Raw genomic sequence first — 144,179 nt, forward strand, 5'->3', positions numbered from 1 at the left:
TATAAACAAGTAGGTATATTAAAAGGAAACTGGAATGGCTATTGCCACAAGACAAGAAACTAAAGACTCTTGAACTTGGACTAGAAGCAAGAAAGGAGTTGACAAGAGTGAAGAAGCCTTCACTCTTGTCTCTATATATACTATCTAACTAGGGGCTACGTGGCGACGTTCTATAGGACCTCCAATATGTGTTGACTTTGTAGGACACATGCCTTGACTTATAAGGCAAGTTTTTCTACGTGTGGGCCACATAATTAGCTTGATCTTGAAGCTAACAACATGTGTGGCACATAGCCAACTTGTTGACCACGTTTCTAATCCAAAAAGCCAATTAAAGACACCTATGAAGTCAAAGCAGCGTCTAGGAAGTTTCTAGGAAGCTTCTATATTAAATATTATAGAATTAACTTACTTTTATCTACTTTTACTTACTTCTACCTATTTCTATATGTAATTATTAACTTACACGATTATGGCCGTGACATTACCCCCCCTTCTAGAGACGAGTTCCACGAGGAGCGGTCATCATATGTTGAGGAAATCTATGATGCGACGAATTATATTCGCCACATACTCTGATCTCTGTTCTCTTCGAAGATGATTGATAGGGCCTCTCAACCATCGGTAGTGTCCCATACCAGGGCGGGAAGACCACCCAGTTATTTGATCATTGTTGAGGCCTTTGTAACTTCCTTCGAATAGAATATTCGGAACACCATCAGGAGTTGTTCCTACCTCTAGCAAAATCACCAAACATCGAGAGTCCCTTCCCAAATCGTGATACCAAACGCGTTGTATCTCACCATCTATTCGAGGAAGAACATGACGTTCTTGAAGATGTTCATCTCGATTGCGTCGTCTTGAAGGTTGTGACAATCGTAATGTTTCGTCCGGCAGGTCAGCAAACGAAGGTTCTTGAGTTGAATCCGCTGGTTGTTAGCTCTCCATCTAATTAGCGTCACAAATGTAAAGAAGTTACAAACAAGGATAGGAAATTGAATGTTATCTTGCCTCAATCTTGTCTCTTTTATAAGAGAGATTTTCATCTTGGTTTTGATGGATGTCGTTGATGAAAAACTTTGACTTTAGCTGATGCATTTGCTAGATTCCTAGATGGCTCCCATGTGCGTTCACTAATATCATATCCGCGCCAATGAACAAGATATTCCAGCTTATTTCGGCGCCGCCTTGAGTCTAATATCTCTTCCACCTCAAATTCTTCATTATTATCTACTTCTATAGGAGGCGGTGGCATTTGTCTTCTTCCTTGTATATCCACTGTCTTATATGGTTCAAGAAGAGACACATGGAATACATGATGGATCTTCATTGACTCCGGTAGATGTAACCGATATGCAACTGGGTTGATCTGTTCAGAAACAGAAAAGGGGCCAAGCCTACGATAGTCCAACTTGTCACAAGGTCGAGTAGTCTTGATATTGCGATGAAGTAGCCATACCTTATCACCCACGTTGATTTGTGGTTGCTCCTTACGATATAGATCTGCGTTTATCTTTTGTCGTTCTTGAGCTTCCTTCAATTGCGTCTTCATTATTGCATGTAACTCTGACAACCGATTTGCCATATCTTCTGCTGCAGGATTATCAACTTTTGAAAAATCAAAAGTATCAAGTCGTGGATGATAGCCATAATTGGCAAAGAAAGGTGTTTGTTGCGTGGAAGAATGTACCGTATTATTATAAGCAAACTCTGCCAATGGCAGAAGGGTTGTCCAATCATCTTGTTGGTAGTTGATAGTACACCTTAAATATTGCTCCAAGACTTGGTTTATGCGCTCTGTTTGTCCATCAGTTTGAGGATGGAAAGCCGAAGATAGCTTTATGTCCACTTTTAAAATCTTGAAAAGGGTCCTCCAAAATCTTGACACAAATTGAGTTCCCCTATCTGATATGATATCTTTAGGTAATCCATGATAGCGATAGATATTATCAATGAAAAGCTTATCTGTTTCTTCACCTGTGATAGATTTTGTACATGGCACAAAATGTGCCATCTTGGTGAAACGATCTACTATCACAAATATAGAATCATAAGATCTTGAGCTTGGAAGATCTGTGATGAAATCCATAGAAACAGAAGACCATGGTTGTTCTGGTATAGGTAATGGCTGAAGAAGTCCGTAAGGTCAATGACGAGGAATTTTTGATCTTGAACAAATATCACATGATTGTACAAAGTCTTTGACTGACTTTCACATTTGTAGCCACCAAAAATCTCTTGATATGAGTTCCAAAGTCTTATTAAATCTAAAGTGCCCTGCTGTTGGAAAGTCATGACGTGCTTGAAGAACATGTAAACGTGCTTCTCCTTCTGGAACATATAGGCGTCCTTCAAAATATAATAGATTATTCTTGAACTCGAACTTAGAAGGATCATGAGACTTGGAAGAATTATTCTCGATATCATAAACAAGAGGGTCTGAGGACATACTGGACTGGATTTGCTTGAGAAAAGTTGAATCAACAGTCAATGTTGATTTCATTGCTCGGAGATGAAATTGCTCCGGTTTCAAGAGGACCGTTCTTTGTTGCTCAAAAGCTGTATCTCCTTCTTTTGGTGCAAAATAAGAACGTCTAGATAGGGCATCGGATAAACCTTGTTGTTTTCCTAGCCGATAAGTGATAATGAACTCGAATCTTGACAAAGACATACTCCAACGAGCTTGACGACGATTCAACACGCATGCTGACATGAAATACTCGAGGTTCTTGTGATCTGTATATACAGTGACTGGACTATAAGCGCCTTTTAGATAATGATGCCATTCTTGATAGGAATCCATGATCGTAAGAAGTTCTTTATCGTGGATCTCATAATTGATCTCGGCTGCTGAGAATTTTCTTGAATGAAAAGCTATCGGATGAAGTTTGTCATCTGTTCCCATTTGTGATAAAACTGCACCCAAGGCAAAATCTGATGCATCTGTTTCCATAAAAAATGCCTTGGAAAAATCAACACGATATAAGACTGGTGCAGAGACAAACGATGTCTTCAAGGCTTCAAATACTGCTTCCGCTTCTTAATTCCATTGGAATTTATCTTTACTAGTCAAGCGTGTAAGTGGAGCTGCAACTCGTGAGAAATCTTTGATGAAGATTCGATAGTAATTGACAAATCCCAAGAAACATTGGACATCTCTTACTGTCCTTGGAATCTTCCAATCCATGATTGTTTGGACTTTCTTAGAATCCATCATGAGACCATCATTTGAAATGATGTATCCTAAAAAGTCAACTTGAGTAGTGTGAAATACACACTTTTCCATCTTGGCGTACAATCCTGCATCTTTAAGTTTTTGTAATACTTGACAAACATGTATTTCATGTTCTTCGACGTTCTTAGAATAGATCAGGATATCGTCTAGATAGCAGACGATAAAATTGTCTAAGAATTCACGAAATACATCATTCATGAGATGTTGAAAAGCAGCTGGTGCATTCGTGAGTCCAAAGGGCATGACATTATATTCGAAATGTCCATACCTGGTTCGAAACACAGTCTTCCATTCATCTCCTTCTTTGATCCGTACTAGATTATATGCTCCTCTTAGATCTATTTTTGTATAGATCTTAGCTTGATTCAACTGGTCAAGGAGTCTTGATATCAAAGGTAATGGATACCTGTTCTTGATTGTGATCTTGTTGAGTCCTCGATAATCAACACACATTCGTAAAGATCCATCTTTTTTCTTTACGAATAGAATTGGAGCTCCTGCTGGAGATTTTGAATGGTGTATGAAATTCTTCGCTAAATTCTCGTCAATATATGTCTTGAGTTCAGCCATCTCATCTTGCGATAAACTGTAAATTGGTCCAAATGGTGGCTGAGTTCCTTCCTTGAGGTCGATTGAACAATCATATGGACGATGCTCAGGAAGAATATCTGCATTCTTTTTCTCAAAAACGTCTTGATACTCCTGATATTGACTTGGAATGCCAATTGAAGTCTTTACGTTTTCAGAAATAGGTGCAGCATAAATAGCAAAAGTTGATCCTTCTTTTGCTGCGTGTATAAATGCTTTTGCACCTATCAGTACGGGTCTTACTATACTAGACTTATAATTTTTTACTTGGTTGGTAGAACTATTAATAACGCTTTGGGAAAAGTCAAGTTTACACGAATTCCAATCTATTCGAGGGTTATATTTTTCTAGCCAGGATAAACCTAAAATAACTGGATTAGACGGGGATTTAATTATGTTAAAAGCTATGTAGCTATCATGACCGTCTATTGTTACTTTTATAGGATGAGTTTCATGAGTGACATCTCCAGAAGACAAGGGACGACCATCTATGACTTCTACATGTACTGGTTTAGGTTTCTGTACAAAGGGTATTTTACGACTTTTAACAAATTGTTCATCTAAAAAACATGCTGAGGCTCCCGAATCTAATAAAGCAAAGGCTTTGTAATTCTTAGGTCCTAAATATAAGTCTATTATAAAACAAGGAGATGGTTCTGAGGAGAGGATAGGACCTTCATTAGGAATTGTACAAGGTTCCAGCTGCACGGTCCCTATTGTAGCTGGACGAATCCGTTTTCCGACATGTTGTCTTCTTTGACCGTCGTACCCCTCATTTTATAGTTGCGTCGTTTCCTTGGACAATATTGAGCAGTGTGCTTAGGTTCTCCGTAATATAAACATAATCCTTCTTGACGACGACGAATCTTTTCTTGCTCAGTTAGGGGTTTAAAACGTACCGCGTCAATTTGCATGTCTTCTACTTCTGAATGTACGTTTGGCAAAGATGTTGATGTTGCCATTGAGTAATAACGTTGAGGTTCCCATGAATGATTCTCGGATCGAAATTCGAAAAGTCGATTATCACATTTTACCGCAAAATCGATTGCTTGACTCAAAGTTTGAGGATCAGGTAAGTTGAGCATCAATTTCTTTACTTCATATTGCAATCTATAAAGAAATTGACTGATGAGTGCAGCATCATCCCACTTGATGTCAATTGCAAGTTGTCGAAATTGTGAAGCATATACTGTTATTGAGCGATTTTCTTGTCGCAGAATTCGGATCTTATTTGTTGCAACACGAGTTGCATCGTGTTCACCATACATAGATCGAAACTCCGCCAAAAAAGCTTCCAAATTGTCCAATATTGGATTTCGTTGTTCAAGAAAAGACGAAAACCACGATAATGCAGAACCAAAAAGTAGAGTGCCAATAAACCTGACTTGTGATCCTGGAGTTGGATAGCTTTGCGGTTGAAGTTCAATTGCCAATTGTACTTGATTGATGAACCCTCAAAACTTTGATCTCGTACCATCAAATTTCTCAGGTAAGGCAATTCTTGGTTCTTTAGTGCTTATAGGGTGTTGTACAATTGGAGAAAGAACGTGATTTGTTGTAGATGTTGAAGCAGCTCCGATCATCTCTATATCTCCACTTTCTGCTATTCTTGTTCTTTCCTGTGTTGGTGAATTGAGTTGATGCATCGCAAGCATTAACTCCCTCATTTGCTCTTGCATTTGTGCCATTGCACTCTTCATTTCAACAAGCTCTGCCATAATGACACTAAGAAGAAAAATTTGTTTGATATTGCTCAAGACAAAAGAAAAGAAAGACTTGATAACAGAGAAGATACTAAGAACAATATCAGTTTAGAAGTGGATAATCCGCAAACTTCTAATACGCTTATGCCTTGTCAAGAGAAAGGGGTAATCCACTCTTACTCAAGAAAAACAAAGCTCTGATATTGTAAGTGTACTCTTGTCAATCTGTCAAGGACAAAGACTCGATGAGAGAAAATATACACCAAAAGGCTATCTCGATATAATAAGTCAAAATATAAACAAGTAGGTATATTAAAAGGAAACTGGAATGGCTATTGCCACAAGACAAGAAACTAAAGACTCTTGAACCTGGACTAGAAGCAAGAAAGGAGTTGACAAGAGTGAAGAAGCCTTCACTCTTGTCTCTATATATACTATCTAACTAGGGGCTACGTGGCGACGTTCTATAGGACCTCCAATATGTGTTGACTTTGTAGGACACATGCCTTGACTTACAAGGCAAGTTTTTCTACGTGTGGGCCACATAGTTAGCTTGATCTTCAAGCTAACAACATGTGTGGCACATGGCCAACTTGTTGACCACGTTTCTAATCCAAAAAGTCAATTAAAGACACCTATGAAGTCAAAGCAGCGTCTAGGAAGTTTCTAGGAAGCTTCTATATTAAATATTATAGAATTAATTTACTTTTATCTACTTTTACTTACTTCTACCTATTTCTATATGTAATTATTAGCTTACATGATTATGGCCGTGACAACTAAACTTCACTAAATCTTTTAAAGAATTATAATTCTAACTCCTTCTAAATCATGTGAAATGATTATAGATGCATTCATAGGCTTTTGGTCAATCTTCATAGTAATGACTAACAACCTCTAAATTATTAAAATTAATTAAGTTGGTATTCTAGTTCTCTAATTCTTATCATTTTATTCTTAATTAACCTAATTCAAGAAATTAAACTATAATTTATACCATCAAAGGTTTTAATCCTAAAAATTCTATAAAACTAAATTCTATTTATATAAATCATAATCTAATATATTCAATTATCATAAAATAAGATAATAACAAAAAATTAAATTTTAAAGCATAATTGAGAGCTCACAGTTGACAAGTTCATGAAGATTTCTAATAGTTGTAAATCTATTCTTACTCCTACCAAGTGTATCATCTATTAATTTTATTTTTACTTTAAATAACTTAAAAAATTTGCAAGTAAAATCAGCGGAGGATAATTTACAATCTTTAATATCAAATGAAAATTACTACAAAAAAGAATAATCCACTCTCTTTAAGGAATAAAATTAATAATATAAAACTCAATAGTTTATTTAAAGGTAAGTAATTTACAACCTTCAAAATACAACAACAAAAGTAGAGTAATTCACTCACTACTAAAATAAGAAAAAAACAATATGTTAACACTTTTGTCAAACTGTCAAAGATATGAATTTCAAAGAAAGAAATTTTTAATATATTTTTAAGTCACTAACCAAAAAATTATTGAAGATCTTAAAAATACTCACTAATCCTAAAATTCTAATTTTTAAGACCTTAATCTACAAGAACCTTCGCACACTTCAATCTAATCATTTGATTAATTTCAAAATTTGCATACACATTCAAAACTAGCACACCAATACATTTCCCAAAATTCACCTATACATACACTACAATACTTAAGAAACCCTCAAATTTGTAAACATAATTTTATTTCTTAAAATCTAAACCAACTGAGAATATTATTAAGTTTGAAAATCCCTCAAAAACTTAATATTGACTCAAGTAACATAAAACTAATACCCAAAAATATTTATTTAAGTTTGCTCTTAAAATCCTATTTTTTAATCTCTCAAAGAATTCCACAATCAGTAGAGGTTTGTAGTTTTGTATTTTGCAGTCTAATTTCAATCTAGATTGACAATTGATCCTCTCTAGATATCAATTATTAGCTTCTTGATGTAAGTTTTAATAAAATCTATTCTTAACTCCCTTCTATACATGTATATATCATTTTTTATTTTATTTACTTTGATTTGGCTTATTTATGCTTCTACAAAGTAAATAGAAGTCACTTCTACAAAAAGATATTATTAAGACTAAATAAAACAAGACCAATCTATCTTAAGAATCTAAAACTCTTTTAATCCATAGTAATATAAAACTTCATCACAAAGTAGGATAAAATGGCCTAAAATAAAACTAAACAAAATTAAATGAAATATGATACAAAAGACAAAGTAAGCAAATAGAAATAGAACAAAATAAAACCAAAAAAGAAGATGTAAAATCAAATTTTATTATGAGAGAAGGTCTAAAACCATATTTGACTAGCTTCCAAAAGACCTCGGTCAATCCTATTTATATCTTATTCTATCATCTTGTACTTTCTAAAATATTCTTAGATAATGGATCGTACTTAAATAACTATGTAAGTCCTTTTTAGAAGGTTCCATAGTAGACCCTATTTAGATAACTATCCTAAGTTCTTTCTAGAATGTTCTATGATAGATCTTATATAGTCTACTAACCTAGCCATAATTCTAGAAACTTCCATAACTTTTCAAATATGGTTTCAACTATCTATCCTTATGTGTCAACAATACAAATATCTTATTTATACCTTGTTACAATTAATCCTCCTCCACTAATGCAAAAATTCTTTATTTTTCTCTAGATGGTATCTCCAAATTATCTCTTGGGAATGAGTGAAGTTCTATGCAAGTTCCCATGTTGTATCATAGATGGAATAACTTTTTTAAAGAACTTTGTATTGAAGTTGTAAACATCTATTGCCACAGCAAAGATAGCAATGCTTCAAAATGCTGTCCACTTCGTACTCTTGTTGGTCATCAACTACAAATGGTGGTGGTAGTGGTTAGTATTAATCAGAAAGTGCTTTAGCTCGATATAAAATTCTTTGAGTTTCAAAACATAAAAGACTAGATGGACTCAAATATGTGGCGAAAGCTCAAGGTGGTATAAAACATAAGAAATCATTGTAAAAATGCAAAAAGATCCAAGCCACTAAGGTACCATTTTTCGAATTTGAGTTGATGTAGTAAGTGACAAATTGGAATTGGAGAGTAATACTTAATCATCCTTGAAGAATGTCTTGTATTACTAGTGCTTATCCATGTATTACTTTTATCAATTTTGAGCAGTAAGGAGGTGGTGTCATACTTCTTGTAAGGCCATTGTATAAATTCCTTTGTTATTAGGTTGTTAGTATTAATGTGATGATAGAAAATTACCGATGTAATCGTATGTTGATTAATATTAAAAAAAAATGGTGAATGACCAATACTTACTTGAATACTATCATTGTAAGTAAACTCTAAAGACATCAAATATTGATCTCAGTTATTATGATGAACTAACATAAATATCCATAGCATATCTTCTAAGATCTGATTTACACACTCTATTTGTCCATCTGTTTAGAGATAGAAGGCTGTAGACATAGCAAGTCATGTGCCTAATTGCTTTATTATGTTGATATGACTTACAAGAGCACAAAAAAGCTCAAACATCATAATCCAAACCTATCCAAAATCATGTCTTTGAGATCTATTTTAGGATCTTTTCTTGTACTAGATGTCTAGATATTAGGATGTTATATTTTTCTAAAAATATATACATCTAGAATATAGCATTGTCAAGTATATAAATCCACTTCTTGAAATAGAATAAGCCATCATTAAAACTATAATCTTAATATTGTATATCACCCACTTTCAGTCGATTGCTAACCATCTTGAAAAAAATATCATAATATGTAGTTTTTTTTTTATTTTACCTCTTTAATTAGGTTTGAAATGATACTATTAATGGTAGGAGTTTCTACCTTGTTTCTTGATTCGGCCTTCAAATCTAGTCTTTACAATAAGTTGTCTAGCATAGTATATTATTATCCTTGCTTGTACTCAAGCTAGATATCAAAAAGATGCAACTCTTCTTCCCAAGAATAATCTTGTGCTTTCATATTTTTCAGATACAAATCATGTAGCAAGGACCAATGGTTAATTTTGAACAACCATTAGCTTATCCAGCAGATAGTATCATCACACTTTTGTGGCATGTACAATTACCAATTGCTCTCAATCACATGCAAAGTAATTGTGTTTTGTCCTTCTAAGCCTGCATGATTTATATGCCCCAACTTGAAAGCTTCTACCAAAGTCTTGTTGAAGGACCATTCTAATAGCAAAGTTGGAAGCATCAATATCAAGTGTACAAAGAAGTTTGAGATCATACAGTTGCAATATAAGAGTAGTAAAGAGTACATCCTTCAACATATCAAAAGTACTTTGCTGCTCCAATTTCCATTCAAATGGGGCACCCTTCTCTAATAGGTTTGTCAATGAAGCAGTAATATGTATAAATTATCAAAAAAAACAATAATAATATCTAATAAGACCTAAAAAAGAATGAACTTCACAAGCATCCTTGGATGTTGGACAATCTTCTATTGCTTTTATCTTATCCTACTCCATGTGCATGCCTTTAGAAGATACCACATGATTCCAAAAAGTGACTTTTGACTTCTAAAGTTCATATTTTGATTGTTTACAATAGAAGTGATTATCTTGCAAATGACACAACACTTTTTGTAGATGTTGCTCATACTCCTCATAGGTATTACTATATACAAAGATATCATCAATGAAGAAGAGTACATACTTATCTAAAAGGTCCTGAAATAATCTGTTCATATGACCTATAAAAGAGGCTGGAGTATTGATAAGGCTAAAAGATAAAACAAGCCATTCAAAATATCTATAGCGCATATGAAATGGAGTTGTTTTTATATCCTCTATTACAATAGGTATTTTCCAATAGTTACTTCAAATATCTAATTTGTTAAAGATAGTCATACCTCAAAGTTAATAAAAAAGATCATCCATACAAAAAAGCAAATATATATTCTTAATAGTCTGCTTATTGAGGCCTCGATAGTCAATGCAAAGCCAAAGTCCACCATCCTTCTTTGGTGCAAAGAATAGACATGCTCCCTATAGTCATGTGCTTTCTCAAATGAGGCATTTTTCTAAGAATTTATCTAATGTCTTCTATAGCTCTTCAAGTTCATTTGATACTAGGCAATAAATTGGTCAACTTGCCAATTTGGTTGTAAGCAGTAGTTCTATTTGAAAAGACGTACTTCAATCATGAGGCATGCTATTAAGTAGGTCGGTTGGAAAGACATCTCGATATTTTCATATGAATTACTCTATCCATTCTATTCTTTCAGCTGTCTTTTCTACTATTGATGCAAGATTTGAAACTACTATATATACCAATTGCTTGTATTGTATTTCTACTTCATAAAAGTCATCCCTATAAATAAATCTTTAATTATAATTTTTTTTTCTTCACTTAATACAAAGGTATAAAGAATTATCTTGCATCCACCATTTTTGAAAGAAATTGTCTTTGCTATCTAATCAACTTTCTTATTTTTTTATTTCTAGCCATGGCATACCAAAGATAATATCATATTTTAGCTTTGTTACCTTGAACTTTTTTCTTAAGACATAGGTATAAAATAACCTAAAGGTTTGTTCTTCACATGTCTCACTCAATATGTTCTCTCAGTTATTTGTAAGGAATATATTCTCTCCTTGAATTACGTTAATTTTAATTCCAAGTCAATAGGTAATTTTAATTGAAATATAATTTTTTGTAGAGCCACAATCTACAAGCACTCGACATAGATGTCTTCTTGATAATCGTGTTAAATGCTCTAGTCAATTTTTTTTTATAGTAGTGTAAGGCCATACCATTTTTCTCCGAAAGATAATAGCTATTCTCAATATTGGCCCTCGATACCTTTATTGAGAAGCTTCGTTTCTGTCACCGCCATAATCATGTAAGTTAATAATTACATATAGAAATAGGTAGAAGTAAGTAAAAGTAGATAAAAGTAAATTAATTCTATAATATTTAATATAGAAGCTTCCTAGAAACTTCCTAGATGTTGCTTTGACTTCATAAGTGTCTTTAATTGACTTTTTGGATTAGAAACGTGGTCAACAAGTTGGCCATGTGCCACACATGTTGTTAGCTTCAAGATCAAGCTAATTATGTGGCCCACACGTAGAAAAACTTGCCTTGTAAGTCAAGGCATGTGTCCTACAAAGTCAACACATATTGGAGGTCCTATAGAACGTCGCCACGTAGCCCCTAGTTAGATAGTATATATAGAGACAAGAGTGAAGGCTTCTTCACTCTTGTCAACTCCTTTCTTGCTTCTAGTCCAGGTTCAAGAGTCTTTAGTTTCTTGTCTTGTGGCAATAGCCATTCCAGTTTCCTTTTAATATACCTACTTGTTTATATTTTGACTTATTATATCGAGATAGCCTTTTGGTGTATATTTTCTCTCATCGAGTCTTTGTCCTTGACAGATTGACAAGAGTACACTTACAATATCAGAGCTTTGTTTTTCTTGAGTAAGAGTGGATTACCCCTTTCTCTTGACAAGGCATAAGCGTATTAGAAGTTTGCGGATTATCCACTTCTAAACTGATATTGTTCTTAGTATCTTCTCTGTTATCAAGTCTTTCTTTTCTTTTGTCTTGAGCAATATCAAACAAATTTTTCTTCTTAGTGTCATTATAGCAGAGCTTGTTGAAATGAAGAGTGCAATGGCACAAATGCAAGAGCAAATGAGGGAGTTAATGCTTGCGATGCATCAACTCAATTCACCAACACAGGAAAGAACAAGAATAGCAGAAAGTGGAGATATAGAGATGATCGGAGCTGCTTCAACATCTACAACAAATCACGTTCTTTCTCCAATTGTACAACACCCTATAAGCACTAAAGAACCAAGAATTGCCTTACCTGAGAAATTTGATGGTACGAGATCAAAGTTTTGAGGGTTCATCAATCAAGTACAATTGGCAATTGAACTTCAACCGCAAAGCTATCCAACTCCAGGATCACAAGTCAGGTTTATTGGCACTCTACTTTTTGGTTCTGCATTATCGTGGTTTTCGTCTTTTCTTGAACAACGAAATCCAATATTGGACAATTTGGAAGCTTTTTTGGCGGAGTTTCGATCTATGTATGGTGAACACGATGCAACTCGTGTTGCAACAAATAAGATCCGAATTCTGCGACAAGAAAATCGCTCAATAACAGTATATGCTTCACAATTTCGACAACTTGCAATTGACATCAAGTGGGATGATGCTGCACTCATCAGTCAATTTCTTTATAGATTGCAATATGAAGTAAAGAAATTGATGCTCAACTTACCTGATCCTCAAACTTTGAGTCAAGCAATCGATTTTGCGGTAAAATGTGATAATCGACTTTTCGAATTTCGATCTGAGAATCATTCATGGGAACCTCAACGTTATTACTCAATGGCAACATCAACATCTTTGCCAAACGTACATTCAGAAGTAGAAGACATGCAAATTGACGCGGTACGTTTTAAACCCCTAACTGAGCAAGAAAAGATTCGTCGTCGTCAAGAAGGATTATGTTTATATTACGGAGAACCTAAGCACACTGCTCAATATTGTCCAAGGAAACGACGCAACTATAAAATGAGGGGTACGACGGTCAAAGAAGACAACATGTCGGAAAACGGATTCGTCCAGCTACAATAGGGACCGTGCAGCTGGAACCTTGTACAATTCCTAATGAAGGTCCTATCCTCTCCTCAGAACCATCTCCTTGTTTTATAATAGACTTATATTTAGGACCTAAGAATTACAAAGCCTTTGCTTTATTAGATTCGGGAGCCTCAGCATGTTTTTTAGATGAACAATTTGTTAAAAGTCGTAAAATACCCTTTGTACAGAAACCTAAACCAGTACATGTAGAAGTCATAGATGGTCGTCCCTTGTCTTCTGGAGATGTCACTCATGAAACTCATCCTATAAAAGTAACAATAGACGGTCATGATAGCTACATAGCTTTTAACATAATTAAATCCCCGTCTAATCCAGTTATTTTAGGTTTATCCTGGCTAGAAAAATATAACCCTCGAATAGATTGGAATTCGTGTAAACTTGACTTTTCCCAAAGCGTTATTAATAGTTCTACCAACCAAGTAAAAAATTATAAGTCTAGTATAGTAAGACCCGTACTGATAGGTGCAAAAGCATTTATACACGCAGCAAAAGAAGGATCAACTTTTGCTATTTATGCTGCACCTATTTCTGAAAACGTAAAGACTTCAATTGGCATTCCAAGTCAATATCAGGAGTATCAAGACGTTTTTGAGAAAAAGAATGCAGATATTCTTCCTGAGCATCGTCCATATGATTGTTCAATCGACCTCAAGGAAGGAACTCAGCCACCATTTGGACCAATTTACAGTTTATCGCAAGATGAGATGGCTGAACTCAAGACATATATTGACGAGAATTTAGCGAAGAATTTCATACACCATTCAAAATCTCCAGCAGGAGCTCCAATTCTATTCGTAAAGAAAAAAGATGGATCTTTACGAATGTGTGTTGATTATCGAGGACTCAACAAGATCACAATCAAGAACAGGTATCCATTACCTTTGATATCAAGACTCCTTGACCAGTTGAATCAAGCTAAGATCTATACAAAAATAGATCTAAGAGGAGCATATAATCTAGTACGGATCAAAGAAGGAGATGAATGGAAGACTGCGTTTCGAACCAGGTATGGACATTTCGAATATAATGTCATGCCCTTTGGACTCACGAATGCACCAGCTGCTTTTCAACATCTCATGAATGATGTATTTCGTGAATTCTTAGACAATTTTATCGTCTGCTATCTAGACGATATCCTGATCTATTCTAAGAACGTCGAAGAACATGAAATACATGTTTGTCAAGTATTACAAAAACTTAAAGATGCAGGATTGTACGCCAAGATGGAAAAGTGTGTATTTCACACTACTCAAGTTGACTTTTTAGGATACATCATTTCAAATGATGGTCTCATGATGGATTCTAAGAAAGTCCAAACAATCATGGATTGGAAGATTCCAAGGACAGTAAGAGATGTCCAATGTTTCTTGGGATTTGTCAATTACTATCGAATCTTCATCAAAGATTTCTCACGAGTTGCAGCTCCACTTACACGCTTGACTAGTAAAGATAAATTCCAATGGAATTAAGAAGCGGAAGCAGTATTTGAAGCCTTGAAGACATCGTTTGTCTCTGCACCAGTCTTATATCGTGTTGATTTTTCCAAGGCATTTTTTATGGAAACAGATGCATCAGATTTTGCCTTGGGTGCAGTTTTATCACAAATGGGAACAGATGACAAACTTCATCCGATAGCTTTTCATTCAAGAAAATTCTCAGCAGCCGAGATCAATTATGAGATCCACGATAAAGAACTTCTTACGATCATGGATTCCTATCAAGAATGGCATCATTATCTAGAAGGCGCTTATAGTCCAGTCACTGTATATACAGATCACAAGAACCTCGAGTATTTCATGTCAGCATGCGTGTTGAATCGTCGTCAAGCTCGTTGGAGTATGTCTTTGTCAAGATTCGAGTTCATTATCACTTATCGGCTAGGAAAACAACAAGGTTTATCCGATGCCCTATCTAGACGTTCTTATTTTGCACCAAAAGAAGGAGATACAGCTTTTGAGCAACAAAGAACGGTCCTCTTGAAACCGGAGCAATTTCATCTCCGAGCAATGAAATCAACATTGACTGTTGATTCAACTTTTCTCAAGCAAATCCAGTCCAGTATGTCCTCAGACCCTCTTGTTTATGATATCGAGAATAATTCTTCCAAGTCTCATGATCCTTCTAAGTTCGAGTTCAAGAATAATCTATTATATTTTGAAGGACGCCTATATGTTCCAGAAGGAGAAGCACGTTTACGTGTTCTTCAAGCACGTCATGACTTTCCAACAGCAGGGCACTTTAGATTTAATAAGACTTTGGAACTCATATCAAGAGATTTTTGGTGGCTACAAATGTGAAAGTCAGTCAAAGACTTTGTACAATCATGTGATATTTGTTCAAGATCAAAAATTCCTCGTCATTGACCTTACGGACTTCTTCAGCCATTACCTATACCAGAACAACCATGGTCTTCTGTTTCTATGGATTTCATCACAGATCTTCCAAGCTCAAGATCTTATGATTCTATATTTGTGATAGTAGATCGTTTCACCAAGATGGCACATTTTGTGCCATGTACAAAATCTATCACAGGTGAAGAAACAGATAAGCTTTTCATTGATAATATCTATCGCTATCATGGATTACCTAAAGATATCATATCAGATAGGGGAACTCAATTTGTGTCAAGATTTTGGAGGACCCTTTTCAAGATTTTAAAAGTGGACATAAAGCTATCTTCGGCTTTCCATCCTCAAACTGATGGACAAACAGAGCGCATAAACCAAGTCTTGGAGCAATATTTAAGGTGTACTATCAACTACCAACAAGATGATTGGACAACCCTTCTGCCATTGGCAGAGTTTGCTTATAATAATACGGTACATTCTTCCACGCAACAAACACCTTTCTTTGCCAATTATGGCTATCATCCACGACTTGATACTTTTGATTTTTCAAAAGTTGATAATCCTGCAGCAGAAGATATGGCAAATCGGTTGTCAGAGTTACATGCAATAATGAAGACGCAATTGAAGGAAGCTCAAGAACGACAAAAGATAAACGCAGATCTATATCGTAAGGAGCAACCACAAATCAACGTGGGTGATAAGGTATGGCTACTTCATCGCAATATCAAGACTACTCGACCTTGTGACAAGTTGGACTATCGTAGGCTTGGCCCCTTTTCTGTTTCTGAACAGATCAACCCAGTTGCATATCGGTTACATCTACCGGAGTCAATGAAGATCCATCATGTATTCCATGTGTCTCTTCTTGAACCATATAAGACAGTGGATATACAAGGAAGAAGACAAATGCCACCGCCTCCTATAGAAGTAGATAATAATGAAGAATTTGAGGTGGAAGAGATATTAGACTCAAGGCGGCGCCGAAATAAGCTGGAATATCTTGTTCATTGGCGCGGATATGATATTAGTGAACGCACATGGGAGCCATCTAGGAATCTAGCAAATGCATCAGCTAAAGTCAAAGTTTTTCATCAACGACATCCATCAAAACCAAGATGAAAATCTCTCTTATAAAAGAGACAAGATTGAGGCAAGATAACATTCAATTTCCTATCCTTGTTTGTAACTTCTTTACATTTGTGACGCTAATTAGATGGAGAGCTAACAACCAGCGGATTCAACTCAAGAACCTTCGTTTGCTGACCTGCCGGATGAAACATTACGATTGTCACAACCTTCAAGACGACGCAATCGAGATGAACATCTTCAAGAACGTCATGTTCTTCCTCGAATAGATGGTGAGATACAACGCGTTTGGTATCACGATTTGGGAAGGGACTCTCGATGTTTGGTGATTTTGCTAGAGGTAGGAACAACTCCTGATGGTGTTCCGAATATTCTATTCGAAGGAAGTTACAAAGGCCTCAACAATGATCAAATAACTGGGTGGTCTTCCCGCCCTGGTATGGGACACTACCGATGGTTGAGAGGCCCTATCAATCATCTTCGAAGAGAACAGAGATCAGAGTATGTGGCGAATATAATTCGTCGCATCATAGATTTCCTCAACATATGATGACCGCTCCTCGTGGAACTCGTCTCTAGAAGGGGGGGTAATGTCACGGCCATAATCGTGTAAGTTAATAATTACATATAGAAATAGGTAGAAGTAAGTAAAAGTAGATAAAAGTAAGTTAATTCTATAATATTTAATATAGAAGCTTCCTAGAAACTTCCTAGACGCTGCTTTGACTTCATAGGTGTCTTTAATTGGCTTTTTGGATTAGAAACGTGGTCAACAAGTTGGCCATGTGCCACACATGTTGTTAGCTTCAAGATCAAGCTAATTATGTGGCCCACACGTAGAAAAACTTGCCTTGTAAGTCAAGGCATGTGTCCTACAAAGTCAACACATATTGGAGGTCCTATAGAACGTCGCCACGTAGCCCCTAGTTAGATAGTATATATAGAGACAAGAGTGAAGGCTTCTTCACTCTTGTCAACTCCTTTCTTGCTTCTAGTCTAAGTTCAAGAGTCTTTAGTTTCTTGTCTTGTGGCAATAGCCATTCCAGTTTCCTTTTAATATACCTACTTATTTATATTTTGACTTATTATATCGAGATAGCCTTTTGGTGTATATTTTCCCTCATCGAGTCTTTGTCCTTGACATTAATAATGATAGTTTTGAGCTTTCTTCCAAATTCGACAAATTTAAGTGGCATGGTAGTTTTTCTAATTAATGGAAGTCTTTTAATGCAATGGTGGCATCGGATTTACCCCATGGAGTGAAGAAAACAAGATCAGCACCTTCTCCTTTAAAATACAAGTGAAGAAATGAAATTCTCATTTTGAAGAATTTTACAAAAAAATTGCTAAGATCCTTGTAAGTAAAAACTTCTATGAAAATTATAATTGAGCATGGATTGAAGCATGTGAGTAGTTGACCCTAGCTTATAAAGGTGATTTGAAGACAATAGTAAAGTTAGATCTATCAAATAATGCTTTTTTGACCACTTACAAGAGTCATCAGCCTTGGTAACGAGATTGGCTCTTGGATGAATGAAGATTGTAGATCTAGATTAGGGATCTTAGAAATCAAGGGTGGAGATGCAGCCACCCTTCTATGAGCCTCCACTCAATTGTATAAGAGAGGGCAAAGCCATGCTGAAGTTTGGCCTTAAATCCTTACCTTAAATTTTATTTTTGATTTTATTATAAACTTGTGGTTGTGTATGCATGGATTTGGAGTAGTAAATAATAGTCATTGGAGTTTTAAGTCATAGATCATTGTCGTAGATAGTTTCTTTGGCCTTCCAAATATCCTAAGGATTCAAGAGCCTTAGATTTCCCTCAATCAATCATTCATTTTTTTTATTTTGATGTGAATTCTTTTTGTGGTTGTATCTTTTGTTGTTAGCTTTTTAACAAGATAAGGATCGCTTAATTTGGAGTAAGGGCGGAATTTTGGTAGAATTTAGGATTTGCAGGGGTCAGCTACCTTGGCAGTTTAGATCAACCACCTTTGAAAAATAATTTCTTAGTGGCTTCTAATTAAATTATTGTGAAATTTTGGAATTAAAAGCACCTTCAAGTTGAGATTCTAATGGCATAGATTTCACTAAATTTTAATTTATATATCTATCTATCTTAATTAATTATATTTTTATAATTATATAAAAAATTAGTAATTATGGATTATATAAATAAAATTGAAGAGTCTATTGAGATTTAAGTAGAGATCATATAAATAGCCTTGAAGATCATAGTATTTTCATTAAATCTTTTTGTTTTATTTTGGTAACCACTACTTGGAAGGCTTAAAATTAATTAAATTTTTAATTATAAAGATTTAAACCAATTTAAGAATTACACAATTAGAAGCTCTTATATTCCACCTTTTGAACTTCTTGTGTGACATTTGTTTCATTGAGTGGTGAAATTTAGGCTCATATCAATACTCTTAGAGTAAAAATTTCATGCATCACTAGTGCCAACCATAGAAATATTAATCCTACACTCATAGAAGAAGTTCAAAATCTATGTCAAGAAGTTGTGCAGTTCAAAGAAGCAAGTAGATTAATTCTAATAACAAATTCAGGAAGTATTGCTTCTACAAGTATGACAGGGATATGGATTAATATGCTTGATAAGTTTGATGGAATAAAATCAAAATTTCAAGGATTTCTACAACAAATAAAGCTTTAACTAAAGTTGCATCCCTTCTAATATCTTGATAGATTTACTCAAGTTGGATTCATATGCGTACTTTTATTTTCAAAAGTGCTCTTTGTTGGTTTGCATCATTAATGAAAAGAGATTCACAAATCTTGTATGATTTGAATTCATTCCTAGAATTTTTTATGGCTACATTCAAAGCTAGTGATTAAAAAAGAGTAGCAAAGATCAAACTCTTATTTTTATGACAAGGCTAACAATCAACTATTATATATGTTGTTAAATTCCAAAATCTTACTTGCAATGTGGATTAGAATGACAAAGTTTTCATCAATAAATTTTGATATGTGTTGAAGGATAATATCAAAGAGTTATTATTGACAATGCCAAAAGCAGAATCTTTGAAACAATTTATTATTCAAGTTATTACATGCAATGATTGATTATTTGAAAGATATTAAAAACAAATATTTGGCTAGAGAAGAACAAGCCAAGTAATGACGGCACCTTTCAAGTTTTTTAAAAAATTATATATCAAGACTAGAACTAATGTAAATTGATATGATATATTTTAAATCCATCATTAAATAAGAAAAGACTCAATGTTATTAAGAGGATTTGTGCTTATATTGTGGAAAAGCTAAGCACATTATTCAACATTGTCCAAAGAAGCAATGCAATTATACAATAAGGAGTACAATTGCCAAAGAAGGCAATATTTCAAAAATAAGTTTTTTTAGCTACAATAGGGACCCTGCAGCTAGAATTATATGCAATACCGAATAAAGGTTCTATTCTCTCCTCAGATTTTTCATCTTGTTTTATAATAGATGTGTATTTAGGACCTAAAAATTACAAATTCTTTACATTATTAATTTAAAGAGCCTCACCCTGTTCATAGACAAAGACTTTGTCAAAAAACAAGAAATATCTTTAATCAAGAAACCTTAATTTGTATGTGTAGAAGTCATAGATGGTCGTTTATTGTCTTCTAGAGATGTTATTCATGAGACTATTTTTTAGATATAAAATTAAAGATTATAATAGTATAGTAATATTTAATAAAATAAGATCTCTCTCTAATCCAATTACTTTAGGATTATTGTGATTACACAAATATAATTCTTGGATAGCTTAAATTTCTTGTAATTTTAAATTTTCTTCTAATTTAATCTAAAATTTTAATTATGGACTAAAAATAGATAAGCCTAATACATCCAAATCCTTACTAATAAGTACAAAAGCTTTCATTTATGTGGCAAAAGAAGGATCATCTTTTGTTCTATATGCCTTACTTGTTTTTTATGGTGAAAAGATATCAATTAATATTTTTAGCTAATATTAAGATTTTTGAGTTGTTTTTGAAAAAAAAATACAGATATTCTTTCAAAACATTGATCCTATGATTGTTGAATTAATCTGTAAGAAAGAGCTCAACTACCATTGAGGTCAATCTACAACTTATCACAAAATGAATTGGCTACATTAAATGAATACATTGACAAGAATTTGGCTAAGAATTTCATATACTATTCAAAATCTCTAACATGAGCTCTTATCTTATTTGTAAAGGAAAAAGATGACTCTGTGTAGATATGCATAGACTATTAAGGACTTAACAAGATCACCATCAAGAATAAGTATTTCTTACTTTTGGTTTTAGAACTTCTTGACCAACTCAATTGAACAAAGATCTATATAAAAATAGATCTATAAAGAGCATATAGTCTCATCCATATCAAAGAAAGAGATGAATAGAAGACTATTTTTTTAATTAGGTTTTAAAATTTTGAATATAATGTCATGCCTTTTAGACTCACAAATATATAAGATAATTTTTAATATCTAATGAATGATGTCTTTTGTGAGTTTTTTGATGATTTTATTGTGTATTATTTAGATGACATTCTAATCTATTCTAAAAATATAAAAAACATATACTTCATGTTTGTTGTATATTACAAAAACTTAGAGATGCATGATCATATACAAAGCTAGAAAAGAATGTATTCCATAGTACTAAAGTTGATGTTTTAGGATACATTATTTTCAATGAAGGATTGATGATAGATTATAAGAAGGTTTAGAATATCATGAATTAGAAGGTCTCAAAAATAGTCAAAGATATACAATTTTTTTGAGATTTATCAATTATTATTGAATTTTCATTAAAAAAAATTTTCAAGTTGTAGTTTCTTTTACATGCTTGATATATAAAGACAAACTTGAATAAAGCAAAGAAGCTAAAAGATGTTTTAAAGCCTTGAAGATATTATTTATTTTAGCACCAATTTTATATTGCTTTGATTTTTCTAAGGTATTTTTTATGAAAATAGATGCATCAAACTTTGTTATAGGTGGTATCTTATTATAAATGGGAGAAAATAATAAGCTCCATTTGATAACTTTTATTTCAAGAAATTTTACGTAATTAAGATCAACTATATAATCCACAACAAAGAGCTTTTTACAATTGTAGATTCATTTCAAGAATGGTGTCATTATTTAAAAGGTATTTCTAATCCAATTATTATATATATAATATATAATAACCTCAAGTACTTCATATTAATATATGTTTTGAATCATCACCAAGCCTATTAGAATATGTCTTTATCAAGATTTATTTTGAAGATTACTTAAAGATCTGGAAAACAACAAGGTTTATCATATGCCCTTTCAACAAAGTCAAAAGCATCAATGTTAAGTGTAAAAAGATAGATGGATTCATATGGTTGCAATATTGGAATAATAATTAGTACCTCCTTTAACTTATCAAAGGTACTTTGTTGTTTTAGTTTCTATTCAAATAAGACACCCTTTTTCCAATAAGCTTGTCAATGAAGCAGCAATGTAAATTAACCATCAAACAAAATAGTGATAATATCTAGTATGGCCTAAAAATGAACAACTTTAGAAACATTGTTGGAGATTGGCCAATCTTCTACCGCTTTCATCTTATCATGTTCTATACACATTCTTTTGAATGACACTATATACTCCAAAAAAGTGACCTCTAACTTTCAAAGTTCATACTTTCATTACTTGCAATATAAGTGACTATCATATAATTGGCACAGCACTTCCCATAGGTATTGTTCATGCTCCTTAAAGATTTTACTATAGATTAGGATATTATCAAAGAAATAAATTACATACTTATCTAAAAGGTCTCAAAAGAATTTGCTCATGTCATCTATGAAGGAGGTTGGAGCATTAGTGAGGCCAAAAGGCAAAAGAAGCCATTCAAAATGTCCATAGCACATACAAAATGTTATCTTTTATATTTTCTTTTACAATAGATATCTATTAATAGCCACTCCAAAGGTCTAATTTACTAAAGATGATTGAACTTCAAATTTCATCAGAAAGATCATCCACACATAGAAGTAGATATGCATTCTTGATAGTTTATTTATTAAGGCCTTGATAGTCGATGTAAAGTTGAGGTCTATCATCATTTTTCAATGCAAAGAATATAGGTGCTTTCTATGGCAATGTATTTTTTTTAAATGAAGCCCTTCTCAAAAAATTCATCTAATATCTTGTCTTTTATAATCCTTTAAGTTTATTTGATGTTAGGTAATAAATTAGCCGACTTGCCAATTTGGCTCCAAGTAATAATTCTATTTGAAATGAGGCACCTTAATCAAGTGACACACTACTAAATAAGTTGGTTGAAAAAACATCCCAATATTTACATATGAGTTGCTCTATTCATTTTGCTCCTTTGGTTGTCTTTTCCATGATTTAGAGAAGATTTGGAACTACTATATTCATTAATTGCTTATACTATATTTGCTTCTTCATAAAGATTATTCCTACAAATAAGCCTTTAGTGGCAAATCATTTTGCTACCTCACTTAATGTAGAGGCACAAAGAGTCACCTTGCATTCATTGTCTTTGAAGAAGATTGTCTTTGCTAATCAATCAATTTGCTTAATTTTTATCTCTAGCCATGGCATACCAAAGATAACATCATATCTAAACTTTGTGGTTTTGAACTTCTTCCTTATGGCATAGTGTTATTCAATATCAAGATTTCTTTTTCACGTGTTTTACTCAATACGTTCTCTCGGTCATCTGTTAGGTATATACTCTCTTCTTTGATCACCTTGGTTTTAATCCCAAATCAGTCAACAATCCCAATCAAGATGTAATTTATTTTAGAGCCGCAATTCATAAGTACTTAATATAGTTGTGATTTTAGTCGACCTGTTAGATACACTAATTGATCTTTTTGATAGTTGTGTAAGGTCATGCCATTTATTCTTAAGAAACACCAATTATTTCTATTATTGGCCCTTAATATCTTTATTAAAGAGCCTCATTTCCATACTCTACTTCTTTATTGATTTAATATGCCTTGAGATTATGAACTTGTCTTGATTTATTGGTGCCTAAATTTTGACATTTTGGATAATCTCCGATTTCATGGCTTAGCTTTTAAAAATAAAAATACAATCCCTTTTGCACCACTATTTGTCATCTTTGTGGTGTTAATAGTCCTTGCAGGGCATCAATGTTCATTGGCATTGCTTCTTATATCATAGTACTAGATAGCAATATAGAACTCCATACTATAGATTATGCTCTATACTTTTTAAAATCTATAGCATCGATCCTCTCTACAATCTTCATTGCTTCTTCAAATATTTATGGATCTCTTAATTCCACCTCTTGTTGGATTATAAGTTTCAAGAAATATTGTATCTAAGCCTTCATTTGGAATTGCTCCCATATATCTCCCATACTACAATTTCTTTGCTAGATTTTGTTATTGTAATGCCTTCTCTCATTTTAGCTCACTTATTTAAAAATAACTCATGGTAGCCTCAAAACAATATTGGATGTGACTACAACAACTGATCTCCAAGTAGATGGTGGCTATCAACATACTACCAAAGAACAAATTAATAATTGCTCTGATACCAATGAAATGGGACTAGACTCTCTCTAAGATCTTAAACCTTTCTAATCTATAGCAACATAAATTCTTTCATAATATAGGACAAAGCATACTAGAATAAAATTAAACAAAAATAAATAAAATGATACATAAAAGATAAAACAGAACAAAATAGAATAGAATAAAATAGAATAGAAAAATATAAATCAAACTTTATTAAGAGAAAGGAACCAAAGCTACATTTCATTGAATATCTAAATGGCCTTAGCCAATTCTATTTATACTTTGTCCAACTATTTTGGAACTTTCTAAAATGTTTATAATAATAGACTTCAATAAGATAGTCTTTCTAGAATGTTCTATTGTGGGTCTCAAATAGACCACCAATCTAGCCCCAATTCTAGAAACTATACAAAAACGACTCCAACTACCTATCTCTATATGTCAACAATATAAATATCTTTTCCATACCCTATTACATCAAGTCAACTTTTATTACAATCCCAATCTTAATATATTTAGATTAAAAATATATATATAAGAAAAGTGATGCCTTGAATTTTCTACTATAAGATGTACTATTATAAAAACATAAAGACAAGAAATTTTATCTAGTTATCTTTTATTTTAAAAGATTTTTAGCTACCAAGATTAATTATGAAACTTATAATAAATAATTTTTTGCTATTGTAGATTCCTTCAAAGAATGGTGCTATTTGCTTGAAGGTGCTTTACATTCAATGACTATATATACAAAGCATAAGAATCTTAAGTATTTTATATTAGCTCATGTTTGAAAATTTTGCTAAACTTAGTGGAATATGTTTATCTCTTGTTTTGACTTCAATATTACATATTGATCCAAAAAACAACAAAGGTTGGCAAATGCTTTATCTAAGCAATCATACTTTGGCCAAAAGAAGGAGTTACATCATATGACTAATAATGGATAACATTCTTAAAACCAACTATAAAATTATAAATATTATTATATTTATAGTAAAAAAAAATCTTAGTTTTATCTTCTTTCTCTATTGAAATTACATATATATATATATATATATATATATATACACTTACTATTAATTGAAAAAAAATAAGTCTCACTATCCTTACAAAATAATTTTAAAAATTGTCAATCTTTTTGGTTTTTTGATATACAATTTCAAGTGAATCAAAACAGAAACACTGCAATTACCTATTGCTTAAACATAAATAAATAAATTGTGGATGTAGAATTAATTTTGATAACATATATCATCTATGGTTTGAAACCTACACATTAATCACATTTTTCAGATTCAAAGGATTTATTACAAAGAAATCTATTTCCTTGTGAACAGCTTTTGGAGCAGCTTTTGTAATTTGTAATGTTGAGTTTCAAAGGTAATCATTATGCAATGATTGCAATAGTTAAGCTAAAAAACTTGTGAGATTAAGATTGCGTTTCATGCTTTCATCCATAAATAGGATCAGATCTTTGAGAATGATGAAACACAAGTAAATTGTGATTTCCAATACAAAATTAATTAGAGTATTTGTTTTCATTTTATTTTTGTAGATGGAGTAATGTCAATAAAAGACAAAAGAGAAAAGGAAAGAGACTGAAGATGCAGTATTGCAGATTTCATGCATGAGTTTATAAAAATACTTAAAGTAAAAGTTATCACAAATGCTGATGTAATAACTATTTATGGATGAAAGGGTGACGTGATCTTTATTCCGCTTGTTTTGTAGCTTAAGCAGTGCGATCCTTTTACATCAATTACCTTTAAAATCCACGATTCAAAATTACCAAAGTTGCTACTTTTCAAAAACCACATGCTCTTGCTTACAAAAATAGGCAAAAAAAAAGGAAGACCAACTCTATATCTCGTCTCTTATATTTGTTCACAACCCAGCACAATCCATTGCATGACCAGCTTCATTGACGGAATGTTGGGAACCAACCTAAATGAAGGATCCAAGCATATGTAGAATGCAATGACCAATGAAACTGCCATGGTGGCTTGAATTTAGACCTACGGGATTAGATAACTATGTTTGAGACATCTGAAGGTTTGATTCTGCATAGGACGATTTATATACTTTCTCGTTCGACGTGAGGAAGATCCAACAGACGATTCGTTTGCTATTACGACGAACGTTCAACCACAGTCCAGTCTCGTCCTTCATGCTCCCCGTAGCACGGATGAATGAGAAAACTTAACGCAAAGTAATATTCGTTCGTTCAAAATGTAGCTAAATACGAATCTTCACAGAACAGCAAATGGCATTTAAAGACGGTTCTTCATCCATCCCGACAGGCACCTCATGCCGAGGATTGCAACGGCATTCTCGGCCATTGACCCCCGATCGACGGCGCGTGTCGCGCGACGCATCGTATCCGTGAGATCGAAGCCGTTGGAATATTCCTCTATTTGAAAAATTCAAAATGGGGAAGAAAAGCGATAGGAGGTGGCAATCCTTGCTTCCCCTCCGAAACCTTCGGCTAACTAACAAACCCGCTCCGGATAGCCTCCGCGTCGCCCTCGTTCTTGTTCTTGATATCTGTTCCGTCGATGCTCAAATTTAGCCCTGGAGCCACTGCAGTTCTGCCCTGGGATTCTTCCAAGTTCGTTTCCGGCGTGTTTGGTTTAGAGATGCTTCACTAGTGTGGTGAGCTTGGAGCTGGACTGGACGTGTCACGAGAATTTTTCATCTTCTTTGGACGGGAATTTGTTCCGAATTAGAGGCTTCTGGTTGTGGATTTCTTCAGGTTGGGGTGGGATTTGGGAGCGGTCGAGGTGTATGATGTGGTCGAGTTTAGTTCTTGCGAATTTAGGAATGGGAGTAGATGAGGAGAGGTGGCAGAGGCCGTCGTTGGAAGTGGAGTGCTTGGGTGTGCCAGAAGAATAGTTTGCAGTTGCGCGCGGGGATTTTTTTTTCTGCCGTGTTTGTTTCTATGTCCGCCATTGGTTCCCCCTTCAATTAACGCTGAGGGGAGAAAGTGAAGCGGCAAATCTTTCTTGATACTCAGTAGTTTGGAGTAGCAGAATGATTTTGAAGTGAGATTTTGTACGCACGCTTTTCCCCACTCGACATTCGCCTGCACAGCTACTGGTAATATTCTTTAAGAGGAAGGAACTCTGCAATGACTGTCTCCTTGACGATATTGTAGTGGCTTCTGTTCGTGTCCGAGCGAGTGAAGTTCACTGTAGATTTTGATGTGGTGATATTACGTAGTCAGTCGAGGTCTTTCATGTCTTGGCTATCTCGTCGCTACCCGAACTGGCTGATGCTACGATGATCAAGTGCTGTAAACAGTGTGAGAGTGTGGTTGAAAAAACTCTCCTAATTGTATTCATCTTGTGACCTGATTGTTCATTCCTTCTACCAGAGCTGCTCACTCTTTTAGAGTGTTTCTGTCTGTAGTATTAAGTTTCAGTGCATTCATCCGTAGCGTGGTTGAGATCCTCGTTGTTTCATGCTCAGTCTGTAATGTCCAAGAAACTAGATATCCTTTAGATTGTGGTAGAATTCACTACAAGAAAATCATGGAGTAGGTTCTGGGGCTAACACCTCCCAGAATGTATCTGAAGTACGTTGAACCTAGTTAAAGTAGTCCTACTCATTGGTATCTGAAGATTTACCCTCGAACCACGGCTTGAGAATTCTATCACTGCAAACGTGTGGGGCAAGGAGTAGGTCAGAGTATTCTTGCCCTTCGTATGCCGGTTAAGCTTGGAAAATCAAAGAATCTTAGATGGTCCTGTAAGTTTGTTTTTCTCACATTGTGTACTGAAGAAGGAGAGGAAGAAGAAGATTGAGCTAGTTCTCGGTGGAGCGATAGTTTTTCAAGAAACACATTTCTTCCACCTTACACAGAAGACGGGACTGCAGGTATTTGGGTACACAAAGTCTCCAGTGAACTCAAAGGTCCGCACTAATGAAAAAAATTGCGTGCAACAGGGCTCCTGCCAGGTTATGCCATCGATGAACTCCCTTACACCTTAAGGTTTGATTAACATCGCCTCCAACATGATTAACTGTATGGTTAGTCGTCGCCTATGTCAAAGTCGCAAGCCACAAGGGCCGCGCCTTGTCGTCCCAGAAACACCAGCTTCTACTGTACCTGAATTTCAGAAATATCACCCTGAAGAAAATGTACTATCGAATCGGAGGTTTTCAGTGGCACCTGAAGGATTCGGAGGAGGCCCGTTTTCCCAGCAACCTGGGATGTTTTCCCTACAAGGAATTACTGTTGATGGACGGCCTACCATGCTCGAAGATGGGGATGACAAAGGAAAAATTACACAGCCAAATCCAAGGCCGAACCGAAGCAATAAAATGTTGAGCAAGCATTTTGTTGCTCCAAGGGCGAGGCTTAATAGGCGGGCTTCGCTTCACGGATGCGATTTCCGCACCACTCAAGGAATCTCTGTCATGGAGTCAGGTTATGTTCTATGTCGATCTGGTCGAGTTTATACTGGAGGATCACAACCTTCTCTGAATTTCGTAGCATCATGTGTGTGTTTCAGAAGCGTTTTTATTCGATTAAGTATAGAAAGTCGTAGCTGCTGTTAAATTGAAATCCCAATCCCCCCCCCCCTATCCCGATGATAATCTTCTTGTTCGTGGAGACTTTTGAAGTTATCTAAAACCACGAGAGCTGACTCTTCAATTTTGGTTGCAGATGCAGTGTTGCATCCGAAAGAAGTCATGTACCTTCAGAAAATCGCATTAGCTAGCAATGAGGAAGCTCGGAGAAGTCACCTCACCAGCGGGATGGCACACATTTCTCTCGATGGGCGTATTATCAACGCTGTCTCTGCAACCTCGTCGAGAAGGATTGGAGGAGATTTAGGTGAAGAAGAGGCTCAAGCGTGGGATTGTTTTGCTCCATTGCAAAGGGTGTTGATTGTAGCAGTAGCTGCTGCAGCAGCAGCATCAAGTAAACACGTAAACCGCAAGGAAATTGATCGTCTGCAAAAAGCTGTCAATGCACAGGTGCGCTAGACCATCATTATGATTTGATATTTCATGTATAAGTGTATCTTGTCATGCTCTACATTCGTAAAAATATCTCTCACATCGTTGTTGCTTTGTGCTTCACATCTCAAACTGATAGTATTCCTCTGCGCAGGAGGATGCTCTCTCACTCATGAGACGAGAGCTCAGCAATCTGTGGGGCCAAGTTGCCACTGAGGATAGCCCTCTTTCCTTTTTGACTCCTAAACAAGTTGGTGTTGATCAAAGACCAAGGAGTGTAAGTCCAATGACCCCTTTGTGCGGGAGTGACGGACTACATCCCGACACTCCAATGATGGAGACACCAATAATCTCCAAGAGACAATGGCAGTGTGACTTGCCTGATGGCTCTGTCGGAAGCGGCCTATTTAGAGATAATTCCATCAATAAAAGCGTTTTACTTGTTGAAAAGTCCCAAGATCAGTTGCAGACAGTTCAATCAGGAGATGCTAAATGGTACAGCAATCCACTGATAGAGCACAGTGGACGGAGTGACGACAGCCTCCATAGTGAGCACTACTTTGAAGATTGTACGCCTGACAAGCGACGACGAATATTTTCAAGATTTTCCGCTGATGCGACCGAGCCTATTGAGTGGATGTCTGTGAAGTCCTCCTTTACGGCTATTAGTGCTGATACTGTTACTCCAACGACAATTAGAAAGAGATTTTCTTACGAGGTATTTTATTAAATCTTATGTTCTACATACTGTGTTCATTGAGTATTGGTGTAATCCTATGTGAGTTTAATCAGGGGGTTCTTAGTACGTCGTCTCATTTCATGGATATGTTTCACTTTTACCATGCGCCTGATACTGTAGTCATGTTGATCTGATTTGAAAGAATTGAAGTTGTGCGCAATTACTGAAGTGAGTTTTTTTCTGGTTGCCTCCCATCACAGGATTCGTTTACTACTCTTCCGAAAGAGAAATCTCTAGTTCTGGGAGAGATGGCTGCCATGCGGGGTTGCTGTTCTGCTCTACTCGTTGAAGTAAAGGTAACCTGTCCTGCTTTTGCCTGGCATTCATATTCCAGAAATCACAACACCCATGTGTCTAGTAAGACGAGCAGTATAAAACCGGATTGTGAAGTTTGTAACAGTTTTTGTGAGTGCAGAATCAGGTCCTCTCCGTACTAGATAAAGAGGCGTCCCAAGTGATGGCTGCGCTTTCCCACGTCATTGAAAAGGTGAAGTGTTCAAATCGCTCGATTGCCGCTCGTTAAGTTTGTCAATTACTTCAAGCATACTAAATTCAGTGTAGGTCTTCAGCTTCATACAATTTCAGGTCGTAGTTTAAAGGGGTGGAATCGCAGGCCCAGAAGTTAGAGAAAATGGACAGAACAAGCTCATTCTCACGACGTGGGAATACGCCCGAGAAGAAAGCTAAAGGTATTTATCAGTCTCATTCTTATTGGGGTAAATGCTGGGACTATGCACTGTACTCCCGTTGATTCATAGCGATCAAGTAGAGCAGAGTATTACTTTTCAGTTGTCTATGGTGGCCATTTTCGTGCAATAGTGTAAGTTTAAAGGCACAACTAGTGAAGGACCGGGTTACCCTGCGGTGGATAAACCGCGGTGATCCAAGTCACCTGCTGGTTCACAGGGTAAACTTGTTCAGCAACTAGGGGCCCACCCAAAGCTACACTCCTTTACTTCAGCTAAGCGGTTGTTCCGTTTTGCTCAAAGAAGCAGAAACGATGTCTTTTTGAACAGAAACAATTTTAGAGCATTGGAATTTGTTTGTGGCATGGCAGCTTCTGCAGCATTGAAACAGAGCGTAGAAAAAGCAAGTGCACAGGTTGCGTCACTTCAAGCAGCTGTTTTGAACATCTGGCGCACCATTGGGCCGCATGCATTGGTGTCCCTCAACTTCTCGCCCCAAGACTGTGAGAATCTCCTACTTCGTGTAGCGAAGCTGGTCCCTGTAAGCACTTCACTGCACTTCACTTAACTTTCTACCTTTTAAATGTACAAATGATTAGTCTTCGAATTTGTCCAGCTTGGGTTTATCCAGCGTGTTGCTGACGGGGGACTTGTGTGTGATCGCCGATTTGCGTCAATGCTAGTGTTATTGGAGGTTTAGGTGGGGTGCTGCTTGGTTAGTTAGATTCTTATGATATACCTCTGACCCTACATGGTTCGTCTTCCTTACAATTCATTTAGTAGGAAAAGTTGATTTTAAGTCTGGAGGTACTATTGGCAGGAGACACCTCTGAACAACGACAAAAATACAGTTTCCACTAGGGGAGAAGGAATTGACGAATGGAAGCGGTGGCAACAGGCTCATCGAAGTGAAACAACTGTGCCGTCGTTACTAAGCAGAATTGAAGCCGCGGCGAATGCATTCTCCGGAGTAGACATTCAAGCAGCGTGTTCTCCGAGTTGGAAGCATAAAGGGAGCGAAATAGCGTCAGCTATAGGAGCAGCAGTGCAGAAAACCGTGGATTCATTGATGGCTCCTTTGGATGGAAGGGAAACTGCTGAGAATTTTGAAAGCCCATTATCTAAACAAAGAGTGTCAGCTCTTTCAGAAGATGCACCACAAATTCTAGCTCAACAGCTGCTCGAAGATCTTGAGAAGGCAGCTGCAAAGGTAGATTTGATTTCTTATGCTTCTTCTTCTATTGCTATCTTTTGCCTTTATTGCCGCTGTTTTGTGCCGATTTGGTGTATCTGCTACGTACATCTTCAGCTTACTCTCAGTCAGTTTGAACGATTAGTGGTATCATTTGTGCTCACTCAAGTGCATCTCAATTTCATATCATTTGAGGTTGAGGGAGGCATTGCCGGATTTCTAATTTTACTTAGCCTTCAAGGTTGCAATTGGCTCTACTTAAAGGGAGTTGGTCTCACCTTTTATTGATTTGAGATGTTACCACAATCTTCAGCTCGCAGGGATGGAGTGCCAAATGGATACCTTGAAGCAGAGTGTCCGAGATAGTGATACTCAACGAGAGAAAGCCGAGGTCAAGCTTGCGGAGGCAATAGCTCGTGATCACGAAAACCAGGTAAACAGAAGGAAAACGGTTTTAAAAATAAGCTGTGAGATTATGCGACGGAGAGCGTATAATTTCCTATTTGTCTCATTGTTGATCTGTTGATCGATAAAATTACTACTGTTTTCAGGAAAAATTCGAACGGGAAATGAACGAGCTTACGACAAAGCTTCGAGAAAAAGAATCTGCTTATGACGAATTAATGCGTAGTCGCAAGGTAAATTGTTCAGGTTGAAGAAGTCCACAGTCTTGAATTGTTGGGACCTGAATCCTTCTGCATCGTGTAAAAACAAGCCCTATGCTGCATACCCAATGTATATGTACATCTACATGTAAAGATACATTATTCTAGACTCTTACTAGTTCTAAACAGCAGCTCAAATTTCTTAGGGTGAATTCAACTAAGGTATTGTTATTGTAGTCATGTTAAATACACATCACAACAGAAATTTCCGTGGTTATCTTTATTCTTACGATAGTATGAATGTCTCTAAATGGACAGACAATGTTCTTAGCAAAATCGAAGGAGATCGCTGAGCTGAAAAGAGATTGTCAGAGGCGTGATATGGCCCTCGATGGTATCACTGCTGCTGCCCAGGCAACGCGAGAAGCAAGTGATCAGGTGACGTATTAATCCTCTTACTGATTTGATACACGTATATTTCACTTTAACAAATTCAAAAAACGCTGAGAAAAACAATATACACGAATTCTTTCCAATCACAGTTTGACTTGAAAGATAAAAAACAATTCCTCCCTTTCTGATAGTTGTGAAAAAATTGCTGCAGAGATTGGCAGTCTTGGAGGATATCTGCAAACGTAAGGATTCTGCAATTCAGGAGCTCAAGGAAGAAATAATCGCTCTTGAAGACAAGGTACTGACTGCTCTTCTGCCCCACGAATGCCCCTTCTATTTCGCTGTGTCATAAAACCATCTTGAAACGTCTTGTTTAAGAAAAACGCTTTTTCTCTGCCCTACCTCAGTTATGTCTCTAATTAATAAAATTAATCTATTGAGTTGCCTTATCTTTTTCCGGATTTAACATTTAACACGTCGTTCCCTCCTTCTCTTTTGTCCATATGAAAGATAATTTACTCAAATGTTTTCTTCTTGCTTCGACAGGTTTACGAACTCGAGCTCCGATCTCCTCTTCTTCGTGACAAGGCCAGACGTGGTTTCTCCTTACTCCGATCTTCAGCTGAAGAAGCGCTTGCCCTAGAAGATAGGTTCAACGGAATTTGTCGTGTAAGGACTCAAACGCATGCTTCTTCACTTCCTCATGACCCTGAAGATCTTCAACCCAATATGAATGCAACTGTTAGGCAGCCGAAGTCATTCAGCACCTGTATGACACAAGACCGGATAGACCTTTATGCCAAAGCCAATGTTTGCCAGGATCTGCAAGCACGGAGTCACCGCGTTGATCCTTCGAAGAACTTGCTTCCCATCCCATGCTCCAGGACTGAAAATTTTACTCGGCTGACAGCATCAACAACCTCGTTGCCAAACAGGGAGAAAGAGGGTACGTCTTCAGCAAGACCACTAGCACTTTCTGTTGATGGAAGTATGTTCCCCTCTCCTATTGCCACGTTATTCGATGACTTTTTGGAGGTAGAAAGCTCGCTGCAAACTCTTGAGGCGGATGATGGATTCCAGCTTGGAGATGAATTCTGTACACCAAGCAACGGCGACAGCCTTCGTCGCTCACAAGAATACTTCTCCGTCGAAGGCAGGTCAAGTTCGGGACTAAAGCAGCTGAAGAACATGACAATAGGTAATTGCCAACATCTCATCCTACACTTGGTTCTTTCACAGAATTTATAAATAAGGGAATAACGAGCTGCTTTTTTAGGAATTAAGTACGCTCCTTTCAGTTAAGAACGTTCACTCATTCTTCATAAGATTTACGTTAGCAAGAGTCACTGAATTCTGGGCGAGAACTGTAGCATTGCAACTCTAAAATGCATATGGCGTACCCGTATGTGCAAAAGCTATGTTGGCAACATGTTGACACCCCCCTTCATCTTAAATCTCATGCCCTCAATCAGTACTGCATTCCTGTTTGATAAAATCACTTCTGAAGTCAACAACATTTTCCTTTTCAAAGGCAGCAGACCGGAATCAGCTGGAAGCAACACCAAGGTTACCAAATCACAACGAGCACGAGGCAATGCTTTCTTCACCTCCACAGATGAGAACAAGAAACCCAGTGGATTGCTGCGCCCTACTAAAGCCAGCCTCCTCAAAGCTCAGGGTAAAGGTAAAGTCGTCAAGAGGGAGAAGGAAGTCTATTCTGAGTCTCAGCAGGAAGAGATTAATTGGGTAAGTGCTGGAGTTCTAGCTTCCATGGAATACAATGGATCTTTGAACGGGTCAGTGACCTCTCGTCGGACATCCAATTCATCTACCGAAATAAAAGAAAGCATCGGGAAAACAAGATCGAGGGAAAACAAACCAATCAGGAGAACAAGGTGGCTCTGAGGACCTCTGACCACGACTAGACTTGCGATGTAACACCGCTGGTGTTTTATGTACATTACTGTGGCGCTTCGTCACCTCTGAATAACGCACATTGCAGGCATCTAACAAATGGATGAGCACCTGGCTCTCCCTCTGTAATATACTGACTGCAACCAACTTGTACATATCAATTTTGAGACAAAATATGAGTCCTGTTGAGACATTCCGGATTTTGGAGACTTTCATCCAGACTACATCTTGGTGAGACCTATTTGTCTCTGAAGCTATTCGTTAAGGTTAACTATGTATCACCCACTTTGGGCTAGATTTTTGCATGTGATCTGGTTTAATTCTCATGAATGTCAGTGTCATCAGTCTTCGAATAAACTCCTAAAGAATAATCTCCTATCTGTTACAATTCATGTCCTAACTGCAGGTTGAATGAGGTGGGTCTTGTAAATGTACTGTTGTGCTGATGTAAGCGGTATTCAAGTCTACCCTAACAGTACAACCCAATTGGTGCTGAAGAAATTGAGTATCCTAACCAAATGGACAGATGATGTTCAATCAAGATGCTCTGATGTTGATCGCCTCAACATCTCCTCAGTTGAGTTTCCTCAATGCTGGTACTGATAAGATAGCTACCTTTTGGATCTACAATTATTCTTTTGTGTTAACCAAGGCATCGCATATCCATTACTCTTAAGCTAGATGCATCCCTAAGTTGTGTGACTTTGTTTAAACCCCTGCGCACGTTCCTACTGGGGTCAGGAACTTTGACAGCATTGGGAGCTTTGGTGTCAAAGGAATATTAAATTGGGAAGCGGGTGGTTGTTTGGAGTTCAACTTCGAACCAGTGGGTGTTGAATAACACCTCCTTCACATTTGATTATATTTAGTTGTTATTCTCGTTACTTTGGTCTAGATTTACCTATCGCCGCAAGCAACGTGATAACACACTTAATGTTGCTTTAATTCTTAAACTCACTGTGGGACAATGCAATGTTAGTGCACAAACTTCAATAAACGCCCATGCCTGAACTTCAACTGGAGCCAATCATAGAAGTCAAAGTGAATATTTGGCATTCTTCCATTGATCTACTTTGAAATACCTTAAGTAACATTGTTAAAAAAACCTCTACAGAAATGTCCCAACAATGAGTTTGCTATATTTTGTTTCAGTTTTATAATTCATTAAAGTATGATTTGGAAGAAAAATAATAAAATTTTAATAATAACCTTATAAGACTTATTAAGTAAAAAAAATTAAGTAATCTTTTTATTTCAATTTTATTTAGAAAATATACAATTTTATTTAGAAAAAACCTATAAAATCTAGAATCATTTTTCTAAAGTCAATGATATCAAGGATTTTTGTTTTTGCAAAAACAATAAATAAATAAATAACTAGAACTTGTAATTAGATAGTTTAATGTTTTTACATTAAGAAAACTACAAGTGTGTTATGATATACTTTAAGATAATAAAAAAATTAATAGATTTTAAAATAATGTGTGGATCTTCAAAGCTAAAAGTAATATCCAAATTCTAAACTTTAGCCTTTATTGTAATCAAGAAAGCCTTGTATTTCCTATACTATTGACTTGTTAAAGATTTTAAATATACAACTAAAATCATAGACAATAAAAATAGGGAGGTAGATCAATTCAAATTTTGAAAAAGAAAAACTCAAAATAATATTAGTAAGAAAAGTGTCAAGTCAAAATTCCAATATCCAAAAAATTTAAAAATTATGGAATATTCTAAACATATTATTTTATTTTTAGAATCTAAAAATATAAAAAATACTAAATCAGAATTTACAAAAACTTTTCTAGTTGCAAAGTCAATTCAAAATCTAAAATAGACAAATCCTCAATAGCTACAAATCCATATACTTTTAGATTATTTTAAATAAATGTTTGGTTTTAGCAATCCTAATTTAAAGATAATGGTTTATTCTAAACATGCAAAAGACATCATATCCAAAAAGTTAAAATCTTAATGCCAAAATAGAAGAGGTTATATCTTACAATCTAAAAACTTGTAGAGCAAGTTATTTGCACCATGAGAATTTTAAATCCCACAAATAGAGAGGAAAGTCAAGTCAAGATTAAAAAATAAGAATGCCAAAAAATTAACAATGCTTTAAATTTTAAATTCTAAATCTAAAATCCAAAATTCTTGTTCTAGTTGCAACATATTATTCCTACTTTGTTTTATCCTATCTTTACCTTCAATGGAGTTAGAATGAAGTTTAGTTTTATGCAATAAAGCCCAAAATTGTAGTTATTCCAAAATCCTTCTTGACATAGGTTTTGCCTACAACTCATTAGCTTTACCAAAAGATATTGTTTTAAATTAATATTTTTAATTGACATAAAAAAAATTTAAAAATATAAAAAATATATATAAAAAAAAAACCAACAATATTCAAAAATTTGCAAAAAGAAATTGTTGAATTCTAAACTATTGGACTAGTGACTAACATATGTCATGAGTGCCAAATTTTAGACATAGGGTTTTATTTTGAAGAAGGTTTGAAATCTAGATTGTAGATAATAAATTTGTTTACCAATTTTTTTTAACTTTGCACATTTCTAATCTATATGATGTTATTGATAATATATTCTTTTGATTAATTTAGTATTAGAAATTAATACAAAAAATAAAAATTAAATAAAAAAGAGTATTTTTTGAAGTATTATTGCTTTGAAGTAAAAAATGTGACATTATTAATTTTATTTTAAAATACTCTCAAGCTTCATTAATTGTACATAATATAAGAAATCAAAGATGTGAGGTTGCTTATTTCATTTAATAAGAAGTTTTTTGTTTAAAGTAAGAAAATATTTGAGTTCTCTTAGTATATAAGATATGATGTTAAATTTTTATAACTTATCAAAGGTAATCAAAGATGTGAAGTTGCTTAATTTATTTTATAATAATTTCAACCTTAAGTACTCACTTATATCAAAGAAAGTTAAAGATGTGAGATTGCCTAATTTATTTGGCAATAACAACTAATTTGAGCAAAAATTAAAGAATTGTAAATAAATAGATTAAGATGACTATCAAAGAGGGATCACAAAAAAGAAATAAAAAGGATGTATATTTAAGAAAGAATTGGAATGGCTATTGCCAAAAAAAAAAAAAAAAAAATCTAGAGATGCTTGAAATTAGACTAGAAGTAAGAAAAGTCACATTCTTCCATCTATATATACTAACGAGTTATGTAGCAATGTTTTATAGGTCATTTAGCACAAGTATAACTTACAAGATAAGATTCCAATATATTTGCCATACACCCAACTTATATCAAGAGATGTTTATATATTCCAAAAGAATATTTGTTCTTGTGACAAGTTGAATCATTGTAGATTTGGACTATTTTCTATTTGTAAAAAAATTAATTTAGTTACATATTGATTACACCAACTTGAATCTATAAAGATCCATTATGTTTTCCATGTGTCTTCTTGAGTCATACAAAACAATAGATATACTAAAAAGATGACAATTGCCACACCCTTCTATAGAAGTGGACAACAATCAAGAGTTTGAAGTGGAAGGCATTGATTGTATAAAAAACTAAATAAAAATCACCTTCTTTATTACAAAATCATAGTTTTCAATGCAAAAATAAATAAATTATTGGCTTATGAGATATACTCTCAATAAATAAATAAATAAATAAATAAAAACTAATTTAAAAATTAAATAATTTTTAAAATCAAAGGTAATAATATTGAATAAGACCAATGTGTCTTAAAGACTTGTTGGTTGTTTGATAGAAAAATTCCTAGGTACAAACTTTACATGTAAGTACCATAACAATCTTGGTAGAATAGTACTTCAAATTTAGTACACAAATCAAGAAAGGTTTTTTTCTATCTTTAATAGAGCTAAACTTTAAGCTTCTATCAAAAGCAGATGTTTATTCCTACAGCAAAGGATCTTACTAATCCTTGACCTAAACCTCAGACCTAAACTTGAGCTTGGTCTGATTGGATCTAATTATGTCCTTACTTAACTGGATCTTATCTTATATTTCATTTCTAATTACAATAGGACCAATTCTAAACGTATTGTATTTTGTTAATTAATTTGTTAGTATCTATTACTGGTTAATATTATCTCCCACCTAATCAAAGTACATTCTTAAATACTTTTGATATTAAATAATTTGATGATGGTGGCTACTCTAAAATTTGTCTATTTTCATTGAACAAACTTAAGAGGTGTTGATTGCAGCTCAAACATTATTTTGTTGGTTTGTTTGTTCAATTGTTAGAAGGTAGTTGCTTCAAAGATGCAATTAGAATCTGAGAGTGGCTCCAAGAAGACTAGTAAGGCCAAGTTTGTGCCAAACAACAGCAGTTTAATATTACTTTTTTATAAGTATATATTCAACAAATATTCTAAATCTGTATAGCTAAAAGTAATAATTTATAAATATTTAAAACCAGAATATAAATAAGGTAAAATTAGAATTAAAAGTTATTATAAATAATATTAATAATAAAATATTAGATTAATTTGTTTTGGCTCAAACTACAAGTACATCCCAAATATTTAAACCGTGCATGAAATTTAATAAAGACTTTTTAAAAAATAAAAATAAATATAAATTTTTTTTCTTTCTTTTAATTCCACGACACGTTTTGACGAGAAGAATAATTTTTAAAAGACCACCAAACATAACTTTAAAAACACTTTTAAACATTCTTTTGATTATATATTTTTTAATAATAATATTGTGTGAACAAGCAAATTATTAATCATTGTGTACGTGAAATACTTTTATATATTCTATTGCAAGAAACTATGAGCAAATAGCTACTACAACCCACCACATATTCAACATAAATAATTTGTGTTTTTTATTCCAATCATAAATTTGGTTGATATTTTATATGTACATTCAAATTAAGTATACAAAAAGTAAACTTAATTTTAATAAATAATTAATTATAATTTTGTGAAGATGCTTATTATATTAAAATTCTTAATAAAAAATAATTTATTCTTATATTGAAAATAATATATATATAGATAATTGAAAGACAAAACATATACTTTTTTAATTAACACTGACAAAAGTCGTGGGTGGCATGTGGAAGAGATGACTATCAAAAATTGTGTGGTCATTAGCAATGCCCTTAAAATATAGATGTCACAATATGTAAAATTACTAGTGGTCACCAAATCAGTGAAAAACAAACACCCATCAATCCCAACAAAAATTTCCTTGCAGTCGATGTAAAATCCCAGTTGGGATAGCGAACTTAATTTTAGTGAAGTTATTTTAAATTTTACCCATTAAGAGAAAAGACATAAAAATGTCTTATCAATAAACAACAGGATAGACAAAAAGGTGCTCACAGAAGGGGACCCTATCCAGACTCAGAGATTTCTCTTTTAAATAAAACATAAAAAGGGCTGTAAGACAGGATGCATACAAGGAGGGAGCTGCATCTTAACTATATCTGGTGTCGTGAAAACATCTAAAAGATTAAGCTGTTCTAGCCCAAATAGAAAGGAAGTGGATTCTGCCTATAACCCACAAAGTACCCAACCTGAATACAGGTAGTGAAACCATGAGGGAGCAGCATAAGATCTGATAACAGTCACACTGCCTATACGGACTGAAGTTACGAGTACAAATGTAAGCAGGATAGTATCTCCTTCCACCTCCCCCAAATTTAAACCTACTAAACAGACTGATCTGTTGGGAAAGCCCTCAGATCAACAACCTCTCAATGACAAGCCTTCGTAATCCTCCAGTTTCAATACAAAGTTGAATGTACAAACCTGCTAGTTCTGAAACTAAGGCACATAATCTCTACACTAAAAGCTCGCAAACACGCTTGCTGTGTCCAAAAGTGAGATGTTCCCATGGCTGTGACCAGATCAATCACTAACTGGCTTTGACTTCGATACGTTCCGAGTTCTCCAATTGTCCTGCCAGCTTCAACCAAGACTTGGCAGTGAGAAGCTAGTACATAGCACAAGCAGAATCACAAAGTCCCCTATGTAATCGGATATCTTGAAACACAAGAAATAGGGAACATACGTCAGTCGTGGAGAACCCACAATTATACAAGGACAGAATCTCCGACCTACCAGGGGCTCGTCATCCTCTGCAGTTTCATCATCTTTTCCTCCATCTGGTTTGTTTTCCGACGTCTCTTTGACATTTTCAGAGACTGAACCTTTGGATGTACTCATTGCTTTCTCAGCTTTACTTTGATTCCCATCCAAAGCTGCTTCCAAAAAACAAAGCAGTACTTAAAAACTGTACTCAATTACCAATATTGTACCAAAAAGTAAAAGCTTTAATCATCCTCGCAATCTGTCAACCCTTGATGACCTTATACACATCAGCGAGTGGCAGAGGAAAACAGTCCAGCATTTTCACTAATCATGAAATAAAGAACAAAGAATGAATAAGGATACACAAAATGTCTACAGAATGTTACCTTTCGATGTTGCAGTTTTCCGCTTCTTGGCTTCAGGTTCAACCCCTTCATCATCGAACTCAAATGCACTTGCTACCTGTTCATTAGCTTCAGCAGATTTGACAACATTTGGAGATTTCTCCGATTCCTTTTCCTCAGCAGTTTTAGGAGTTTTGTTCGAGTCTCTATCCTTCACTGCCTTTGCTGATTTGACCGATTCACCACCTTTTCTGTGACACAATTTGAAAGAATCTGTCACCTAATGCTGGGGGCAACACTGACACTAGAGAAAAAAATCGACAAGATTGTTTAGCGCAGACAGATGTGGATTTGAAAATGAAAGAAACTACTTTTCATTACTAAGGAACAACATTTCAGGCAACAAACAATGCGTTACAACGTTGTCTAGGTAACAGCGTTGTACCGCTACAATCTCGTACAATCCTCTAGCGCTACAATCTCATACTATTATAATAAAGTAGGAGTGAAGGAAAATTACGAGGTGCCAGATGCTTTTGCTGACTCATCCTTTGACGTTGGTGTCTTCGTAGTCACCTTCAGTCTTTTCGGCTCCGGGCTGGGAAAAATGATCAAAAACAGATTAGAGATACTTGTAACCGGCAACAAACGGCAACCCTCAAACAATAATTGAAAGCCAATTCAGAATGGGAATATTTTTTAAAATGTAAAATTAGCTTCTTGCGGAAAGTCAATTACCGAAAGAGAAATATGAATAACAATTTTTAATGGAAATCGCAAACATATGTGTAACGTATATTAATATGAAAGAATTCCGTACATGAAAAATAACTATAAAAACAAATAAGGATGAGAAGCATGAGCCGTACTATTTTGTCCCGGAGAGCACTGCTGGAGGGGTTGCGGTTGGCGTCTGCAAGAACAAGCAGCGAGTACAAAAAAAAGTGATAGACACACGGAAATTAGATTATAATACATCATTCCAAAAAACTTCGAAAATATTGAGGCGAACAGTTTTCAAAGCTACCTTCTCTTTCTTTGCAGATGACTTGCCCTGTTTATCAGTTAGCTCCCACCGTTCCTTAGCCAAATTAAGAACTTCTTTCTCCCCGTCGTCATATAAGATCTAGCAGAATGTGCAGTAAAAACAAGTTAGAAAAATTCGAGGTTCGAGCCATGTAAAACAATAACTCTTATCAAAGCCAGTGATTTGCAAGCTCTAAATTGGAAGGGATCTAAGACAGGTCCAATGTCAACGCGTACGAACACAGACCCTTTTAAGCTATGACATACCTTATGCTTCTTCTTCTTAGCATCATAATCCACAATCTTCCCTTTGTAGAATCTGTCAATAATAATTCAATTGGACATGGAGATGAGATCAATCGTAAGGAAAATACGTTGCTGACAACCAACACAAACTGATTATTCATGCGATGCCGTAAGGCTAAGGGTTCGTGGTAAATAACCCCCGACATCAGAGTCGCCAAATCCTAATTACTTAAAACTAAAGTTAAAAGATATGCTCAAATCACAATGCTTTCGTTGTGATTTCCTCTAGTGTAGCTCCTTCGTTTCTTCATCGTGTTGGGTTAGGCACTCACTTCTTATCCAACGGCCACCAAACTTTAATACCACAACCCACAAGAGATTCGTCTCCACCTCTCTCGTCTTCATTCCTCCAAGCTGGGCTTGCATCCTACGACAGTAATATAATGTCATTAAACTTTTACAGGCGTTCACTATTAACTGGACACATTTAACACGAAATGACTCAACTTCGGGGATAGATGTGGCCTGCCTATCTCCCAAAAAAACCTCCACCACGAATTCAATAACTAATCCTGAAGATTCTAACCTTTTCAACAGCACTTGCTTTTTTCGCAAATTTATCAGGAGTTGCGGCAGCCACCACCTGCTCAGAACACACGAATCTGAATTACTAGTCTCTGAAATTGCTAACGACAACACAAGTTTAGTACTTACTAATCCAAGAGCGAACTACTTGCAAAGGAGCATCCAGTAAGATCCCACCCAACTTGTATAATCACTGGAATATAACTTAGCAAAGCTGAACAAGTTTCTAGGATAAAAAGGTGTTCAAATATGTTGAGTACTAAGAACATGAGGTAATAAATGTTGACCTTTTCTTTCTTCTGTGAGGTTTTCTCCTGTAAGTCATCCTCAGACTTGTTTTTGGCTGGACGCCCAGGTTTTCTTTTGCCGGAGTCTGGTAAGAGAGTGGCTGACTTTCCCTTCTTGACTGACGTAGTAGGAGTACTGTCTGATGAAGGTCCTGCAATTTCATCCCCACTAATTCCATCATCTTTCTTACCAGAACCCTTCGGACGACCACGTTTTCGTTTCGCAGGAGTATTTTCATCAAGGTCTTCTTCTGGTTCCTTTCCCAATTCTGGCTTCTTTCCTACTTTCTTTGCAGACTCAGTTTTGTCCACTGACTTTCTACCAGTACGTGAGGTTCCCTTAATTATAACCCCTGCTCCCGAGTTTCCACCTTTAGATGATTTATCATTTTCGAGTTTTCCCTTCTTCGGCGTGGGCGCACTGTGCTCGAACTCTCCTTCTGTATCCGAAATAGTTTCTCCGTTGTCAACCCGTTTCCCTCGCTTGCGACCCCTAGGGCTGGCAGGCTTAAAAGCGAAGACAAGAAACAAGAAGTAACAAAACTGGTAAGCAATCCAGGCCTACTCAAAATGATAGCATGAGAGCAATAGAACATTATGTGGAAATCAAGACAAAAAATTTGTATCATGATTATCATCGGAGCTGATATCAGTTCAATGAACTAATTATAATCCATGTACAAAACAACAAATTCTCTGCATAGATGACCCTGGAAGAAATACAGTACTGCTTGATTTTGAAGACAGTAATAGTACCTGACCGCCTTTCGAGGAGATTCCAATCTTTAATTTTGCTAAGACATCTTTGTCTGTGAAGCAAGGTGGCAGATGACTACCATCCACCTGCAAAAATTTCACGTTCAAGTATCAAAGGTTGCCAATACGAACCCAATAAAAAAGCCATTGCCAAATTCAGATTCTGAAGAGAATTCAGAGGAACAATTGTAGAGACTAGAAAGTAAGGTAGTCCTCAATAGACGATAAATTACAGAAATACAAATGAACTGACATACGAAACTCACCTTTGGAGGTTCCTCTTCTGGTTCGTCCTCGTCCGAACCTCCAGTTTTTTCATCTCCAACTGGCGGAGTAGCTTCACCTGATACAGGGCCTTTAGATGCAGATTGGTTCGATTCAGGTACCATGGACTCGTCAGCATCAAGAGGCTTAGATTTCTCGCATACAACTGCCTCATTTTCATTCGCTTCAGCCATGGGTTCATCTGTCGCAGGAGCCATATTTTCGTTCGCTTCAGTCATGGGTTCATCTGTCTCAGTAGTCTTAGATTCATTTGCTTCAGCCACCTTAACTTCAGAAGCACTAGATTTAGCTGCCTTACACTCATTCGGTTCAGCCGCCACGGGTCCGTTCGGTTCAACAACCTTAGATTCGAGAGTCTTCATTTCAGCCGTCTTAGGATCGGCAGCCTTCACTGCGGCAGCTATTGATACCGCTACCTTCTTCACACGTACCTTAGGTTCAGGCACCTTGTATATAGAAGCTGGCAGAGGAATAACACCTGGGTACGTCTCCACAAGCTTCTTCTTCTGTTGAGCTAAGTCCTTAGCAACCAATATAGCAATATCGCATATTGCATACAAAGTCTGCATATACATGCACATCATCAGTCACCTATTCCAAACGTAAGAAGAAGTGGATAAATAAGCTAATATTTTGTTGCATCACTTGACCAAACATCGGCAGATTTCACAGGATTCAATGTTACTACACACGCTATGAATATTTGAGCTTCTTCATTCTACCAAACATTAAGCCCTCGAGCTATTATTTACACTAACCTTTCGTGAAACTGCATGCAATCACCCAACTTTATCAACCACGCTTTAAGCTCTACAGCTACGAACAGTCAGATTGGACATTGGTGAACAGCCTTAGAAGGATAATAGACATCACTACAAACCTCGGTCTTTGTTTGGTCAACGGCGTTTTCGCATCCTTTGATAGTGCGTAGGATTGCTAGGATTAGAGGTAGATTGTCTTCCTTTCCAGACTCATTCTTTCCGTCAGCTTCTTGATGGATGAGTGCGCGTAGGTAAAACGACAACTCTCTGTCATTTGGTTACCACACAAAGAGTAAAGAACTAACATTTTACGATCCCTCGAGTCTATTCTTGATGCTTTGCTAGTATATCACACACCATAAGGCAGGTCCAAATTGCAGCAAGTAACTCTGTAAACAACCAAAACCAAAAGAGCACCTGTAGAATGGTTCATAAGCTGATGGCTCTGGCTGAAAACCTCCAGAAACTACTGGATAATTGGGATGGTGAGCCAAGACATGTACGAGGTACACAAGAGCATATTCTGGATGCAACGTTATGGTTGTCCTCTCAGCTTGCCCAATCACTGTTTTGTAAGCCTCTTTACGATAGTCGTCTACAAAGTCGGCCATAAAGCGCCGGGCCTGGGTTGCCACACATTCAAAGCCATAATACACCGACAGATGTAAATGAAAATGCATAATAATACTACTGACACAAATTCGGGACAGAATAACTGGACATTAACTATGCCTACTTACACCTGACAGCACAAACAGACCACTCCCTTAGATTGCTCATGATCTTAAATAGTCTCAAAAACACATGGGACTGACACAATAACAATGATCTTAGAAAAAATCAGTAACAAACTTACTTCTAGGGCAATATCTTTCTCGGTGTCCACTGCACAAAGAGCATATGCGCTAGCATACTTCAGATTCAACGTCCGATCTCTCAGATAATGGTGGATTTTCCTTAATAATGCACGCCGAACATGCGCTGCTTGATCCTGAAGACAACATTCTTGATCTTTCAGAAACACAACCTATCCAAATCTTTACGTACATCAATCCCGTCAAACTTTTGTTCAAGATTCACGTAACATGTCCTCTAGGTGTGAAAAATGTTTTTTTTCCTATACTTGACATCTCTCGAATACAATGAAAGATGGCGAATGTATTATTTTTAAAACCTTGTTGCTATCACTAAGCAATTAATGTTGAATTTAAACAAGTTCCTATTCATGTTCTTATTTTTCACAAAATTTGCACGGTCACATCTTATGCATCTATCAAAATAAGAAAACAGACCTGTACGGTCATGACCACCATATGAAAAACGTCTATGGGAATTTGACTGTCCCAACGTCGTGCCAATCGCAATACACCTTTCGAAGCTGCCAAGCGCAGATGAGCTTTGTCCGCGTCACTGCAAGACAAGAAAAGTAAAATAAAATTAGCAATTTAGTTTCTGAGTTCACCAGAAAAAATAGCTATTACCTTCCTGCACAAGAGGAATATGAAACGACTCAAAAATTTACTTGAAGAATATGAAAGAAATCATTACCGTCAATGTTTTCCCACAATGTGGGTAATAAACCCACAGGTAGCCAAGGATATACATACAGTAAGGCGATGATACACGGAAAATAAAATTAACGAACAAACAGCTTTGTTAATAGGTAGAGCTGACCTTGTTTTCATATCATCTGATATTTCTCCACAGGCAAGAATCTTAACAAGTACTTTGAGGAGACCTGGAAGTCTTGTTCGTTGATGCGCATTCATTTTTGGAAGGAAACTCTTCACCAATGCTTTCAATGCATAGATCTGACAATATTTCAGAATTTTGGGACATTAAAGCCACGCATATCAAATTAAATTTGGAGTGGGTAGTTTACCATAAGAACGTCAAAATAAGTTGACAAAACATTTTCTAACATAAGCTTAACATGCACCAAAAGAATGCCCACCTTCAAAAGCACATGGTCACTAGGAGTATCAGGATCAGAAGTAGATTCAGCAACATCCTGTAAAAAATGCAACAAATGAGATACGTATGTTACCATCTGACTGGTTGGTTCAGCTCAGATCAGATCAGACTATTATCAGAGGCATGCCCAATGAAGAAACCCAATAATCCGGAAACATTTTGAAACCCACAACTTCCTTAAGCATTTGCAGATACTCCATAACAGGCGTTACGTTATTAGCCATATCAATATGAAAAACTTGCAACAGAATACGCTTTTACGTAATTAAATTAGTCTACCCAGATCATATGAAATTGCAACCTGTGGAGCTGGGCGCCTAAGAACATTCCGAACAACAAACTTGATGATGTCATCTTCTCTCGTTTCGAAAATAGGCATTGCATTTTGAGCTATACAGCCCAATGATTGCAAAATTGTAGGAAGATGCGTATTGTCCTCTAACTTATCCACCAGTCTCTGCCACATACATCAGCAAGGCCGTATATTTTAAACAAAAGAAAGAATACAAGTTCAGTACCACAAATAGAAACGAGCTCTACACTACAATATTGATGTGTGAAGAGAGAGAAGCACAAGAATGCTACTGTGTTAAATAAAAATAGAAAACTTACACCGTACAACACAGACAATGCCTTCAGTCCCGAGTCAGCAGTCATGGCTGCAATTGCAGAGACAGCATATTTAGCTTGTTTGCGGGTGCCTTCGAGACAAAGCTGCTCCAGTACAAGGTTGACGTTGCTGCATGTAACAGAAGACATTAAAAATTACACTAAACAGGAGACAATGAACACATCAAACACCGATACGAACGATTAAAGCTTCTGTACTGCTGTTACTAAACCAGTATGCAAACGATTTGTAACGAATTACTTCTATGTGGTATTCCTACCCTCTATCATCAGCTCTGGAACCTTTATTGCGGAAGGAGGCACCAGCTTTGGCCATAATCAGTACTGCACCCTCTTTAACAGACTCATTAAGGTCTTTCAACAATGTCAATAAGTGCTCCTCGGCATCTGCCATCAACTCTGGGCAATATACAGCAATTTCCTGCAAAAAATATACAATGGGTAAACTTTCATGGAACTGAGGAAACAAGATGTCTAGCTATGATCGGATCACACCTGTAAGAACCTGTTTATACGTACAGGAGATACTTAGATAAGTCTATGTCATGGTGTAAAATTATAGCAATACAACTGATAGCTCATCTGTAAACAACAGAAATTCGATAAGTTAATTGCATATGGTTAAGAGCATATTTTTAACTTAAGCCAAGAGTTTTGGGAAGGAATAATTCAACGCAATAACACAAGTATCTCACTGTACGCACCACAAGCAACGAAAGACTAGTAGGAACAAGGTCTTTCTCGTTCTCAGAATCATTACAAACAGAAATCTCTTTGATAATTGCATGGACATGTTCCCTGCTAAAGAAAAAATAACCACACTTCGTGGCAAGACTCTTCATAAAATCATACAGCACGTGCTCCTCCCCTAATTTCTTCAATAAAGCATCCTGCAAACCATACAGCATTATAGCAACAATATCAAGATTAGCTGTGCTTTTAGAGTTTCATAAAGCTGAATTAAACCTGCTAGTAAGCTCAATTCTTTCAACTTCACAACTACCATAAATTTCCCGAATACCAAAATATTCAAGGTCACTTGCTTTAAAGGCAGTCTATGTCAACAGAAATGCGCAGAAATATGTCCACATAATGAGACAACAACACTATATGACTGAACTGAAAAACACGACACCAACATACACCAAATGCAAATTTTAAATTCTAAACTAACAGTGATAAATTACCATCAAAAGATACAAGCAACATACCCGAACTGTTGTGGCCTCTGCAACTGCCGTACTCGAATCGAGTAACGTGGACAGTGCACTAAATATACTCTCATCCTTCATCTGATGCAACTTTTGTAGATTTTCCTCGGCCTTGGAAGAGTCGACACAATGATTAGCAATAACTTTGAAGATACTCTGCAATTTCTTCTCAAGGTCTGAAATTTCTTCCTCCTGCATCATGATTTGGATGATGTTAGGCAAATAGAGGAGCAGTTGTAGTGGTAGAATAATAAAGATCAAAGCTTGAGGTGCACACTAGCCCTTTGCTAGGAACTGACAACAGAAAAAGAAAATAACAGGATTTTTAATGTGCAAAATCATCATGGAATCTGCAACCACCTTTGCTTTGTGACGTGTGGTCAGATAAATCTGCATCTCTTGCTGCACCCTGCAAAGGAATGTCCCAAACATAAGACTTTCAGCATTCGATATGAAATATTTCGGCACGTGCTGTCTCTGCTTTGCCTCCATCAAATACACTCACTACCCAATATGCTAAAATATCATACAATTTACGATGAGTTTGCACACCAACACTGATAAATAGTGAGAAGACGATGTTTTATTCAGTCCAGTGAGAGCCACTGTAGAGAGGTACTGTTAAATTCATAAAATGCCGCAACAAACGAACAATTTAATGAACTGAATATATATGACATTAGAGCACAAATTCTCCCGACCTTTGTTTCTGGACAAGTATAAGCTGTAGTGCCTTTTTCTCAATGTCATCAAGCGTAGAGAACGCAAGAACCCAATGTCTTGACTGCTCCTCCACAGGAACTGCAGCCGGAAAGAGCTGCTCTGTGAGTATCGTCTCCAAGCCCTGAAGTCTGTCATAGCAAGGCATTGTCAAGAAGAGACATAAACCATACATAGATAAGGTCAAGCATCCCCATGACAGAGACCATTCTCCGACTCGTGAATGTAAATAGGCATTTTTTCTAGACTATTCACAACTTTCCAGGCACAAGTCAACATTGGTAGTTGAGAAACTTACACCTTCGGGATTTCAGCTTGCACATTAAGAACGAAAGAGTCTCCGGATGAATTTACCAACATCAATTATGCAACTATACCATCGAATTCTCGTAAAAAAAATATATGTGAGCAGCTTACTCCTTGTCATTGCAGCATCGAAGAATTTTGCCAGGAATCCATTCATAATCTTTATCGAGAGCAGTGGAACCTTCCAAGCACTTGGTGCAATACGATTTATACAACTCCATCAACTTCACCAAGGTAGCCTTTCGAACCACAACCTGAGATTCACACGATGTAAGGAACCCGTTCCTGCTTTGGAGGGGCTACCACACTCTTCATAGTAACACATACAAAGTAATGCTTCAAAAAAACCATTGGCTTAAGCAATTTCGTAATGTTATTCTCTGATCATGCATTACCAAAGATCGCCGACGCATATTAAAGCATGTCACTTTCAAGATGATATAAAAGGATACCTGATCACCAAGGAGAGGCCACACCAGACAAGTCAACACAGAACATTCAAAGACTGCACGTACAATTCAGGATATTCTGATTGAGTACCTTTTTATCTCGAAGCCGCTCAGAGACTTTACGCAAAACGTCAGTTGGAACCGACTTAAAGTCAGTTTTAGCCTGGTCATAGATGGCCTTAACCACAGCGACCCGTACTTTCTCATCATAATCCAGAAGTCGGTCTTGCAGTGCAGCTACAAATGCCAACCAAGTCATTAACAGGCAAACAAGACGAAGAAACACGGGAATAACACAAAGCATATCAAGTAGCTAGCAGCTGCTGTGAGCTCCAGATGTATATGACAACCTACAAACTCACACGGGAAGAAAAACACAAAAAAAACAAGAAATTATAAATTCACAAAAGCAGGACGAAACGGACGAGGAAAACTTAAACAACTCTTCAAAAACTCTTTCTCAACTAGTAAATATACTTCCTGGTCAGAAAACCACTTTTGTAAAACTTACTAAATGACTGAAAGGTGAACGACATCATCTAAAACAATGTGAAAACTCACCCATAATCTCATTGGCTTGCTCGCTTGTAGGATTTGCCTCTATACAAACTTTGGCACAATTTACCACTGCTACTCGCACTTCAACTACCTTATCGCTGAACCGCTTCAGAAATTCTGCAAACACATGTGGGTATTCTTGTGCGAATTGTCGGCCGGGAAGAGAAGATAGCCGCCCTAAAAGGTCAACTGCCTTTAAACGCACATTTACCTTGTCCTTCTGCAATCGAAAACAAAAACATTTTAGCTATGTAGGATGTGTCGGAAGACCTTATGATTGTGAAAAAATCTGAAGAGCGAAGTCTACAAAGCACGTATTCAAAAGCACACTATAAGATAAAGACTGTACCACAAGCTGGTCATTAATAAGAGGGATAACGCCCGCGAGCAACTGAGGAGCACATCCATAAAGCTCGTATATGATTTCATGGTGATCCTTGTGAAGACCACTATCTAGACTCTTCCCCTCCACCATTACGGAAGTCAAAAAGCTTCGCACATAAGGTTCTAATTTATCAGCACATTTCTCCACAACAGCTATTGCCAACTTGCGAGCGGCTGATCCCTCCTGCTCAAGAAAACAGAAACAACTTAAAAGTCCAGCACGGTAAATGCTTAACATATTTCAGGAGAACTAACACTTGATGCTGAAAAATAGTACGACACAGACATGAGAAGCAACACAGACAAACATAAATATACCTTCTTGGGCTTCAACAAATTCTTAAGAATGACCTCCACCATTTCAGCTGGAATCTTCTCACTCTCCTCCAAAACAAGAGTCAAAACATTTCTCATCGCCACTAAAACATTATGAGGTTGCTCATCACTGCCAAAACCCACAAAATGGATGATTTTGTTCCAGTTTGCAAATATTGCGGCAGCTTCATCAAACAAATCAAATAGGTCCTCAACTACGGTAAGAAAAAAGGGAAAAAATAATAACAATAATAATAATAATAATAATAATAAGAAGAAGAAGAAGAAGAAGAAGAAGAAGAACCATGGCGCTGAAACATCCGTAGGTACATTTTTTATTTCTTTGAATTGATTCAATTCGAACATTGGTACGCACCTTGCCGTATCAAAGAAAATCTCAAACATGTCCAAGATGAGATCATCGCATTCCAAATCCAGCATGACGACACATGACCTGACCTTGGCAACTGTCTCCAAAATACTAACTCTCCTTCCAAAAGAAGCACTATTAACATCATCAAGTCCTTTGAAATTGGAGACAATTAGCTTGAATATCTCCTGCAAAATTATCAGCCAATAAAAATAGGAAAAGGACATTTCAGAAAGTTACACCTTCAGCCAATGCAAGACAAAATCGTAAAGAAAAGACAATTCCGCTACGAAGAGAATATGGTAACGGGCCACAGGTTCCTATTTATTTCGAATAATTAAAGTGGTCATGGATGTTTCTGTTTTACACCCATTGTTGTAACTTGGTGCTTGCTACACGCAACAACAATCAAGTACGACAAACAGAAAGTAGGTACCAGAATTACCTTCAGGGTCTCATCACTATAGGGGGCATCAGGAGCCACAATCCTCATAATTTCACTAATGCATATGGCAACAAGCAGCCCAACTTCCTTGTCTTTGTGTCTCAACAAAGATGGGGACACTAAAGCTTCAGAGCACCCTTTCATGGCATTGTGAGTGCTTTGTGGAGGTGATTGATCTAACTCTACAAGCAAAGTAGATGCTTGCTGCACACATACAAAAACAGGATTTAGCAAACGGTACTACGGAATGCAAAACCGAATCAAATGATTCAACAATGCCACTTGAGATGAAGATCAGAGTAGACGAGTGGAAAGGATCAGCCGGCATACGTAACAACAGCTGATGGGTAAGTCAAATTTGATAACGTCAGTTATCAAGCAGGCACTCCTCATCAAACAGTAAATTAGCTGAGGAACGTCTATTGTCAAAAGTGACGTCGCAAATCCAGAAATTATGCGACATATATGAAACATAAAGCGAAAACATTCTGAGAATACTCCAAGGTCAAACCATACTAGTTCTCTGTAAACAAGTCAAATAAATTCTGACGTACGGTAGATAAAGGCGAAAAAATAGGGATGAAACCCAAGATGCAGAATCGCACTCACGTGCATAATAAACTGCAGGTAATGATATCGACACAATATCAAAACACAACACAATAAAATTGAGCGTGCCGAGAAAAGCGACTAAACCACAAACCCAAGTAGGTGAGAAGATCAATAATAGTTTCATCAGTGGGTATGACTGGTCCGAATCTCACAACTGACTTGCGGACACGGTGACAAGGTCTACACTACCTACGCCCGATGTAAACACTTGCACGGGCTCGAAAAAAGAGTCGCATCTAGAGTGAGAATAATGCTACTCGGGCTAGGGCTGGTGGTTATGCTTCTGGCCAGTACAATGGATCCAGTCAACCAGGATACAGTAGCATGGATGATATCGTCCAATTTCTGAACACTTCTTCGATTACACACCTCACCCGAGAACGATGGGGTCAATCACCCTGTTCCAATGACCTCAGCCGAGGGGTAAGAGACGGGAAAATTGATTCTCCTGATACAGACAGCGCCAGGGTATTCACGCGATCTCTACGACAGGGCCGCTTTTCTCCCAATATGCAACCTTTTCCAGGTCTCTCTACCTCTATTCCGATCATTTGAACCCAGTGACGAACACTAACTCCAGGTGCCTAGAAAAAGGTATCCTCGGTCCACTTCCAACTTGTGATCCAAGGTATTATTAAATTATATCCTAGATGAGATATTCTCATTTTCGTACTTCTACATTGAGATGTCGCATTGGTTCACAATTTGCATAATATGATGCTTTGCGTACTCATTTTCACGCCAGTTTCCCCACATCCTCGATAGAACCTTACTGCATTTCCTCCCGTACCTATGATTGTTCGTAAAACCTACTGATGCCCCGTTCCGTACATTCCTCACTACTATTATGAATATAAATAAATAAACAAATAAGGCAGCTTCTCGGAGTCACTCGTCGAGAAAGTACTGTGGCATTCTTGTCACGGTGGCTGTAACCACAATGTGCCTGGTCATCTGAATTCAAAACTAATTACCAGAGGGCATAAAACATTTGATTTTTATAAACTAAAAAAAGTACTACTTACCACCAGCAGCTTGACCAGGGCATCCTTCGACTGTGACTTCCCCAGTTTCTTGCCAATGTCGATCAACTCAGCCTCTTTGCCTTTGTTCTTCGACATGTTGAGACAACAGCAGAGCCGGAGCTCCTCCAACTCTCTTAAAACTCCCCTACCCTTCTCGCACCACCCTCAGCGGCGTCCTTTCCGAGGCCGGCAAGACCCTCCGGCCCATACACCTGTACTTCGTTACACCGCTTCGCCCTCCACGGATACAATTCGATGATGCCGAACTCCCAGGTCCCGCCCTATGCTGCTACACACTTAATCGCCCGTCCCGTCCAAACCCTGATTCCCACCACATCGCACACTCTCCTCCACTCTGGCCCCTCTCCCAATCAAACGAACTCACCACTACTACCTCTCCCCCCCCCTCACCGAACGTACTCCCTCCGCACTCACACTGCCTAATCTCCCTCGTCGAAACCCGACCTTCCACTGCCTGCGAAACGAACAACACCGCTTCGCCGGACTCTCTCCCACCTCTCCCCACCTCGACGTCCCCCTTTCAAAAAAAAACCCCCGCGAGCTCACCCCGAAAAACCCCGACACACTTCCAAAAAAGAAGTGGAAAAAAAAAAAAAAAAAAAAAAAAAAAAAACGGAGGAGAGGGGGGCGGGGGCAGGCGATTAGCAACGTCCCGGTGTCAGAAAGCGTCAAGCACTCAGTGAGCGGTAGAAAGAGAGAGTGTGCGTGAGAGTGAACGAGTGAGTGAATGAATGAGTGCGAGAGAGAGTGAGAGCGGGAAGGCGCTAGCTAGCGGCAGGCGGATGCCATGGCCAGCCAACAACTCAAAACGCACCAAAAACGGCCACTACGTTCCCCCGCCCTCTTTCTTCTGACCCCCCGCCCTCCGTCGTCCTCACACATCCCCCCCCCCACCTCCATCCGCTCGGTCACCCGTCCCCGCTCCCATTCTTCCGTCTCCGCGCCAACTTCCTTGTTCCCTCGTTCCCTCCCCCACCCTGGCTCCCTTTTCAATGTTCGTTGACGGTTCCCTAACCGTTCCCCTTCGTCCTCCTCCGCACTGGATTCGCTCTCACCCCGATCGCTTGAGTTCCCCTCGGTTCCCTTGGCTCGAGTGGATTGAACTAAAATTGGTTGAATGCTCCCCCGAACTGGTGAAGCAGAAATGCTTGGACTGGTGACCGCGGCTACCGTCTGGCCATCACACTCGTGAGCTGGCGACGAGATTCTGCTAACGGATGAAGAGCCACTGGGTTCGTTATTCACGGAGATAGATGATGGTTCAGACTATTCATCCCCACCCCGCTCCTTCCCCCGCAGACCTGACTGCCTCGCCACCGTGGCGCTGATTGTCGCTCCTGGCATGGAGGAGCCCTCCCTTTCGCGCCTTAAGACGTGTCTTCTTTCCACAGGATGGAGACCTGCCACGTCGGCATCGGGATCTCTTCGCCTCCAGGGGGCTGGCTGCCCGAGTGGATGGAATATTACCGGATGGGCCAGTGAAAGAGGTTCAAAATTAAATGCTCCCTGAAATTCATTCTTGCGTTGGCGTGGGTAATGAGCCATAGTAACTTATGATAATAATTGCTTGATTGGTTAATGATAATAATATCAATCATTTCATTTGAAATTTCTACTTGTTATCACATAATTGCTTGAAAATCGTTGTGTTTCTTCTAGTATTCTTAAGAGGAGGATCACAATACGAAGAAGAAGCAAGACAATCCCGTGTGGCACAAGCTCCTCTGCCCCACTTTCAATAAACGGAAAATATACAAAAGAAGACAAAAAAGGGGGGGGGGGAAAACGAAAACAAAAGTGTAGATTCCTCTAAAAGTAGTATCTGCTCATTCCATGGGAGGGGGCATTTTGTCTGTAACAGGACCCCACGTGTGCTGATCTGGCGGCTGACATGGCAACTTACTTTAGTACATTGACGACAGCGTAACGAACTTTTCCATCTTTTCCCTCATTCTTGTCCTCAATGGTAAGCAAAAATTGCAAAACCAAAAAAAATAAATTGTACCCCACCTTTATTCAAATGATTTCAAGATTTTTTCCATGGAACCATAAATCCTTTTCCTAAAAATGAAATAAAATAAAATAAAAATCTATATATATATTATATATCATTAGAACATGCACACATCCAGTGTAATTTTATTAATTTTTAATTTATTTCCCAATAACAAAAAAGTAACTTATGAACAATAACACTCGGAATTAAATCACGCCAATTGTTGCTCATGTGCGCAAGGGCACGAGGAGTTCGCGAGCGCGCTCTCAATGTGCGAGCCCAGGGGAACAGCTTCGAGAACATGTTCGAATCAGGGAACGAAGCTTCCATGCGTTCGTTCTTTGGGTTCCCTCCGCCTTGATCTCACTTCAGTCTCGGTGTGGATGCGTGGATGCGTGCTCATCTGCCCCGATCCCGTGCCTTTCATGAGATTTGCTGCGAGCCTAGTTTCGGATCGAGAAGGGTAATTTGGAAAGCAGTCATGAAGAGTCGGTGAGTTTTACTTTCCCAGTGAAACCACCACCTGCAACGATCAGATCATCGAAGCGAGACCAACTAAAACCCGAGGGATCCAGAGCAGTTGAATCGGGGGTCTAGATTGCGAAGCATGCGGCGCGCGTATCTAACAGAACAAAACATCGTTGTTACAGGAATAAATCCAATGGAAGTAGGGCTCGAGGTGATCTGATCGGCGTGGCGCTGAAGAGTAGGATGCACCGCAGGATGAATTGAGCTTGGATCCATCACCACCAACTGAACTAGATAGGAGGAGTCCACCGGTTTGCGATGCCATTACCCTCTGGATTTCTTCATATACTCGTCGTTGACTTTCGACAACGGTGTATGGACAGTCGTCAAACACACGAGCATATGAATAAGTTAGTCGGTATCGATGTTGCGGAGCAGTCGGTTTGAATCGCATGAAATGAGCTGGGCATGACTTGGCAGCAATTTTATTATAAAAATATTGACTTGGAATCTTGGGTGGAGACCAATGAATCAGAAACATGGGATGTGGTGTGGTTTTCTACTTCGGTGCTCAATCCTCCTGTTCCTGAGTGGAATTGTCCAAACTATCAAATCTATTACCTTTGTATATATAATATTTTTGAATGTTTACAGGAGTTTGTCAAGTAAACATATGTGTAAGTGGGTTCAACTTAATTTTATTTAGCGTTGAAGGAAAATGTTTGGTTCCCTTACAGTCTAATCTACAACATCAATGTTATTGAATTGATCTCGGTGGTTTGTGTGTAAATTTTTGTATGATTCTTACCATGTTGTGTTTTGTTAATAAATCGACTACAGATGTTATAAAAAAGGACAAAATATGACATGGTTTTAACACATATTAATCACACATGAATTTAGTTTGATTATTATTGGAAATTGGTTGCATGTTTAAAATATTGAATATTTTATTGTTGTTGGTGTTGTTCTTATTATTATTGTTGATATTGATTTAATTTTTTTGATTTAATTTTTAAAATTTTGAATTAAAGACACTTGCTTTTGTTGAAAGTTGTGACGACTCAAGACATTACTTGCAAATCATGTTTCGGCTTACTTTTACTAGAGTAGGTGGTTATTTTGGTGATATATAAATATATATATATATATATAGGCACAGAAGTGAATTTTGTTTAGTTGCAAAATTTTAGGCTTCTTAAACATTTTTTGAATAGTTTTATTGTTACGAGTATTAATACAAGTTCAAACCAAAAAACTTATTTATTTTTTGTTAATTATTTTACAAGTTCTATCCATTTAAGTACGAATTGTGCGAGGAGAATATTAAACATTATTATATATTTTAAAATTTCATTGGAATTTTGTTTGTAGGCTTTTAATTATTTATTTTGTAAAATTGTGTTTTCATACAATGTCTTTCACGAGGTTTCAATAATATGCACACAAATAGAATAACATAGAGACAATCAGCACATAATTAAAATTAGTTCTTAATTAGGAATTAAATGAATTGAGGTATGCTTGAGAAACAATAATTACGGATTTATTTTTTCTTTTCTTTTCAAACGGATCTTGCTAATGTATACGTTATTTTCTCTCTTGAAATATAAGTTCTAAATGATTACTTTAATTAACATATATGTGTAGCTTTTTCTAAATTCTAATTTGTTTCTATTCTAAAATTGAGTGAAGTCTATTTAAATGGCCTCTTTGTAAGATTTTAGAAGTGATTTTGTATTCGAATTTTTAAAAACTGCATCGACGAATTGTGTTTGTAAGAGTCACACAATCTCTAAGCATTAGTGTTATATTTTTACTTTTTAGTCTTTGACCTTTTAGTTTTAATAGGTTGAATGATTTTTTTTCTAGTGGAATTTGAGGGTCATGTGAATAAACTAAAAAATAAAAGACATAACATGTAAATGAATTTAGTAGCTGGGTTTGATTTATTATATTTATTTTTAAAAAAAAATCCAAATTTTTGAAACATATTACAAAGTTTTTGGATGAACTGTAGAACGTCAAATATAAATCTTCAATTCAATTAATTATGCCTCAAATGAATCATCACCTGACTTATCAATGTTTTTGTTTCCATATTGCATTTTTATTAACATAACAAAAGTATCTGAATGTTGATACATTTTAAAAATAGTTTAGACATGTATTCAAAAATAAGATACCATTAAAGTGGTCCCTAAAATTACATATAACAATGACAAGGATAAGAAATTTCCCATAGAAATAATTTTCTGAACTTGTTTGTGCCAAGAAATTATAATAAAGTTTTTTAGTGATTGAATTATTATTATTATTATTATTATTGTTATTATTATGATGAGACTTTGTTCAAAAGCAAAAAAGAAATTGGCAATAAATTGAAGTTGATAATTTTATTTCTTATTCATTTACAATGACTGCATATATTATTCAAAAGGGAAAAAAGTAAAAGTGAAAGTGAAAAGAGATTAGAGCAAACTATAATGCCAAATTTCTTGTAAAGAATGTTTCAATAAAGTTACGAACAGAGTTTTCGTCAATAAATCCGTTCATCCCTTGTGCACCTAGAGACCCCATTCACACCGCGTTAGATAAAAACAAGGTTCGGTCGGAACTTGACATCACAAGAGCCCTGTTCACACAGCGTGTGCGCGAAACACAATAATGGCACTATCCTGGCCTTGACTTTGTTCACACAGCAGAGGCTAAAGGGATGAGAGTTGGACTGTGGGGCCTCGCTCTTACGCAGATTGGCTTTGATCTCAAGTCCTGGCACGCAATTCACTCATGAAATCGATTTCGGAGCGATTTTTGTCGGTTGCAGCGTGGCGCTAGATGCATCGATACGTTGTGAGTAATGGGTTTGTGACTGATTATTCAATCAGGTTTCCATGGCACAGTACCATGCAATGCCGGCTGCTTGGATTTGTGAGTATTTCCACGCTGGGCCTATAGTTCCTCTCCGAAGATCGAGTCCAGCCCATCGAAGACGCGCCACAGCTGCGAACCCTGCTGCTTGTCTTTCCTGATGCCGTTTCCAATTCGTGGAATCAACTAGTGGTGCGTTGTCGCCCGTTACAGAGAGATCAAAGCATCAAAATGGGTGTATTTTATGAGTAGAGTGCAGCATCGTTCAATTGGTCTTGGTTAGAAAATGCTTTGGTCAACCTGGACGGCTGTGCCGTTGAACATAAGAATGGAGTACGTTGGTGTCTGACAACGGCTTCATTCCAAGACAGGTGGGCGGAAGTAGGAAGTTGGGGTAATGGAACGGGTGGCGAGTCAGACGAAGTTTCTTTTCGTCGGGTGGGTTTGAAGCTCGAAGCAGGATGGGCCCACCGATCGGCACTTACCATCGATAATGTGAACCCGACGCTGCTGGAACGATCAGGAACCGAGACGAAATTAATTTGCTTTGCTCGCTTCACAGGTTACAACATTTCCTCAAGCGGATCACAAGCTTTTCGCAGTGCTAGCTTCACTGAGTCATCCACGCGCCACTGACACCGCACTCACTGCCTCTGGTGCAGCACGTAGCAGTCACATTTCTCACACTTACGAGGAAGTAACTCACAGGGACACTGTTTAATCTTGTGCATGATCGAAGGTGTTATCATCGGGGTCTCGGAGCCGTGCCGCATCATCAATAGTCAGGCCTAGGAAAACATCCGTCCCGGTGGTGTATTCGAGTTACTGATACCCCTTCGCTGTCACGAGTTGACTGGCAGGAGTGTTTGCCAGGAACAGGTGATGTTCTGCTTAATTGCTACGACACGATACTGTTCTTTTTCTGGAAATTTCAGGAATATCAGACAAGATCATGAACGAAAGGATCTGCATCTGGCCTCTCCTTTCTTCTTCGTCTGCAACCGACACCTTTCAAGTGTGAACTTGTTACAGGACAATTAGGGCATTCACATGTGGTGGATGATTCTGAAGCATGTTTGTCAGAAGAATGCTTGCTGTGGCGAACCTCAAACCCTGTCAAAAGTTTACAATGTGATGTGAGGTCAATTTCCTCTTTAGGCCAACTAATTTGATCCACTGGAAACATCAACGCATCAATGTATTTCTCTGCAGGAAGCTTGGCATCTGAACAGTGCTTCATTTGGAAGGCGGGGGAGATGCCGTTTGAAGAAGACGATCCACAGCTCAGTGATGTTTGCTGCCCTTTGTTATTGCATGAAACGGCCACCCTCGAGGTAAATTTGAAGCAAACATTTAGAAGCCATTATTCGTGAAATACAACATACAAAGAAGTTTCATCACGAGATAAGTATTGCTAAAAATGATGAGAGTCTCGGTGTCAAGCGATTTTTGCTCTCGACCATGGTGCTTTGAGTTCAGTCATTTCCTCTCGCAACCAAGACTCTGAAATCTGCAAGACATGCAGTCAACGTTCTGACGCAAATAAAACGGGATAAGCACCAAACTGGGTGTGTGGGCCAACTCATTATCTGCTAAATCAAAGGGCTAATCTCATGTTCCTGGGTCCTAGACAACAAGCAACTGTTTTGAGTCGTACAGGAAGTTCGATTGTCAATTGTAAGCATCCTGATGAGCTGCAGCAAGGGAGCGATCCAGCATCCTCTCGACGAAAGCAGATAAGGAACAACCGAGCAAACAAAGCTGCACAAGTGGGCCAAGCTTTACTTCTTCTTGCCTCTTGCCTCTGTTTTTTACCAGTTGTTTCATCTTTGGCGTTGAACCTCCTTCCGCTGTGCATCTCCTTCAGTGTCATCATCTCGCCTCCCTCAATGCCGCATCTTCCCAATCAGTTTGAGGTCTACACAACTGCACTTCTCAAGCTTGCACTAAACGTTTGGCTGCTTTGGGGCCTTTATCAAGGTAGAGATTGAGGATTCAATTCATTGCAATCGTCATTGTTGTTTGCTTCATTTCAAACATGCTTACATATATCTTGTGGGTTGCTCAGGTAAGGATTTCTTTGATTAGCTCTAAACAGATATAACTTTCGTACAAAGTTAGATGTTTTGTTCGGAATATTCTTGTCTTTGCAAGTGGCAAACGGTGTAGTTTATTTGTTTAAGAGATAGATGACTATTACTTTAGATATAGAACTTGTCACAATGTTTGTGAAATTACCAACCATTGAGAACTTTGTGAAAAAAGAGTTATATTCTTATTTTTTGTTATGGACATAATGATTGGACATGTGTGATTTAAGAAGTGAAATGGATATGCATTTTTTGGATGTAATTCCTATTTCAAGTATTGTATTGAAAGTAAAATAGAATTAAAAGTTCTAAGTAATGTGTAAATGATATTACAAAAAAATTAAATTTTGTTGTTCTATAAATTTTGTTACAATTTTAAAAAACGTCTTATACAAACCTTTCTTTCAAAAACAATTGTCAAAAAGATTCTAAATATTATTAATTATTTGTACTTTTTATATCAAGTTGATGTAAAAGATTACATAATACTATTTAATAACTAGTTTCAGAAATTGAATATTATATCAATAACTTAAAGTAAAGAATTTCATATTCATAATTATTGAGTATAATGAACTGTTATTCTGAGAGAGAGAGAGAGAGAGAGAGAGAAAAAAAAAAAAAAAAAAAAGGTTTTGTGAAACTAAAAACACATGGTTTTTATTTTGATTTATTTATCTTGCTTTCAATTGTATATTTTGAATGGCAATTGTTGTATCATGTAATTTTCTTCCATTCAAGAAAAATATAATTATATATTTTTTTAAAACACTAAGTTTTTTTTTTTTTTTTTTTTTTTTTTTTTTTTAATGTTTGCACCACAATTGGTGGTTTGATTTACTGTGTTAAAATACTCAAAAGATAATTTATCTTTTGTAGATAAAAAATCAGAATGCAAGTTAAAATTTTTGCTAATTTATATATATATATATATATATATACTTTTCTTGTAATTATTTAAATATACATTTCTTGATTTCTATGTTTCTTGAATTCTCCATGTTTCCTTCTTCATGGCCAATCAAAAGACTTCTTTGTTTTTTAGTGTTATATGCAAGTTGTCTTAAATAATAGATTTTACTATGGCTTTTAAAGCTATGAAAGGATATTTCAACCTTCAAATTTTATCTCAAATCATGTCAAAATAAAAAAAAACTATACAAAACAATAAAAAGTATATCCTTAATTGAAAAAATTTAAGTACGAAATATGTTTCCTTTAAAAGAAATATTATTAAAAATAATATAATAAAGACAAAAAAATATCCTTGTATTTCTAATATTGTAAGTGCCTCCCACAATAAATGGAAATTTCAAAAACCTCAAATGTAGTGCAAGACATAGTAGATCTTCAATTCAGTTAATACCAACTTGGTGAAATTATTAGTGAGTGAATGTAACAATTGTCACAAACTAACCATGCTCAATACCCCCCCACACTCGCACACATCCATAAATAACTTCTAGGTGTGTGGAGACCGATTCTCAAACAGGATCTGGACGCAAACGCGCGGCAGCGGTCGCGGCGGCAGGGAAGGGCGGGAGCAGGGGCTGTTGCGAGGACGCCGACGACGACGAGGGTGCTCATTCTTCGCGCTCGCTCGCTCGCTCGCTTCGATCTTCGCCGGGAATTTGGACTCAAACCTTCTTTCTAGCGTAATGTCGCTCCCTGTTCGCCAGCTCTCTTCATTGCAAACCGCCGTTGCAATCTCCTGCACTATTCTCCGGCTACTCACAGTCGAATTGAATTAGTCTTCACAGTCTTGCGGAGCGAGCGAGAGAGAGGCGCAATGCTGTTTGCATGACGAGTACGTGTGCTAGGCTCACGACACCTCTTCGCCTCGAGATGATCTTGTGAGTCGTTCTTCATTTGTGTCATTACGAGGCGATGGATTGAATTTCGGTTCGAGATTCTTGTTACACCTCCTGCTTCGACGACGTGGTTGCTCTCTTGTTTTTACTTGTGTGACGCGTCGTGAGCCTGTGATTTGCGCTTGTGACGGAAGAGCAGATTGCAAGAGAACTGGTCGTAAACCATGACAATATGGAAATCCAGTTCGGTATGAATTGTCATTGGTGTAGTGGCTACCATATTCCTGTTCGCATTGACATGGACGAACAGTCCCTTCATGGACGATTTGCCAGGTAAGTACACGTTCGTCACCGACGCATCTAGTGGTGTGGGCTTGGTTGTGGCGTAGCAAGTTCTCTGAGACGGTGTCTACCTTATTCTCGTTTCGAAAAGTTTCAAAAGAATGGATGAAGTCGCAAAATCTTTGTTGAAGGAACACGGCTTCCCTCTGATCTTGTGCTTAAAGGTGTGAGAAGGCACGTATTCACATCCACACGTGTTCTAGAATGTCGATATTACTATTGTCGCGAAGTGACTAAAAAAGAAAACTGAACTTCACTACTGTAGTTGAAAGCGCTAATGTGAATTCGGTTCTTTGAGTAATCAGCTCCTCGCCGAGGTTGTTTGCAATGTTGAATTATTTGCTACTAACGATTTGGGATGTTGTGAACCTGAGGCAGCAACTGTGGAAGTTCACGTAGCCATATCGACAGCGGTCAAGGAATCAGGTGACTGCAGACCCTACTTACATGTTGATAAAATATGCGGGGATCACGAGTGGTTTCATGAGAGACTTCTGCGCGGAAGACAATATTGTTTACAAAATTGTGCTCGGACCAATTTACTCTGCAATGTAAACAGCCCAAGCTGATGTTACGGAGTCGCGACGACCCTTTACCTAAGTTTTCATCGGCAGCCTAGCGTCTTTGGTACGAATGCAACACATGGCCGTAGAAACCGTGTGGAAAGTTACCGAGCTCCATAACAATGATATAAATAATAACCGCAAGAGATTGCCAGAAACTTTTTGTAGTTTTGATTATAAACCTCGTCGAGGAGAATACAGCTCCTCGTTTCTAGCAGACTCCAAAATAGGTAGTAGTTATGATCGTCAGCAACATGTCCTGGAATTGAGTGGTGATTCAACTGCAGAGCAAAAAGTTGAATCTTGTACATCGATCTTAAGTTCGGATGACTAATCCACAATTGTCTGTCATTTGTAATTTGACAGGAGACCTTCTAAGGTGTCTGAAATTCCATGTTGTATAGGATCTTTGTAGTGCTGGTTGTATTGAGATGGAAAGGACACGGGAGCCAAAATATGATGTCAAGCGCATAGCGGTGCGTTTGTGGCTAGAGCTTATCCCTTTCAACAGGCGGGTGAATTTGGTGCAACATGGTTCTGTAGACACCGTTACAATTGATGATGGTAGAGGAACTTGCAAACACTAACCAGCACTTGATATTTTGCTCGTTCAACCACAATTTTTGTCCTCGGAAAGTTTCCAACTGGTTGAATTTTTTAAAATGTGCAAGAACTTTTTTTTAACACGAAGCGATAACTTACAATTACGGGTTTATTTGTGTGGTGTATTTCAAGTCGACAATGCAGAGAAACTGAAAATCGGGAATCAAAATGATCTCTTTCGACAACTGAAAGCACGCTCAATCCCCAGAATCAGTCGCAAATCGTCCAATTTCTGGCATCGAGAAGTGAACCTTCACGATCACCAACACACGGGTTTGCGCCATCGGATTCCTTCTTGCAAGACCTGTTTTAGGCCATTTGTGCCGGTGGGTTAGGCATTACAAGTTACATCTCACTGGTCATGATTAGGAGATTGCAGAAAAATCATGGCAAGCACAACACTGACAATTTGGCTGATAATTGGTTTCATTCAAAAGTAACGCCCTATACCACATCCGTCACACTCACAGCACGATTATTCATGACACCAGTTTGTACGAGTACTGATTTCACAACAGCTACCACACCAGGCTCGTTCTGCACCAACGGCGCTGCACATGTTTAACCATTATTTTAGGTTGGTTCATTCCTTTTTTTAACAATCTAATAAATTTGATGAGCTATTAGGATAGTAACGTGATACAGTGCCTTGGTGTGTGACTTTGCAGTTCTTAAGCTCCAGGTGATGAATTAAGCTCACACTTAACTGACTTAAAAACTGAACTGGAGATTATACATTATTGGGTTGTGTGAGTACTACATTTCTAATATTTCAGCTAAATTTTGTGCGAACCGTCCAATGCAACAAGGCATATCTATTGTTTAAACACCTCAAGTGATTTGAATCTACACTATATGAGCTACGCTAAGATTTGTTTACTTCCGTCAAGTACATACATACATTAGATTGATGCTTACCAGTTTGTGGGTGTGAACCATTTAACCAGTCAGAGTGAATGCAAACTCTAATGATATCCGTGTTAGGAACCCCGAATCTTTCCGGCTCATTCCCAGCATCTTGTTCTAATTGACACCCGGAACGAGCCCTAAAGCCGTGGATTCAGAGCAGTTGTGGAGACGATCTGACCCAGTGCGAGCAGTCTCGGTCGCGGTCCATCCAGCACCGCCTCTGGCTTCTAGCACGGGATAATCGTCGAGAAACTCTCAGATTTAGGGCTTTCGAAACGGCCGCCGTAATCGCTCCCCTTGAAGATTGCAGTGGGTTATTTCCTTTAAGTACCCAGCCAGTCCCTTCATTCACGATTGTGGGTGCTGTGTTGACATGAGTATCTGAGCTTCTGATCTTCTGATCGACCTTGGCGTTCAGCTTGACTGAAGTATCATGCCAGTACAGTGCTAGTATCACTTCCTTGCGGTTCCGCGTCAGCTAGTGCGTTGAACCCGTAGGTATTTGATGTTATGTCATATCACGTGATTTTCATCCATTTGTAGTTGTAGATCTTGGCTGAGTCTCGCTCTCTGAAGACTCTGGCTCCTTGACATTGCTGGTTTCGTCAAGCTGTGCTAGTCGTCAGGGAAAGCTTTGATAAGTGGTATTGGTTTTGTTGTTGTATGCACATGCCGTGATCGCAAAGTTCCATGCATTCGCTGTTTCAATGAGCAGGGTGCCCATCCTTTGCGAACATGAGGTGAAGCCTCTTGTGGTTAAAATGTTTTGGAAGTTTAACTTGCACAACTATTGAATGCTGCCACTTGCGCCGGTCGCAATGGTGTGTACTGCCAGGCGAATATTTTGTCTCCCCAGAAGCGTCTCTTTACGAATCAGTTCCCAAGGATGATAATTTCCATGCTAATCCTGAACATGTGATGAGCAAACGGTCTCTTGATTGAGGGAATCTAACAGTGTCTTTAGATGAAAATGCCAGAATGTAAGCTTAGGACATCAGCTCGTGGAGAGTTCTCACTATGTCTTCGGTGCTCCATTTTTTTTGTCACCTACATCTGATCATGAAATGAAATGGTGATAAAATGTGCGACGACTCCGGAAGAATTCGGGGACTGAAGCAGTAACGGCGTTTGAAAGCATCAGACACAGAACTCTTTGGCAACGAGGAAGACCCACCGACCTGGTTAGGTATGCGCACAACATGGGAACGTGTATTTAAAGCACGGGGAAATTTGAACAAGGTGCCCACTTGGTGCTCTCTCGGTGTGGATTTGAATGTGGATCCCAATGAACTTACAAAGACTGGCTAAGGCTTCACGATACCTTACCGATGTACAGCGTTACTACTGATGCCGATGTTTCAATGTAGGCTAAGAGGGCAACTACAATGCTCATACGTGTGTACATGCATGTAAAAGGGTGTTTGTATTCAAAATGCATGTAAATAACCGTCAAAGGGTAGGTACCCTGTAAGTATACACGTCTGATTGGCAGGAACAATTCCAGACCTTAACGATGGAAAATGACAATCATTGCGCAATCCCAAACATAAAATCATTTGCCTTAGCGATTTGCCACAGCAGCAGTCTTGTGAAACTAGGCAGTATAAATTCCATGGTTACCAGTTTGTTTTATCGGATATGATTCTTCGTCACTGAAAGCACAAGAAAGTATAATTTATTGGGCTGTTTACCTTTGACACACTGATTCAAGTTAATACAGATGAGTCGAAGAGAGTGGATAACATCGAATGTAACAATCACAATCTATATCAGAGTCGTGAGCGTTGTGTGCCCCTTGACACTATACCCAAAGCAAATCCACTTCTTGGTGTAGATAATCTCATCACAAACCGTACAATGTAATGTGAAGTGCACTACTTTGCAATACGCAATGCGAATTTGCAAAACAAGAAGTAAAGCCCAATTGCACATAATTAAAGTGAAAATAGTATTGTGCAATCGTAACATCAAAAATAATGGTAAAAAACGCTGTTACGCTTGAATTGTGCAGCAAAACAATCAGGAAATTTTTTGAGTGTATGGTTTACGTAACTGGAAAAAGCTGAGTTAACCATTGTCAGCTACGTGTATTATTTTTGAGGGACAGAATAGCCAACCACAATTCTAAATGAGATGACTTGACAGCATTCACTCATCACTTTTTTCGGTTCAGAAGGTCGAATGAAAGCTGCTGCCAGTGCCGCCCACGTCGAGGTGGATTGGCGTCATCGTTCGTGAGACCAACGTTCAATAGGTGAAATGAATTGTATCAATTACTCTCAATGTTAGCATTAGTTTACCTGCACCAAAATAATTCTTTCAATTTTTTTTATTTATATTCTTTTTCATCCACGATTTAAAAAAAAGAAAGAAAGTAGGTTTGGAAATTTGTTATTTATATAATGTATTACGCTTTAATTAAGATAGTAGTAAATAGTTCTTATTTGATACCAGTTTGTTGTCTTGAGATTTCTTTTTTTATTATTTAAGCTGATTATAATATGACACATTGACTTCGATAATTTAAGTATCACCAACTACTCCACGATTGCCTGAGTCGTCCAAGACACTTAGTAGGGTCAACAGAGGGCTATTTAACTTGGAGTTTAAAGTGTTTTTCGACTGAACAATTGTTGAATCCATTTAGCAAAATATTATATTTTCCAAATGCATGAAACATACTTCACGCATGTCGACTTCACAAATTAGAAAACAAACGTAATGCAATAAACTTGCAAATGCATTGTAAGTACCCTACGATTCCTTTGTCGTTTGTTGCTCCTCTTATAAATGTACTTGAGGTGGTTGTCGCCTCCAGTCCCTCTTCTTTTCTTTCTTTCCTTGGGGTGGAAGTACAAGAGAGACGAAGAAAAAATAACTGAACGAAATAACGAACTTGTGATGATCAATTGTGTGAATAATTGCAGACCAGTCTTGAATCAAGAACAGCATCCGAGGATTTGCAGAGGGGAAGTGATACGATGATGTTTCGGCAACGATCTCTAAGTGGGACAAGCTCAGCGTTTGATATGATCCAATGCGAAGGACCCATGTGGGGTGGACTACCGGCACCCAGAAATGGAGAATCGCAATGCCAAACGTGGAAGAGCCACGGATCCTAAACACTCCCCTCCTCACCAAAACGTGCTCCTGTACCGACTGTGAATGAGTGAGTCACATGTCTGGTAAGTTACAAAAGTTTCCGCGAGTAGGCCTCGTCGTAGGAAGTCAGCGGCAACCAGCGACTGTGTCACGATCGAAGCCCGTCCGGCCAAATGCTGAGAGCAAGCAGAAATGGGCAGATAACTCGGGGCCAAAAAGCAACCAAAGAATCCTGGATGAATGCTAGATTCGCAACTTGGCATTGTAGGGTGTGCTTTGGAGTTGCAGATCAAGGCTCGAAGGCCCCGGCAAGGTGAGTGTCGACGGAGTTAGAGTGTGGGTGCTGAGACCAGTGGGGTGCTTCGAAGCAGACACCATCTCGGCATGAGAAGCTTCGGTTGATAATTGATATGCTGCATCATGCAAAAACCCAAAACCGTGAGCCCAAATTTTATAACACTCCGTCTCCACTAGAATGGACAACATCATAGAAAACAACTTGTTCGACTAACATTCGAGGAATTCGAGAAAGAGCTGCAAAAACGTAAATTGCTAGGTTATGGCAGGGAAAAGCTGACCAACCTCTTCTGTTTCCAACTGAAATGATTCTTCGTAAGCAGTCCCGAAATTCAGACAAGATGACTCGCTCTTGGACAACGTGCAGCTGATTCTCATGTGCTGGTGAAGACGGAGCTGTAAGCAAAGGATCCTTCTCATCGCACATTAATGCGAGCGTTCCCGGCGACATCGGTCTTTCCTTACGTGTTTCTTCCCTCTTTGCGACGACATCCAAGGCCTGGTTTGAAGGACTTGGTGCGGTGCGGACGGCAGCCACTGGTGGAGTGCTTGTTGGATCATTTCTCACATATTCCGCCATCGTTGTTCCAGTGCTCTCTGCTTGGAGTCTGTCAGGTGCAGCAGGCGCAGAAGGCTCCTTACCAGATGGACAATCCTCAGTGTTAGTTGGGTCCACAGTCGAGGCATTGTTTGTTCCATTGTCCACAGCTGGAATCCCTGAGCACAGGGAAAGAAAAAATAATAATTATATTTGTTGATAAGAGAAAAGCTTATTTAAGCAGTCAGAGAACGGAGATACTGCTTCAAACATGAAATGTCGTCTTGGTCATCTGTGAGGGTGTTTACTATTCTACTGGTAAATAGGACCAACATGAGCAACGAGGCGCAACGACTGTAAACAACGAACCTGATACTTCATGCTGGACATCCGCAGATACAATGACCAGAAGTTTGCAGAGGTCCTGTATGACATCTGTGTGCAGGACATCCGCCAGCAAAGATCTGCCACGAAAAGGAGTTCAGCACCAACCGTATCACGAAACTAAGAAAAATTCGTCTAAAATAGGTCACACCAAAAGGTGAAAGTTGAGGGGCAGCGAACATTCAGGTATAATTTACGATAAGGCACCATTCGGAGGTCAAAATAGTGACTTGGCTTTAATCCACAAGAACTGCAACATTGAAGCATCGGCAAACAGAGATGCTACCTGTTAACAACTTTCACCATTGGCTCTGGAATGTGTTCCGCAGACGCAGTGTATATAGACATTTTTGGAGTAGTTGCAGCATGGTTTTCTACCTTCACAAGGTTTGACTGAGCCAGAAACAAGATGATTAATGCGAAATGACTTTTTGTATCCACCCTTTCAGAAAAGTTCAAATGACCAATGCATCGATGTGATCTATACAAAAGATATTTAGAATATTTCGCCCAAAGATTGCTAATGGTCCCACATACTTCTAACCAAAGACCTGATGCCTCCAGACCTTTCGCCATCAGGATTGATTTCCAGCATACCTCCAAAATCAAGTCGAGGCATAATCACAATGCCATCTCACCTTATTTGTCTGTAAACCTGGCATGATGTACTCCACATCCTGAGTTTTCCGCTTCCTCGACAATGGCGACATGTGCCCTGACGCACATCCAGAAGGCCGTTGCACAAAGCTCAAGCCCAGTGCAGGATCACCTGGAAATAGTGCACGTCTCTCATCACTAGTGATGAAGTTTCGGCAGTCTACACATTTGCAATTCTCTGAGCATAGTATGTTGGCTTGATAGCACTCGCAATACTTCTTCAAGCATCCCGACTTTTTACAATGACATCCTTTATTATGTTTTGCTGCGCTTCCGTTGCGATCCACGACATCTTCCTATACAGCAATTAAGACGAGGTAGTGACAATTTCAGCATACCTTGGCAGATTAGAATCAATCACAAAGATTCATACAATGAACATCATTTTATGAACAAGTGCACAGGTATATACCTTCCCGTCATGGAGAATACGAGGACTATTAGCAATCTTTGGGCGAAATGCATTTGGATTCCGCTCCAACGTCGCCTCTACAGCCTCTTGCCTAACCACCTCGTGTTCACTGTTGTTGCAGCAGTTAACGCAGTTGCAACCATCACAATATGTTCCAGATGCAAAGCATTCGCAATACCTGCCTCACAAGCCTCCAAGAATGTCAAAAGTGCAGAGTATGATTGAGACATTCCACACCATGATCATATTTTGTTAAATTCAGCGTGAATAAGAAGTCGTAGTCAATATCTACTGCCTGCATCACGTCCTCCAGCATACCACCGCAGATAAAAGAAACAGGTAACTTGAAGTAGAATGCAACAAGCGTGGGATAAGTATCTGCTTACAGTTTCAAGCAACGGGAATTCTTGCAGTTGCATTGCTTGCATTTTTTAGGGGTTCCGTCTTTGCCATCCAAAGCTGATCGGGAGCGTGATACTGGTCTCCGTGGAGAACTATGCTTTCTGGTCTTTCACACCAGTGCAGAGACATCAAGAAATCAGACGTGAGAGGAGTCAGTGGTGCATCTTTTCATAAATGTATGAAGGTACACAGGGAGAATAATTCCATCACAATTCACGAGATTCCCATCAATTTACTGCACAGGTCTACGTATAACTGTCTTTTGGGCATAAGGAGAGACTACATGAACATAACATTCTTCAAGATGTAGTAGCACATCAGAAAAAATGAGCTAAGTTGTGTCACCATGTGACCAGAAGTCCTACATGCTTGGCGAACGATGAGGAGATTGGGAGGGACTTCCATAGGCAGACGTGAAGTCAAGCTGGCGAGGCACTGCCTTCCGTGCTGGCTCACTTGCCGAAGCAGCCATGATTGACGCAGACACAGACCCAAGTGTGGAGCGTGGGTTAAACAGAATGTTCTCGTCGAGGTTGGATGGATGTGACGTGACTCTGCACAAGGTGCAAATTCAAGGAAATCAAACTGAAAGAAATCAATTCAGAGTATAATTTACTTGGTCGGAAAGACACATACGTGCAGCATGAATGACTACGTTACGTGTCAATGAATCTAGAGGTTTCAAGATTCTAATTTTCGAAAAAATATTCCATCCACACAATCGCAAACTGAAAAGGATGCCTTAAAAACAAAAACCAAATCAATGTGGATCTAAATTTCTCATCTTAACAAGCTCACCATCAAAAGAGAATCTTTACCTCGTAGCTGGCATATTCGACAGGGACGGAAACATCGGATATTGAACATCGCCCGGTGAAGCGCCCGCTCCATCTGTGCACCCCAAACAAAACATAATTCGAACTAATTTAGCTACTGTAACATCCTTGCCAAGCTTACGACGCTGCATGAACTGCTAAATAAGTACTCCTCTTGTTTACTAAGTAAAATTACGAACTTCAAGTTCAATGCGTCCGTGAGCGGGACGAACCAAGAATAGTCAAGTGCAACAACAAAAAATCATTATGGACTTCTTTTGAGTAATCACGTTTTCTTATCGCAGAACGTAAGCTCCAACTCAGTTAACCACAATCGAGTGTGGGGTTAGGGAAGATGGCCTCGGTGGAATGTAGCCAAGATAGACAGAAGACATTTGTATTGAGTGTGCTACAAACATGAGGGATACTGGATTGGTTTGCTAGATACATACCAGGAACTGGCGACATCGCATGCTTCAAAGGTTGCATCCTCCAAGTACTTCGTTTGGACCCCCAAGATAACGACAAACTCAGAACACAAAGAACTCTTCAGAGTCAGCAACTTAGATCCGATCTCTTGGAATAGACACAGAAAGAGACCATCGCTCATAGCAGAGTGTGCCCAACCCTGTTTGGCGCTTCAAAGATTGACTACACCTGCCTGACGCTCGCCCTAGAGCTAGACACCTGAAAACTCCGACCTGTCCACCAATCTTGGCCTCATCAACAAACCTCTCTGAAGTTTGACCTAACGCAATCGGCCATAGATCATCGCCGACACCAAACTCAACACGGGCATTAAATTCCCGAGAACGAGAGTGCAATCCACACAGGATTGTGCACTAATGCTACGACGCCACAATCCCAGCATGTCGAAGAGAGAAGGCTCGCAAATCACATGAACATTGTTCGTCTACTCCCCACGGAGTTCGCAGCAAATCATTTGAACATTGGATTTGCCTGCGGGCTCAAATCGCGCACCGGACACTTGAAAAGCTTGAATAGTTTCTTCACCAGCATCACCCACCACAACCACTCATCAAACCCAATGCGATTGATTACTCTCGCTCCAGAATTGCTCCGCACGCACTAGAAGTCAGCGAACTTATGCGCCTCATAAAATCGTCGTGGAGAGGTTTGTGAGCGAGGGGGTATGATTGACTGTTCATTGATTACCAACTCCACACGGCATAGCTCCAGTGCGCATTTTCAAATTCTTCTGGAAACAGGTTCCGGCTTCCTAATAGGACCCCTCACTTTGACCTGCCAGAGATAGCATTGGATGTGTTATTGTAGTCAAGTTTTAAACTTCGTCTTGCCTCATTCCCGCCGGCATCTCCTTTTGGCCCTTTGACGGATTCGCGTCCACTGGACATACAGTTCCCTATCGCGAAGACCCATGTTCTGGGAATAAACGTACTGCGGCAGTAAAATTCAAATCTCGGTAGAGTCGCAGCCGTCTACGTTACTCACACAGTCGTGCTCCAACAACCAATTCATGGGTTTCCCTCTCTCTGGTTAACGTCGTGGTAAGCTAAATAACAGCGTTACATACCACATTGGCGCTAAACACGCGCTAATTTTGAAATATCATTGATTCGGCGACTGAGAGACGTCTCGGTCCGGATAACCCGCAGGGTACACTAGTGCAGTCAATTGTGGAGTAAGTGCCAGTTTCGATGATTGTTCTCCTTATTCTGCTTCAACCAACTAGAGCAGAGGCGGTGTATGAGCTTTTTCCGCATGCTGATAATTTCCACTCGGTGGAGTTTGTAATGATGCCGACAAGCCCATGAGGCACCCAAGGTACTCCCAGATGTGGAGAGAATACTCAATGAAAAGATAATGCTGAATCTTCTGACTGCTTAGAAAGATTGTTCAACAAATAGAGCATAACGAAAATCGAAGAATCCAGCGTTCACATATCGAACGGGCAATCCTACACCCAGTATAACGGTTATTAATACAATGCAAACCCATCATAAAGTACATACAGGGCCAGCTTGCCCTTCGGGCCGCCCATGCAGCTACTAACACCCAAAAAATTAAATTACTTTTTCTTGCCACCTTGCAATCTCTCAGTTATATCTAGATCGTCTTGTTTGCCCATTCTTCCAAACGCCACTTCTTCTAAACTCTGTCCCTGCCTCCTGTATCGCCCTCCAGCTTCTACAAAAGCCGGGCAAGGCCTATAAGCCTTGATGGGAAACCATCCGAATCCGGGAACGGAGCTCAGGCCTCCAAGAATCCTGCCCTCGCCATTGCAACCCCCAACCTTGTCCTCCTTTCCACATGCTTGACATGCAGTCGGTGAAAATATACGAGTAGGCTGTGAGGACGACGCATCTGAAGCATCCTCTACACTGGTCTGTCATCTCAAACCACAATCCTAATCAGCCTGCAGAGTCATACAGCGCCTGCCATTTCTACATCCTAGTCATGATAATGCACATTATACAGAAAAGCAAATGCAACATTTGAAGACCAATATAATCAATCCAGTGCAAGAATTCAACGACGTATTTGACTTTTCTCGGTTGCGAATTACAGAAACCTTCACTTGAATGAGTAGTTCATTAATATTTTGCATGACGGCACGTCTCTATCAATGACAACCACGTGTCTCTTTCATTCACCACAACCTACAATTGTTTGATGTTTTTTGAAAGCACTAACGCCAAATCCATCGTTTTCAAAGAGGAAGCAAGGGAATCAGTATCAGTAGAAAACAAGGCATTCTGTCGGAACTCCTAAGTTCAGCTTACGAATCACCAATGAAAAGTGCGGAAACATCCATAGAGCGGTGCGCCAAGCAACACCTTCCGAAACCCGATAAAAGTTCAAAACGCAATCCCAGAACCGCCATAGCCATAGCCAGGAAACCAAAACATAAACAAAAAAACGACGGAAATCGTAGTCAGTGGCACTTACCACATCCTCTGAGCTGCTGGAAGCTTTCTCCTCCGCAGAAACGGGCCCGGGAGAAGGCGAACCGCCCACGGCAGCCACAAACAACCTGTCACTCCGAGCACGGGCGAAACCTACTCTGGCACCTGAAGAGATTTGCGAAACAGCGAGCTGTTTGCTGCCAGGAGACGGCACCTGTTGAACGGCGACAGTGGCGAGCAGGGAAAGGGAGGCCGAGGAGGCCAGAGGCGTCGCCATAGCCTCCAATCCTCTGCAACTCGGGCCGAATTCACCCTCCGGAATACACACACACACACACACACCCCTCCCTGCGAGGCAAAGGCACCGGCCAACAAACAAACTCTCTCTCGCTCTGCCTCGGCGGGAGCCTTCCAAGCACACGCTGCAGATGACGCTCTTCCCGTCCCATTTCTTTCTCTTTTTCCCAATATATTTATCTTCATTGCCTGTTTCTTTCTCCTTACGATGCCTGCACGGGGGACGTCACTCACTGGCAATGTCAACTACCATTCCTCCGCTTCTCGTATTGGTCGGCCCAGATTTGCACATGAACTGCGGGTATGTAGAGTTAATCTGGTATCACCCTCGGGTGCCATCCGGGTATCGTGCAGCCAGTGATTTCATGCTGGAGTCTGCTGGTTCGTCTATGTGTGATAAAATGAGGTAAATGTAAAGTATTGGAGCAAAACATATGTTTTATGGATGCATCATTAAAAATTGCAAAATTAGAATGGTTTCTCTACTCGTAATCAACTCAAAATTAAGTTTAAATTTGGAGGTTGATTCCCTTCATTTCATTTTTAAAAAAAACCTTCTCATTTAGTGCATGTGCTCTCAGAAACAATTTATGGAATTTAGACTTACAATCGACCCTTGACAACAAAGCAATTGTCTCGAAATAAATTATTTCATATCCTCCACTAATTTTTCTACTAAATGTAAGTTTTATTCATCTGAGATAGTAAATGAACTTTTTAACTATCTGGTATAATTATTATTTTTTCAATGGCGAGTGAAACCATTTATTGATATGAAGCATTACAGCCGTGCCTTGATATTTCCATGGACTTCTTGTTTGCTAATGGCATTAAGACTATTGCTTAGTATTTTCCATGGACTTCGTACAACTCTTTCGAATCAGCTCTTTCATATTTTCTGAAGACGTGATGCAAACTTTGTGATGATGGCAACAAATTAACATGGCGCCACTTCAACGAAAAAGAAAGAAAGAAAGAAATAAAAAAGATTTGCAACAAATGATGTGCCAAATTGACAAGACACAGAAGAATTTTTTTAGAATATGAACTCATACTTGACAACCACACAATTACCTTTCTCAAGGTGGCACACGTATGAAAAAGACTGAATGTAACATGTACTGAATTCACTCGAAGGGAAAAAGATCGTCCAGTACTTCAATTCACTGAAATATTGTACATAAAGCTGACTGTTCCTTACCAGTGTATGAAAGCACCACAAATCTCTTCGTGTACCCACATATGCTGCCTCCACCAGTGAATTGATTGACTTGAACATACCTTTCTAAAAACTGGCATGTAAATCCTCGGCAGCACTCTCCAGGACGAGACATGAAGAAGTCATGCACATGACAAACTTGTATTGTATTGTATTACTGTATGATTTACCGAGAATCCGAATCCTCTGTGTCAATTATTAACAGTAAGTCCTTGTTGTCCTGGTAAGCTTGGAAAAGAGCTGCCCCTTTGTAAGCAAAGAAGCCAAGCATGAGTGGTGTCACCTGCTCACACCAACCGGGATCCATCTGACATCAGATGCGATGACACAAGTTTTGACGACGAGGAGCTCTGCTTCCTAAGCAAGAGAAACCAGAAAGTCAATCAACCTGTACAAAACAACCCACACATTGGCAGGACCAGCAAAAGTCATACCTCCAAGTGAAAAGAGTCGGTAGAAGTTCCGGTGAATCGAGTGGAGAACGCCCACAGAGTGTACAGCGCCGCAGGGACAATCAAGCGTGGAGATGATAGCGAGATCCCACACCCACGGATGGTCTTCTCCAAGACCTGTTGCACGTCGCTGCTGCGGATGCCGATCCTGATGCAAAAATCCAAGCATGTCGGTTACTAATCACGGTTTTATAAACAGGACAAGTATTGTCCCTTGAGAGCAGCATAAAACAACAAAGATGAATCCGAGACAATCGCCATTGACAGGTCAAAACGCTGCGTGAGCCGAGATAGGACTAAAGAAAGGGGTTTTAGCGAACTCTTACGTCTTTGCTCTCCTTTTCTGAAAAATTTCGGCAACATTGTCTTTTGAAACCGTGTCTGCATGACGGTAGAGTAATTGCAAGTACAAGTAGCTGCGGTTTCATAATTGACTCGTGTTAGTAGACTGCAGTTCTCCACTGTAAACTGTTCTCTTTTTAATGAAATTTAGAAGCATTTCTCTGAAGATATGGGGGATTGCAGAATAGAAAATTTAAAACAGTTATCACACTATGATTTTTGAAAGTCGAGCAATATCTACTGTTCAAAGAAGGCTCACCTTGCAATTGCCCCAATGGTGTAGCTCACAGCAGTCTGTCAGCAAGGCGCACGACACAAGTGGCAAATTTTCTAATTGTTAGTGGACAACATGCTCGAAACCACCAAGGTTTCACTCAAGACGCCAGTTAATACGCTTTCACAGCAACTGGCTGAAGAAATAAAACAAAATTCACAGACTAAAACCCAAATCACATTCAGACGAAAAATCAAAAAGTCTCAATTGACAACCTGTGGAGATAGAGTGAGGAAGATGTACGCGTCAACGGCCACTGCTACTTTGATTGTTGTATCTGAAAGTTCCTTTTTAAGCTGCTCACAATCGAAACCACAGGATCACGAAACTCGCAAAATCACAGGTGATCACCAACCCCCTCTTTCCAGCGTTGTCACTAAAACCCTTGAAAACCTAATCTCACAATTCCCATTCATTGCAATACACGTTCGCAAAAATAGCGCAGGTTTATGCTGATTACAGCTTCGTAGTCCTCCATGCCCTTCCTCCAGCGGATTTCCCTCGCTTTTTCCCTGTCCTGAGTACACACGCCACAACCAACGCACATCAATCTCCGCACCCACAGCCCAACCAACCAACACTTCCTCCTCGCAGAAAACCCATAACTACAACAAATGCATCCACAAATGCATCAACGAATTGTAGAGAACCCCAACAGAAAAACATTACAATCGCGCAAAGGCATATGCTCACCTCCGCGGTTGAGCTCATGGACGGCTTCTCGTCCTCCAGAATCGGTTCAGAAGAAGACGAAGAAGAAGGAGACCCACCAACGGCAGCCACTACCAGCGGCCTTCTGCTAGTGGGGTAGCAACTGCTTGCTCCTCTCGACAGGCAGCCCGGTTGCTGCAAGGGGAGCTGGGTAATGGGCGCATAAAGAAGATGAGAATGCAGCTGTGGATATCCATGGAGCCCCGCGCCAGCCACGACAAGAGTGGAGGCCTGGGACGTCGCCATGGCTCCAAAATCTTCAACGAATTCAAGGAATGCAAGTCCAAAGACAAAACCTCAATCGCCCCCACTCGGTGCAAACTCTAAACCCACGTGCAACACACTAAACGCGACGAAATATCCAAGCTCAGATGCATTTCCAGGCTTGGCAAGATCACCACGATGCCTCCCTCGCCTGGTAGACGGACAATCTCCGGCGCGAGACGCAGCGTCGCTGAGGCTCATCGCAGAGCTTGGGATCGCCCGCAGCCCAATCCGGTGTGGAGACGTCTGGATGAGTAATAAATTAATGTAATATTATGGATGAATGAAAACATGGGTCCACGTGTGTGAGCTTTGAGGGTGGGATCAATCTGACTTGGAGGCATTTCCTCTTTGAGTCTTAGTAAGATATTTATGTTTAAACATCAAAAAAAATGTTTGTCGCAATATTTTTTGTGTGTGTAAACGAGTTTACTGATATCATATAATCTATGTATATTTCCAAATGTATTTGTATGTATTTGGAGAAGAAAAGAAAAGGTAAAAAAATCTTACAAATGGATGGTCAATTTGAATTGCTATGATGTGAAGACAACCATTACATACGTCTTCAAGTGGAATGAATTGTAAAACTTATACATCACACCTTAAAATTATTAATATTTTCAAGAATTCTCAGAACAAATTAATAATAGGTAAAAATGGTATTTTACTATATTGTTTTTTATGGGGACGTGTTATAACTTATTTTTTTGGTCAAAAAAGACAAATTTATTCATGCTCATTAAATAAAGTAGTAATAGAAAAATGTATCTGCAAATGCTACATTGTAACCTCTGTGTAATAATATAACTATCAACTTTGTTTAACAGAATCTGTTTTGGTAAAGTTTTGAATTGGCTTACTTATGTTTGATGTTTGTTATGGTTTGGAAATGTGCTTCTATTTTTAATACCAATATTTTTTCTCATTCATACGTTTTTTTCTTATATCATTTTTATAATCACATTTTGATAATTTGATTTTGACAAAAGGATAAAAATAAACGCTTATTCCTAAATTTTATTTATTTATAGTTTTGCACACTAGCTCTTGTGTGATTTTTTTTTAAAAAAAATAAATAAAGATCTTCATAAAATTACATATATATATATATAAATATATACATATATATATATATATATATATAAATATATAAATATATATACACACATACACACACACACACACACACATATATATATATATATATATATATATAACGAATCTCGAAGAAAACCCCACGAGACGAAAAGGGAAGGAAAGGGAAGGGAAGGGAGAGGATGGATGAAACTTCATGGACGGGGTTCAGAGCCCACTCTCATCCATCCGTATGACCAAACTGACAAGAGTCGCTCGCTGCTCCTTGACAACGAAGTGCGAGTATATACATTATTATTTTGTGTGTGTGTGTGGGAATGCGGTAGTTGAATGGTGAGAGTGGGTTGTGCTGTGGCGACGAGTGAGTCGCCAAAGGAAAGGACGAGTGTCGTCGCATCCTCAAGCTCGGCGCCTTTTTGTTTCGCATGGATCCACATGGCGACACCGCTCGCCCGACGATCGCCTCGGACTCCCCCCCCCCTCCCCCCCCCTTCCTTTCAGGATCAATCCCCACGGAGCTGCCATGCCGTGCCCGATGCCACTCACTCATTCACTCACTCGCTTCTCATTCCACGTCCTCGCTTGAATCCGTCCCCGTTCTTCAAGCCTCGGAAACCTTGAATTCTTGCCGTCTGCGTTGAAAGGATTTATTGATGTGATCGTTGGGTGAGGCTTATGTGAAGCATTTGTTGTTGGTGGTGACCTGGGACGAGGACAGGAATAATGAAGATGACGGTGGTTGCGGTGATGGCCGTGGTTCTGATCCTCGGTAGCGAGCTGCCTCGCTACTCGAGCGCAGTTTCGAGCGAGGCTGAGGAGTTTGTGTCAGCGCACAACGCAGCGAGGGCTGATGTGGACGTAGGGCCTTTGGTTTGGAGCCACAAGCTGGAGGATTACGCGCGCAAGTACGGGGAGGAGCAGCGCGATCATCACAATTGCGCCATGGTGCACTCGCGGGGTCCGTATGGGGAGAACCTTTTCTGGGGCTACGGGAAGTCGTTTGCGCCCGCGGATGCCGTGCGCTCGTGGGTGGATGAGAAACAGCACTACGACTACGACTCGAATTCCTGCGCGTCGGGGAAGGTGTGCGGGCACTATACGCAGGTGGTGTGGGCGGACACAAAGGAGGTCGGGTGCGCTTCAATCACCTGCCATGACAAGGCCACGTTCATCATCTGCAGCTATAATCCGCCTGGCAACTTCGTGGGCGAATGGCCATACAAGCGTGCCGGAACCAAGCATTCACATAGGCGATCTCATGAAAACGACGACTCTCGCACAAGCTCCCATAAAACCACAGCCCAGACCACAGACGATGCCAACTCCGACCTCAAGCTCCGCTCAGTACATGAGTGTATGAGCCAGTGTATGAATGATTGCTTCTCGATGTCTGGGTCCAGCCATCACCATCGCTCGAACTACTATCAGTAGTCACTGCGGGATCGTCTAATCGCTGATCCGTTACTGTAAACCCTCCTGAATAAGTCTCATCGATATGTGTACAGGATACTTTGTAATAGCTCAGCTGTGAGATAAATTTTGATCTATGTCATGTGTAATGCTTATATCGCAGCTTGTCCCATATGAGATGATGGGTTGTTTGCTTTTGATTGTGCTCATTGTCGATCAAAGCATCAAGGGATGCATTTGCGGCAGTATGCAAATCCAATTGTGCCTGTGGAAATATTGAACGAGATATTTATCATGCTAATCACGGTTTTTAAGAGGCGTTGCGGACAGAGACATGACGAGCCAGGCGAGGCCTTTGCCGGTGGTGCCGCTGCAAATTGGCACGAACCATTGCCGACTCCGCGTCGTTCGTAACCCCTAGCTTATCTGTCCCTTCGGCCCACGAACAAGGCCTCCGAGAGGTCGATCTTGTTATTCCAGACAGATGCTGTTGCATGTCTTGGATAACTGCACAAAAAAACATGGATAATATTGACATTAAATACAGATGAAGTAGCTGGTACTTCAGTGTGGTGAGAACTGCGACTTCCAAGTGATTCTCTGCATATCAGCGCCAGCGTCCCTAGAATCCCGCTTATGACGCAATTTTGGACAACTTGCATTACACACCATCATCAGCACCTTGGAAACGATACAGTGATCAGTGTATGGAACAATATCGCTGAAACGTTGCACATATTCGATTAGATAAACGCATGAAATGGAAAACATTTGCAACTGCAAATAATGATGCACTTAACTCAGGAAGACTCGGAGCATGATTTAGAAGTTGGTTAAAGTGCCGGCATGTAGCAACTTTAGATCTTCGCTGACGGAAGATGCTCATCGCCGGGTCTGTTGAAGATGAAACTGACCGTCATCCGGCCAAGCATCCGTTGTCGACTGATCAGGCCACAGTTCTCACTTGGGCCATGGCAGCGTGGCAGTGAAGTCTGACTGGGGCCGAATCTCTCTGCCCGAATGACGGAAGTGTGAGAGGATTCAAGAATCGTTAGGATGATGGATGACGGATCGATGGGAGGGTGAGGTGGAATGGACTGTCCAGATGAAGCCCTTGTCAGAACCATCGCAATGCGATACCCACATCACGGATATTTTCATCGACAGCATGCATCGAAGGGCATTGCAGCATCCGAATCTAGTGATGTGAAGCTTTTTTCTTTTTTCTTTTTTTTTTTTTTTTTTTAGCTTACACTGTCTCCGCTTCATTGTCACGGCGTCGTGTTCGCGAAAGCTCTGTTACTGCTTCTGCGATTTCTCTTGATCGTTGATGGTGAGTGAGGGGTAACAGAGAGAGCGAGCGAGAGAGAGACAGAGACAGAGTGAGAGAGAGAGAGAGAGAGGCCGTGTTGCGAGCGTTTGTGGGTTTGGGTGGAGATGAGTTCCAGGGAGAAGGTTCGTGCGTCACATTTGCTGGTCAAGCACCAGGGCTCCCGTCGTCCGGCGTCATGGAAAGATCCCGAGGGCAAGATCATTCAAAAAACCACCCGCGACGATGCTGTTGCTCAGCTCCAGCAGTTCAAGAGCGACATTGAGAGCGGCAAAAGCACCCTAGCTGACTTGGCCAGTAAGAACTCCGATTGCTCCTCCGCTAAGCGAGGCGGCGATTTGGGTATGTTTCTTTCTCCCACTCCGCTCTGCACCTGTTCGGATTTCTCCTTACCCTTTCCCGCCTTTCTTTTTTTGTAGTCGAAATCCTCGATTGTGGAGAGGACTCTGGGCAAATGGCTTTCATGTTCAACTCTTTGATTTGGGTTTGATATCAGCTATTGCGGTGGTAAATTATGTACCGTAATCTTTCTTCCAGTTCGGGTTTATGTGTTGGGTAGGGTTTGCTATCGTTGATATTAAGGCCTGACTTATCAATGTGATATGTGTCACCGACAACACGTTTTGGACTGGTGTACTCGGCCATCGAATGTTAGGGCTTGTAGGGCACACAGGTCTTCAGTGCGGTTCTTCTTTCGTCTCTCCTTCTATTTATTGTCAGGCTTGTTAATCTTTGAAGATATCACGTCTCTCTAATTGCTGGAGTGTATTTTGTTTAGGGACTTGGTTCAGTGTCCCACCTGGTTCTTGCTATGGCTTCGTTCCAAGCTTCTGTGATCTTCACAGTATTTTTCACAATTATCGTTTTGCGTCTCACCGAAATTGTACTGATTTTTTCGTATTGCTTTATCCCTGTCAGAGAGAGGTCAAATAGTTTTTCTGGACAGTTTCTCTCAACGCGAGTGAGGGATAATTGAGTCATTCATGTGAATCCTAGTACGCTCTGGGTTCATAGTTTAACTTCCTTGTTCATCGTGTGTGTATGACCAGGCTGGTTCGGCCGTGGTCAGATGCAGGAGCCATTTGAGAAAGCTGCCTTTGCACTCAAAGTCGGGGAACTCAGCGACATCATTGACACCGAAAGCGGTTCTCATATCATTCTGCGCACCGGTTGAAAACTCTAGTAGAGTTCTAATACTTGTGTGAAGTGGTTGGAGGTGACTTTGGATGGTTTAAGGCACGGCAGCGAATGGGTGACCTGTTACCGCTCTGAGGGTAGAGCTGAACTCGCTGTAGCTTGTTCTTCCATGTGCTGTGTGTTATTGGAAAATATGTGATTAATATTTAGAAACTTGGTATCCGCACAACCTGAAGTGGATTATTTGCAATCGTTAAAGACTGCCAAATACTTGAATTTTATATTGTAGGTCTGCTTTGCAGTCTTTGGGGGCAACGCTGGCTCTTTCGGGCAATCTTTCCTCTTCTATGGAAGATGTTTGGTGAGCCGTTTTCTCAATGAAAAGTCCTGGGCTGCGTATTCTGTGTGATCATTTTGTTCGATTGGGTTGTAATCTGCACTTTCGACTTTGTATTACACAATACAGGGTGTGTTTCACTCTATGCCTTAGACCTCACGGAAAAATTTCTCTTCTCAATCTGTGACTTCATGGCGTATTATATTTGGAGTTAAGTGGAGCCCACCAAACCAGCCGTTTCACTCAACTTGTTTTTACTGTCACCTACGTATCATTCGAAGATGACAAAACTCTGTAAAGTCGGAATGCATATCAACATGAATGCACGGTTCATATTAATTGAACAGATCTGGAGGCGTACACATGTAGTCCGCGTTGGCACTGATAATCTATAATCAGCGCATGTTTGGGGAATCCTTTCGGATACACAGAATCATGTTCTGCATACAATAAATACCCATTCTCTCAACATGCCGCATTGATTTTCTTTCGGTTGTACCATGCGTATGTGCGTTTCACTGTGCCAAACGGCAATGAGACAGTTTTAACCGGGAAGAGTCAAGCACCCAGCGATGATAACGGAGATTTGGATATATTGAAGGCAGAAACGATTAAATTCCACATGAACCTTACTATTTGTAGCCAAACATTGGAATATGGAGTAGTGTCAGAATGAGAACACATTGTATTGTGAATCATAAAAATTAAATGGTATTTGCAATAGATTCCTACCGAGCGTTCCAGGAACAGACGCCACTCGTTCAAGCAAAAATTGGACGTCATTGTGCATCTAACTATGGAAGTTACACTCATATTTCAAAGTGATGTACCGGCGACTCGTATGCGACCCGTAATTAGTGGAGATGGGGACGGGACAAGCGATTAAAAGCGACGGTTGTTACTTGTCAGAAGTACATAAATATTTCTGATATGGGAATTGGGTAAGCTCTTCGATTTTTGGTGAAAATCTCAGTTTCTCTTCAACACTTTAACATAAACCGCTTTAGCAGGGCCCTTGGTGAAATTACATGTCGAAGAGGCACGGTGAAAAGTATTCACTTCATGTAAAGGGTGCATAAGAGTCAAATACACGACGAGAGACCGGTGTGTAGGCCGTATTCTTCTATGTATAGTCCTTTACACAAAGGATGGTCTACAGCACTGTCTACCCTGCTCACATGGCTTCTTGATGGTAAACGCCATGGAAAAGTCAAAGCTTGAAGTGTCATTGGTGATTAGTTATTAGATTAGCAAATAGTCATTTCGTGTAAATTCTGCTCCTTGTACATGGGCAATGATGGTTAGATATAAGCTATCTCCTATTCCCAGAAAATTCTCTGGTAATCTCCCTAGTCAAGCTCAACTGCAATGCCTTGTCCCATGCAAACATTGTGCGAGTAACAGGTAACTTCCTTCGCAACTCCTGTTCCATCATCCCAATGTACCTATCAGAATTAAATTCTGGACACATATGATCTTCTCAAACATTTCAGAATAAGCCTCCAAACTGCTTACACTACCATCACTAATCTCCATGAAAACTAAGCCCATTTGCTTCTACAAATAAACAATTACACCAACAAGTCAACATCCACTAAGAATAAATTGAGAAAATGTTATCTATGAAACCAACTAAAACCTATGGGTGCATGGTGTGCGACAACCTGCCTGCATTCCATCACGTACTTTTCCATGGCAATCAACCTGAGAGATTTGAAAGTGGTCATGACGTTCTTACCTTGAATGTTCTGTCGGATAGATTTGCATACTGCTCCTGAAAAAGTACACATGAAGGCGGGAGCTCAATCAGTTCCAGGATACGAACAAAGTTGGCAGCAATATATTGAAGCCACACAAAAATGTTAGCATTGCAGCACCCAAGTTAAACCAGATTTGAAACACTTGCCTCCAAATTAGACAAGTACACTGATTCGAAGTGCTCAATAGAGTTGACAATCAAAGTCCCGGCATCCTTTCCATCCTGCAGGCAGAGTGACCACCAATCTAGGATCACTTCAGATGTTTAAAACAACTCTTTAATGGAGATAAAATACTATGATGCACGAGGTCTTTCCTCCAACCACGCCCAAAACCATTTCGAGTACCAGTGACGTGCAAAAAAAGCGGGTTTCCTCCAAAAAGAAAACAGCCAACAGAAAATAAGCTTCATTTCGGGAATGACGTTCTACAAAAAAAAAAAAAAAGTTAAGGTTGTAATACCTGTAGCACGACAGTATCATTGAACTTACGACTACTTTCCAATTGCACATTGCCTTCCTCAAAATAGTGAGCATTTACCTGAAGTGGTACCAAAACAATTCAACACAAAGCCATGTCACAACGCTTAAATGCCTAGAAGACATGTCTTGTCACGCCAAGGATACCTCAGCACGCAGTTTTAAAAGTGAGAATTTCTTCAAAATTCCAATTAGTTTCAAACCAAAAACCATTCGGTAGGGTGGGTTACTCACAGTTATCGACCCTTCCAATGACGCAGAATGCAACTCGTCGTTGATCAGAACTTTCCATACAGATTGCCAACATCCACCACTGTAACATGGGAAGCAGATGTAAAAATTACATATTACAGAAAAATAGTCAATACAATTTGCATGCAAAATCACTAGCACAATAATTGGTACTCATGCACTCGTCGATGCTAGAGTAACCTGCAACTTTTTTCTGCCTTTAGGTCAACACTACTGCATACAATTTACACCTTCAAATCTTCTGTATGAAGAAATGAGGGTAACCAACTGGAAAAATGCATGTCATACACACAAAAAAAGACACGTCAAGACAAGGAAACGCATGGGCAGTCTACACGATTTTTTAGTACATAAATGCATTTGAGAGGATTTAAAAAATTAATTGCTTGATATATATATATATATATATAGGTCTAGATGCGGATCTTGCGAAAGCATACCGGAAGTTTTTAGGGCTGTAGCTTGAGTTGGAGATGACAACTGTGAGCTCGAATTCGCCTCTGGACTTTTCGAGATCTTTCCCTTTGGTGCAATACACTGAGCACTCACCTCCTTGAAAGGCCTCTTCCACGTACTTCATAAGAGCTACATCCACAGAGAACCTGTTCAATAGACTCACTGTAAGAAGTTTTTCGAACATGAAATCAAAGAAGTAATACATCAGAGAAAAAGCATCAGTACACTAAATAAAGCTTAACAACCTTTGCTCACGTGTGAGGCAAATTAGCACATACCATACTGGTGTTACAAAGTTCAGAGATACTAAACTGTAAGGAAAAAACACTAAACATCCTAGAAACTTAAGTAAAGGATAAACTATATGACTCTTGACGCTCATATTTTACTCTGAAGTGTAGGAAAAAACAAGATGTCAAAAGCAGGATAACCTCTGTATGAGAAATAAACTAAGGTTGGATAGCAAAAAGAAAACACAGACTTGAAAGGAAGGCATACCGAAATCCTTCCACATATGCAGACGGAAGCTCCTCGTCATCTGCTGGACGCACCTCAGTACACTTCTGCTCTCAGCAAAGCACAAAATTATTTTGTTTGCTCTTGGTATTCATGCGATTATAACAGACCTTTTAACTGATAACAGCTCCCATCAACTTTACTGAGGGCACTGCATTTGGAACGCAAGAGTGGAAAATTATACAAGACCTAATAAAATGCAAAACTGATCGGAAGCACCCTTTTTAATACCTGCTTTACATGATCCACGATGGCCACACTAGCCGTACGAGGGTCCAGAAAACGCGAACTATCCAGTTGCCCATATTTCGTCAAAAGCACCTGCCACCACATGCATATTGTGCCTGCCAATCAGCACAACCATTCTCAGATGTTTACACCACCTCTTCCCAGCATATCCTTAGAAGCTTTCTGTCTTAGTCTTCCAGGGAACTGACAAAGGTGCTGCTACAAATATATGCACAGATAAGCTGCAGAAGCAGGATATTGAGTGGGTGATACCATTATTCAGGAAGGTAACACTACAGAATCTGATTGCAGCAGCAAGAACCCCAGGTCAAGAGAGCAATTTACAATATAAACGTTGCCAAAACTATACCTTGCCACTGCCATCGGGCATCTCCAGAGAAATCATATTTTTCACATTATATTCTGGGAAAGCTTCTGAGATGGCTCGATCGTAAAGACGACCATCCATGAGCACTTCTCGAACATCTGCATCCATCGTCCCTCATTATCAGCAGATGCGAATGATGCTCTGTTCAAACATAATCCTCACTCGCAAAAGAATTTTTCGGCGAGTATACAAATTCGTGACGACTAAAAAACGAATTCAGCGCATGAAAGTTCAGCGATATCCAAGTTCGGTAGTACCAGAGACGTATCTGGCATATGCTCGTTGTGAATCTACAGCTTCTATCATAATGGCCACAGTGCCGTTCTCAATTAATTAACATAATCTTTCACTATTTCAGAAAAGCCAGTGCAAAATAATTCACAGGAGTGCAAACCCTCCAGAAAAATCACACAAGATTACGTCACATAAAATGTTGAGTGACAAGTGAATATTGTAAACTGATTCAAAAAAGAGAGAAGAATGGGAAAGAAAAGTAACGATACATAGTCTTCCTCCAACACTAGGGCGGTGTCACATTCGTGAGTACGACGATCACTTGGAATACACATTACCGCAATTCGACTTCCACGAAGCCTACCGACATTAGCTTGCTTAAATTACCCTAACGGTTGGACGCATCCAGGCAGCTAGCTATAAAATGGGAATCTAAGACGGGAATACGACACTGGGGATCCTCGATGAAGCACTTATCTATGGAATCGACGAATGATCGGAAAAAATCTTATCCGGAAACGGTCAAATGATTCGCCCTCTCATGAATTCAAAATTAAATTTCGCAACGAACCACCAGGAATCACATTAGACCAGGCTAACATTGATGGGATTGCACGACAACGATCGAGTGCGCGATACATGAAAAGATCTTCAACATAACACACGAGCCTAAAGGCCGTAAGGATACCTTTCGCGACCTGAAGCACTTGGCCCGGGGGAGCGTTTAGCAAGAACCACTTCCCGATGGCCACTTTCTGTTCATCACCCAGCTCCTCGAACTCATCCTCCTCGTCTGTACCTTGGATCCTATGCGCCATCCTCACACTCCTTCCACCACTTCAACACAAGAATTCAACCCAAATCGCAGAAACTCAACAACCCAATTAAGGATAACCTGCTTCCACCACGCCTAGTGCTCCCCTGCAGAGCTCAAGCCACGCCCATCCACGCAGCGCGCCAAAAACCCCGTGAAGAGACGCGAATTCGCACACCATGAGAGCGACAACCCATGTCACGCGCGGCCTACATCACTTGTAGGGTATTTCGCAACGACTACGGCGATTGGTGATGCCGTCGGGCAAGACGACACTCAATACTGCAGCCGGTAGGCGACCTGGTGATACAGAGTCATCCGAAACTGGATGCCGCAGAGGAGAAGGAAGAAGAAGAGGAGGCAGAAGGGAGTGGGGAGGGCAATGGAATGGGATTGATCGATCGGCTGACGCGTGATGATTGAGGTGGGGCTGAGGTGGAGATGACTGGGTGGGGGCCACTCGCAAGCGAGCAGGCGGGAGCGACGGAGCGAGTCCAGCGCGCGATTGACTGACTCCAATCCTCCTCTTCCTCGCCTCCCTGATTCCTTGCTCCTGGCGCGCTCTCTCGCTTCGTTCCACTCCCTCACCTTCATTCATTCATTTACTCATTCCTTCCTTCTCTAACTTGCTCGATTGTCGCACTCCGCGTCGTCCACTGTACCTCATCCTCACGCAGCCGCGGCGGCGGCGGCGGAAGAACCAGCTCCAGCTCCATCACCCCTGGAGCGCGGCGACGTCGTCTTCGTCGTTCTATACTAGTCGTCCCTTCTCACCCTGGATTTCGCCCTGAGTCTCGCCCTAGATATCCGCAGGGTCCGATGGCTGGGGTGAAGGAGTTTCTAACAGCCAAGGCTGTGCCTACATGGTAAGGCCCTATTTAGAAGAAAAAAAACATTATAATGAGCCAAGACCTCATGTTGAACTCGTTGTCAATTACAATACGACATTCATGTCGATTACTTGGAATCATTTGTCAAATTTTCACCTAAATTGATTGTAATACAACATTTATAATAAAATTGATAATGTTGATTGATGCCAGTATTCGACCACAGCATGTCTTTCAAAGGTTTTTGAAACTAGTTGTCGTCTTTAAGATTTTGGTGGAAAGCAAAAACATGAAGTAGATACTTAGTGTCATGTAAATAAAGATTACTATACACAATGGATTAAGTGCAACAAATCAACATCAAGTGTGATAATAAAATATCATAACAAAAATATCTTCAAGGAAAACATAGAGATTCTAGTCCTAACAAGAGCTAATTCTCCTAATCAATCACCATAAATTACTTAAGTTATTTCTTATTTCACAAAAAGAATATCCAATAGAAAGAGAATCTAAGGTTATATTCTATAATTGTAAGAAATTCCCTACACAAGTTTTCTTTACAAAAAATACTTACAAAACTTGACTTGATAAGGATGTCAAATCAAGGAGGTTTCTTCCAATATACTCTTCTAAGTTTGATGAAAATTCCAATCAATGAGAAAATAGCAAATACATAGAAAATTCCAAATTAATTTAGATTTTTAAAATAGATTAATTTACTAAACATACTACTTTGACGTGGTTTGGCCTTTAATGCCATATCATATGTCATTAAAGAATATATAAATAATGATGATAATAACAAGAAACAAATACTCTAAATCCTCTCTTTGAATATTATGTAAGTAACATTGTTGAAATAAGATTTAAGGATCATTTTTTGATTAAGTTTATAAGAGAACTACATAATAATCTTGTTGATCTCTATACATTACAAAGCAACATATTGTCACAGCTATAATCATGTAAGCTAATAATTACATATAGAAATAGGTAGAAGTAAGTAAAAGTAGATAAAAGTAAGTTAATTCTATAATATTTAATATGGAAGCTTCTTAGAAGCTTCCTAGACGTTGCTTTGACTTCATAGGTATCTTTAATTGACTTTTTGGATTAGAAACGTGGTCAACAAGTTGGCCATGTGCCACACATGTTGTTAGCTTGAAGATCAAGTTAACTATGTGGCCCACACGTAGAAAAACTTGCCTTGTAAGTCAAGGCATGTGTCCTACAAAGTCAACACATATTGGAGGTCCTATAGAACGTCGCCACGTAGCCCCTAGTTAGATAGTATATATAGAGACAAGAGTGAAGGCTTCTTCACTCTTGTCAACTCCTTTCTTGCTTCTAGTCTAGTTTCAAGGGTCTCTAGTTTTCTTGTCTTTTGGCAATAGCCATTCCAGTTTCTCTTTCAATATATATACTTGTTTATATATATTTTGTTACCTCTCTTTGAGTGAAGGCTCACTTGTCTGAATTATTTTTTCATCGAGTTCTTGTCCTTGACAGATTGACAAGAGTACACTTACAATATCAGAGCTTTGTCTAATCTTGATTAAGAGTGGATTACCCCTTTTTCTTGATAAGATATAAGCGTATTAGAAGTTGCGGATTACCCTCTTCTAAACTGATATTGTCTTTAGTATTTTCTTTGTCCGCAAGTCCTCTCTTCTATTTGTCTTGAGCGATATTAGACATCTTCTCTCTTCTAAGAATTATCATGGCAGAACTTCTTGAAATGAAGAGTGCAATGGCACAAATGCAAGAACAATTGAGGGAGTTAATGCTTGCGATGCATCAACTCAATTTACCACCACAAGGAGCAACAAGATTGGCAGGAAGTGAAGATATAGAAATGGTTGGAGCTGCTTCAACATCTGCACCAAACCATGTCCTTTCTCCTATGGTGGAACGTCCTTCAAATATTAGAGAACCAAGAATTGCCCTATCCGAGAAGTTTGATGGCACCAGATCCAAGTTTCGAGGATTTATCAATCAAGTGCAACTTGTGATTGAACTTCAACCCCAAAGCTATCCAACTCCAGGATCACAAGTTAGATTCATTGGTACGCTTCTTTCAGGTTCGACACTATCGTGGTTTTCATCTTTTCTTGAATGACGAGATCCAATATTGGATAATCTAGAGGCTTTTTTGGCGGAGTTTCGATCCATGTATGGAGAACATGATGCAATTCGTGTTGCAACCAATAAGATCTGTATTTTACGACAAGGCAATCGATCAATAACGTTATATGCTTCACAATTTTGATAACTTGCAACTGATATCAAGTGGGATGATGCTGCACTTATTAGCCAATTTCTCTACGGATTACAATATGAGGTAAAAAAATTAATGCTCAACTTACCTGATCCTCAAACATTGAGTCAAGCAATTGACTTTGCTGTGAAGTGCGACAATCGCCTTTTTGAATTCCGATCTGAGAACCGTACAAGTGGACCTCAATATTACTATAATTCAATGGCAACACCAACATCTCTTCAACACATACATTTGGAAGTAGAGGATATGCAAATTGATGCAGTACGTTTCAAACCTCTTACTGAGCAAGAAAAGACTCGTCGTCGTCAAGAAGGATTATGTTTATATTGTGGAGAACCAAAGCACACTGCTCAGCATTGTCCAAAGAAACGACGCAATCACAAAATGAGAAATATGGCTGTGAAAGAAGATAATATGTCAGAAAACGAGTTTGTCCAACTACAATAGGGACCGTGCGGCTGAAACCTTGCACAACTTCTAGTAAAGGTCCTATTCTCTCCTCAGAGCCCTCTCCTTGTTTTACATTAAATGTTATTTTAGGACCTAAACATTACAAAGTCTCTGCCTTGTTAGATTCAGGAGCCTCAGCGTGTTTTTTAGATGAAGAATTTACTAAAAGACATAGCATATCTTTAGTAAAGAAAACTAAACTTGTTCATGTAGAAGTCATAGATGGTCGTCCATTGTCTTCTGGAGATATTACTCACGAAATTCTTCCTATAGAAGTAATAATCAATGGTCATAATAGTTTTGTAGTATTTAATATCATTAGATCTCCCTCTAATCCAGTCATTTTAGGTTTATCGTGGTTAAAAAAATACAACCCTCAAATAGAGAGGATTTCCCGAACTCTCACTTTCCTTGAAAGTATAACTAATAGTGTAGTTAAGCAAGTAGAGAGTCATAAGTCCAGTTCAATTAAACCCATATTTATAGGTGCAAAAGCTTTCTTGCATGCTGCTATGAAAGAATCACCATACATTATTTATGCTACACCCATTTCTACTGGTGAAAAGACTTCAAGTAGCATTCCAAGCCAATATCAAGAATTTCAAGATATATTCGAAAAAAAGAATGCGGATACACTCCCGGAACATCGTCCCTATGATTGCTCAATTGACCTTCAAGAAGGAGTTCAACCGCCATTCGGACCAATCTATAGTTTATCACAAAATGAGTTGGCTGAACTCAAGGAGTATATTGAAGAAAATCTAGCCAAGAATTTCATACGCCATTCTAAATCTCCGGCAGGAGCTCCAATTCTATTTGTGAAGAAAAAAGATGGATCATTACGGATGTGTGTTGATTATCGAGGATTCAACAAGATTACCATCAAAAACAAGTATCTACTATCTTTAATATCCGGACTTCTTGATCAATTGAATCAAGCTAAGATCTATACAAAAATAGATCTTCGAGGAGCATACAATCTAGTACGCATCAAAGAAGGAGATGAATGGAAGACTGCGTTTCGAACTAGGTATGGACATTTTGAATACAACGTCATGCCTTTTGGACTTACAAATGCACCAGCAGCTTTTCAACATCTAATGAATGATGTTTTTCGAGAGTTTTTGGACGATTTTGTGGTATGTTATCTAGACGACATCTTGATCTATTCTAAGAATCCAAAAGAACATGAACTTCATGTTCGTCGTGTGTTACAAAAATTAAGAGATGCAGGACTCTATGCCAAGATAGAAAAGTGTGTATTCCACACTACTCAAGTTGATTTCTTAGATTATATCATTTCAAATGATGGACTTATGATGGATCCTAAGAAAGTTCAAACTATTATAGACTAGAAGATCCCAAAAATGGTAAGAGATGTCCAATGTTTTTTGGGATTTGCCAACTACTATCGGATCTTCATCAAAGACTTCTCTCGAGTTGCAGCTCCACTTACACATTTGACTTGTAAAGACAAACTCCAATGGAATCAAGAAGCGGAAGTTGCTTTTGAATCTTTGAAGACAGCGTTTGTTTCTGCACCAATCTTGTATCGTGTTGATTTTTCCAAAGCATTCTTTATGGAAACAGATGCATCGGACTTTGCTCTGGGTGCGGTTTTATCACAAATGGGAACAGATGACAAACTTCATCCAGTAGCCTTTCATTCAAGAAAATTCTCAGCAGCAGAAATCAATTATGAGATCCACGACAAAGAACTTCTTGCAATTGTAGATTCTTTTCAAGAATGGCGTCATTATCTAGAAGGCGCTTCTAGTCCAGTCATCGTGTATACGGATCATAAGAACCACAAATATTTTATGTCAACACACGTATTAAATCGTCGCCAAGCTCGTTGGAGCATGTCTTTATCAAGATTCGAGTTCATCATCACTTATCGGCCAGGAAAACAACAAGGTTTATCTGATGCCTTGTCTAGACGTTCTTATCTTGCACCAAAAGAAGGAGATGCAGCTTTTGAGCAACAAAAAATGGTTCTCTTGAAGCCGGAAAAATTTCATCTTCGAGCAATAAAATCAACATTGACTATTGATTTAACTTTCCTTAAGCAAGTCCAGTTAAGTATGTCTTCAGACCCTCTTGTTTATGATATCAAGCACAATTCTTCTAAATCTCATGATCCATCTAAATTTGAATTCAAGAACAACCTATTCTATTTCGAAGGACGCCTATATGTTCTAGAAGGAGAAGCTCGTTTACGTGTTCTTTAAGCTCGTCACGACTTCCCAGCAATTGGACATTTTGGATATAATAAGACTTTGGAGCTGATATCTAGGGATTTCTGGTGGCCTCAAATGTGGAAGGCAGTTAAAGATTTTGTACAATCATGTGAAGTTTGCTCAAGATCAAAAACTCCTCGTCATCGACCTTTTGGACTTCTTCAGCCATTACCCATTCCAGAACAACCATGGTCTTCTGTTTCTATGGACTTCATGACGGATCTTCCAATCTCAGGTTCTTATGACTCTATATTCGTGATAGTAGATCGTTTTACCAAGATGGCACATTTTGTACCATGTACAAAATCTATCACAGGTGAAGAAACAGCTAAGCTCTTTCTTGACAATATCTATCGCTATCATGGATTACCCAAGGATATTATATCAGATAGGGGAACTCAATTTGTATCAAGATTTTGGCGAACTCTTTTTAAGATTCTTAAAGTGGATATAAAACTATCTTTGGCATTCCATCCTCAAACTGATGGACAAACGGAGCGTGTTAATCAAGTTTTGGAGCAATATTTAAGATGTACCATTAACTACCAACAAGATGATTGGAGAACTCTTTTGCCATTGGCAGAGTTTGTTTACAATAACACGGTACACTCTTCTACAAAACAAACGCCTTTCTTTGCTAATTATGGTTATCATCCACGACTTGATACTTTTGACTTTTTAAAAGTTGATAATCCAGCTGCAAAAGATTTGGCAATTCATTTATCAGAGCTACATGCAACGATGAAGGCACAGTTAAAAGAGGCTCAACAACAACAAAAGGCCAATGCGGATGTCTATCGAAAGGAACAACCATCATTCGTCTTGGGTGATAAGGTATGGCTACTTTGTTGCAATATCAAGACCACTCGTCCTTGTGACAAGTTGGACTATCAAAGGCTGAGACCATTTTCTATTTCTGCACAAATCAATCCAGTTGCATATCGTTTACATCTATTGGAGTCAATGATAATCCATCAAGTATTCCACGTGTCTCTTCTTGAACCATATAAGACAGTGGACATACCAAGAAGACGACAAGCTCCACCTCTTCCTATAGAAGTGGACAATAATGAAGAGTTTGAAATAGAAGAAGTCTTAGATTCGAGGCGGCGCCGAAATAAGTTAGAATAACTTGTCCATTGGCGCGGATATGATATTAGTGAACGCACATGGGAGCCAATAATGAATCTTGCAAATGCAACAAAGGCGATGGAGGCTTTTCATCGACGACATCCATCAAAATCAAGATGAAAACTTTTTTTATAAAAGAAACAACATCTAGGCAAGATAACATTCTACTTTCAATTCTTGTTCATAGCTTCGTTGTAGTAGTGGCGCTCAAGAGATGGAGAACCAACAACCAACGGATTCAACTCAAGAACCTTCATTTGCTGACCTATCGGACGAGACATTACGATTGCCACAACCTTCAAGACGACGCAATCGAGATGAAGATCTTCAAGAATGACATGTTCTTCCTTGAATAGATGGTGAGATACAATGCGTTTGGTATCACGATTTGGGAAGGGACTCCCGATTTTTGGTGATTTTGCTAGAGGTAGGAACAACTCCTGATGGTGTTCCAAATATGCTATTTGAAGGAAGTTACAAAGGCCTCAATAAGGATCAAATAACTGGGTGGTCTTCCCGCCCTGGTATGGGACACTACCGATGGTTGAGAGGCCCTATCAATCATCTTCGAAGAGGACAGAGATCAGAGTATGTGGCGAATACAATTCGTCGCATCATAGATTTCCTCAACATATGATGACTGCTCTTCGTGGAACTCATCCCTAGAAGGGGGGGTAATATCACGGCTATAATCATGTAAGCTAATAATTACATATAGAAATAGGTAGAAGTAAGTAAAAGTAGATAAAAGTAAGTTAATTCTATAATATTTAATATGGAAGCTTCTTAGAAGCTTCCCAGACGTTGCTTTGACTTCATAGGTGTCTTTAATTGACTTTTTGGATTAGAAACGTGGTCAACAAGTTGGCCATGTGCCACACATGTTGTTAGCTTGAAGATCAAGTTAACTATGTGGCCCACACGTAGAAAAACTTGCCTTATAAGTCAAGGCATGTGTCCTACAAAGTCAACACATATTGGAGGTCCTATAGAACGTCGCCACGTAGCCCCTAGTTAGATAGTATATATAGAGACAAGAGTGAAGGCTTCTTCACTCTTGTCAACTCCTTTCTTGCTTCTAGTCTAGTTTCAAGGGTCTCTAGTTTTCTTGTCTTTTGGCAATAGCCATTCCAGTTTCTCTTTCAATATATATACTTGTTTATATATATTTTGTTACCTCTCTTTGAGTGAAGGCTCACTTGTCTAAATTGTTTTTTCATTGAGTTCTTGTCCTTGATACATATGTATTTATGATAAACACCTCTTTTTACAAATAAAAGTTAGAATACAATGCAAATTCTAATAAACAATTTAGAATGTTATAGAGTCTTTACAAAGAAAAAAAAAGAAAAAAAAAAGAAAAAAGAGAAAAAAATAAATAATAATAATAATAATAATAATAAAAGATATAAAAGAATATATTTGATATTTTTATTTTGCTTTTTTTTGATAATGACCATATAAATGTATCAAAGACATGGATCTTAAAGAACCAAAAGATCAATATACTCTTATATTACTCAAAAGGACTAGATAATTACTCAAATACAGTATAATTTTTAACTAGAAAAGCTATTGTCAAAGATAAAAAAAAAAAAAAAAAAAAAAAAAAAAAACTTGAAATAAGACTATAAATAAGAAAAACATTGACAATAGTGAAGAAGGCTTTACTCTTCTCTCCATATATACTATCTAACTAGGAGCTATTTGGCAATATTTTATAGGACCTTTGACATGTGTTCAATTTACAAGACACATATCTAACTTACAAGATAAGTTTCCTATATGTGTGCCACATGTTAGCTTGTACCACAAGCTATTAACATGTGTGATACAAGGCTAACTTATTGGCCAAGTTTTTAACCTATTAATCAACTACAAATACATTTAAAGTCAAATCTACGTCTATGAAGCTTTTAAGAAGCTTTGCTACAAGATATTTTGTAATTTATCTATATTTACCATTTATTTAATACTTCTTATCTAGGTTATTTTGTATGTCCATGACAAAATGACATCAATTGAAATTAGTTATTCTATAAAGAAAAATATATGTATATATTGTTCTTTATAGCTTAATATTAAATATTTTTTAAAGAATAAAATTCAATAATGATTGTAACATCATTGATAGATGTAAAACATCAAAAAATAAATAAAAAAATAAAAAATAGTACCTCATATTTTGTATACTTAAAGAATATTATAATTATGATGTTAGTTAATATTTAAAATTAAATATAAAAAATTATTTAAAAATTGAATAAAATATAATTACTTTAAATATATTTTTCCTAATAAATTGAATAATATTTAATATTTAATAAATCTTTAATAAAATAAGAGCAATATTTAAATTAAAATTATTAAATCTATTCATAATTTTTAAATATAATAATAATATATATTTTTGTTTCTTTTCTTAGTGAAATATTTAAATAAAATTAAGTCTTTTATCTTCTAAAAATCTAAAAACAAAATCCTTTGAATTTTCTAATCTTATTTATTTTTTCAACAACACATGCTTTTAATATTTATTATGTTGAGCTGAGATACAAATAAAATCTTAGAAAGATGAGCAAGCAATCTTATTAGATAAGAAACTATGTAAACTTTAAGTGAAGTTTTTGTGAAGTTGAATTTAAAATCTTGTGTAAATTAATTAAATTTTTTATGAATGAAATTAGAACTTTAGTATAGATGATTTTAAAGCAAAATATAGCATCACTTAAAGGTGTTTGTAAGATGAATAATGTCTTCACCATCAAAATATACAAACACAACTTTACTTCCACATTATAAGACAAAATTATAAGTCATATATATATATATATATATATATATAGTAGGAATTTTTTTATATTATACTCATACTATTTTGTAAAAAAATGTCTATCTATTAAATCCATATATTAAATATATGCATTAAATTGATATAAGATGTAATAAATGTTTGTAAATTTATTAAAACAAGTTGTTTCAACTATCACAATTTTAGAGTTGATATTCTTTATTTAATAAAATTTTCACTAATTTAACATAAAACTTTCAAAGTTATATATAGTTATAAATAAATATTAACAAGCACAAATAGAATATTTAAATCTATCTAATGTAATAGAAAAGCAATTAAAGACTTTTATAAAATAATTTACAACTGTTTTAAATATATATATATATATATCTTATTTAAAATTTAAATATATATATATTTTAAAAATAAAATTATTTTAAAAAAATAACAAAACTTTAATATAATTTATAATAATAATAAAAAATAATGCATGTGAGCACTTTACAGAACATGTGTATATCAAAGACTACAAATAAAACAAATGAAATTAATACATTTTAGATGCAAATACTCCATGAGAATGTTCTTTTATCCAAATTACATAATTCATGATATATATATATATATATATATATATGCGTGTGTGTATATATATTAAAAAAAGCTAATAATTATTATGCTGTTTTATATTTAAATCTTACATCATATATTAATTTTATACAAATCTTAAATTACTTATTTTCATCTATCCATATACACACACACACATATATGTATATGTATATATATATATATATATGATGATGATGATGATGATGATGATTTTTATATTTACAGGTGTAGATTTTATGGTACATGTTTTTAAATTGAAAAATATCAAATTTTATCCAGCAGGTATTATTGTAATGCACCTAAGATAAATTTAGTATCATACTGATTTTATGGCTATTAATTATCAGATAAAGATTCAAATCTTGCAGTTCATGTTATTAATTTAATTAAAGTATGATATTTTTTGAAAATATAAAATTATAATAATCTATTTTTTGTCTTCTTAATCATTTTTTTTTTGAAGTATTATACAATAATTGCAATGAAATAATATTTTAAATCAATTTATCTTCTAAAGATTTCCGATTGAATAAATTAGAACCAATTGTCTTTATTACGTAGCAGATTATTATTAATTTAGCTCTGATATAATATCTTAATAGGTAAAATCATAACATAAATAAATTATAAGATAAAAAAGTATTTTAAAGTTCTGATTTTGTATTATTATTGGATGTAATGATATAAAAATAATATTCAAATCTGAAATAGCACTGTTTAAATTCACACAATAAACTTAGTGAGTTATATAGTGAAATAAACAATCACCATTAAAATCAATCATTACTAAAAGAATGTAATGGATTTACATTAAAAATTTAGAAATATGAGGGCTCTCAAAAAATCCAGCTGATATGTTTTGTATGGTAAAATGCACAATTTCTAATGATCTTACACAATATAACACAAGCTAAACAAAAATTTAGATATCACTTTAACCTATAAAATAATAAAACTAAGATGTAAGAGTTTATTTTATTTTATTTAAAAAAACAAATATTGTGCAAAATACTATAGTGAATGCAAGTAGTACTTGTTGTTTTTTTTTTTGTTTTGTTTTGTTTTTTTTTTTTTTTTTTTTCATTTTAGGTGTTGTCTATATATCCTATTTGTTCTTGTCTACTTTTCTGTATTTTATTTCCTAAATAATAGTCAGCACATTTTGGTGTTTTTTTCAATCTGATAAATCATGTCATTATGTGCAATTAGATGGCAGTAAGTGTAGATTGTTGAAAGCAAATGACTTATCAAGTAGTCAGATTCCTCATTCCATATATGAACATCACATTTATTTTCACTTTTGATACTAAGAAACAATTTAAAATAAAAAATTAGCAAATTGAACCATGCTCGAAGCCTTGTAAAACTTTAAAAAATGATTGAATTAAAAATGGAATTCTTCATTCGTATCTTAATTTTATAACAACGAATAAACAGATTGAAATTGAAAAAAAATAAAATGTCCAAATGGAACAATTTGAAGTTTTTTTCTTTAAATTAATTAATTAAATAAATTTTTCATTTTGAAAAAAATCAATTTATGATAGGTAAATTTTAGTTGCATATTTTATTAATGAAGAACAGTAACATCCTTTGCCAAGCATCAATTTTTGGTTCACCATAACGTACAATTTCACCTACAAAACACTCATTTTAACTTATCTGTGTACAAACATGAAGAATCCACACATTGTGAGAGCAATATTCACCTAATAATCTTAATAAACAAAACAAATTTGTAAATACTGTTATGTTCTGCAAATGTTACTCTTAATACATTAAATTTACACAAAAAATATTGGTTGATGAAAAGTTCTCACATTGTTCATGATGTTGAGTTAGATGCCAAAATGACTCCTCTGAAGGCAAGGAAAATGTGATGGGCTTGAGAATGTTACAATTGTTTTCAAGCTGTCGTGGGAAGTGGATTCAAAACTGGTGGAGAACTAAACCAAACTTGAAATCCACCAATGCTCTTTCTCATATTATTCAAGTGAATCAGAACTGAATTACCAAATGAATTGTAAGGTGAAGACATTTACAGTCCCGCCTTTACATGTGAAATCAGGGGGACGAAGAGTTTCTGGTAAACCAATGGTTTTGCTCTAGGATAAAATCTTCTTTGTATGGACTGGTTTTGTTGATGTTGAATCCTTTTGTTGCTTGGAATCCATGTGTCACAGCCACTTCTAGCAAATCTACACAAGAAGCAAACAGTTGTGGGATGTTGAACGTAAAGAAACCAGAAATACCTTTGATGAACTTAAATGATTTTGGCTGAAACCATGAAGACCTGCATGTTAATTCCACACGGATATGTAATATTATGTTTTCAATCAGAGTGGAGCAAGTAAGTGAAAGTTATATACTGTTCCAACCATATGAAATACTCTACTTTTATCCAACGCAGAGGCACACTTAGTTCTGTAACATCACCAGGCGCTAAAATAAGCTCGATGACACTGTTTGTTGATATTGCTACCTAATTGGTGAATGATTGGAGGAAATTGACAATAACCAGAAACAAACTTCTAAAACTATCCAGTTGTAAGACAGGAACAGAAAATTGGATATACTCTTCAAGTATAAAAACTGGACTTTGGATATGAATTAAACTTTTGATTGGAAGAAATTCGAGTCTTTTAAATTATGATTAACCAATTCACTGATTGCTGTCAATAAACTATGTCGATTCGTCGTTGAGCAAGTCCACTAGAAGTAGTCACACATGGATTCGCACTACTACATCAATTCATAAGTCGAATCCCAACACAGAAATTTAAATTTCAGACAAAGACAAGTTGGAACAAAATGAATCCTGAATTGGATAGGATGGACACTTAGCCGCAATAATCTACAAACACTCGTCCCCACAGGAATATGGGAAACCCAAAATTCGTTCTGGTAGCTGGAAAAGGGTTAAGGAAGCAAGAATTTGTAGACGCAGTTCAACAAAATGATAACGATCACAAACGTGATCACGTGTATGCTCATACAGAAAAAATGCGATGCACTACAACTGTAGCAAACAAGCTGTACAAGTGTAAGAGCAAAGGCTACCACTTTACTTGAGCTTGTACTGCAACCTACGCACCAAGGCATGTGGTCACCTCTCTACTTGATCTTCTTCTTGGGGCGGAGCTGGTTGCTGTGTCCACATTTCTTCTTTCTGCAGTTAACAGCCCGGGGGTGTAGGCGGGCATAGCACCTGATCATCCGAAGATATGCGTCAGGAAACATAACAACCACCGTCGTATGTATCACGTCCGAGGAAAATCAAACTAAAACGCAGACACCGTCTACTTTCAGTAGGGAAGACTCGAGAATCTCAAATTTTATTAACAAAATTACAGCATCAACATTGTCAAATACCAAGAAAACCCTAATCCATCAATCCCAAAATCCAACCACAATGACGAAGTTACCATTTCAATAACCCTATCACGGTACTCCTCACCACCAGGCATCCGACATTGATTTTGAGGTCAAGAAGTACATTCAGAACAAACTAGACAATACACAACACCTTCAAATCATGGATAAAACGAGTGGGCACTAAACTTCTATCACACAACAATAGTACCGAAGAAGTCCCATTGAGTTAAAAGCTCGCTAGCCCACAAAGCAAATGAATAAAAAAATAAAAAAAATATAACAGTAGTGCTGTTCCAATTCTTTGAAGGAGAAGAAGAGAGAGAAGAGAAAAAACAAACAGTAAAACGAAGTCGGATTGTATTGCGCATAAAAGCTGTAAACCCTACAGAGCAGAGGACTCACTTCCGGCAGATCATTTTTTCCTGGTTGTACTTGCGCGCCAGGGCCATCAAAGAGGGCTCGATGATACCTCCCCGAAGACGAAGCACCAAGTGCAAGGTGGACTCCTTCTGGATGTTGTAGTCGGCAAGAGTTCGGCCATCCTCGAGCTGTTTGCCGGCGAAGATCAGCCTCTGCTGGTCAGGCGGAATGCCCTCCTTGTCCTGGATCTTCGTCTTCACATTGTCGATAGTATCAGAGGACTCGACCTCGAGAGTGATGGTCTTGCCCGTCAGGGTCTTCACAAAGATCTGCATGGTGACAAATCCTCCGCTCCAAAACGCGAAAAACTCACAGGGAAAGATCAAAAAGAAAACACACAGTGGCAGACTCTCCACCTCATGAAGACAGATTAGGGTTAGGTTTCGACTGGACCTGTTGTCGATATAGATACCTTGATCGATGACCTTTTTGAAGGACCGGCATTGTTATTCTGGATTAATATACCCGGCTATCGACATCGTTGGATCCCACCCATGGAAATGGAGAATCAAATCCAACCACAAACAGAAATGGAAATGGAGGAAAACCATGCAAATCATTATCGCAGCAGTCAATGTTCGGCTACTGGTTGTGCAGATTTGGAGCCCCTACACCACCGAATCCTGCCCTTATACTCAACTTCATCTCTTTGGACAGCGTTGTGAATTTCTGTGAAGTGTTTTTCGTTTTTCTGTGTTTACCGGAGTTTTTGCAGTGGGATTTGAGCTATGGCAACCACTGCTCAAACTTTGGGTGGAATTCAGGCGTTGAGCTTCTCGGCTAATTGCAGCTCTGTGCAGAAGCTGGGCGATGGCCTGGTGCGGGACAAGAAGATGTGCCCACCGGCCCGGAAGCACTTTCAGGTGCGGGCTATGGCACCTAAGAAGAAGGTGAACGCGTATGATGATGCGTGGAGCAAGCAATGGTTCGGAGCGGGGCTGTTTGCGGAGAACACCGAGACGGAGTCTGTCGACATCGTGAAGAAGCTAGAGAAGAAGAAGTTGTTATCACAGGTGGAGAAAGCGGGGCTTCTCAGCAAAGCCGAAAGCCTGGGCGTCAGCTTGTCGCAGATTGAGAAGCTGGGGCTGCTGTCGAAGGCAGAGGATCTCGGATTGTTGACCCTGGCGGAGAATTTCGTGACCACCAGCCCTGCGTCATTGGCTTCACTCTCGCTTCCTTTCATTGTGTTGGGCATTGCCATTCCTATCCTCGTCCCGGACAGCTCCACCGCCGTCGTCATAGCACAGAATGTCGTCAGTTTGGTGTGCTTGGCAACCGCTGGAGGTTTGTTTGTAGGAAGCGTCGTATTGAGTGGATTGCAAGAAGAGTAGGTTATTCTAATCGAATAGTATTTCATACCTCTATTACAGTTGTCAGCGGTACATCTGTAACCTTACCGAAGAGTAGTTTTGTATATGGAAGTTGAGTCTCCGGATCAGCCACCGCTGTCATCGGTCGCTCTTCTCTCTCTTTCTCTTTCTCTCTGAAGTGTGCTTGCTACATGCAAACCCATACAGCAAGTCTTCTGGAAATCACCAACTAGAAGGATCCCAGATTTAGGGGAGCAATTTGTACAACAGAGATTCGAGCAATGTTTAAACCACGCTGGACTCCAGCACCAATTTCTATGAGTCAATTTGTGGGTATTGTGTGAGAGAATTCCAGTGACTGTCAGACTCGGTTATTATTCCCTATCAATGACTTGGACTACACCATAGCTGAGTATATGAAAATCTATCCTACATTGTTACACATCAAACCATACACTGTGCTTCAGGACACAGGAAACCCACATCTGTGCATCACTAGCTGGGGAATGGGCTCTCTCTCTCTCTCTCTCTCTTTTATTCTTTTTGTATTTATGGATGTTTATATATATATATATATACAATTAATTAATTAAGTAATTGATTTATGTTCCTTCTTGCTTGCTCTCTTTCTCTCTCTTTCTGTGTGTGTGTTTCCGAAGTAGAAAGGAATGGACGAAGAGGAGCGGTGAAGGACTTCGTTTTTCTTTTTTTCTTTTTCTTTTTTCCCATTATCTGAGTGTTGCAGGCTTTAGAATTGGAGTTATGAGCTGCCTCATGGGCCAAGGAGCTGCAACAATGCATGGTCATTTCTCGGGTTGGCAATAAAATAGTGTACCTTTGTATTGGGTGGAGATCATCTTCTTGTATGATTGTTTGTGTTTTGTTTTGTTTGTTAGTTGTTTTTCCCCTCATGTTTGTATTTTAATAGATTTTTTTTTTAAGTTGTAGATATTGTTGCCAACCATTGAATTGCAACAAACATGTTTTGCTTGTGCCCATATTTGTTTTCAGTCTAAAAATCTCTCAGTATCGGTTCAAAAGTTGTACAACACCAAATTGTAGAAAAAATGTATCACAACTCTATCTATAGTAATGCATGTTTGTGTTCATAAGTTATATGTTATTGTATTTTTATAGAAAAAATTATACCCTACTTTTAAAAAAATAAGGAAGTTATTTTTGAGTATTTATTTATTTTATAATATTTATTGTGGATATTCATTTTTTCTACACTATTTAGAACTTATAAAAAATCGTACATAGAAAATATATAAAAAATCAATCTCAAATAAACATTGATTTTTTTAGTATATATTTAAATTATATAAAAATATTCAAATACAAAATAAATCCTTCACAACATTATTAGATCCTTTGTTATATCTAAAAATGGTATTAAAGAGACCAAATGTGCTAATAACTACTTCCAACAATAAAACATTGTTAGTGAGATGTTTTGAGGCCAATAGAAAATGAACAAACTAGAATGTAAATTCAAAACCTTCAAAATTTGAATATATCATGTGAAAAGATCTTTACATAGAAAACAAAGCTCATGAATTGATGTTAGAAGAAACAATAATACTCACAATTACATAAGTATACTTTGATAACATGTATAAATCTTATGCCAAAACTTTATTATATATCTATATATATTTTGTGAATATACACAATAAAGATTCATATCAAAATGAAAAAATAATAATGATGAAAATAAAACTGAAGAAAAATCCGTGATAAGAATTTCAACAAAGAATTCATTTTGGTGGATGTTTATGTAGGTGAAGCTTTGTAACTAACTAGGATCACAATTTAGAGGTAATTTAAAAAAAAAAAAAGTATGCATCTTAACAGGATTTTATAATGGAAGCTAAAAAATCAATAAAATCATTTTTATAAATTGTTCCATTTTTATAAATTTTTAAAAACTTGCTACTTTTTATAAATAGTCGATGAATTGTCAAAATAAATTGATCAAAATAAAATTAGACATTATAAAATATAAAGAAGTTAATTATTTTGTATTTAAAATATTATTTATAAAAATTAATAATTCATTTGTCGAGCTATATTTTAATTTTTATTATTTTAAAGGAATATATCAAATTTTATAAAGATTTTATTACCAATTTATAACATTATATATTACTTTAATTTTTAAAGTACTTTCATTTATGTTGTATATATATATATATATATATATATATGTGTGTGTGTGTGTGTATGTGTGTTTATATGTATATAACTAGTGAAAACCTATTTTGTTGGAAAAAAAAAAGGTATTAAATTTTTATTTTTAGTTGTTAAATAAAAAATCAACCACTCTGAAAAGAATGTAGACCAAGCAACAAAAAAAAAAAAAAAAAAAAAAAAAAAAGAAGAAGAAGAAGAAGAAGAAGAATACACACATAAAAATGGAATCATTTAAGTTTTTTAAGTATTATTGGCAAACATAATTCTTATTTACTACAACAACTTAAATAGTTGAGCTAATAGAATTTTTGGATAAATTATAATCATGGTAGTGTTTTTGTCTTCATTATTGAACAATTAGTGCATTGTGGAAAGGCAACATAATTTTTTTTATTGTTAAAGAATAACATATATTTTTAGTCAATAAGAAGATTTCTTTGTCTCAACTAATAATAAGGTTTTTTATTTTTTATTTTGATTTTAGTCGACTTATCTCATCTTTGTATTTTTAGAAGCAAATACTTTGTAAAAATCCCAAACGCTCTATGGATATTTTTGATTCTATCATTCAAGTTGATCTATTTTTTTTATCAATACAATAGGTTATTGTAAAATAAAAGTTTTTTCTATCTTTACGAAAGGTGGTAGCAACCACCTATCCTTCAAAACTTCAAAAGAGTAAGATAGTGCCTTAGGTCCTATTCCTAGCTCAATATTAATTCTGAACTTGAATCCCTAAAATCCAAATCTTCAACCAAATCTCACCTTTTTACTTAGATTTGACATAGATCCCTACCTACAACAACTTGATTTATAATACCCACATATTAGATTAATTTAAGCTTGCCCATACAATATAAGATGTAATAATATAGGATTTTTCTTCCTTCAACATCAAAGATTGGAATATTAGATATATAATAATGTAAATAATATACTTTAATCTTAAATAGGTCTCTTAAGTCCTTTGTGGCTAAAAAAATCTTGTATATTCTTATAACAATAATAGTCCACAAAACATTAATAACATACATGAGAATCTGATGTTGTATTATGTATATTCTTGCTTGAGAATACATTAGACACCTAATTGTGGAAGATAAGTAGAAATGCAACAATAATCCTACCAAGTCTAATAGGGCCTTAAATAAATTTTAAGTAATCTTTAATAACCTTAATCAAACTTTAACCAATCCTAAATAAATTTAAAAGAAGTTACAAAAGAAACACAAATAGGTCATAAATTAATCTAAAAAAAAAATAACAAAAAAATTCTAAAGAAATATAAGAATAAAATATTAAAAAATAATAATAATACCATCAAAAAATACTATAAATAATTTTAAAAAATAACAAAAAATCCTAAAAAATATTAAAAATAAAAATTCTAAATAAATCCTAAATAAATCCTAATTCAATTCTAGTTAATTCTAATTGAAATTTTAATGTATTTTAATCAAATCTTAAAGCAAATCCTAATTAAATTTTAATCAAAATCCTAATTAAAATCCTAATAAACTTGAATAAAATCCTAGATCAATTTCTAATTAAATCCTAATTAAAATATTAATGAGCCTTAATCAAATCTTGGATTAAATTCTAATGAAATTCTTATCAAATTCTAAATCCTAATCAAATCCTTATTAAATTCTAATCCATAATTAAATCCTAAATCTTTGACTAATCCTAAGAATATTCCAAATAAATCTTAATTAATTACTATAGCTATTTAAAATCTCAATAAATATTCATTTAATTGTAGATCTTGACTAAAATTTCACTTAGACTTTAATCAATAAGAAATTAACAAGCATACAAAATTTGAGAAGAATCAAAATTACTACTTATAAGAAAAGCTTCCAAAACAACTCAATTGTTGGCCACCCTCATTCTTTGATTTGAATTTTGATCTTTCAACAAAGATTTTCTCTTATTGAACTATTTAATTACTCCAAAATTTAGCTTTTGTATAAATATTTAAGTCTAAATTTTTTTCACAAATCTTTGCTTCAATCAAATCAACAAATATTGCTAGATTGCAATATTTGTCATAAAACTAACTTTCAAATATCATCTTAAGTCTACCTTCTATTGCCACTCTTTGATTGACAAAAAACCTTGGAATTGCCATAGGTATACAATTTTGGCCTTAGGATCTGATTTCAATCTAGGTTCACAACCAATCTTCTTTGGATATCAATTTTTGATAATTTGAGGTAATATTTTCTTAAATCTGTTGTTAAATCTTTGTTAAAGATGCCTATATTATTTATTAATTTTATTTACTTTAATTTGAGGCATTTATGCCTTTATAAAGTAAATAGAAGTCTTTTTTATAAAAGATAGTATTAAGATTAAAATTTATACTACCTTCCTATCATTTATCTTTATTTTTTTATTAAATATTTTTATTAGGTTATTTTATAATGATATCCATATTTTTTTTTTACCATAATTGAATTACCACACAATACTAAAAAAAATATATTAAAAGCTCTTAAATTTCCCTTTTATATCTTAGTAGCTATTCAAATTCTAATCTCTATTTTAAGAAGATCTTCATCAATCACGATTTTCATCCAACTGATTTTCATCCATCTTAGTCTTCATCCAATTAATCTTCATTCATCTTAATCTTCATCCAATTAATCTTCATCACTTCCAATTTTTAACAAACTAATCAAATATAATTATTGTAATTTGTGTGGTAACTATGCATGATTTATCTTTAGAGTAATATTTTTACTAGCCTAAGTTATTGATTTAAAAAATATCTCATTAATATTATTTATTTTTAGCTCATACATACTCTTAAATATCCAAGATGGTTGCTAAAAAATAAAATTTAAATTATTATTTTTTTTGTTTTTTTGAAAAAAAAATCTCAAAAATTTATAAAAAAACTTTAAATGGATATAATCTATATTATTCCTACACCTAACTTCTAGTTGCTAGTTGGTATAGATGTTATTGCTAATACTTCTATCACTTTTATTGCTTTAATGCTCCTAGCTTTTTAGCCGTTTTATTTTTATCTAATCCTTAATAACTTTCTTCTATTTATGATATATTTATTATATTTTTCTTCAAATATCTTCTAATAGTGTTTTCCAAGTCAACCTTACTTCATGTAGTAAGCTAATTTTGCTCCTTTTAGGTTATTTCTTAGATAAGTGCTGTGGATCTCTTCCATTTTAATCCTCTTTTGGTCCCATGCATGCTAATCATTTCTATTCCTAATTCTTAGCAAGTATATATATATATATATATATATATATATATAATCTTTTCTTCACTTTGGTATTAAGAACAAAAATTTAATGAATATAAATATAGAAGTGAAATATTTTTCAAAGATAGATGAAAAAATAAAAATAAGAAATTATATATATTCAAGAAGAAACTACAATAGCTATTGCCAAAAGACAAGAAAATTATAGATCCTTGAAACCAGACAAAGCAAAAAAAAAGTTGATAAGAGTAAAAAAGGCCTTACTCTTGCTTCTATATATACTATCTAATTAGGAGCTATGTGGTGACATTCTTTAGGACCTCCAAAATACATCCAATTCATAAGACACATGTCTAACTTTCAAGACAAGCTTCCTATATGTATATCATATGTCCAACTTATATCACAAGTCACCAATATATGCAATATATGGCTAATTTTTTTGCTAAGTTTTCAACCTATCAATCACTTATAGATACATATAAAGGTGAAGCTATATCTATGAAGCTTCAAAGAAGCTATTCTGTAAGATATCATTAAATTTAATTACTTTTATTTATTTCTATCTACTTGTATTATTTAAGTAACCATTGAAATAAATATGGATGTCGATGAAATTTGGTCCTTTTAATTTGTCAATAGCTATTGCTTTTACTTAGATTATTTTATTGTCCTTAGATTTTTCAAGATTATAGTTATTGATGATAATGTAAGATTCTACCAAATAATGATACAATGCAATTTTATAAGTCTTATGAGTAGAAACAAAAGTGCTTATCACATCCTTGAATGACTATCATTTTTTTTTTGTTTTTGGAGCTGCCCTCAACTCCTTGATTAGAGATCTGCTTCCTATTTGTATTTCAGCTCCTATGCCACTAGATTGCTCTTGGCCGCTTCTTTGGTCAACCATCCTACCTACCACTGATTACATCAATGTTGCAATAACTTTGTCATAATTGTAATAGCAAGAACCACATGATTCAAACTTATGCATAGTTGCCAATGTATAATAATGTCTTTTTTTATGCCTATAAAAGGTCACAACAACCTCTTACTTTTCAAAATTTCAAAAAAATGAATTATTTTCTTATGCACAATTCCTTATCCAACATCAATTTTTGATCTTAAATCCCTAAAATCCAAATCTTCAATTACATCTCATCTTTTTACTTAGATGTGATATAGATTTATACAAACAACAATTAGATCCATAATATCCATATGCAAAATTAGTCCAAATCTACTATTTAGTATAAATTTTTCATTTAATATAACATCTAATAATATAAGATTTTACTTTCTTTAATATCAAAGATTGTAATAGTGGATAAATATTAATATAAATGATATATATTGGCCTTAAACTAATATTTTAAGCTTTTTGTGGTCCAAATAATTTTACATATTCTTAAAATTTTCCAAAAATAATAACAATACAAATAATATTAACAATACACATGAAAATTCTAAGAAGGAGTAGATTGAAAGCTTTTAAAATCTCCTTCCAAATCCTATCATATTGAAAGCTACAATACCAATTTATTTTGCCTTTAAGTGAATAGCTTTGAGATAAGAATATGGTTTAAAGGACATAATAGTAATGGCAAGGACGGCTTATTTAGCATAGAAAAACTTGAAAGGATTAGAATATTGATGTATTAGATTGCTACAAAGCTTATTTTATTGTACAAAGCTTCAATTAAGTTCTTGGATTCAACTATCATAAGAATTTCTTCTTAGGCATTTAGATTCAATCCATCCAATTGATGCTTATTCTTGTTGCCGAAATGAATTTATATGTTCATCAAATAGATGTTGAAATTGTATTTTTGAATGGCTTCTTATAAAAAGAGATTTATATATAATTTTTTAAAGATATCTCTTTTCTTTGCTTTAGAATAATATATTTTATTTATAAGATCTTTTATAAGTTGAAACAATCCTCCTACAAATGATTTAAAATCATTAATCAATTTTTGACAATCTTTGATTTTCTTAACTTAACTACAAATAAAAACATATATTACATACAATGTAGCTCAGATTTTATTATCATCAACTTTTATATCAATGATACTTTTATTGCAGCCAATGGCCTCTTGTTCTTCTATGCCATCAAGACCTAATTGCATTCTTGCTTCTTCGTTTTCAACCTCAAAGAAATTCATTACATATTAAGTTTACAAATCTTAGAAGATCCTCACTATAGTTAGCTCTTCATTACCTAAACTCTATATTTTAAGCAAAAATTAGCCAAATTTGGTTTTTTTAATATCCAACCTATCTTGACATAACTTATTGTTAGAATTCACTTGTCTACTACAATTTACCCTTCAACTCCAAAAGAAAAGTAACTCTATATTGAATTTTTTTATACTAATGTTAGCTTATTAAATTGGACTAGCTTGTATACACATCACAATATTGCTTTTGCCATCAACATGCTTACCCAATACATGCACAATCTGGATTTCATCCATATTTGTGCATGCAATCACATATTCCAATATTTTTGTGGCACAATAGGATTTTAATTCAAATATCGGTATTTTGCTTATGTTTTATATCTTTTTTATGGATTCAGTAATATTAATTAGGCTAAGAAAATCAATAAAAATGCCACACATAGAGGTATATTTTTCTCTTTTCAAATAATATTGGTAGTGAGAGCTTTACTTGCTAATGTTCTAATAAGTTATTCAATATCAAAAGCCAAATATATAGCAATGGCAACCATGGCTTTTAAATTGGTATGGCTCTAACTATTGCTCCACAATCTTTCCTACTAAGAAACTCTCAGGCAACCATTATTAATCTACTACAACAATTAATCCACACTTCTCTTTGTTGACATTATCAAATTTTCACAAATAAAGTACATTAGAATCTGGTATTATTTCATTTGCTAAGTTGTTATTCTCAAGAAAGTTCAATTTTAATACTATTCTATTCATGACATGTATGCTAAAATTTTTATCAAGTCTTTTTTTGAACCAAAGCTTACCTAAAATTTGCTATTGTTTGGCCTATTTGAAAGAAAAAATCCACCAATACCATAACTTGGTTAAGTGGCTATATTATAATTATGCATTTAATTAATCAATCATAGTATTGTATTAAAAATAGAATAAATAATTGCATCATATCATGGAGATGCAATTCTTTACGTTGTATCTTTCTTGATAAAATAAACTTTGTATAAATCTCACATTTAAAAAGAATTATATAATAGCTTAAACTTTCTTAGAATCTTGTAGTTTTAATAGTAGTAATATTAGAAATGTTAAGCTATTATATAAGAATGGTTAAGCTATTATATAATAGCTTAATCTTTCTAATATTACTACTATTAAATTTATAAAGCATGCTAATTAGTTTCTAGCATTTGAAGAAGTTACATTAGATGCGATCAATCATTAGATTATCATAAATATTTATTTATTTATATTCCAATAATTATTAAATAATTTATGTTCTTTCAATAAATTATATATATATATATATATATATATATATATAAAGAGAAGGAAGAAATGTGACTTTTGTTTTTGATTTAGGAATTTAATAGCAATTAAGAAATCTTTATATTTAAGAGTTAAAGTAAAAAGTCACAAATTTCAAATCTTTTGATTGATTGATATTATGAAGCTTTACTTAGTTAGTTTTATGTTTTGAAAAACCAATTTGAAGGTACTAAGAAAAAAATATGAGGTAAAATACACATTATTTTGTGTGGCATGGATAGTGTTAGGTTTATTTTATAAGGTGGTTCTAGAAAAAATTGAGATTTTGTATTAAAAATGACAAAAAATGACTAAAAATTTAAAAATAAATTATAAAATATATTATTTTTATTATATTTTTAATTTTAAGAATAAAGATTTAAATTGGCATATTTAGATTTTTAATAAGAAAAAATTATTTATTTTATTTTATTATTTTTCAGATTCTTTTTTATTCATGTTATATCAAATAGTTAAAGCTTCTAAAAAATATGATATTTTACTAAGCAAATGACCTTAATAAGGCTTGTGCACTATGGGCTTTTAAAAAAAGCTTCAATATATATATATATATATATATATATATACATATACATCTTAATTTAAATATTTTGCAGAATTATTAATAATTATAATTTTATTATTATAATTTTTTTTAGAAATTTAAAAATATTTATTATTTTTAATTTTTTTTATTCTTTTTTGTATTATTTTTACATTGGTTTTTTAATTATTTATGCAATGTATTGAATAACTATTGTATTTAGTTTAATTTACATTCTTTAATTGATTTTTCTTATCATGTTATCTATATTTAAGTTTTTAATTTTTTTTCTTATTTGTCAAATTGCACTATTCTGTAATTATGTTATTTTCACATTGGATTTATTCTGCTTTTATTTATGTCACAAACATCCATATCATTCAAGTAATTTGATGTGAGTAAATAGCATATTAACTAATAGTACAAATTTTGTTAAAAACATATATGTCTACATACATTAAATATTGGAATATTGAATTATCTAGATGTTTTATGCTTTTTGAAACTATATATAATTTTCTTTAAAATATATAATTTTTAAAAGTTTATATAAAAATTTAAAATTTAATTTTTTTTGTAGATTATATTCTTTTAGGAATAAATTTAGAAAGCATTAAATGTTTTTATATAATTCAAAGTAATTCTAAATTGAAATATTACTATTTATTCATAGTAACATATTATAAGTATTCAAGATTTAATTTTTAAATACTTATAATATGTTATTATATGTAGATATACAAACGTATTCACTCATTCAAATCTTATAATATAATTGTAATTACTTCTTTATATATTTAGCCTTATTTATCATATTTTATGAATTATTTTTTGCATTTTTAAAAAGTAGTATTATTTTTTTGGATATTTTTTTTCATTAAAAATCTTAAAATCTTACAAAGAAAATTATTAGAAAAATATATATTTCAAAAACCAACTTAATAAACAAATATAGGAAAATGGATTAGTTCTAATAAATATAGGCAAAGATGAAAGAAAACATTAGAAAATCTTAACTTTTGAAATGTCAGAAATATAAGTTGATTGATTATTTGTTTTTTAATATTATTTTTATTTTTGTAGTGATTGAGAAGTGCTTCAAGGCCAATTATAGATAATGACATGGGCTACTTAAATAGAATGTTGCACTTGCTGTAGTATGTTATTTTTGTATTATTGCATAGATGCTTACTTTCACAATAGAATTAAGGATTTAGAAGTCATAAGTTGCACATCTACATGCTCAATGCAAAACCATGTTAATATTGTATAGTAAAAGAAATTCATTTTGCATGTTTATTTTTTGTTTATGTCAAGTAAAAGAGGTTTATGAAAAAGTAGATAATTGTGTTACATGTATTGAAATCATTTGCTACTTTGGACTGAGATATGAATTATAAAATGAAGTAAGAAGGAAAAATAATAAAAATAAATAAAAAAAATATTCAAATATTGTTTATATATTATAAAAAACTTATGGAGTAAAGATTATTTTAGTGCCATTTGAATTCAATAATAATGTACATTTTTTTTGAACATAAGTCTTGTAATAATTAAAGAATACTTAAAAAAGTCCACTAAAATAAGTTTTGGAAATGCAAAGAGGTTTTTTTTTAGAATTATTTTCCAATTAGCTTAGAAGGTATATATTGACTCAGATATATATATATATATATATATATATGTGTCATAACTATTTTATATAAATGATTAGATATCTGAAACAATTATTAATATTTTTTTAATTTTTTTGTTCATAATTTTTGATCATATCTAGAATAGAATATTACAAAACAGAACTTAAATAAAAATAATCAAATTTTCAAGTACTTTTTATTGTTGTAAATTACAATATTAACATTTTAACTATGTTAAAAAGACTTTTTGTGTTTGAAATTAAAAGTAAGTAGAATAAAGTTTCTACAAAACTTCAGAATCAATGATTAAAGGTAGATTATACATATTATTTAATTATTCATCATAGATGACTTTTTAGAATTTCTCAAAAAATATGTTTTAATTATAAAAATGTTTTTTTTGTTGTTTGTTACATATTAGAATTTCTAAATCCTATAGAATTTGTTTACAAAATTTTCCAGGATATTTGAATTGTATTAAAAGTAAAAGAAGTTGATATTAAATATGTTTTTTTTTATTTTAAAATTCCACATTTACAAACAAAGAAATTAAGATAATATTAGAGATTTACATTTATATTAAAAAAATCAAAGTACAAATCTTTGCAAATCAAATAATTAAGTCACTCAAAGTATTCAAAGTTGTCAAAACTTATAGCAATAAAAGATTTAAATATGAGCCTTTAGATTAATTTTTTATTTTACATATAGGTAAAAAAATTTTGACAATGAAAATGGTGTGACACAAGTATCTTTTATATAAAAAACAAAATAACATTTAAAGAACTATAAGAGAACTTAAAGGCATGTTATAATGTAGAATTTATTTACTTTTAAGAAAGTATTTTAATATTTTAGAAGACATAATATCAATAGTATTTGATTGTGTAACTTAATAAAAAAAGCATGATAAAAAAGAAATTTTTGAAAGTTTAGATTATGTAAGAAAGATGTAAAATTTAGAAATTTTAAAGAACACCACTAAGTAAAGGCCCCACTTTAATTATGTAGACACATCTTCTATCTCTACACATACATACACACACATACACAAATTCATTAATTTAAAAAACAAAATAATAAGATATCATAAAATATTCAAACTTATCATGCTTTAAAACCTGACATAGTTATATTTTAAGTTCTTAAAGTTTCAAAAACTAAATTCATAAATAAATATGAAATTTCCAATAATTTTTTGGCATCTACTCAAATTATGTGCAATAATCTAATGATAATATTTTAAAATAAAAGAATGCACCAAATGCATCAACATCAACAAATTTTATTTTCTAACAATGTTGAAGATCTAAATATTCCAATGATGATAGTATCTTCAAATCCAATGGCATATCTTCCTCATTCTTATATCCATTAAGCTATAACTTCTTCATATTTGTTATGGCTTCAAAGCTAATATGGATGGCTTTCAAGATAGTGCAATTTGTAAAACTAAGGTATTAAATAGATGTGAAATTGCTAAATTCTTTATGCACCTCTTTTAAGTCCAAAAAACCATTTAAATGCAATTCATGTAAAAATAAGAGTGTATCAAATGCATCATCAACAAACTTCTTTTTTGCACAATATTGAAAGTTTAAATACTCCAATGATGATAATGTCTTCAAACCCAATGGCATGCTTCCAAGTTCTCACATCCATCAAGCTATACATTTTTTAAATTTGTCATAAAGCAAAACTAGCATAGATGGCTTTTAAGTTCTTATAATTTCTAAAACTAAGATTTTGAATTGATATGATGTTGCTAAATTCTTTATGGACCTCTTTCAAGTCCAAGAAATCTTCTAAATATAATATTTGTAAAGATAAAAGTACATCAAATGCATCATCATCAAACTTCATTTTTGCACAATGTTGAAGATCTAAATAGTCCAATAATAATAGTGACTTCAAATCCAATAGTATGTCTTTCAAGTTCTCACATCTATTAAACCATATCTTCTTCAAATTTGTCATGCCTTCAAAACTAGAATGGATGGCTTTCAAGTTCTTATAATTTATAAACCTAAGGTATTGAATAGATGTGAAGTTTCTAAATTCTTTATACACCTCTTTTAAGTCCATATAACCATCTAAATACAATTCTTGTAAAGATAATAGTATATCAAATACATCATCATCAAACTTCATTCTTGTACAATGTTGAAGGCTTAGATACTCCAATGATGATAGTGTCTTCAAATCCAATGACATGTATTCCAAGTTCTTATATTTATCAAGCCATACATTCTTCAAATTGGTTATGCCTTCAAAAGTAGCATAGATGGCTTTCAAGGCCTTGTAATTTTTAAAACTAAGTTGTTAAATTGATGTGACATTGCTAAACCCTTTGTAGACTTCTTTTAAGTCTAAGCAACCATCTAAATACAATTCTTGTAAAGATAATAGTGCATCAAATATATCATTATCAAATTTCATTTTTGAACAATGTTGAAGATCTAAATATTCAAATGATGATAGTGTCTTCAAATCCAATGGCATATCTTTCAAGTTCTTACATCTATTAAGCCTTATATTCTTTAAATTTGTCATGCCTGTAAAATTTGTATGTATTGCTTTTTTATATTTTTACAATTTTTTATAACAAGATTTTTAAGAAAGTATAAGTTTTTAAAGGCTTTATAAATTTCATTTAAATTGTAACATTCTTAGAAATATATTGCTATTATTGAAGATAAAGAATGTATATTTTTTCTATTGTTTATTAAATTTTTATAATTTTTCATATAATTTTTTTTCAAAGATTGTATATTAATAAGTAGATTTGTAATATCTTCAAGATTTTTGCATCCTTCAAGATTAAGAATCTCTAAATCAATTTTTTTTCACCATAAAGATTGATATTTTTTAGGTTTGTATAAATTTTTGAGCTTAAATGTTTTAAGTACATCATATTAGATATATCAATAGAAAATGACTTTAAAAAATCTATATCAATTAGTTTTAAAATAATAATTTTTAAAATATTTTTAAAATATGTAATAATAGAAATTATTATTTTTTATTTTCTTGTAATAATATCATATTATTTGTTGTAGAATATTTAACTCTCAACCACCTTAATTAATGAGTATTTTTTTTTTTATGTATGAGCTTATTATATTTATATTTGAATATTTTGTAAAACTTAAGAGATGGAGATGTTGAAATTTGACTTTTATATTATTGTATGCCTTCATGTATATTTTACAACTTGTAAAACAAAGATCCTTCATGTCCATATCATCCTATAGCACATGATGTATAAAATATTATTATCTATAAATAACTATTAATAGATATATATTAAAATATTTTATTACTATTATTTATAAAAATAATATTCTATAAAAATGATCCATTACTTTCATTCCATCTCTGAATTCCATCAAAATCTTGTCTAAAACTTCTTTGAGCCATATCATGAAACAAATCATGAATACTTATAAATCCAAATGAATCTACTTTGATGAATGACTTGTCTTTGAGACTTGTAATAATTTCTTTAACATTCTTGATTTCATATTCATAAAATTGAATAATTGTATCTTGATTGATATTTTCATTCCATATATCTTTACAATAAAATATGCTATATCCTTCATCATTAAGGGCTTCATAAGTAAGCTCCAATCTTGTCAAAGGATTATTTGAGCTAAGAAATTTTGAAGCCCTTTTTAATTTTTGAATAACTAACTTCCATACATAAAGACTTATTTGATTATATAAAGAAGTTCCCATAATTTTTAATGTCAAAGGATGTCCAATGTATATATATATAGTCAATATATATATAGTTAATATATATATATATAGTTAATATATATATAGTCAATATATATATATATAGTTAATATATATATAGTCAACAAAGATACCAAGTTATAATATTGATATTTTTATTTTGAAATAATTAGGTATTGAAACAAATACATATGATCTCATCTCATGAACAATTCCTTTGTGTATTACCATTTTTATGTCAAAACAAAGTTGCCTTGCACAACATTTCTTGCATCATGTACTATACAACAAAATTCAATAATACATGGAAAATGAGATTTTCAATGAAATAAACTAAACTTGTAGTGTTGGAAGATAGTAGAATGTACAAAATTAGCCAAGATATTTTCAAAAAATTTCAATTTGTAGAAATAACATAATGGCATAGAGAAGAAGTACAATTGTGGACAAGCCAGCTGTAATTTTCATGCACTTTTTTTTTTTTTTTTTTTTTTTTTTTTTTAAATAAACTAAATCATGCGTAAATACATACCATCTTTTCATTGGAAAAAGAAGAAAATTCTTTTCTATAATGCACAAACATGGAAACCAATCCAGTGGCTTTTGGCATTCTATAATTTATTTATTATTTTTCAAAAGAAAATAATCAATAGAGAGACATTACGTCAATGTAAGAATCCATCAAATAATATCAAGAATTTCACAACTTGGATTTGACCCACCAGTCCCTCAATACCAGCTTATCATTCTTTGGTAGGTCAAGGTCATTGCAGACCCCAACAAAAATTTACTTTTAACATTTGTACTCTATGCTTTATCTACAAAAAACGTTGGGTTACTTTTGTAAGGAAACGGAAACTGTGGGTGAAACATGAATGAATGCAGGCGAATAAGAATGAATAGTTGTGTTCAAGCTTCGGCTCCCTAGCACGATTTAAAATGCAGCGGCATCAATCATGGATTCAGAATGAATGACGAGGTTTCATTTGGTTCGATTCAGATTTCGGAACTCAGTTTGAGCACTTCTAGATCGAGAGCTTCTGGAACTGAGAAGCGTTGGTAGGCTTTCTCGGGTGAGCTTAACCAGACGTAGCAGCGTAGCGAGTTGAATTTAAGTGTGTTGTGAGTGAGGAGTCACCACCTGCTCAGACCCCACAAAAGGGTTTTCTTCAGCAACGCCTCCTGAGGATCCCTGGACATGCTGCGTCTGATGCACACTGGTCTCAAGCAATCCCAACTGGATGCACCCGAGCGACATCCTTTCAATCTCTCCATCGTTACACAAAATGTGATGGTGTCATGAGCTTCGACTCTTGGCTTACCATCCTGCCTCTTCACATCGCAACGGCACTGGTTTAGGTTAGCGTTCCTCGACGCACTGCGTTGGAGCGGAGTGTGGTTGGCCTGGTGCTACTGAATGCGGTGAGATTATCACGCACAGGTTCTTCTTTGGTTAATTGGTTGGTTGGTTTTTTGGGATATTGATGCTGCAAGGAGGAATTTTTGCACATGGCGTCCCGATGTCAGCGATTGAAGGTGTATGTGAAGGCAGCTACTGGCAACCCATGCAAGCTTGGAGACTGTATGTGCCCTTCAACTTGATGCACACAATTGACTTGCCTTTTAATGCGAACAAGCTCATGAATTTCATCTCGCAAAACAGCGAGTTGAAGTTTTGTTTTGCATCCCTATTCTGTAATGACTTGCAATCCAGTTCGTGAATCTTGAACTCCTTGCGCTACTGCGGGTACAGGTCCGTTTTCTCAAAGAGTGCTGATAACGTGTGAACTGAAAAACATTGCTTACGATGTGAAGTTTGTCGATCTGGACAGGAAGCCTGAATGGTTAGTTTTTCCAAATCCTGCAACTCCTTCGTCCAGTACAGCGGTACTGTCCATCTAAGGTTTCGCAGCACGGTGCATTGATGATGATGATGATTTTGCGGGTGGTGTGGCAAATGTTTAAGGTTCTTGAGGATAAATCCGGAAGGGAGAGTTCCAGTTATCAAAATTAATGGAGACTACATACCCGACTCAGATATCATCGTGGACGTTCTGGAGAAGTCGTACCCCTATCCCCCTCTTTCTACCTGTCGAAACATCACTTGCAGGTGCACGCCTCAACACCTTTGTTCGCCATAATTCAACAGATTGAGGTTGCGAGACACGAGCATTCTAACATTCCTTGAGATTCAAACTGTGACGAGGTCGTGAACCACCCCCACACTCGCGCTTGACAAGGTGCTGAGTAGCATAACCTCCTTGAAGCGATTGACTCCAGGGGCCAGAACATCTTCCCGGCCGGAATGGCGTTCTTCAAGAGCAAAAACCCCAGGTGCGATGGCACAGAATCGCAGTTCGTATGCGAGCTTGACCACATGAACCATCACCTTTGCAACGAGGTAACAAAACGAATCCTGATCTTATTCGACTATGCAGTTCATGACAACAGCTTATTCGTTACATCCATGAAACGAAGCTAGCATGGACTCAGGCAGTACTACGTGTTGGCACGTAGCGCAGGGTCCATACATAGCGGGGCAATACGTGACCTCGGCCGACATTGCGCTGGCGCCACAGCTGTATGTCTTGCAGACCGCCCTGGCATACTACAAGAACTGGACCAACTTCGAGCAATTCTACCCTGCCTTGAACCTATTCATGAAGGTTTACTCACACAAATACCATCTCAAAACTCATGCTCGTCCCAGTTCTCAACCAAACAAGAAACCCCCCCCCCATTAAAACCAACCCAGCATTCCTGATCAGTTAGTGATGCTGACAGACTTCTACCTCGAGATCTAAAGTTGTGCCCCTGTGATGCATGCCACACAGAATATGTATGCGCTTCCGGCCTTCATGCAAACAGCTCCTGCACCTGAGGTGGTGATCCAAGGCTGGGCCAAGCACTGGTCATGCTAGACTGCACGAGTGCCGCAAAGGACGGTTCTGTGTTCCGTTTGGATTAGGTACGATGTTACAATCTTTCATCAGATACTCTTCAAATTGTTCAAGACAACAAGACGAAGGCAACACAGCCACAATTAGTCAAAGAATTCCCCGCTTTGTTTATATTGCATGAGATTTGCACACCACTGTCAGTTTAATAATGTGGCCTGGAGAATTGGGTACAGACCAAATACTTGCCGATTGTTCTGCAAGTGGTTGTTTAACTTTGTATGCATCAAATAAATGATTCCTGTATCATTGCATTTACCGCAACTTTTTGGGGTTTGCTTTTGAAACCCGAATATGTGATACATGGTTGTTCAAAAATTTTTTTACTTGCATTTGAATATTGGGAAAAGACGTGAAAAAAAAAGAAAAAGAAAAATTCAGGTAGCATAATATTCAATGTTGGCTCTAATATTGGATACTTGTTATTCTGTTAGATGTAGTTTTTATCCAACATAGATATGGCGAAATATTTTCAAACATAAATGAAATTACATAAATTTTTTTAATATATTTCTTGCTTAGAATATTCAATAATAAATAATGGGCTTAAGAAGTATAATTTTTTTTCCCTCTTATTCATATGTGAAGTAGAACCTATGAAGCATGTCATTTGCTATAAGTTGGTTATCATAACCAACCGTATACTTAAAAGTGTTCAATACCATCATGTTTTATTTATATTTTCAAATAAACTTCGTATGTTGTCTTTCTGACTCAATCACTCCATTAGACTTATGTACTTTTGGTAATGTTCATTCCTTTAATTTTTAATTTTAATTTTTATGCTTTTGAAAAATCAGTATGGCTTTTTTCATTATAAATCGAGGTAAAAAATGTTTCAACACAACATAAATCTTTGAATAAAACAGTGTAGGTTCTTACACAATGCCTGTTAAGAATTTTAGAATCTTACAAGTTCATGACATTTTAATAACAGATTTGATAACTTTTGAACAACCATAACTCAAAAATGTGTATTTATATGAATGATAGTGTATTCTTCCTTGAGCTTTTGTTTTATGGTTGTTGAAATGTCCAAAGCATGAATGATGGTACTGACTTCTAATTCATATAAAACATAGTTATTAGAGCCCCTCACTATATAAAATGATTCTATAAATTAAAATAAATTTGTACGTGTGTTATTTTAATTTAAAATAAAAATTTCATAATGAAACTACAGCATATAAAAATACAAAACTTAATAATCTTAATAATCTTAATAATTTTTTGTACATAGAAGCATAAGGTCTTTCTTGTTCAAAATCATATTTATTTTTTGTATTACAGGGATTATTCAATAAATCCAAATTATCTATTAAAGCTTGGTTTCTACACACCAATCAACCTCTAACTTGTCATTATTATAAATTTATAAATTTTTAGATGGTGATGCAAATAAATAAATAAATAAATAAATAAATTTCTTACAGTTCTAACAATATATGTTCATGATTTTATCTTATTTAGTAACAAAAACATTCTAATTAAATGTAATTAAATCTTATAGCAACAAGAATTTAAGTGTAAAATGAAAAAATTACTTTTTCCTGTAATTTTATTCTCACTCAAAGGGTGCATTCTAATGCAACAGATAAAAAAAAATGTTTGCATGTTTTTTAATAAAATTTGAACATATGATATCAAACAATTTAACAGCAAAGGATTTAATTTTAAAGAATTAAATTTAGATAAAAAAATATAAACGAGTAATATTACTATACAAGAAAATAAAATTTAACCAAATTAATTCAATAATATTTTTTAAAGGCCTTTACAAGAAAATAAAAATTTCTATTATGTGCACAAATTCAACAAAACTTTCTATCAAATCCCTTGCATTTTATTTACATAATCTGCACAACCAAAAATTAGACTTCATTTTTTAAAGGTATTTTCTACTATCTCAATCTAATAAAATAAATATTTTTACTTATCCTATAAAATAAATAACATATGTTAACAAGAAAATATTTTTATTTAAATTTTGATTTAAAGACTCTATTTGCAAACTGTTGTTCTTTATTAATAAGATTTTAATTTATATAATTTTCATGCATAAAATTTGAAGTTTGATACTAAATAATTATAAAAAAAGGGTGAAAATTAAAAATTTGAAACCATCAAATTATCTACATAAGTCACTATCATCTACCTACTAATTAAATATTTAAAGCAACATCACAAATTGTAGATAATACATGACAAGTATTTGGCAAGAAAGAAAAAAACTTCAAAGCTAAGATTTTTCTTAGTACTTTCTATAAGAGTAGATTGCTAATTAGAAGTTAATGTCATCAAATTTAGTAAATAAATAAATAAATAAAAGTTATATAATAACTTACCAATTCAATGACAGAACATCTCATAGTATCAAGGATTGCAAAAGCTTAGCAACGGTTGAAGAAAATCAAAGACATCTATATCATACTTGAAAAAATATAAAAAATATAAATTTCAATAAGTAATTTTAAAAAATCTAAAAAGACAAAAAAACAAAAAAATAAAAATAGTGAGAGTGTTGAAACCTAACTTATAGAGGGTGATGAGAACGGTTTTTATCATAGTTTAAGGGAGACAAAAAAGAGTTTGAGAGGATCTGTAATAAGGAAATAATTGTTTTTAAAGCTGTATTTAAGATCAAAGAGAAAAAAAAGAAAAAAATGTGGCTAAAATTTATATCTACTAGAGAAGAAATTGTAACTCAAAAAAAATAAAAGAATAAAAAAATAAATTACTTAAAAAAAGGAACACCTTAAAGAGAGATAAAAATAATATTTTCTTATAAATTAATCATAAAAAATAAATTAATAGAAAATTCAATCATCTACAAAGGTAATATAGATTCTATATGAAAAAAAATAAATCTCAATGCATTAATATAAGATTTAGAGCAACATAGTTGAAAAAAAAGAAATAATATTAATTGCAATTTTTTATTAATAGCAAAGAAAAAAAACTATTATAAGTGGTAATAAATAAATATTAATATAATCTAAATAAGATCAAAGGTCTTTATTAAATAAAACTTATTAAATCATGTACAAGTCATAAGCTATAATACTCTTTAAGGATAAAAAGAAGATGCCATGTTATTACAAGTTTGTAATAAAGATAGTATTATTAAAGAAGCTTAAGAACATACCTTTGTTTTTAATATAATATATAAGGGTAATCAATCTTAGTGAAAAAAATAGAAGAATATAAACAAAGAGATTAATTAAGATGTTGGCTCTATATCCAACAAAGAATTTAATAAAAGCAATAAAAATATAAATCGATTAATCAATAATTAAAAGAAATAATAGCAAGAATAATATAAAATAAATAATATCTTATATTTTTTGAAAATAAAAATAAAAATAAAGTCTTTGAATTTTTTAAGAAAGTAACTTTAAGAATATTAATTAAAACATAACATCAAGAAAGAATAGAAATAAGAAATTTTCATTACATTGGTAAAACTTGGATCCAAAAGTAATCACAAAAGAAAAAAAGAAAAAAATAAAAAAATACAAGATTTGGAACTTTGTATTGACATAGTATTATAAAGCATTCTTAAGTGGCATTTAAAAAAATAAGAAACAAAATAATTTATATCATAGTTTTAATTATAAAAGAAGAAAGTATTTTTTTTTTTTTTTTTTTTATTTATTTTTATTAATATTATTAGTATAAGAAGATGTCATTAACTAATAAGAAAAAAAAATACAATAGTAAGTAATATTTTAAAAAATCAAAAAATTATACACTAATAAATAACTAAGAAGAATTAAATTATATAAGTCAATTGCAAATAATGTAAGAAAAAGAAAGGTTAAGAGATACATGAAGGAAATTAATCTATAATCATAGACCTAACCAATGAAGGAATTCTATCTAATTTATAGTATTTAGAGAATTAGAAGTAAGACATGGCTCTAAATATAATAGATTTAGTATTGATAAAAGACCAATTATGAATGGATATAATATTATATTGTAGAAATTATCCATCTTAATTCAAAAGAGATTTATTTAGATTAATGGAATTATATTAATCCATGTCAATAGATGTAAATTTTTAAGTAAAAAAATAGACCAAAATAACATTAGTAGATATATAAAAAAATTAAGATTATCTAAGAAGCCTTTTATATAAAAGAAGAATTTTCATGATTTTACTCTATATAAAAAATACAAAATTTAATCTCTTAGATATCAAGATTATAAAAAACTATAAGTTCTTATCTCTTACATATCTATTTTTATAAAATAATAAATTTTATCCATTTATTTTAAAAGATTAAATAATTTTAAATAAATCTCAAAGAAAGAGAATCCTTGATACATTCTTGTGTCATTGGAGAGAACTAAAAAGTCACTCAAAAGGTAATATAATATTAACTAGAATGGCTATTGTCAAAAACAAGAAGACTAGAAAGTCTTGAAATAAAACTAAAGACTAGAATGGCATTGACAAGACTGAAGAAGGCTTCACTCTTGCCTCCATATATACTCTTAACTAGGAGCTACATGGCGATGTCCTATAGGACCTCCAAAACATGTTGACTTTGCTAGCCACATGATTTAACTTGCAAGAGAAGTTATTTATGTATACACTACATGGTTAACTTGTTCTACAGGCTACTATGTGGAGTTAACTTATTCCTTAAGCTACTAATACGTGGTTAACTTGTTGGCTAAGTTTCCAACCTACAAATACATGTAAAGTCAAAATCACATCTATAAAGCTTCTAGGAAGCTTCACTAAAAGACTTTATAAAATTAATCTATATTTACCTACTTCTACCTAATCATATAAGTAAACATTGAGATAAATGTATATATCCATGACATTACCTCTCCTTCTAGAGAAGAATTCCATGAGGAGCAGTCTTTATATGTTGAAAAAGTCCAAGATTTAGCATATTATATTTGTCACATATTTCAATCTTTGCTCTCTTTGAACATGGTTGATAGGCCATCTTAGCCATCGATAGTGTCCTATATCAAGGCTAGAAGACTACCCTGTTATTTGGTCGTTGTTGATGCCTTTATAACTCCCTTCATATAAAATATTTGAAACACGGTCAATAATTGTTTTTACTTCTAATAAAATCACCAAACAGTGGGAGTCTCTTTTGAGGTTGTGATACCAAACACATTATATCTCACCATCTATTCAAGGAAAGACATGTTGTTCTGTAGGATCTTCATCTTAATTTTTTCATCTTGAAGGTTGTGAAAATCACAATGTCTCATCTGATAAGTCTGCAAATAAAAGCTCTTGAGTTGAATGTGCTAATCGTTGGTTCTTTATCTCCTTAGCATCACAAATATATACACACTACAAAGAAAGATAGAAGGTAGAATGTTATCTTCCTTTGATCTTATTTCTTTTATAGCAAAGATTTATTATTCTTCATCTTGGTTTCGATGGATTTTGTTGATGAAACGCTTCAACTTTCTTTGCTGTATTTGCAAGATTCTTTGATGGCTAACATGTGCATTCACTAATATCATATCCATGCCAATGAACAAGATATTCTAATGTATTTTGGCACCACCTTGAGTCTAAGATTTCTTCCACCTCAAACTCTTAATTATTATCTACTTCTATAGAAAGAGGTGGCATTTATCTTCTTACTAAAATATTCACTGTCTTATATCTCAAGAAGGGACACATAAAATACATAGTAGATCTTTATAGACTCTGATAGATGTAATTGATAAGCAACATGATTGATTTGTTTACAAATAAAAAAAGGTCTCAGCGTATGATAGTCTAACTTATCATAAGGACGAGTAGTCTTAATGTTGCGACAAAGGAACCATATCTTGTCTCCTATATTGAATTATGGTTTTTCCTTGCGATAGGCATCTATGCTAGTCTTTTGCCGTCCTTGAGCATTTTTTAATTGTATCTTCATTGTTACATGTAGCTTTGAAAAATGATTTGCTAAATCTTCTACTGTATGATTATCAACTTTTGAAAAGTCAAAAATATCAAGTTATGGATGATAACCATAATTAGCAAAAAAAAATGTTTGTTGAGTAGAAGAATGTACTGAATTATTGTATGCAAATTTTATTAATGATAAAAGAGTTGTCTAGTCATCTTCATGATAGTTGATAGTACACCTCAAATACTATTCTAAAATTTGATTCATCCATTTTGTTTGTCCATCAGTTTGAGGATGAAAAGTTGAAGAAAGCTTTATATCTACATTTGAAATCTTAAATAAGATTGTCCAAAAACTTGATACAAATTGAGTCTCTCTATTTGATATAATATCTTTTAGCAATCCATGATAGCAATAAATATTGTCAATAAAAAGCTTAGCTATTTCTTTACTTGAAATAGATTTTGTACATAGTACAAAATATGCTATTTTGGTGAAACAATATACAATTACAAATATGGAATCATATGAAGGTGAGACTAGAAGATTTGTGATAAAATCCATAGAAACAAAAATTTATAGTTGTTTTGAAATAGATAATGATTGAAGCAATCCATAAGGTCAATGGCAAGGAGTTTTGGATCTTGAACAAATATCACATGATTGTACAAAATCTTTGACTGCCTTCCACATTTGAGGCCACCAAAAATCTCTTGATATTAACTCCAAAGTTTTATTGTATTTAAAATTTCCGACTGCTGAAAAATCATGACGAGCTTAAAGGACACATAATTGTGCCTTGCCTCTTGGAATATATAGGCGATCTTCAAAATATAATAGGTTGTTTTTGAATTCAAACTTTAAATTATTATAGGACTTAAAAGAAGTATTCTTGATGTCATGAATAAGAGGATTAGAGGACATACTTCATTGAATTTGCTTAACAAAGGTTGAATGAATAGTAAATATTGATTTTATTGCTCGAAGATGAAAATGCTTGAGCTTCAAGAGGATCATTCTTTATTGATCAAAAGCTGTATCTTCTTCTTTTGGTGCAAGATAAAAACATTTAGAAAGGGCGTCTGATAGACCTTGTTGTTTTTTGGATCAATAAGTGATCTTGAAATTGAATCTTGATAAAGACATACTCCAACAAGTTTGACAATGATTCAAAACATGTGTTGATATGAAGTATTTGAGGTACTTATGACTTGTATATATGATGAGTATACTTAAGGTGCCTTGTAGATAATGACACCATTCTTGAAATGAATCCACAATTGCAAGGAGCTCTTTGACATGGATCTCATAACTAATCTTAACTGCTGAAATGTTTTTAGAATAGAAAGCTACTGGGTGGATTTAGTCATTTATTTCCATTTGTGAAGATACGACATCCAAAGCAAAGTTTGACGTGTTTATTTTCACAAAAATTTCTTAAAAAAATCAACGCAATGTAAGATTGGTACAAAAGTATTTTTTTTTAAAGCATCAAATGATGCTTCTACTTCTTTATTCCATTGAATTTTTTCTTTACAAGTCAAACGTATAAGTGGAGCTATAACTTGAAAAAAGTTCTTGATGGAGATTTGGTAGTAATTAGCAAAGCCTAAAAAATATTACACATTACATATTGTTTTTGGAATCTTCCAATCTATGATAATTTGGATCCTCTTAAGATCCATCATAAGATCTTCATTGAAAATGATGTATCCTAAAAAGTCAACTTGAGTAGTGTGGAATATACACTTTTCTAATTTGGCATATAATCTTGCATCTGTAAGTTTTTGTAATACATGACGAATATGAAGTTCATGTTCTTCTGTGTTCTTAGAGTAGATTAGAATGTCATCTAAATAACAAATGACAAAATCCTCTAGAAGCTCATAAAAAATATCATTCATAAGATATTGAAAATCGACCAATGTATTCATGAATCCAAAAAGCATGACATTATATTCAAAATGTCCATACTTAGTCCAAAAAGTAGTCTTCCATTCATCTCCTTCTTTGATACGAATTAAGTTGTATGCACCTCATAGATCTATTTGGTATAGATCTTTGCTTGATTGAGTTAGTCAAAAAGTCCTGAAATCAAAGGTAAAGGATACCTATTCTTAATGATGATCTTATTGAGTCCTTGATAATCCATACATCCACAGAGATCCATCTTTCTTCTTCACAAATAAGATAGGAGCTCCAGCTAGGGATTTAGAATGGCGTATGAAGTTCTTTACCAAGTTCTTATTAATGTACTCTTTTAATACAGTAAACTTATTTTACAATAAGCTATAGATTGATCCAAATGATAGTTGAGTTCTATCTTGTAAATTAATTGAACAATCATAAGATTGATGCTTTGGAAAAATATTTGTATTCTTCTTTTCAAAAACGTCTTGAAATTCTTCATATTGGTTAGGAATATCAATTGACATTTTTTTACCATTAAAAATAGACATAGCATATATAATAAAAGATGATCTTTCTTTTGTAGCATGCATGAAAGCTCTCACATCTATCAGTAAAGGTTTGGAAGTACTAGATTTTTGTACTTCTATTTTGCTAAGTTGATCTTCGATTATATTATTGAAAAAGTTAAGATTAGGAAAAATCCAATTTATTTGAAGATTATATTTTTCTAGCCACAATAATTCTAAAATAACCAAATTGAAAGGAGATCTTATTATACTAAATACTATTAAATTTTTATGATCTTTAATTGTTACATCTAAAAAATAGTCTCGTGGATAATATTTCTGAAAGATAACAAACGACCATCTATGACTTATACATGTACAGATTTAGTTTTCTTGACTATAGGTATTTTTTAATTTTTGACAAAATCTTCATCTATAAAACAAATTGAGGCTCTTGAATCTAATAAGACAAAGACTTTGTGATTTTTAGGTCCTAAATATACATGTATTATAAAATAAGTTGAGAGGTTTGAGGAGAGAATAAGACCTTTATTAGGTATTGTATATAATTTCAGCCACATGGTTCCTATTATAGTTGGAGAAACTTATTTTTTGACAAATGATTTTCTTTGGTAATCATGCTCTTCATTTTATAATTGCATTGTTTCTTTTGACAATGTTGAGTAGTGTGCTTAGCTTCTCCAGAGTATAAACACAAACCCTATTGGTAATGTTGAGTCTTTTCTTGCTCTGTGAGAATTTTAAAACGTATCATATCAATTTGCATTGGTTCAAGCCTTGATGAATACGTTTCAGAAAACTTGAAAGTTTCTACCATTACTTGACTTATTCCTTTCCAACCAAGTCTTTGTTCTTGACGCCTTTTAAATAATCGATTGTTGCATGCAATGGCTTGAGCAATAAATTGTTTCAAAGTTTTTACTTTTGGCATTGTTAATAACAAATCTTTGACACTATACTTTAATCCATATCAAAATTGATTAATGAGTGCTTTGTCATTCTAATCTACATCATAAGCAAGGTTTTGGAATTCAGTAGCATATGTAGTCGCTTATTGTGATCTTTGTCGTAAAGATAAGAGTTTAATCTCTACTACTTGTTCTTGATCACTTTCTCTAAATGTGACTGTAAATACTTCTAGGAATGAATTCAAATCATAAAGGAGTAAAAAATATTTTTTTTTATTAAAGATACAAACTAAGAGAGAGCACTTCATGATAGAAGTGTACCTATGAATTTAACTTGAATAAATCCATCAAGATATTAAAAAAGGTACAATCTTAGATAGAGCTTGATTTATTGCAAAAATCTTCAAAAATTTGATCTTGTTCCATTAAACTTCTCAAGCATACTAATCCTTGTCCCAGTCATACATGTAGAAGCAAAATTCCCTGCATTTGGTTGTGAGATTGATCTAATTGCTTCCTTCAATTGCACAACTTCTTGTTGCACATTCTGAACTTCTTCTATAAGTGTAGGCATAGTGCTTCCATGATTCGAATTATAAATACATGAGATTATCACTCTAAGAGTCTCAACAAGTTCATGAAGATTTGCAATAGTTATAAATCTATTCTCACTTCTGTTAGGTGTAGCGTCCATAATCTTTCCTTCCATAGGCAAATCAAATAAATCCAAAAAATTAAATTAAAGGAAGGTAATCTACAACCTCTAACAAAAATTTCGACAAAGAAGGATAATTCATTCTCTTTAAGGAAAGATCAGTATTAGAAAAAAAGATTTTTTTTATTAAAAGGTGTATAGTCTATAACCTTCAAAATACAATAATAGAAGTTGAGGTAATCTACTCACTTCTAAAACAAGACAAAAATAATACGTTAATACTCTTGTCAAACTGTCAGGGATATGAATCTCAAAAAAAGAAAATCCTTGATACATTCTTGTGTCATTGAAGTGAATTAGAAAGTCACTCAAAAGGTAATGTAATATTAACTAGAATGGCTATTGCCAAAAACAAGAAGACTAGAAAGTCTTGAAATAAGACTAATGATTAGAACGACATTGATAAGAGTGAAGAAGGCTTTACTCTTGCCTCTATATATACTCTTAACTAGAAACTATGTGGCAATGTCCTATATGACTGTCATAGACATACTCATGTAAGCCAATAATTACATATATAAATAGGTAGAAGTAAGTAAAAGTAGATAAAAGTAAGTTAATTCTATAGTATTTGATATGGAAGCTTTTTAGAAGCTTCATAGATAGTGCTTTGACTTTATAGGTGTCTTTAATTGATTTTTTGGATTAGAAACGTAGTCAACAAGTTGGCCATGTACCACACATGTTGTTAGCTTGAAGACCAAGCTAATAATGTGGCCCACATGTAGAAAAACTTGCCTTGTAAGTCAAGGCATGTATCCTACAAAGTCAACACATATTGAAGGTCCTATAGAACATCGCCACATAGCTCCTAGTTAAATAGTATATATAGAAACAAGAGTGAAGCCTTCTTCACTCTTGTCAACTCCTTTCTTATTTTCAGTCTAGTTTCAAGCGTCTTCATGTATTCTAATCTTTGGCAATAGCCATTCCAGTTTCTCTTTCAATATACATACTTGTTTATTTATATTTTGTTACCTTTCTTTGAGTGAAGGTTCACTTATTTGAATTACTTTTTCATCGAGTTCTTCTCCTTGACAGATTGATAAGAGTACACTTACAATATTAGAGCTTTGTCTTTTCTTGATTAAGAGTGGATTATCCTTTTTTCTTGATAAGATATAAGCAAATTAAGTATTGTGGATTACCCTCTTTTAAACTCATATTATTTTTAGTATTTTCTTTGTTCTCAAGTCCGTTTTCTTACTTGTCTTGAGCAATATTAGATTTTTTTTTTCTAAGTGTTACCACGGTAGAGCTTGTCGAATTGAAGAGTGCAATGATATAAATGCAAGAACAATTGATGCAATTAATAATTGTGATGCATCAACTTAATTCACCAACAGAAAGAAGAACAAAAATAATAGAAAGTGGAGATGTAGAGATGGTCAGAGTTGTCTCAACATCTACATCGAATCATGCCCCTTCTTCCATGGTGGAACACCATTCAAATGCTAGAGAATCAAGAATTACCTTATTTGAAAAATTTGATGGTACGAGATCAAAGTTTCGAGGATTCATTAATTAAGTACAATTGACAATCAAACTTCAACCCCAAAGCTATTCAACTCGAAGATTACAAGTCAGGTTTATTGAAACACTACTTTCTGATTCTATATTATCATGGTTTTCATCTTTTCTTGAACGACAAGATCCAATATTGGATGATTTAGAAGCTTTTTTGGTGGAATTTTGATCTATGTATGGAAAACATAATACAGTTCGTATTGCAACAAATAAGATCCGTATCTTACGACAAAGCAATCGATGTATAACAACATATGCTTCATAATTTTGACAACTTACGATTGATATCAAGTGGGATGATGCTACATTCATTAGCCAATTCCTTTATGGACTACAATATGAGATAAAAAAAATTGATGCTCAATTTATTCGATCCTATAACATTGAGTCAAGCAATTGATTTTGTTGTAAAATGTGACAATCGACTTTTTAAATTTTGATCTAAGAGTCTCATAAGTAGGTCTCAACATTATTACAATTCAATGACAACACCTACGTCTTTTCAACATATATCTTTATAAGTAAAAGATATGTAAATCGATGTAATACATTTCAAACCTCTTACTGAACAAAAAAAAATTTGTTGTCATCAAAAAGGATTATGTTTATATTGTGGAGAACCAAAATACACTGCTCAACATTATCCAAAGAAACAACGCAACCACAAAATGAAGATTATGGTTGTCAAAGAAGGCAATATATCAGAAAACGAATTTGTCCAGCTACAATAGGGACCAAGCAGATAGAACCTTGCACAATATCTAGTAAAGGTCCTATTCTTTCTTTAGAACCCTCTCCTTGTTTTACATTAAATATTATTTTAGGACCTAAACATTACAAAGCCTGTGCCTTGTTAGATTCAAGAGCCTCAGCATGTTTCTTAGATGAAGAATTTACTAAAAGATATAGCATATCTTTAGTAAAGAAAACTAAACGTGTTCATGTAGAAGTCATAGATGGTTGTCCATTGTCTTCTAGAGATATTACTCACGGAATCCTTCCTATAGAAGTAATAATCAATGATCATAATAGCTTTGTAGTATTTAATATCATTAGATCTTCCTCTAATCCAGTCATTTTAGATTTATTGTGGTAAGAAAAATACAACCCTCAAATAGATTGGATTTTCTGAACTCTTACTTTTTTAAAAAGTAAAACTACTAGTGTAGTTAATCAAGTAGAGAGTCATAAGTCCAGTTCAATTAAACCCGTGTTTATAGCTGCAAAAGCTTTCTTGCATGCTGTTATGAAAGAATCACTATGTATTATTTATGCCACACCCGTTTCTAATGGTGCAAAGACTTCACGTGGCATTCCAAGCCAATATCAAGAATTTCAAGATGTATTTGAAAAAAAGAATGTGGATACACTTTCAAAACATCGTCTCTATGATTGCTGAATTGAATTTCAAAAAAGAGCACAACCACCATTCGGACCAATCTACAGTTTATCATAAAATGAGTTAACTGAACTCAAGGAGTATATTGAAGAAAATCTAGCCAAGAATTTCATATGCCATTCTAAATCTCTGGCATGAGCTCCAATTCTATTTGTGAAGAAAAAAGATGGATCATTGCGGATGTGTGTTGATTATTGTGGACTCAACAAGATTACCATCAAGAACAAGTATCTACTACCTTTAATAGTTGGACTTCTTGATCAGTTGAATCAAGCTAAGATCTATACAAAAATAGATCTCTGGAGAGCATACAATCTACTACGCATCAAAGAAGGAGATGAATGGAAGATTGTGTTTCGAACTAGGTATGGACATTTTGAATACAACGTCATGCCTTTTGGACTTACAAATGCACTAACAGCTTTTCAACATCTAATGAATGATATTTTTTGAGAGTTTTTGGACAATATTGTAGTCTGTTATATAGACGACATCTTGATCTATTCTAAGAATCCAAAAGAATATGAACTTTATGTTTGTTATGTATTAAAAAAATTAAGAGATGTGAGACTCTATGCAAATCTTCATCAAAGACTTTTTTTGAGTTGTAGCTCCACTTATACGTTTGACTTATAAAGACAAACTCCAATGGAATCAAGAAGCGGAAGTTGCTTTTGAATCTTTGAAGATAGCATTTGTTTCTGCACAAATCTTATATCGTGTTGATTTTTTCAAAGCATTTTTTATGGAAACAGATGCACTAGACTTTCCTTTGGGTGTGGTTTAGTCACAAATGGGAACAGATGACAAAATTCATCCAATAGCCTTTCATTCAAGAAAATTTTTAGCAGCAAAAATCAATTATGAGATCCATGACAAAGAACTTCTTGCAATTGAGGATTCTTTTTAAGAATGATGTCATTAACTAGAAGGTGCTTCCAATCTAGTCACCATGTATATGGATCATAAGAACCTTGACTATTTCATATCAGTACATGTATTAAATCGTCGTTAAGCTTGTTGGAGCATGTCTTTATCAAGATTCGAGTTCATCATCACTTATCAGTCAAGAAAATAATAAGGTTTGTCCGATGCCTTGTCTACATGTTTTTATCTTATACCAAAAGAAGGAGATGCAGCTTTTGAACAACAAAGAATGGTTCTCTTGAAGCAGGAGCAATTTCATCTTTGGGCAATAAAATCAACATTGACTGTTGATTTAAATTTTTTCAAGTAATTCTAGTTAAATATGTCTTTATTCCCTCTTGTTCATGATATCAAGAATAATTCTTCTAAATCTCATAATCCCTCTAAATTCGAGTTCAAGAACAATCTACTCTATTTCCAAGGATGCCTATATGTTTCAGAAGGAGAAGTACATTTACGTGTTCTTCAAGCTCGTCATGACTTTCAAGCAGCAGGATATTTTGGATACAATAAGACTTTGGAGGTGATATCTAAGGATTTTTGGTGGCCTCAAATGTGGAAGACAATCAAAGATTTTATACAATCATGTGATGTTTGCTCAAGATCAAAAATTCCTCGTCATCGACCTTTTGGACTTCTTCAGCCATTACCCATTCTAGAACAACCATGATCTTCTATTTCTATGGACTTCATCATGGATCTTCCAATCTCAAGTTTTTATGACTCTATATTCGTGATAGTAGATCGTTTCACCAAGATGGCACATTTTGTACCATGTACAAAATTTATCACAGGTGAAGAAACAACTAAGCTCTTTCTTGACAATATCTATCGCTATCATGGATTACTCAAGGATATTATATCAGATAAGGAAACTCAGTTTGTATCAAGATTTTGGAGAACCCTTTTCAAGATTCTAAAAGTGGATATAAAACTATCTTCGGCATTCCATCCTCAAACTGATAGACAAACGGAGCGTATTAATCAAGTTTTGGAGCAATATTTAAGATGTATCATTAACTACCAACAAGCTGATTGGACAACTCTTTTTTCCATTGATAGATTTTGCTTATAATAATATGGTGCATTCTTCTATGCAACAAACACCTTTCTTTATCAATTATGGTTATCATCCACGACTACACACATTTGATTTTTCAAAAGTTGATAATCTTGCAACAGAAGATATAGCAAATTGGTTGTTAGAGTTACATGCAACAATGAAGGCGTAATTAAAAGAAGCTCAAGAACGACAAAAGATAAATGTGGATGTCTATCGAAAGAACAACCACCATTCCACATGGGCGATAAGGTATGGTTACTTTGTCACAATATCAAGACTACTTGTCCTTGTGATAAGTTGGACTATCGGAGGCTTAGACTATTTTTATATTTTTGCACAAATCAATCTAGTTGCATATCGTTTAATCTATTGGAGTCAATAAAAATCCATCCAGTATTCCACGTATCTCTTCTTGAAATATACAAGACAATGGACATATTAAAAAGATGACAAGCTCCACCTCCTCCTATAGAAGTGGACAATAATAAAGAGTTTGAAGTAGAAGAAGTCTTAGATTCAAGATGGCGCCAAAATAAATTAGAATATCTTATCCATTGGCATGGATATGATATTAGTGAATGCACATGGGAGCCAATAAAAAATCTTACAAATACAGCAAAGGCCATGGAGGCTTTTCATTGATGAAATCCATTAAAATCAAGATGAAAACCATCTTTATAAAAGAAACAACATCTAGGCAAGATAACATTCTACTTTCAGTCCTTGTTTGTAGCTTCTTTGTAGTTGTGATGCTCGGGAGATGGAAAACCAACAACTAACGAATTTGACTCAAGAACCTTTATTTATTGACCTGTCGGATGAGGCATTATGATTGAGGCAACCTTTAAGATGACGCAATCGAGATGAAGATCTTCAAGAACGACATATTCTTCCTCGAATAGATGGCGAGATATTACACATTTGATATCATGACCTTGGAAGGGACTCCTGATGTTTGGTGATTTTACTAGAAGTAGGAACAATTCCTGATGGTGTTCCAAATGTTCTATTCGAAGGAAGTTATGAAGGCCTCAATAATGATCAAATAATAGGGTGGTCTTCTTGCCCTGATATGGAATACTACCGATGGTTGAGAGGACCTATCAATCATCTTTGAAGAGAACAAAGATCAGAGTATGTGGCAAATATAATTCGTAGCATCATAGATTTTTTCAACATATGATGACCACTCCTCATGGAATTCATTCCTAGAAATGAGGGTAATATCACAGACACACTCATATAAGCTAGTAATTACATATATTAATAAGAAGAAGTAAGTAATACTAAATAAAAATAAGTTAATTCTATAGTATTTTGTATGGTAGCTTTTTAGAAGCTTCATAGACGTTGCTTTGACTTTTTAAGTGTCTTTAATTAACTTTTTGGATTAGAAACATTGTCAACAAGTTGGCCATGTGCCACACATGTTGTTGGCTTCAAGATCAAGCTAACAATGTGGCCCACACGTAGAAAAGCTAGCCTTGTAAGTCAAGGTAAGTGTCCTATAAAGTCAATACATATTGAAGGTCCCATAGAACATCGCCACATAGCCCCTAGTTACATAGTATATAAAGAGACAAGAGTGAAGCCTTCTTCACACTTGTCAATTCTTTTCTTGTTTTCAATCTAGTTTCAAGAGTCTTCATGTTTTCTAGTCTTTGGCAATAGCCATTCTAATTTCTCTTTCAATATACATACTTTTTTATTTATATTTTGTTACTTTTCTTTAAGTGAAGGCTCACTTGTCCTTCACAATGACTTCCAAAACATGTTGACTTTGCTAGCGACATGACTTAACTTGCAAGACAAGTTATGTATGTATGCGCCACATAGTTAGCATGTTTTCTAAGCTACCAACACGTGGTTAACTTGTTGGCCAAGTTTCCAACCTACAAACATATCTAAAGTCAAAACTACATCTATGAAGCTTCTAAGAAGCTTCTCTAAAAGACTTTATGAAATTAATCTATATTTACCTACTTCTATTTAATCATATAAGTAATTATTGAAATCAATGTAGATGTCCATGATAGTAGCTATGTTAACAAAATAAAAGTTGGATGAAATATTTTAATATTATAAGAACAAAAGTTATATGAAATTAGATAGAAAAATATTACTCAAAGTAAAATTCTAGATGTTAAAAAGTGGAATTAGATAATATAAACAATCCTAATTAAAAAGATGCTTAAAAATATATGTATTTATATTACTTTATATATATTAAAAATAAAATAGATAATTTTGACTTATTATTAAGTAATAGAATTTTTTTAATGAATCTTTAAAAAATTCTAAAGAATTTTTTAAAATATCCACAATGTATGCATCAAATTACTATTTCAAATGTTTTTCGCTAGAAAATAGTTTCATGCATTTCTTTCTATGAAGTATTTTATGAAGATTTAGAAGAAATAAAAATATAATTAAAAATAGAGCAGAAAATTAATTTTTCATAGAATAATTCTATTAAGAGAAGGTCTTTTTTAAAGTGTAGAATATAAAATTTTAAAAAATTTCATACAAAAAGTCTAGATTTTAATCACAAGATAACTTTTCAATGATAAATAACATAAAGATTTCTTAGAATATTATACAAGAAAAGATGAGAATCTTAACAAGACTTCAAAAATTATATATGCTGATCCTTATTTTTTTATTAGAAAAAAAAATTGTATTAGAAACTTTGAAGCCAAAAATATTATTTAATATAGCTAACATAATGTTTATTCAAATGTTGATAAAATTATTAAAATTAATTTTTGTAAAAGTAATACATCCAAATTAAACAATTTTTTTATCATTTAGATTTGTACTAGATAATATATTTGTGATCTAAGAAATGCTAATTTAAAAAAAGGTCTTATGAAGACTTGTTTGTATTATAAATAAAATCTTAAAAGCTTGTTATATAGTATAATAGAAATATTTTTTGAACAAATAGAAAAAAATAGATTCTATTGCAATATTTTTATATTTGATAAAGCTGGTATTTAAAGAAGAAAAACACCTCTATTAATATATATATATATATATATATATATTAGATACAAAATTTAAAAAATTAATACTATTAATATTATACTAAATTTAATGTGGCATGTTGCATTATAATTATGAAGATATTATTGTTTTATCTCTTCTAATGCTTTTCTTTGATATAGACTAAAATTCTTAAAGCTATAGATTAATATCAGTTAAACCAAAAGTTAAGAAATTGGCTAAAAGACTTTGAATGTATTCAAGTTTCAAACCACTTATGGCATCTAAGATCCAAAATTTTAAATAGAATAAATAAAGAATCAATTAAAGTTATTCTATATTTACATATAAAATCTCTTGTAATATATTATAAAACTTGGAATAGATTGTTATAGTAGAATTAATAATTCTTAACTATTAGCTTTCAAATCTGAGATTAAAAAAATATATATATTAGAGTTGCATAGAAACAATTTTCAATGCACCAAAGATACAATAAAGATAGATGATCTTTTAATTATATCCTTAAAAGAAGAATTTGTCAAATTTGGCTTAAATTTCTAATTTTCTTTTAATAAATTATCTTCTATCATCTTGTTTATTAATCCAAATAAATATATTAGAAAATAGAATTTTCCATAAAAAATTAAATTATTAAATTTATTTGTGTAGTTTTATAGAAGATATAATTTGATCTACATAATTTTAGTTGATAGATCCTAACCTAATTATATATGATAGGTAATATCTTTTCATGAAAATACTTGATAATATAGAATTTTTTTGGATTATATTTAAATTTAAAGTATTTTATTATATTAAAAAAGAACTAAGAAAAAAAAAGTTAAAAAATTGAATGATAAAAATAATTTTAAATTTTTTTAAAGTAATAATGCTTGATTAATTTGGAAATTAAATATAGCTAAAAATAAGAAATAATTTCTAATAAAACTAAAGATATAGTTGAATTTTATATTTTATTTTAGATCTTATAGTATTTAAGTAGAAATTTTAAAAAGTTATGACAATATATAATAAAATTAAAAAATACTTCTAAAAATATTACATTTGTGATAGGATTTGATATCAAAAAAATAGAAAAGTATCATTTATCTAAACTACTTATTCAATTAGAAGAATATATGGTTTATGATCAAATTTCTAAAGAAAATAATAACAATTTTGCTAACATGACATAAAAAAAAATTATTAAAAAAAAAAGAAATATTTTATAATAACTCATCAACAAACTCTCTACCATTTGTGATTGGAAAAAAAAAACATATATATATATGTCATATATTTATATATATATGTATATTGCTTATATATATTGCTTATATATATAGATTGCTTATATATATATGTCATATATAAAAAACACATATATCATATATTTATATGTTTTTTTTTTTTATATATATATATATATATATATAAGCAATATACAATACCTCAAGATGGCATAACCATATACTCATAAATAGATATACATAGTTTGCATTTGGTAAAATATCCCCTCATGTCTACTTTTTGGAACAAGAATATGATGACATAAAGCGGAACCTGGGCAATAATAAAAATAATAATAATAAGTAAATTAAGCCGGCGAAGTTCAATCCTCATGTATAGTCATCTAGCCGCTATGTGTGTACGTATGTAAGTGCAGACATGTGTGTGTAACATGAATAGGGCTATAAATAAAAGCGCAAGATTGAAAAAACATTTACAATATTGAAAAAAATTCCAACTCAACAATACAAAATATTGAACATAAACCAGTGTAAACATTAATGCTATTCAGATTCTGCATCATATTTAAAATAAACAGTTTTTCCTCAGGTTTTCCGGATTCGTGGAGAATACGTTAATGCTTCTCGGAGCTGGCTTCCGCCCTCGTCGCCTGCCGGTCCTGTTCTCTGATCAAGCTCTTAATATGGCTTGGCCTGAAATTGATGCTCGGAGGATAACCTGACACAGTGATGGTTTTTCCTTGCTCTTCGCAGTCTGCCCAGCAACAATACATCACGATTAGTATGAATGGTACTGGTTCCACAGACTTGCCTTTAACTTAGAACATGGAGGTGCAATCGCATAGCGAATGAAACATACCGAAACCTTGAAAAGACTAATGGAGCTGCTCTCGAATGGCTTGGATGTGCAAGGTATTGCTGAGTAGGAAACTTTCTGAAATCCTGCAGTTTGATTACTCCGTACTGCAATCTAGTTTGACCTGCTTTACTAGGGAGAAAATCTGCGACCAAGCATAGTGATCAGAATCCACAAGCAAAAAATGAGAATCGCTCATATGCGTAACCCTATTGACTGAAATCAGTTAAGACAAGTCTTTCAACCCCACCACCCCCCACGAAAAAACCACAATCCCAGAGCAGGAACAATTGTACTCGCATCGCAACCAGCCACCGACAGCTAAGTTCCAGCACCCCTCATAATGAATCCCCATGGCAACTAGACATTACCTGCTACCCACAGATGCAAGCAACGAATTAGACTTCGTTGACGCAAATTATAGTAAGTGACACGCTGAAGATAGCCGCCAAGCCTTTGCAAAACATTTAAGTTGATGCAGCTGAATGTAGACGATCCCAATTTATACCACAAGTGCTGTGAGTCACCAAATCGACTCAAGGTCAGTGTAAGAATAAAATGAATACAAATAGGATGCCAAGTCAAATATTTAGGTAAAGGATTACGTTAGAGAAGCTTGGTATAGCGAAATAGTGTTAAGAGAGAACAATCCCCATGATTATCCGAGTATCAGCCGATAACAAGGATTCTCGAGCGGACGCCGATCCGGGTATCTCGGACTTAACCGCGGTCGAAGTGTCTGGGGTGTACGGGGTCGATAATGCATAAAGTGAATGCAACATCAAACACTAAATAAGCTCAACTTGTAAGTCTCTGGAGAGACCAATTCCAAAAGATATCACCTCTAGAAAGGCACTAGAAATACAGAAACAACATCACCCATACAGTGAATGCAACATCAAACACTACATAAGCTCAACTTGTCAGTCTCCAGAGAGACCAATTCCAAAAGATATCACCTCTAGATATCCACCACACAAGCTCGACCGAGTGCTTGACGTGCAGATGATTTGCAGTTAAACCAGGGAGAGTGAAGACATACAAAGAGTTGGTGTATCGATCACGTGACTTTATGCCGATCGATCCGCAGTGGTGTACAAAAGGCGCAGCTTGCAATCCAAGTTATGCCGACGTTGTCTGCACGAAACAAAAAGTGGGAGCTGCCGGTTACTTGTTTTTGCACATACAACTTTACTACTAGGGTCACGTCCTCAGGCTCCCAGAAAGGAACCCTCTTCAGAGCAGACGGGAGTGCGACGTCGCTCATACAATGCTTGGATGTCGGAACAGCAGGGAGCATGCTAAAACGACCAACTCAGAGTCGGCAAACGCGTTGCGATCGTCGGTAAAGCTTTAATCCCGCAGACATTTATCATGGGATGCAGTCGGAGTCAACGGGACTCATTTTATACTCCTTACAATTAATTCATGACTACTCCTACTTTCTATATATATATATATATATATATAAACACATATATAAATTACAAAAGACATCTGGAATTTTTTTCACTTTTACACTTTTAAAACATTGGTTGAAAAAACTATTATCGTTTGCTTTGATAGTAGTGACAAATTTGTCTGCAAGCAATATTTTTGAAAGAAAAAATTGCACCTTCATAGAAGCAGCTTGTAGCATGCTTGAAATTGTCAAACGTAGCTACTCTTTTTAATTTGAAGAAACTGCACATGCATGTTATCTATACAACATTTTATTAAATAAAACTTTAAATTACACTACCTCCTAT

General features: G+C 35.4%; 11 protein-coding genes, 1 long non-coding RNA gene and 1 other non-coding gene across 22 annotated transcripts; 7 read left to right on the top strand and 6 right to left on the bottom strand.

Annotated features, from left to right (window-relative positions):
* The first annotated feature begins 26,686 nt into the window (after window positions 1-26,686).
* LOC112273034 (uncharacterized) lies at window positions 26,687-34,906 on the top strand. Of its 2 annotated transcripts, XM_024501358.3 has the most exons (16): window positions 27,157-27,295; window positions 28,145-28,628; window positions 28,869-29,182; window positions 29,319-29,882; window positions 30,104-30,199; window positions 30,319-30,390; window positions 30,517-30,592; window positions 30,961-31,130; window positions 31,410-31,799; window positions 32,095-32,214; window positions 32,333-32,419; window positions 32,705-32,824; window positions 32,991-33,077; window positions 33,326-33,448; window positions 33,599-33,977; window positions 34,311-34,906. In XM_024501358.3, exons 2-16 carry the CDS (start codon window positions 28,214-28,216, stop codon window positions 34,682-34,684), a joined length of 3,387 nt encoding a protein of 1,128 aa, XP_024357126.1. In that variant the 5' UTR covers window positions 27,157-27,295; window positions 28,145-28,213; the 3' UTR covers window positions 34,685-34,906. The 2 variants fall into 2 exon arrangements, with proteins under 2 accessions (XP_024357124.1, XP_024357126.1); XM_024501356.3 differs by having other exon boundaries at window positions 26,687-27,295; window positions 33,326-33,977.
* Window positions 34,907-40,076: 5,170 nt separating this feature from the next.
* Window positions 40,077-54,636, bottom strand: LOC112273308 (sister chromatid cohesion protein PDS5 homolog A). 6 transcript variants are annotated; one of them, XM_090245272.1, is made up of 34 exons: window positions 54,049-54,636; window positions 52,412-52,615; window positions 51,973-52,154; window positions 51,600-51,726; window positions 51,247-51,465; window positions 50,901-51,117; window positions 50,431-50,576; window positions 50,002-50,144; window positions 49,566-49,715; window positions 49,225-49,273; window positions 48,865-49,056; window positions 48,358-48,543; window positions 47,914-48,074; window positions 47,636-47,762; window positions 47,325-47,480; window positions 47,004-47,060; window positions 46,724-46,860; window positions 46,342-46,459; window positions 45,906-46,040; window positions 45,467-45,672; window positions 45,169-45,316; window positions 44,587-44,851; window positions 44,270-44,469; window positions 44,004-44,090; window positions 43,248-43,754; window positions 42,962-43,018; window positions 42,708-42,802; window positions 42,397-42,448; window positions 42,131-42,229; window positions 41,973-42,016; window positions 41,624-41,701; window positions 41,146-41,354; window positions 40,790-40,929; window positions 40,077-40,627 (listed from the first exon to the last, which is right to left on the bottom strand). In XM_090245272.1, the coding sequence occupies exons 1-34, from the start codon at window positions 54,142-54,144 to the stop codon at window positions 40,577-40,579; spliced, it is 5,040 nt and encodes a 1,679-aa protein (XP_090101398.1). In that variant the 5' UTR covers window positions 54,145-54,636; the 3' UTR covers window positions 40,077-40,576. The 6 variants fall into 6 exon arrangements, with proteins under 6 accessions (XP_090101398.1, XP_073385488.1, XP_090101399.1 ...); XM_073529387.2 differs by having other exon boundaries at window positions 40,077-40,634; XM_090245273.1 differs by having other exon boundaries at window positions 40,786-40,929.
* An 8,417-nt stretch (window positions 54,637-63,053) lies between these two features.
* Window positions 63,054-64,912, top strand: LOC149987315 (uncharacterized). Of its 2 annotated transcripts, XR_016498987.1 has the most exons (4): window positions 63,054-63,347; window positions 63,505-63,638; window positions 64,026-64,274; window positions 64,577-64,912. It is a non-coding gene; the product is annotated as an uncharacterized LOC149987315 (long non-coding RNA). The 2 variants fall into 2 exon arrangements; XR_016498986.1 differs by having other exon boundaries at window positions 63,056-63,347; window positions 64,026-64,592.
* A 1,686-nt stretch (window positions 64,913-66,598) lies between these two features.
* On the top strand, window positions 66,599-66,671 carry LOC112273722 (small nucleolar RNA snoR53Y). The gene has a single exon (XR_002967133.1). It is a non-coding gene; the product is annotated as a small nucleolar RNA snoR53Y (small nucleolar RNA).
* A 1,650-nt stretch (window positions 66,672-68,321) lies between these two features.
* Window positions 68,322-73,481, bottom strand: LOC112273338 (protein tesmin/TSO1-like CXC 5). Its single transcript, XM_024501992.3, has 10 exons — window positions 72,782-73,481; window positions 72,333-72,405; window positions 71,880-72,068; window positions 71,499-71,615; window positions 71,113-71,290; window positions 70,682-70,996; window positions 70,330-70,436; window positions 70,029-70,123; window positions 69,407-69,838; window positions 68,322-69,237 (listed from the first exon to the last, which is right to left on the bottom strand). Exons 1-10 carry the CDS (start codon window positions 72,816-72,818, stop codon window positions 69,068-69,070), a joined length of 1,713 nt encoding a protein of 570 aa, XP_024357760.3. The 5' UTR covers window positions 72,819-73,481; the 3' UTR covers window positions 68,322-69,067.
* A 683-nt stretch (window positions 73,482-74,164) lies between these two features.
* On the bottom strand, window positions 74,165-75,588 carry LOC112273340 (uncharacterized). The gene is made up of 2 exons (XM_024501994.3): window positions 75,261-75,588; window positions 74,165-74,697 (listed from the first exon to the last, which is right to left on the bottom strand). Exons 1-2 carry the CDS (start codon window positions 75,492-75,494, stop codon window positions 74,380-74,382), a joined length of 552 nt encoding a protein of 183 aa, XP_024357762.1. The 5' UTR covers window positions 75,495-75,588; the 3' UTR covers window positions 74,165-74,379.
* A 1,032-nt stretch (window positions 75,589-76,620) lies between these two features.
* LOC112273339 (uncharacterized) lies at window positions 76,621-79,002 on the bottom strand. The gene is made up of 7 exons (XM_024501993.3): window positions 78,495-79,002; window positions 78,262-78,318; window positions 78,017-78,097; window positions 77,787-77,821; window positions 77,512-77,601; window positions 77,168-77,333; window positions 76,621-77,016 (listed from the first exon to the last, which is right to left on the bottom strand). Exons 1-7 carry the CDS (start codon window positions 78,756-78,758, stop codon window positions 76,900-76,902), a joined length of 810 nt encoding a protein of 269 aa, XP_024357761.1. The 5' UTR covers window positions 78,759-79,002; the 3' UTR covers window positions 76,621-76,899.
* A 1,217-nt stretch (window positions 79,003-80,219) lies between these two features.
* LOC112273306 (pathogenesis-related protein PRMS) lies at window positions 80,220-81,421 on the top strand. Its single transcript, XM_024501920.3, has one exon. The coding sequence runs from the start codon at window positions 80,598-80,600 to the stop codon at window positions 81,303-81,305; it is 708 nt and encodes a 235-aa protein (XP_024357688.1). The 5' UTR covers window positions 80,220-80,597; the 3' UTR covers window positions 81,306-81,421.
* Window positions 81,422-82,576: 1,155 nt separating this feature from the next.
* LOC112273307 (peptidyl-prolyl cis-trans isomerase Pin1) lies at window positions 82,577-84,160 on the top strand. The gene is made up of 2 exons (XM_024501922.3): window positions 82,577-82,956; window positions 83,664-84,160. Exons 1-2 carry the CDS (start codon window positions 82,722-82,724, stop codon window positions 83,786-83,788), a joined length of 360 nt encoding a protein of 119 aa, XP_024357690.1. The 5' UTR covers window positions 82,577-82,721; the 3' UTR covers window positions 83,789-84,160.
* Window positions 84,161-85,128: 968 nt separating this feature from the next.
* Window positions 85,129-89,526, bottom strand: LOC112273213 (F-actin-capping protein subunit alpha). The gene is made up of 10 exons (XM_073529140.2): window positions 89,088-89,526; window positions 88,148-88,263; window positions 87,781-87,870; window positions 87,532-87,596; window positions 87,018-87,179; window positions 86,560-86,638; window positions 86,309-86,386; window positions 85,995-86,069; window positions 85,827-85,862; window positions 85,129-85,511 (listed from the first exon to the last, which is right to left on the bottom strand). The coding sequence occupies exons 1-10, from the start codon at window positions 89,215-89,217 to the stop codon at window positions 85,401-85,403; spliced, it is 942 nt and encodes a 313-aa protein (XP_073385241.1). The 5' UTR covers window positions 89,218-89,526; the 3' UTR covers window positions 85,129-85,400.
* A 12,975-nt stretch (window positions 89,527-102,501) lies between these two features.
* LOC112273376 (ubiquitin-ribosomal protein eL40 fusion protein) lies at window positions 102,502-103,667 on the bottom strand. Its single transcript, XM_024502071.3, has 2 exons — window positions 103,332-103,667; window positions 102,502-102,762 (listed from the first exon to the last, which is right to left on the bottom strand). The coding sequence occupies exons 1-2, from the start codon at window positions 103,622-103,624 to the stop codon at window positions 102,669-102,671; spliced, it is 387 nt and encodes a 128-aa protein (XP_024357839.1). The 5' UTR covers window positions 103,625-103,667; the 3' UTR covers window positions 102,502-102,668.
* A 352-nt stretch (window positions 103,668-104,019) lies between these two features.
* On the top strand, window positions 104,020-104,985 carry LOC112273375 (uncharacterized). Its single transcript, XM_024502070.3, has one exon. The coding sequence runs from the start codon at window positions 104,078-104,080 to the stop codon at window positions 104,678-104,680; it is 603 nt and encodes a 200-aa protein (XP_024357838.1). The 5' UTR covers window positions 104,020-104,077; the 3' UTR covers window positions 104,681-104,985.
* A 15,396-nt stretch (window positions 104,986-120,381) lies between these two features.
* On the top strand, window positions 120,382-122,730 carry LOC112273233 (glutathione S-transferase DHAR1, mitochondrial). Of its 3 annotated transcripts, none has more exons than XM_073529533.2 (6): window positions 120,396-121,100; window positions 121,351-121,362; window positions 121,485-121,628; window positions 121,799-121,919; window positions 122,041-122,184; window positions 122,353-122,730. In XM_073529533.2, the coding sequence occupies exons 1-6, from the start codon at window positions 121,003-121,005 to the stop codon at window positions 122,437-122,439; spliced, it is 606 nt and encodes a 201-aa protein (XP_073385634.1). In that variant the 5' UTR covers window positions 120,396-121,002; the 3' UTR covers window positions 122,440-122,730. The 3 variants fall into 3 exon arrangements, with proteins under 3 accessions (XP_073385633.1, XP_073385634.1, XP_024357492.1); XM_024501724.3 differs by having other exon boundaries at window positions 120,399-121,100; window positions 121,272-121,362; XM_073529532.2 differs by lacking the exon at window positions 122,353-122,730 and having other exon boundaries at window positions 120,382-121,100; window positions 121,272-121,362; window positions 122,041-122,277.
* Window positions 122,731-144,179: the final 21,449 nt, after the last annotated feature.

The sequence above is a fragment of the Physcomitrium patens genome, chromosome 20 (assembly GCF_059467195.1).
Source record: "Physcomitrium patens ecotype Gransden chromosome 20, ASM5946719v1, whole genome shotgun sequence".
Classification (NCBI taxonomy): Eukaryota; Viridiplantae; Streptophyta; class Bryopsida; order Funariales; family Funariaceae; genus Physcomitrium; species Physcomitrium patens.

Bases quoted from the DNA above. Each gene is read 5' to 3' on its own strand.
- LOC112273034 (XM_024501356.3), top strand. From the start codon at position 28,214: ATGATTAACTGTATGGTTAGTCGTCGCCTATGTCAAAGTCGCAAGCCA. The intron at 29,883-30,103 runs GTATTTTATTAA...CTCCCATCACAG, and splicing joins GAAAGAGATTTTCTTACGAG to GATTCGTTTACTACTCTTCC. The intron at 32,825-32,990 runs GTGACGTATTAA...AAATTGCTGCAG, and splicing joins CGCGAGAAGCAAGTGATCAG to AGATTGGCAGTCTTGGAGGA.
- LOC112273308 (XM_024501926.3), bottom strand. From the start codon at position 54,144: ATGTCGAAGAACAAAGGCAAAGAGGCTGAGTTGATCGACATTGGCAAG. The intron at 49,716-50,001 runs GTAAGCTGCTCA...TTGCTATGACAG, and splicing joins CGATGCTGCAATGACAAGGA to ACTTCAGGGCTTGGAGACGA. The intron at 43,019-43,247 runs GTCAACATTTAT...TGTTCTGAGCAG, and splicing joins CCTCACAGAAGAAAGAAAAG to GTGGTGGCTGCCGCAACTCC.
- LOC112273338 (XM_024501992.3), bottom strand. From the start codon at position 72,818: ATGCAACCTTTGAAGCATGCGATGTCGCCAGTTCCTG. The intron at 72,069-72,332 runs GTAAAGATTCTC...CACCTTGTGCAG, and splicing joins TCGAATATGCCAGCTACGAG to AGTCACGTCACATCCATCCA. The intron at 69,839-70,028 runs GTTCGTTGTTTA...CCCTGTGCTCAG, and splicing joins TGTCCAGCATGAAGTATCAG to GGATTCCAGCTGTGGACAAT.
- LOC112273340 (XM_024501994.3), bottom strand. From the start codon at position 75,494: ATGGCGACGCCTCTGGCCTCCTCGGCCTCCCTTTCCCTGCTCGCCACT. The intron at 74,698-75,260 runs GTAAGTGCCACT...TTGAGATGACAG, and splicing joins CCAGCAGCTCAGAGGATGTG to ACCAGTGTAGAGGATGCTTC.
- LOC112273339 (XM_024501993.3), bottom strand. From the start codon at position 78,758: ATGGCGACGTCCCAGGCCTCCACTCTTGTCGTGGCTGGCGCGGGGCTC. The intron at 78,319-78,494 runs GTGAGCATATGC...GTGTGTACTCAG, and splicing joins CCATGAGCTCAACCGCGGAG to GACAGGGAAAAAGCGAGGGA. The intron at 77,334-77,511 runs GTAAGAGTTCGC...TTTTTGCATCAG, and splicing joins CAGAAAAGGAGAGCAAAGAC to GATCGGCATCCGCAGCAGCG.
- LOC112273306 (XM_024501920.3), top strand. From the start codon at position 80,598: ATGAAGATGACGGTGGTTGCGGTGATGGCCGTGGTTCTGATCCTCGGT.
- LOC112273307 (XM_024501922.3), top strand. From the start codon at position 82,722: ATGAGTTCCAGGGAGAAGGTTCGTGCGTCACATTTGCTGGTCAAGCAC. The intron at 82,957-83,663 runs GTATGTTTCTTT...GTGTATGACCAG, and splicing joins TAAGCGAGGCGGCGATTTGG to GCTGGTTCGGCCGTGGTCAG.
- LOC112273213 (XM_073529140.2), bottom strand. From the start codon at position 89,217: ATGGCGCATAGGATCCAAGGTACAGACGAGGAGGATGAGTTCGAGGAG. The intron at 87,180-87,531 runs GTATGCCTTCCT...TCTATTGAACAG, and splicing joins GCATATGTGGAAGGATTTCG to GTTCTCTGTGGATGTAGCTC. The intron at 85,863-85,994 runs GCAAGTGTTTCA...GTACTTTTTCAG, and splicing joins TGTACTTGTCTAATTTGGAG to GAGCAGTATGCAAATCTATC.
- LOC112273376 (XM_024502071.3), bottom strand. From the start codon at position 103,624: ATGCAGATCTTTGTGAAGACCCTGACGGGCAAGACCATCACTCTCGAG. The intron at 102,763-103,331 runs GTGAGTCCTCTG...TCGGATGATCAG, and splicing joins GAAAAAATGATCTGCCGGAA to GTGCTATGCCCGCCTACACC.
- LOC112273375 (XM_024502070.3), top strand. From the start codon at position 104,078: ATGGCAACCACTGCTCAAACTTTGGGTGGAATTCAGGCGTTGAGCTTC.
- LOC112273233 (XM_024501724.3), top strand. From the start codon at position 121,028: ATGGCGTCCCGATGTCAGCGATTGAAGGTGTATGTGAAGGCAGCTACT. The intron at 121,363-121,484 runs GTTAGTTTTTCC...CAAATGTTTAAG, and splicing joins CTGGACAGGAAGCCTGAATG to GTTCTTGAGGATAAATCCGG. The intron at 121,629-121,798 runs GTGCACGCCTCA...GATTGACTCCAG, and splicing joins TGTCGAAACATCACTTGCAG to GGGCCAGAACATCTTCCCGG.